This window comes from Podarcis cretensis (genome assembly GCF_951804945.1).
Source record: "Podarcis cretensis genome assembly, chromosome: 3".
Taxonomy (NCBI): domain Eukaryota; kingdom Metazoa; phylum Chordata; class Lepidosauria; order Squamata; family Lacertidae; genus Podarcis; species Podarcis cretensis.
Genome location: NC_137172.1, coordinates 84,774,239 through 84,896,134, shown reverse-complemented (window position 1 = coordinate 84,896,134; position 121,896 = coordinate 84,774,239). Strand labels below are relative to the sequence as shown.

Sequence of the window (121,896 nt, the reverse complement as noted above, 5' to 3'; positions counted from 1 at the left end):
GATGTTAGAGGCTCTACTCTGAGTAAAGCTTAGTTGAATACTGACCAGTGTGGTTGTCTCTCAAGTTCAGAACACTGCAGTCCGTCCTGGACCTTGAGGTGCATTCTCCATGTTGTAGAATACCGAACTTCCAATAAATTCGGGGAATGAGGCAGTAAAAAGAAACACCTGCATTTCCTTAGTTGTGCCCAAGTTACATTCCCTTTATGGTAAACAAGTTGCTGTTTGAAACCTGCCAGTCTGAAACAGAAAATAGCTTAATCACCTCTACTGTAGCCAGCAGCATTTTCCTTCCACAAAAACAACCTTGCATATCCCCTTCCTAATATGCATGACATACAAACAAAGAATAAAATTAGCACCCTCAATGAATACAGGGTTTATGACTGTAAAACACAGGCTGAGCCTGATCATGTTCATACACACTTCCAAGATAGTTTATATGTGCTTGTTAACCTGTCTTCACAGGTTGTATGGAAATCTAAATTAGAATGGGAAACTTACTACAGCCTGAAAGTCACTGAGGGGGCAAGTGAAGTGGGGATTCTCCCCCAACCCCCAAGCAATGGAAATGCTCCCAGCAAAAAAACAAAAACTACTAAGGAGTGATTAGCAGGAGAGCTGCAGTAGGTGTTCTCTGTGTACTCTCCTGGGAATTGTTGAAATCTTAAGATAAAATCTGACTCTTCACCTGATTCCTCATCACTTGACTGGCAGAGCTCCCAGTGCTGAAATCATGAGACGCCAATTCTAATCAGATGAGCCACTGGGTGGCTCTTGTGTTGGAAGAGATGACTAAGGAAGAGGTGGCTGTGTCTTAGGCAGCAGTCCATGTACCTGTAGGCCTTTCTTTGGAGTAGGTGTGCATAGGATTGCACAAATTTAATGTTCACGCACCGAATGTTATCAGCTCTTTCACAAAAGAGCTTCACAGCTTCATGTTGAGGCCTCAGAAGATAGCTTCAATAAGTTAACCTTGGGTGCAGCATTGGCAAACGCAAAAGGAATTGCCTGGGCACACCCGTTCAACAGATGTGTGCTGCTTTTAAAGATGCAAATCTCTAGCTCAGTGAAAAGGAAGGTTGGTTCGGGATGACTCACCCTAACAGGTGGTTAGGGGAATGTTGACAGGAGTGGGTGAAGTTTCTTTCCATGTTGCTCTGCTCTTCACCCAAAGCAGCTTTCAACTAGGGCCAGTAGGCAGATGTACCTAGCACTGTCTGAAAATGTACAAGGGAAAGACATGGGGTATCGCTTAACAGTAGATATTCATATGCAGAAGATCCTAGGTTCATTCCCTGGCATGTGTGGTTCAAAGGCTCAGGTTACTGGTGATGGGAAAGACCTCTGCCTGAGATCTTACAAATCTTGACTGCAATCAGCATGGACTAAATTGGATTAGAAGCATGCACAGGCCATGGTCACATTTATTAATCAAAAGAAGCTGGAGACTGCAAGGTAGATTCCTGTTATATCTGCATTGGGAAGCTGCTTAACAGTTTCCAAGAATATGAAACCATGTTTTAAAGCTGCCTTCTAGAGCCTGGCTTGTTTGCAAGCTATTAACCATAGTCCCACTATGGATTTAATGGAAAGCTATGAGTAACACTGGCTTCCTGGCTTGTTTACTTGCTTGTGTGAAGGGAGAAGAAAACAGGCAAGGATGAGATGGCAGGATCATTCCTGGCTGTTTAATCTTCTTTACCAGGTTGCAATGTGACAGCATCCCCTGGAGGAGAATAATAATAATACAATAGGGTTGTGTGTGCATTCAACACCCAAAGTGCTGTATTTTACCTCTTCAACTGATAGGAAAGGTGATCTGGCTGAGGATTCTCATTCCACTATTAGAAGTTGATAGCAGTTCATCTATTAAACTCAGAAGGTACTTTGTCAACATGTGACTTAGGACTGGTTACCGACTGATGTTATTGCAGAATGAAGACATGTTTGAAGTCATGTAGCAGGGTTGGGAAACTTGTGACCTTCCAGATGCTATTGAACTTCTCATCGCGAGAGCTCTGATAGGCATGGCCAATGGGCAGGGATGATGGCAGCTATAGTCCAATAACATGGGGTTGGACTGGATGACCCTTGTGGTCCCTTCCAACTTTACAATTCTACGATTCTAACAACCTTGGAAGGCCAATGGACTTTCTGTCCTTTCAATACAGTGGTACTTCAGGTTAAGAACTTAATTTGTTCCGGAGGTCTGTTCTTAACCTGAAACTGTTCTTAACCTGAGGTACCACTTTAGCTAATGGGGCCTCCTGCTGCCGTTGCACAATTTCTGTTCTCATCCTGAAGCAAAGTTCTTAATCCTGTAACCTGAAGTGTCTGTAACCCGAGGTACCACTGTACAAATGACAACAGCGAGTCTTTGACTTGCATTTATTATGCAGCACAATGGCCACAAACTAGTATGTCATGCACTGAAGAGAGGCAAGAGCAGAACTTGCTTGGTTCCTTTTGCTGACCTCAGATGTTCATGTGAAAATGGCCACTGGATCTAAAAGCCACATACCGTGGTACCTTGGGTTACAGACGCTTTGGGTTACAGACTCTGCTAACCCAGAAATAGTACCTCGGGTAAAGAACTTTGCTTCAGGATGAGAACAGAAATCGTGCAGCGGCAGCGGGAAGCCCCATTAGCTAAAGTGGTGCTTCAGGTTAAGAACAGTTTCAGGTTAAGAACAGACCTCCAGAACGAATTAAGTTCTTAACCCGAGGTACCTCTATACTTTGAGAGAAGAAGGTGTGTCTTCAGCCTTGCCCTGCAGCTGCCTGCTTTTCTAGGAATCTCAAAGGTTGAAGAAGAAGCACTTGTGGCCAGATCCTGGCAATTTGGTTCAGGACATGGGAGGAGGAGGAACGGACATACTTTGGGGATAGGCATAGGTAGTAGATGAATGTTGCAGCATGCAGCAAAGCAAGAGGCTGAAATCAGAGCACGGAGGTGACAGCAGAGAGGGAAGGAACACTGCACACAATTCACTTTGACTTTCGGTTGAGGTGGGGAGAAGTTTCAAATGTCTGCTGATTAATTGCTTTTAAGAACAAAGACTGTGAAGTCGGTGCAACTTAAGTAACACTGCTTGCCAGTATACTGTTTCTTCACTCATTATATTCTTGCTTGCATCTTGTTCAAATGTCGCAGCCTTAGAAATGTTTCCCCTTCTTTTTTTAAGATTATTAAGTTATTTTAACCCTTTAATGAGAGATTGCTGTCTCATATAAATTGGATTGAAGTATAAGGTTGTCCTTGTCCAGTATAAATGTTTGTTTATAACACTGACAAACAGTCCTACCAATCAGAAAGGCAGCACACAATTGAATAAGCATTTGCCATGTGTAGGAGTGCAAATATCCAGAGATGTAGTGATCAGGTGGGATTGCTATGAGGAATTATAACAAATATAGAGTAAGCCATCTGTGTCAGCAACGAAAGCATTGCAGGCATCCTGGGTCACCAAAGACAGTGGGCAGCTTCTTTGAAGTAGCCTTTCTGATATGTTAATCTTAGGATGTTAATCTTAGGGCCAGTAAACAGATCTCACATAAAGGTGATAATGATTGCTGTCCTCCTGGCCATCCTCCTTATCATGTATATTGCTTGTTTATCACCTCCAGGGTTGCCAAATGCTGTCCTTTAATAATAATAATAATAATAATAATAATAATAATAATAATAATAATAATAATAAATTTTATTTATATCCCGCCCTCCCCAGCCGAAGCCGGGCTCAGGGCGGCTAACAACACCAAAACAGTGCAACATCATAAAAACATTATAAAAGTTAATTAAAATCCAAATTGATGGCAACCATAAACTAAAGTTTTGTAAAGATTGCCAAAGGAGTGGGTCAGGCTGTGCCCTGACCAAAGGCCTGGTGGAACAGCTCTGTCTTGCAGGCCCTGCGGAAAGATGTCAGGTCCCGCAGGGCCCTAGTCTCTTGTGACAGAGCGTTCCACCAGGTTGGAGCCGCAGCCGAAAAAGCTCTGGCTCTAGTTGAGGCCAGCCTAACCTCTCTGTGGCCTGGGACCTTCAAGATGTTTTTATTTGAAGACCGTAAGTTCCTCTGTGGGGCATACCAGGAGAGGCGGTCCCGTAGGTACGAGGGTCCTAGGCCGTATAGGGCTTTGAAGGTTAAAACTAGCACCTTAAACCTGATCCTGTACTCCACCGGGAGCCAGTGCTGCTGGTATAGCACCGGATGAATGTGATCTCACAGCGAAGACCCCATAAGAAGTCTCGCTGCGGCATTCTGCACCCGCTGGAGTTTCTGGGTCAGTCTCAAGGGCAGCCCCACGTAGAGCGAGTTACAATAATCCAGTAGTTCTGTTGTTTGTTTACCCCGTGCTTAATTAAGTTTTGGTAGTTTAACTTTTCCCCACGTGGGGTTTGTTGAAATGCTCAGAAGAAATCTGATTGGTTCTTACAAAAACTCTGTAAAAAGCTCTTTTGTGAATAAAACGACCTGGGCCAGGGGCTGGAGGGAGGGACAGAGAGAGATTATTATACGCACCCTTCCCAGAGTCTTGCTGGTTCAAGCCTCTGTGTGTATTCTTATTAATCAGAGTTCAATCCTTCCTTTACTTTGGGAACGCCTCACTGTTGTGTATTGAGTCAAAGGATTTTATATCTGTATTATTATTGTCTGTATTTGCATTAGGGTAAAGTAACTGCCTTTTGGTTCCAGAGGGTACAGCTTCTATTGGTTCATTTAAGCTGCTGTATTTGGATCCTCTGTCTTATTGGTTTCCTCCAAAAGGCAGGACTGTGATTGCCTGATATTGTTCCCTCCAAAATGTATCCTTTCTAGCTAGTTCCCTGTCCCTATAAATGTAGCTCTCCCCTCCTTAGGCCCCAGTCTTGTTGCTTTAATAAAGAAGTGTTACTAGAGAACTGTCTCCAGCATATTATGTCAAGAGAGCTGAAATCACAAACCCCACGTCACAACACTCACCATGTTTGCTAAGTTGGTTTGACTCAATGTACCTTAGCGCAGAGATCTGTTAAAGGGTTCCCGGAATGCATTTCCTCACTCTTAGTTTCTGAGAATTCTATTTCTGATGAAACCTTTGTTTATAGAATTGCTATGGAACTGCTGCCAGCATATTTGTCACAGTGAATATTAATAAAAACATAGTGATACATCGGTCGGCCAACTGGTGTCAAGGAAGGATAGGACTTTTTTTATGTACTCCATACGGCAGCAAGGATTCTTTTAGCAAAGTATTGGAAGACACAAGAATTACCCACATTGGAAGAATGGCAAACGAAAGTGATTGACTTTATGGGACTGGCGGAAATGACTGGCAGAATCCGTGACCAAGAGAAAGAGACGGTGGAAGAAGATTGGAAGAAATTTAAAGTATATCTTAAGAACTGTTGTAAAATTGATGAGTGCTAAAATGTCAAGGGAAAGGAAAAGATAGAATTATAGCTGTATTTGGTTGATGAATTAGGAGAAAAAATTGAAAAAGAAAATAAGTTATTATTTAATTGGAGCGAAGGGTTGTTGAAAAAATTTAAAATAAGGATGCAGAGAGGGGGAGGTAAGGGGAAGTCCGAGAAAGAAGGTTTATGAAAAGAGGATCTGAAATTATACTTGTTTATAAGTTTTTGTATGTCTATGTGTGTATGTTATTTTGTTTTAAACCTATGTTGGAAAATTAATAAAAATTATATTAAAAAAACAACAACATAGTGATACATCACTATAGAGTGTGCAGATATGCTCTACTTGTTTCTGCTAACAGAACTGAAAAACAGAAAAGAAATAAATTATCTGTGCTTCCTACCACTCTATATAGCCATTTTAAAACATTTTTAAACATTCCTTTTTTCCTGACTTTTCCCCTTTGGTCTCTTTGTTCTTGTAAAATTGAGGCACTGCCAATTAGCCGTGATTAACAGATGAGCTTTGTTGTAATATTTTACCCTTATTGCCAAGAAAGAGGTACTGAGCTGGGCATGTTAAAGATGAAATCTTCCTTAGGCTAATCCTCCTGCAAAATAAAACAAACAAACCAGAAAATCATGCTGTGTGTAATGGCACCATTTTTTTTTCCTTTTGCTGTGAAGCCATGCTCTAGTTTGTTTATGAATTTTATGAGGTGTGAAGGAGCTCCCAGGCTATATTTAAATACTATACTATGAAATAGGCCTGTTCTGCTCTTTCACTTATTCATGGGCAAATGCATGATCAGACTTGAAATAGGAGCAAATATTGCATAGCACAAAAGCTAATGAAAGCAATCTCATTCTGCCTTAAGATCTGGAGTTTTGATCTGATCATGGTGATGGCTTTAGGTCTCTCTGGTTCCTATTTATAGTTCTTCTTTATTGTTTATGGTTTGTTAAATTTTGCTACCATGAAAACATTCTCTAAGGCTGATTATCACTTTAGGTAAAGGTAAAGGTAAAGGTACCCCTGCCCGTACGGGCCAGTCTTGACAGACTCTGGGGTTGTGCGCCCATCTCACTTAAGAGGCCAGGGGCCAGCGCTGTCCGGAGACACTTCCGGGTCACGTGGCCAGCGTGACATCGCTGCTCTGGCGAGCCAGAGCTGCACACGGAAACGCCGTTTACCTTCCCGCTGGTAAGCGGTCCCTATTTATCTACTTGCACCCGGAGGTGCTTTCGAACTGCTAGGTTGGCAGGCGCTGGGACCGAGCAGCGGGAGCGCACCCCGCCGCAGGGATTCAAACCACCGACCTTTCGATCGGCAAGTCCTAGGCGCTGAGGCTTTAACCCACAGCGCCACCTGCGTCCCAATTATCACTTTAGCTGAGTGCAAAATAGATGTTTTCCACCTCAAGTGGCTAGAATGATGCACGTGTCTATTTTTAAAACTAGAGGCACTGTGTTGCAGTGATTCTGTTCCTGTCTTGGACAGCAGATTCCAGAAGGTGGTTCTGGGGGAATACTGCCTGACTCCATGACATATTATTCTTTGTGGTCCCCCATATTGTTTAACATCCACATGGACCTGCTACGTGAGCTCAACCAGAAGTTTGGGGTGAGGTGTCATCTGCGTAGATCAAGTCCAATAATAGAAACCAAATCCTAGGGGCTGAGGCCCTTTTCCCCAACCCCTCCCCCCCCCACTCTGCAAAGTTGATATTTTATTCAAGTTGGCACCCCTGAGTTCAATTGCATTTTTTCACATGCATCATATTCATGCCTAACTCTGTTCAGTTGTGAAGGAGAGTACAGTCTGGATCCCACTGCTACTTTGTTGCTGTACAGCTGGGATGGGGAAACTGCTCTCTCAAGAGCTGTACAGCCGTACCTTGATTATTGAATGGAATCCGTTCGGGAAGTCCGTTCAACTTCCAAAAATGTTTGACAACCAAAGTGTGGCTTCCGATTGGCTGCAGGAGCTTCCTGCACGCAATTGGAAACCATGGAAGCCACGTCAGACGTTTGGGTTCCAAAGAACGTTCGCAAACTAGAACACTTCCAGGTTTGTGGCGTTCGGGAACCAAAACGTTCGAGTTGCAAGGCATCCGGGATCCAAGGAACAACTGTATTTCTTTGAGAGTAACCTTGGGGGCTGAAATGATGATGATGATGATGATGATGATGATGATGATGATGATGATGATTCTAGGCAAGACATTCCTTTTCTTTTTGTCACCCTCTTCTCTCTCTCTCCTCTGTTCCCTGCTCCTTGTCACTAACCCATGATTTTTACCCTGCGAACAGCCATCAGCATAAATACTATTAGTTCTTTCTTGTTTAGTTCCTCCCAAATAGTTAAAAGAGCTTATGCTGTTGTGACATGCATAGTTTGCTGTTTGACATCTGCTATTTCTGCAAACACCTAATTCCAAAACTGTAGTATAACAGGACATGACCAGCCCATAGGTATATATCAGGAGTGGGGATCCTTTGACCTTCCAGATGCAACTCTCATCAGCCACAGCAGGTATAGCCAATGGTCAGGGATGATGGGAGATGTAGTTCAATAGCACCTGGAGGGCCAAAGATTCCCCACACCTGGTATACATGTATCTTGCTGGTTACAATTTCTCCAAGGTTTCTTGACTCCCAATTGTTTAAGAATAGCAGCAATAAAATAACACTTCAGCCTGTCTTCCTGAATTGTACTGCGAAAATGAATAAACCTTGATGAGTGGATTTTTGTGAGTTCTGTTCAGTTAAGGTATCCAAAACAAATCCCTGGATTCAGAATTATTTAATTCTAAGTACGTGTCTTTTGTCCCAGGCAAGATTCCCCACGTCTCCTCATCCTTGTTAATGGAACACTGAAAAAAAAGGAAAAGCTTTGGTGACAGGAAGGCTGCAGCTTTTCTTCCCAGAGAGCACATAATTGTGGCAGCAACAGCCTTTCCACCCTCTTCAGCCAGAAAAGGTGTACTTCTGCAACTTGCTCACTTACAAGAGGATGATTAAAAATAGAGAAGCAGGGGAAGGATTGAGCAATTTAGCATTCTTCATCCAGCTGAGGGCAGCCTCATGCCGCTTGTGACACTGTTAAGGCCCAGAAATCTATCAGTAAGCAAAGTATCACTCTTTGCAGAGTCAGAGTCCTTGTCGCCTGTAATTTCTGGGACTGCCTCAGCTACTCAACTGGTTTATTTAATCACCAGCTCATTAGCATCATCCCTCTCAATTACAAAACCACTATCTTTATAAGCTTGACATCTTAGCTGGTCTTATGGCAGCAGTGTGGCTAGCCACTCAGGTGCTGGGTGAGGCGCTCATGTCCTGTAGCCAGACGCAGCGTGAGCCACCCATGGGGACAGGGTGCACTGCGTGGAGCCTCTCCGCCGCCCCTCCCTCAGCTGTAGGGAGAGGCGGAGGGCAGACGCAAGTCCCACACTGCCGTTTCCGGCAGCGCCGAGCCTGCAGGCGCTCAAGTCACCATGTCACTCCCAGGAGAGACGCGTGGCTTGGGCACGCCGCAGGCGCTGCGGTGACTGCCGGCCCCCGCAGTGTGGCACCCAGTGCCAGCCATGTTTCGTTGCATTTGTTGACTTAACTAAAAAGTTTCGTGAGCCCATTTTTTAAAAAGAACCTTATCTTTTGTCATTTTGTCACACACACCCCTCAGGGATGACACTGGGGGTGGCCTGCACCCACTGCACCCCCTTCCTCCGCCACTGGTCTTTGATCATTGCTTGTGATTTTTATCCCTGAGATATGCTTGGAGATGCTGACTTCACTCTGCCTCTGCTTTGATCCAAAGTGGGTTCTGCTCCATTCTGAAGTTTTCATTCATAAGGGGCTCATCCTATATGAATTTGAGTGGTTCAGGACAGACAAAAGAAAGTACTTCTGTGCCTAGCCAGGGCTGGGTCCAGGTTTCTGGGGGCCCTTGGCTCCTCCCCTTTCTCCTGAGGCCACACCCCTCCCTCTTAGCCTCAGCCTTTTAAACTAAAACAATTTTTTGACTAAAGAAAAAATGGTCAAAGACAAACACAATGTTTAGTATTTCACTGGTTGCCTTTTATTTTGTTTTATTTGTCTCCACAGTATAACTTGGAGATAACTCAACCTGCTATCTTAGACACACTTTCCTGGGAGTAAGTCCCACTGAACTCATCGGGGCTTCCTTCTGAATAGACACGTGTATCGTACTGCACTGACAGAGGCAACGCTGAAGACAGGCGAGCAATTTAGAGGTAAACAGAAAATGTAAACCACCAGAATAATTTTACCTCCTCTCTTGCAATTAGGAAGGGTTGCAGCAAAGTTTTGTTGCAACAAAGAATAAAAGTTACTTGTGACACCTCAGAGACAATCAGATTATATTAATGCAGAACTCTGTCACCCCCTTCAGTGTTTCAACATGTCTGTAACATTACACAGCTTCTAGACTCTATGTCTGAGTGCATTCCTGTCAGAGATAAAATTCAATCTGCAATATACTCATTTAATCTCATGCAGTTTAATTCTGGGTAGACTTGTGTTAGGACTGTGCTCTACCAGAGTACATTTCTGCATTTTAGGGGCTGCGTTCCTGACCATTGAGGTTACATCAACTACAACTACCAATGGCAACACATCTCATACCCTCCAACATTTCTCCGATGAAAATAAAGGCATCCTATTCAACAACAACAACAACACCTCACCCATCTGACTGGGTTACCCCATCCACTCTGGGCAGCTTCCAACATATACCGTATTTTTCGCCCTATAGGACGCACTTTTTCCCCTCCAAAAATGAAGGGGAAATGTGGGTGCGTCCTATGGGGCGAATACAGGCTTTCGCTGAAGCCTGGGGAGTGAGAGGCTCTCGCTCTCCAGGCTTCAGGAAGCTCTGCGCATCCCTCCGGAGCCCGGCGCCAAGCCGCGTCGGCCTCCGGAGGGTCGCACAGAGCTGCCTGCGCTCCCGGGGTCCGCGCAGCTCTGCGCGACGCTCCGGAGCCCGGCGCCAAGCCGCGCCGGCCTCCGAAGGGTCACACAGAGCTGCCTGCCCTCTCGGGGTCGGCGCAGCTCTGCGCGACCCTCCGGAGCCCGGCGCCAAGCTGCGCCAGGCTCCGGAGGGTTGCACAGAGCTGCCTGCATTAGGAAGCCTCAGCGCGCCCGGGCTTCACACAGCTGTCCGCAATCCTGGGGAGACCGGCGCAGCTCCCTAGGCTTGCGGATAGCAAGCTCTTCTGGGAGCTGGGGTCGGGGGAAGCTCGGGCTTCCCCTGCGCCAGCCCCGTGCCTGGGGGGGAAATAATTTTTTGTTCTTTATTTCCCCCCCAAAAAAACTAGGTGCGTCCTATAGGGCGGTGCGTCCTATGGGGCAAAAAATACGGTAAATAATAATATTAAAACATTAAACATTAAATAAAAACTTCCCTATACAAGGCTGCCTTCAGATGTCTTCTAAAGGTTGTATAGTTACTTATCTCCTTGGCTTGGGAGTTGCATAATTCCAACATTTATCTGATGAAAATAGATATGTCCTAAGGAAAAGCAGGACATTCTGGGATCAAATCAGAAGCCGGGACGGTTTCTGTAAATCCATGACTGTCCCTGGAAAATAGGAATACTTGGAAGGTCTGACATCTATTGTATCATGATAGCATCTTATATTGGTAGGCAGGGATGTGGGTGGTGCTGTGGTCTAAACCACTGAGCCTCTGGGGCTTGCCAATCAGAAGGTCAGTGGTCTGAATCCCCGCAATGGGGTGAGCTCCCCTTGCTCTGCCCCAACTCCTGCCAATCTAGCATTTTGAAAGCATACCAGTGTGAGTAGATAAATAGGCACCACTGTGGCGGGAAGGTAAACAGCATTTCTGTGCGCTCTGGTTTCCGTCATGGTGTTCAGTTGTGCCAGAAGCGGTTTAGTCATGCTGGCCACATGATCCGGAAAGCTGTCTGTGAAAAAATGCTGGTTCCCTCAGCCTGAAGTGAGATGAGTGCCACAACCCCATAGTCAAATACAACTGGACTTAAACGTCCAGGGGTCCTTTACCCTTTTGTAATGCTTCAATAATTCTACTCCTACATATGTCTACTCAGAGGTAGGCCTCACTGAACTCCACAGGGCTTGTTCCCTGATATGAATGTATAGGATTGCAGACTAAACTGGTTAGTCTTAAAGGAGCTACACAGAACTGTTAGCAAGACACCTAGTAGGAAACAATATGCGTCTGAATACTAGTTGCTGCAAATCACAGAAGGCAAAACATTCTTGCACTCAGTGATTGCCTGCAGGCTTCCCATAGACACCTGATTGTTCCATGTGAGAGAAGTATGCTGGACTAGATGGGCCGTTGGTCTGATGATCCAGGAGGGCTCTTCCTATGCTCTTATATATCCTCATAGTGAAGTCTGTCTCCAAAGGGGCACCCTCTGTACACAGAAGGGAACTATCAGGAGGCTTGAGAGAACCCCAAGGTTGGTGGAAACACAGCTCAATGAGGGCTGAATATGCTAAGTGGAGATGCAATGCAGACTGATAGTTGCATGGTGGGTGGGAACCAAACCTGGGGGCATATAACAGAGTGTTCTCAGAGAATCTTTCATCTTGCAACATTTTGTTCCAGCTGTCAACTGTCTATCATAATTAGGAAGATTTTCACAACCAGTTAGGAGGCTGAGCAATGGTTCAATGGAAGGCTTTCCCACCATCTGGCCATCCAGGGAATTAGCTCACTGTGCACTTAGATACATATCTGTAGAGCATCTCCAGTTATTGCTATAATCCAGGGATGGCAAAAGTGTGGTCCTCCAGATGCTGCAATTCATCAGCCACAGTCAGCGAGGAAATGATCTGGAACCATGTGATTTGCTGTCTGCTATACTCCCTGGTGAAGTCAGCATCAGAAAGTTAGGAATTAATTATTAGGAATTAAAGCTGGAGATTGTACAACTGTCTGCAGCAAAACCTCTCCCTCTCTCAATTCTCTGCTACGCTCTTGTCTCATTCGTGCTTTGCTTCTGCTACCTGCTGGCCAGTTTTACAACTGTGGTTGGTGAGCTCCTGCCGTAAAACTGGATTTCCTAGAAAATAATTTGCATCGCCTAGAGCTGCTTTTGGAGAAATCAGTGATGTTTTTTCCTTACCTGCATTGGCAAGTGCTGCAGCCTACCATTCAACTATTTGTTCTTTGGGTGCCATATGCTGATATATAGACTAATTTCCCTAGTGAGCATTGCCAAGGTGAGGAATTGCCTCCAAGCCTGGGAATCAGTTGACTATTTTGAAGTTCTTCATTTAATTCAAGGTGTGCGGTAAGGAAGTAAACTCTGCACATTCTTTAGAAATGCTTCCTCCTTTACAATCACTTCACAAGTTGCAGGATTGAGGGCTGGTACTGAGAGCAGGTGATTGCAAGGCTCAGATTCAGCTGTGCCATCATAGAAGTTGGGAGTAATCAATTCAGACAGATCTAAAATTCTGAAATGCTAAAATTGTTTGTGCTTGTGAATCACATTTTATATCCCAAGCTTGTCTGCTACTCACAAGTGCTGTGGTAGATGCTGTCCTACTATCACTGGAACCCAACAACAGCTGGAGGACCACAGATTCTCCATCCTTGGTCTAAGGCCAGTTCTGAAAGCATTGCCCATGATAAAACCAGACTCTCAGAAGGTGCATTGAAACACAATCTGTTACTTGCAAATCACACCCAGCATCTTGTAATGGTGGGTGTCAATCTCAACATTTTCTAGGGTTTATGACTGTGGATCATAGCACCACTGCAATTGGAAGGACTTGATGTAAAAAGAGACCTCCCACCATGAACTGTGTTGACCCTGGGCTCCCTCAGAAGATGGTGGACTCTCCTTCATTGAAGCTTTTAAAGCAGAAGTTGGATGGCCATCTGTCATTGATGCTTTAGCTGAGATTCCTGCATTGCAGGGGTTTGGACTAGATGACCCTCAGGGTCAAACTGGGCAAGGTAAACAAAATAACGAACAGACAGGAAGTTGTAAGAAATAAATGAAGGACATGCACTCATCCAAGAACACCCTTCCCTAAGTCTACATTAGTCCAAAGCAGCATTTAAACCCCAGATTTTCAATCATTGGGATAACTAACAAGCTCCAACAGAACCCCCTTTCCACCCTATGCTCTCAGGAACCATATTCACACTTTGCTGAACCCATGGAGCAAGGAATGGCTGAGAGAGATGCTGTAGCCTTGCTGGTAAAGGATAGTAACAGGGAGACTTCAATCCTCACGCAGAAGGCACAGAACTCTGGTCCCTGATGGGTTCCACTTACTACCGCAAAGGTACACCTTTCTCTTCCCTCCTTCTCTTCATTCTTAGCATGTGTCTGTGGCAGATCACTATGCCTACTCTCCAGGCTTTGGGTAGTCAGGGATCCTTTGAGAACAAGCTGTGCATGTAATGTATGATCTGATGCCCGCTGATTGCTGTCTGAAGCAGCACCCATATCTGTATCTCCTTTATTTCATGTTTTGTTTCAATCTTTCTTGATTCCTGTGGTGTGTAAACTTCTTAATTGGGCATAAAGTTAAGGGTGGAAAGACTTATTCATAACAGAGGCATGTTTTGACTCCTGTAAAAGATCCCACAAACCCTCTCATATGGTAGGTAATGGGCAGGTCGGTTCAGACACACACCTGGTAGCAATTGCCTCAGCGTGAAACAATGGAAGCAATGGGCCTGAGGAAAACTGAGCCACTGGGAACCACGGAGAGAGGAAGCAGGTGTTTTGCAGCTCTCATGAGCCTAAAGTGCAGAGGGTTTGTTTAGAGCTTCCTTTTACGTTTGGGGTTTCCCAATAACTGTATCACAGAATATATCCAAGGTGTGTGGCGGAAATGGCTTCAGGTAGGCCATATTAATGGGACATGGGTGGCACTGTGGGTTAAATCACAGAGCCTAGGACTTGCTGATCAGAAGGTCGGCGGTTCGAATCCCCGTGACGGGGTGAGCTCCCATTGCTCGGTCCCTGCTCCTGCCAACCTAGCAGTTCAAAAGAACTTCAAAATGCAAGTAGATAAATAGGTACCACTCTGGCGGGAAGGTAAATGGTATTTCCGTGTGCTGCTCTGGTTCACCAGAAGCGGTTTAGTCATGCTGGCCACATGACCCAGAAGCTGTACGCTGGCTCCCTCAGCCAATAAAGCGAGATGAGTGCCGCAACCCCAGAGTCGGCCACGACTGGACCTAATGGTCAGGGGTCCCTTTACCTTTACCTAGGCCATATCAATGCTGTTGGTATGCAAATAAACTTCAGCAGCTTTGGTTAACAGAAGACCCCCTGGCTTCTCATATGTACTTCCAACAATTATGTGACACTTAGAGCTTACCAACATCACAACGATGGGTTTTAAAGCCCAGCAAGTGTTGCGTGTGCCATTTTCTCTCTACCACCAGCAATGCCCGTCTGCTTGCACTCCAGTTAATTATTAAACATTCCACACTCAGGTTATCTGCATCCCTTATCACTTGTTTCCTAGCTGATAATGTTTAATCACTCAAGTGTTCTAGTAAATCCATAAAGTTTATAGATAACATGGTTTTGTGTCCTTGGAATGTTTTACAGTTTTCTGCAGGTCATTGGATTCAACCTTGAGGCTTGTCAGCTGACCAGAAGGATGGTTCATAGCCATTTGTACTTAGAAGATGGCAGATTGAGACTTACTCAATGGGAGTAAGTACTATACTCCCATGTACTATAGACCTGAGGTGTCTGTCATATTCTAACCTACTATCTGCAAATATACAGCAATATAACAAACTACCTTTCCTTAACCCCAAGATGGGTGTGTGTGACTGCAACTTTTTATAATGTTGATTTATAGGTGGGCTTTGTTTGCTTATTTAGGCCCATTAGCACAACATTTTGGATACTTAGGGGTTTGGGTCTCATTTGATTCCCTGGGTCTAAGGTTTGAACCACACTTGTGGACACCATGGTGCTTTCAGACACCCTCCTGGCAAATGTTCCCAATGCTTTTTTCTAAAAAAAAAATGTTTAAGGTCACTCTCATTTCTCTACTCATATTGAAATACTGCTCCCCAATGAGGCCAAACTTAGATTCACACACAATTTTTTTTTAAAATTGGGAGCTTCCAGTGCTTTTTTTTGGGCAGGGGGGGCGCAGGGGGAAACATTCCCCTGTGTCCCCCCAGGAAAAAAAGCACTGGATGCTCCCTTTTTAAAAAACAAAACAAAACAACAGCCTTGAGGGTTCTTTGCTTTTTCTTTGGTTGGAAAGATTGTCTGGGTTATGAGGGGGGAAGTTGGCCTGCTTTTCTTTCCTGTGTTTTATTTGCTTTGGGGAGCATAGACATTTTGCCTTCTTTGAGGGAGGGGAGTTCTGAACATTACTAGCCTTTCTTCTGTGAAACTTGATTCACAAGTGTGCCCCCAGCCTTAAAAAAAAAAAAAAAAAAGGTTCAATGGCCCTGGCCTCAGTTCTCCACAGGTGACATGGCAAGTTGCCTAGAAGGAAGAGTTCCAGAAGTTGTATGCTGATGCCTTATCATGACCAATAAAAACTTGGCCTTTCCTGGAGTTTTTGACTCTCTGCCACACTGTAGCAACAAGGTCCCAGAGTTTAAACCTTTAATGTGGAGTTTTTTAAATAAAATAATAATAATAATAATAATAATAATAATAATTTATGATTTATACCCCACCCATCTGGCTGGGTTTCCTCAGCCAGAATAGGTTTCTGATGCCACATGGGGCAGAAAGCAGAGCCGCAGCTTTTTCCCCTGAACACCTGAAATATGTATATGCTTATGCTCAATATTTTAGAAGTGGGACCTAAGAACTTCCATGTTATTTTAAGCAGACGTACATACTTCTATGCTCCACTGAGACTAATTCCCAGGTAACAGGGCATGGGATCGATGCCTTAATAGTCCTGCTTGTGTGAGCTGGGGACCGGCTTGTCAGTCCATCAGTTCATCTAAGACTGAGTACCATTCCGTCCCATGGATGTACAGTATCAGTGGCAGAAACACAGACATATCGCTTTCATCGTTAGATGTTCCTTGTCACTCTTGCTGAGCTCTCCATTTACCTTTTTGTGGTTACTTAAAAGGTAAAGGTAAAGGTACCCCTGCCCGTACGGGCCAGTCTTGACAGACTCTGGGGTTGTGCGCCCATCTCACTTAAGAGGCCAGGGGCCAGCGCTGTCCGGAGACACTTCCGGGTCACGTGGCCAGCGTGACATCGCTGCTCTGGCCAGAGCCAGAGCCAGAGCCAGAGCCACACACGGAAACGCCATTTACCTTCCCGCTGGTAAGCGGTCCCTATTTATCTACTTGCACCCGGAGGTGCTTTCGAACTGCTAGGTTGGCAGGCGCTGGGACCGAGCAGCGGGAGCGCACCCCGCCGCAGGGATTCGAACCGCCGACCTTTCGATCGGCAAGCCCTAGGCGCTGAGGCTTTAACCCACAGCGCCACCGGCGTCCCTTTTTTGTGGTTACTTAGTGGCTTGTAAATCCAAGTGTTAAATTAATGTGATGAGAAAAGATTTACACGTAGCAAGATCCAGAAGACATTGTAATTTATGGCTGCAGTCTTGAAGTTGAAAGGCCGTTGTTTGCTGGCTAATCATTCTAATCTCAAACGCTACAAAAACCAGGGTGTATCCCTGATTCACCAGTTCAGTGCATTAACCACTAGACTGGAGGGCAAAAACATTGCTAATCCCACTTTCAGAGGATCTAAAACGTAGCCTGCGATTTCAACATGTGTTTAATTTGAGGCTCATAGGGACTTAGAACCTATTAAAGCAGGTGCGTTTCTTCTCCTTATTTGGAGAGCAGCAAACTATTGTCCCAGATGTGTTCTCACCCCAGCATTTGCAACTTGGTTGGAGAGCAGAGCATGTGCACTCCAAGTATAGCTGGAGACTGTCTCTGCACATTGTTAATATTATACATTTTAGGACAAGGACAAAAGAGAGATGGCATTATGAGGAGGAGTTGAAAATGAGGCAGCAATATGATGCAATGGCATCAATGTCACAAGCAGGTAGGGATTAGGTGAGGTGACAAAGCTCACCAATAGTGTGTCTAGCCCTAATCCTATGGCGACAGGAGGATGCTATGAAATGCTAGATGGGGCTAATATGTTAATCGGGATTAATAGGAATTCCCACGGCCTAGACAAAGCAAAAATTGGGTATCAGCATTAGCCACAACCATCTCAGGCTGATTTTTGCCTGTGCGTTATAGAGAGATGTGAGAGAGATGTGTTGATGGCTTTCACTGAGCAGGTCTCATCTGTGGATGAGTGCATTTTCCTGAAATATTAATTCCAGACAAAAGGCCTTAAGAGAACAGTTTCTGCTTGCCGCCTATACATCTCACCTACCGCACTTCTGATGTGCTGCTATGGGGAGTAGGGAAAACCGCCCACTTCCATGCAGCAGAACCAGGTGTAGAAATGGCGAGAGGCTCAACTTAAAATTCTCCCACTGCAGTAACTAGCCTGTTCCCACTGCTGTGTTCATGGAATCTTCTGGAGCATGTGTTAACACTGCTTCTTCTTCCCAGTGTTCATCTGTTCAGGGAATGAGAAGAGGAGCTGTAGTAAGGTGAACTGATTTTCTGTGCATGTGGGATCATTGCAGGACATGTTGGTTCCAGGAAACAACAAAACAGTTTATTTTTATTAATTATTTGTTTGCAATTACATCGCTTTTAATTTGCAGCACTTTAAATGGTGGTTGTTGTTTTTTATAATATTATATTATTTCATTATTTTATTTTTGCTTGGGGTGGGATAAGCACTGAGTCAGCACTATTGTTCCTTGTTTTGTTTTGTTTTGTTTTGTTTTGTTCTGTTCTGTTTTATTATTATTATTATTCTGTTAAATTATTATATAGTTTGTATTTTGCCTTTTAAGGGGGAGGGTCATGGCTGCCTGGGAGTGGGCCTCAGCCAATAGATTGGGTGGGGCAGGTTCCACAGGGGGAGATGTATTGGGACACCCGATCTCAGTGATCACGGGCAGGAGGAGGAGTTATGCTAAGACCAGACCATGTCATTACCGAGGAGGCAGGTTTAGTCGTTGTTTGAGGACTATCCCTGCCTCCAGGTCTGGTCCTGACCGGAAGGATACAGTAATCAGCAAGGGAAACCCACATGACCTGAAAGTGTTGCTGTGCAATGCCAGGTCAATGATGAATAAAACCACTGCCATCCACGACCTGATTGTGGATGGAGGATTTGACCTGGCATGTGTGACAGAGACCTGGTTGGATGAGGCAGATGGGCCTGTCCTTGCCGCTGCTTGCCCACCAGGTTTCTCTTACGCACAGCAACCCAGGTCATGTGGGCGGGGAGGGGGGGTTGCAGCGATTTTTAGGAAGTCATTAGTCTGCACCAGGCGTCCTATTGGGAAGACCCAGTTTTCTGAGTGCATGTTCTGGAAGTTGGGCAATAGGGGCAGTACAGGATTCCTACTGGTGTACCGACCTCCCCGCTGCACCAAGGATTCCCTGCCCGAGCTGCTTCAGGTCGTGGCGGATATACTCCTGGAGACACCTAGCTTGGTTGTCCTGGGGGATTTTAACATCCATGCCGACACGACCTTACAAGGGGCAGCTCGGGACTTCGTGGAAAGCATGGCCTCCATGGGGCTGTCCCTGAATAAGTTTGGCCCAACTCATAGCCACGGACATGCCTTAGACTTGGTGTTTACCTCTACGGATGTTGGTGATCTGACATTAACTAAAAGCGAAACAAAAGAAGTGCCATGGTCAGATCACTTCCTGGTGCAACTGGACTTCTCCGCAACCCTTCCCCTCCGCAGGGAGGTGGGACCGATTCGGATGGTCCGCCCCCGCCACTTAATGGATCCAATTGGCTTCCAGAGAGTGGTAGGGGATGCTTTATCCCAAGTTGATGGCCTTTCAGCTGATTCCCTGGTGGCACGCTGGAATGCGGAGTTAACCAGGGCTATTGACTGTCTGGCTCCGAAGCGCCCTCTCCGATTGCATGGAGCCCGGACAGCCCCGTGGTTCTCCCCGGAGCTGAGGGTGATGAAACAATCGTTGAGACGGCTAGAGCGCCGGTGGCGGAAAACTCATTCTGAATCAGACCGGACACGGGTTAGAGCTCAACGTCGAGCCTACCAAGTGGCAATGGCGACGGCGAAGAGGGCCTTCTTCGCCGCCTCCATTGCATCTGCAGAAAACAGCAGCAGGAGACTTTTTCAGGTGGTTCGCAGTTTATCGGAACCACCTGTACCACCGGGGCCTGGTAGGGACCCCAAGATCTCCTGCAATGCTTTTGCAAAGTTTTTTGCAGATAAAATCGCTCAGATTCAGAAGGAAGTAGACTCCACAGTGGGAGCAGGGCCAGGGCGGGAGAGTGCTAGAGTTCTGTCTGGTCCTGTTATATGGGATCAATTCCAATCTGTTACCTCCGAGGATGTGGACAGGCTGCTTGGACGAGTGAAACCGACCACCTGTCTTCTTGATCCTTGCCCATCCTGGCTGATAAAAGCGAGCCGGGAAGGGCTGGGCGATGGGCTTTGCGGGGTGGTGAATGCTTCCCTCTGTGAGGGAGCCTTCCCAGACCCGCTGAAAGAGGCGGTCATTAAACCGCTTCTTAAAAAAACATCTTTAGACCCGGCCAATTTGGCCAACTATCGCCCAGTCTCAAATCTTCCATTCTTGGGCAAGGTGATTGAGCGGGTGGTTGCTGAACAACTCCAAGCACGCCTGGAGGAAACGGACCATTTGGATCCCTTCCAATCGGGATTCAGGCCTCACCATGGGACTGAAACTGCCTTGGTCGCGCTGGTTGATGATCTCCGGCGGGCTAGGGACAAAGGTGAGAGCTGTTTCCTAGTTCTGCTGGATCTCTCAGCGGCCTTTGACACCATCGACCATAACATCCTTCTGGACCGTCTAGAGGGGCTGGGAGCTGGGGGCACTGTTATACAGTGGTTCCGCTCCTTCCTCCTGGGCCGTGTTCAGAAAGTGGTGGTGGGGGATGAGTGTTCAGACCCTTGGGCCCTCACTTGTGGGGTACCTCAGGGTTCCGTCCTCTCCCCCATGCTTTTTAACATCTATATGAAGCCGCTGGGAGAGATCATCAGGGGGTTTGGACTGGGTGTTCATCAGTATGCAGATGACACCCAGCTCTACCTCTCCTTTAAATCAGAACCAGTGAAGGCGGTGAAGGTCCTGTGTGAGTGCCTGGAGGCGGTTGGAGGTTGGATGGCGGCTAACAGATTGAGGTTGAATCCTGACAAGACAGAAGTACTGTTTTTGGGGGACAGGAGGCGGGCAGGTGTGGAGGATTCCCTGGTCCTGAATGGGGTAACTGTGCCCCTGAAGGACCAGGTGCGCAGCCTGGGAGTCATTTTGGACTCACAGCTGTCCATGGAGGCGCAGGTTAACTCTGTGTCCAGGGCAGCTGTCTACCAGCTCCACCTGGTACGCAGGCTAAGACCCTACCTTCCCGCGGACTGTCTCGCCAGAGTGGTGCATGCTCTGGTTATCTCACACTTGGACTACTGCAACGCGCTCTACGTGGGGCTACCTTTGAAGGTGACCCGGAAACTGCAATTAATCCAGAATGCGGCAGCTAGACTGGTGACTGGGAGTGGCCGCCGGGACCACATAACACCGGTTCTGAGAGATCTGCACTGGCTCCCAGTACGTTTCCGAGCACGATTCAAAGTGTTGGTGCTGACCTTTAAAGCCCTAAACGGCCTCGGTCCTGTATACCTGAAGGAGCATCTCCACCCCCATCGTTCAGCCCGGACACTGAGATCCAGCGCCGAGGGCCTTCTGGCGGTTCCCTCATTGCGAGAAGTGAGGCTACAGGGAACCAGGCAGAGGGCCTTCTCGGTAGTGGCGCCCGACCTGTGGAACGCCCTCCCATCAGATGTCAAAGAGATAAAGAATTACCTGACATTCAGAAGACATCTTAAGGCAGCCCTGTTCAGGGAAGTTTTTAATATGTAATGCTGTATTGTTTTTAACACTGATTGGGAGCCGCCCAGAGTGGCTGGGGAAACTCAGCCAGATGGGCGGGGTATAAATAATAAATTATTATTATTATTATTATTATCCCACTTTTTGTCCAAGGAGCTTAAATGGCAGTTTTCCCAGCCATCCCCGTTTTATCTGCACCACAACCCAGTGAGGTAGGTTAAACTAAAAGGCCCAGGGTTGCCCAGTGAGTTCCGTGGAGGAGCGGGAATAGAATCTACTGCCCAATTTTCTTACTATAATTGTAGAATGCAAGCCAGCAGGCTGACTTTTAAGACACGGCTATGGCTGTGACCTTATAATACAAAGTGTGTGACTGCAATAATAGCCATTGTTTTCACATATGAAGTGTTGGGACATGGAGACAATTGCCCTGATGCTGAGGTGATTCGTGATCATAAATGTCACGCTCGCTCCCCCCTCACCCCCCCCTTGCTCATTCATTCAGACCATTTCTGCCCTGTCAGGGTTTGTTTAGCCACACCTTGGTTTTGCTGTGGATGAAAACAGACAGGAGCAAATAAAGTTCAAGGGAACTGCTGCTGGGGTCACTATTTACTGTTCGGCTTCCTGTGTATAAAAACCACACCATGCCTACCTTGTTGTCAGGAATACTCGTTTCTGTTTTCTCGTTATATTTCCGCATTGACCAGTTCTCCAAACGGCAGAAGATCCCAGGCTGAGCACTCTCTTAGGAAGCTGCTATGGCTGCTCGAGGGCCGTTTGAGATGGGTGGCAAATGTTGCAGCGGCTCAGTTTCTCCCCAGAGCATCCTCTACCAAATCCTTAACAACGAAGAGCGATGGAAGACCGAAGGGAACCCCCAGTGTTTCCCCCTTCCCTTTCCGTTTCCAAATATTGGCTGCCCCTGTGAGGTAAACCGAAGAGTCATCCTGAAAATACCATGCGTCACCTGCAACAGAACATCGGAAGTGCTTCTGAAAACTATCACTTTCATAAGAAAGCTGCCTTCTTTTTTTCAGTTGCCACTGGAGGACCAGATCCTCTTGATACGACAGGGCTGGGCACCCCTCTTCCTACTGGGTCTGGCTCAAGAACGGGTGGACTTTGAACTCTTAGAGACCTCAGTCCCCAGCCTCTTGAAAGCAGTCCTCCTTAATCAGTCTCCGGGAGGTGAATACAAACTGGAGAACTCTCCTTTGGGAGCATCACTAGCAGAAGTTCAGAAGATTAAGGATTTCCTGGGAAAGTTCTGGAACGCAGACATTTGTGCAAAAGAATATGCCTATCTTAAAGGAATTGTTCTGTTTAATCCTGGTAAGTCTCATCCAGGTATTTGCAAAGGCTGCAGTCCTGCCCTCAGTTCCTTGAGCATGGATCCTATTAATACCCAAGGGACTTAACAGCTTGACTTGACTTACTTAATGACAGGATTGCACCCTAAAACTGCACAGTTCAGGGTGCAGAAATGAATTTAAAAGTTGCTTAAGAAGGAGGAACCCCATTTTTAATTGGGTTTTTAAATGTTTTCAAAAATCCATTTTTAAACCTTTCTGACTTTCAAACTACAATATACTTTTCTTTTTTTAAAAAAGTATGTATTATATATAATACACATGCAGGTGTTTGTGGGTGTATAGGAGCTAAAATATGCAAATTTACTTTACCGCTTAAAACTTTAGGCTCTAGTCTAATGTGAGGGAGATGTATGCAGGGGCAATACTGGACAATGTACAATGTAAATGTGATATTACATTACTATAAGTCAGGGGTGGGGAATCTGCGGTCTTCCTGATGTGGATTGCAACTCACATCAGCCCCATCCAACGTAGACAATTGTAAGGGATGATGGGAGCTGTAGTCCAACAATTTATGAAGTGACACAGGTTCCTATTTCCAGCTGGAAGTGCTGCTGCAATGTAGGGAGCCAATTACTACAAAAATGTGGAATGAGCAACAGACCCTTCAAAAGAGATCTTAAGAGGATGGAGTCATTAGTGACAAGAGTATGGGGCACTAAATATAATTAAAGGCTCATTCATGAAATATTAACGTGGGCTTTTGAGTAAACGCTTAACTCCAGTGGTAACCAGTTGAAAAACTTTATGGTATTCCATATTTAGAAAGAAGTTGTCATCTGCTCGATTTCATCCACCTTATTTATTTTTAAGCCAGCTTTTTGGAGTCAATCCCTCACAAGGCTGTTTTCAATACTGTGTATCAAAACATGAGTTATATAAATCAAAATATCTAACCTATAGCAGAAGCCACCATAAAACAAACAGCAGGAATCCAAAATGAGGGACTAGAAAAGAGAAACACTGAACCCAGCATAAGATAAAAATGGACCACACCGCCAGTGAACATAAAATAAATGGCATTGCCATAGCTCTTCACACTTTCCTGCTCTCAGAACCAACACAACGAGAAGATGCATTTATTTCCCTTATTTCCTTATTTCTAATTTTACAGACCTCCACGAGTTAAAATGTCACCATTATGTCCAGGCCCTTCAACAGGAAGCTCGGCATACTCTGATAGAGTTTGTCTCAATGACTCATAGCAGAAGCAGGAGGAGATACGCTTGGATGATGGAATCGCTTGGTTTTCTGAGGACCTTCAGTCCAGATACCATTGGAGAACTCTTCTTCAAACCCATCTTGGGTGATGTCGACTTAAACACCTTAGTTCTGGAAACACTTTACACCAAACAGGACCTTATTTGACATCTGATGAGACATTACAGAAGACCAGGACTATCATCAAAAGGGGCAAGTTCCCCAAAACAATAGGAAATCTTGCTTTCTGTGCATTGGAATCTGTCTCAATCCCTGCGGAGAACCCCACCACACTGTAGGACTCTCCTCTGTTTTGCCTATTTCCTGTTTCTTTGGTGATCTGCATTAATATATATATTACACCAGTCTTCCATATGCCATGGAGGCCAGCATTCTATTGCCCTTTTACCGATAATCTCCACTAGATAATGTCTTTCCTCCCTCTTATTGTTGCATTACACTTGTTTTTGCCACCCATGTATTTCCAGACATTTAATGGTTCAGCACAGGACAAAACAGCCCAGACGTCACTGTGATGTAAAATAAAGTATGTTTTATTTAAGTTTGTTCTTAATATAAGCAGTGATGCTTGCATATACTCTCATTGTGAAAATTAACATAATTTGATTCTCATTCCGCAAGGATGAAGAACATGTGGAACCAGGCTTTCTAAGGGTGGAGAAACAAGCAACTAAAATAGTGGTGCTCAATTTGATCTTTCTGTGAACAGAACAGGGGTTGTTTGCTGCAAATTTCAGCCAGAAGTCCATTCAGTAGAGAAAATGTAGACTACACATGGGTTGGGAAGTTTGGAAGAAAAGCACCTGATCACCCTGTTCAGTCAAGATTTCTTTTTTCCACTCTTGCTCTTCACCAGACTTCCTCAAACACGACCCTCTTAATGTTTTGGCCTACAACTCCCATGATCCCTAGCTAGCAGGACCATTGGTCAAGGATGATGGGAATTGTAGTCTCAAAACATCTGGAGGGCTGAGTTTGAGGAAGTCTGCTCTTCACAATCCCCCTGCAGCCCTGGCTGTAGCATTAAGATATAATTCTTTCATTAAAGGATAGCGAGGAGAGGGCAAACAACATATGTGGACAATATTATTTGTATGACACGTAATCCCAAAGGGACTATCCCTGCATTGAGGACTGAATTATCAGTTTTTGAGAAAGTATAGCTGGACTATGTTATAACTGGGATAAATCGCTTTTGTATTGTAATGTCAATTCAAATACACAACTGGAACTTAAAAAAAGTAACATCTTGATACATTGTAAGGATTTCCATTACTTAAGGATGCAGATCCCTTGAAATTTAAACACATCGCATTATTAGAATTTTATTCCTTTAGTCAAAAAGATTATGTGTAATTTGGGCAGATGGAAGAAGCTTAATATATCTATTTTGGGCTGAACTGCATCAGTAAATATGATGATAGTTCCTACATCTGTTCCAAGTGCTTCCTCTCTCTCTCTCTCCATCCTACCTCTCTTAAGAATTGGCAAAGAATGATTAAAAATTTTGTATTTCAGAGGAAGAGAACAAGATTAGCTCTGAAAAATTGCTATAGGAGGCCAGATGAAGGAGAATGGGGACGTCCGCATTTGATGCTATATCGCAAAGCATTTCAAATAAGATAACACTGTTTTATTATTAACAAAGTTGACAAAAATGGATTTTACATGGACAGAAGTGATGGGTATTGGCATTTTACACATGGACTCCTACAGTGCTGCATTAAATTCATAATCCATATACTCTGTCCTATCCTCTTCTTACAGCTGCTTCTATCATCCCTGATCATTGGTAACTGAGGCTGAGGGGGGCTTAGAGTTCAGCCACACCTGGAGGCCTACAGGCTCCCCATCCTTGGATTAGTGTGCCCTAGTACATCGCTAGATAACTAAAGCAAGCTTTCTACTTATTGCTGTTCCTTATTTTTCTATGCCATCTTGTGGGTTGTCAGAGAATTGCAACATGAATGATGCACTTTGCAGACTACATTGCAATGGGCATTCAAGCGAAATGTCTGAAGATGTAAATAAGATGCTGTAGCGTTAGTGGCTGGTGCCCATCGAGACTGGTAGGGTGGAAGGCAGGGAGACCAACCGTAGGTAGAGTCAGAGACAACGAATTCTAATTTTGTCCCCCTCCTCCTCCCTGCTGAGTTCTACATATGCAACCCTGGAACTAAGAAGGGGGAAGCTGACAGGCAGCGCCACCTGTTGGGTTGGAATAAACGACAGACGAGTAGCAGGTGTCATCTGGGAGGCATCCTCTCGAGCATGTCTCGAGGAGTCTCTTTTATTGAATATTACAGCATTGCCACATATGTGCTTGTTGCTGATTGGTCAACACAAATACAAGGGTTGCATATAGGCATTAATCATCAATAGACCAAAGGCTGGGAAAGGGAACACAGAATTGGGCAGGCGTGAAAACCTCCTTGTTAAACTATTACTAGTGATTAATATAGCAAGACTTGTTCCGTAGATGTGGTCAGCCATGTATTAAGAACAGGTCAGAATGCCATGTTTGTATGAACTAAGTGTGAACTTGATCATTCTGGGGTGATGAGAAAATGTCTCAACCTGGAACGGTTTGTACAGAAGCAAAAACTTTCCTACAGCCACCCTATGAACTGGTTGCGAGGCAGGCAAGTGGAGGATGGCAGAGGGCAGACTACGGTTGAGGCAAATTGTTTGGTCCGGTTCATGGCGGTGTGGCTGTGGACTGAGGGAGTACAGAGTGCATCATGGGTCACCCCTGTGCTGCTCTTGCTGGACACCCACTTGTTTCAGCAGGCACCATGGTTCCATGGATGGAATGTTCTGCAGGTGTCCCTCTCATGGCGGTGCCATATTTGGTGTTCTAAAAATATATCAGGGCTTCCATCAACTCACCTTGACATCATATGGAAAATATTTGCATTTTTCATTAATTCAAATAAGCATGCTTAAGAAACGATTAAGCTAAGCGAGTCTCGATTCAGGTGCTGCAATTTGTTGACAGCGTCGTTTTGTATGCAAAGCATATGCTCTATCACTCACCCTTCCACCTTGCCCTAGCAGGGGATTTCTAACGTGTTTGACAACTAGCAAATAAATGAATACAATCTCCCTCAAGAAATAAGATCTGACCTGATAAAGTTTATGAACTTTGCTTCTATCTTTATTTGGGTGTCTGTGTGTCCTGAATGTGTCCATGGTTGTTGTTGTTTTTATCCTTGCAGGGGAGGGAGAGCACAAAATGGCAGGAAGTGCCGTTTCCGTACAACTCTGCAGTTTCAAAAGTCAAATCGCTGCCAAGATTCCCTTTATCTCACACGCGAACCTCCCAATTTCCTCTTAGCACCTAATCCACACCAATACTCTGCGCATGCGTCTCACACCACCATCTCTCTCTCTCTCTCTCTCTCTACCCCCCCCCCTCCCGCCCCGACCTTCCAGAGCACTGTCTCGCTCGGTCTTTTTTAAACACAACCCCACCGCCCCAACAGGGAGGGTTCTGATTGGCCCGTCCCACGCTCGCAAAGCGGCCAATGAGAATGTCCGGTGCGGTCCCCGCCTGCGCTTCTCAGGGTCGGCGTAGCGAGACCACGGGCGCGCGCGCGCGTTCCTCGTCAGCAGCCGATATGGCGCTCGCTGGGCTCGCGCTGCGCGGCGCTGCTGCGGCGGCGTCGAGACCTCGGCCGCGGCTACGTTTCGCGACGGGGCCTCTGAGCCGCAGGCACGCCGCGCATTTCACTTTCCAGCCGGACCCAGAGCCCACCCAGTATGGTGAGAGCTTCCGTCCTCCTCACTCGCTCCTGAGTAGAGGCGAGCCGCCCTCGCTTTCCCGTCCACGCGCCCGCGGGCTGAGGCGGCGCAAAGCTGAGGCGGTAGAATGGATTGCACCATTTAAGGAGGGGGGGGGGGAAGAAAAAAAAGATATTTTCACACACACCACCGGATGCCGTTATTCAAAAACCGCGCACCAGGCGCTAGGCTCTTTTTCTAAGTCCCGCGCCTTTTATTTCTGAAGAATCTTTTACGTGCAGCCGAATTTTAAAAAGGCACCTTCCACCCCCCTCGCCCCCTTAAAGTGGTGCAGTCCGTTCTCCCCTCTCATTCCCGCTTGGTTCCGCTGTCCAATGGAGACTCAGCCTTATGTTGCTGCTGGGGAGGGTGAAGGCTTGGAGCTAGAGGGCGATCGCTTTGTGAATGGGGGGCAGAAATAAATCAAACTTGTTTACTCTCTCTCTCCCCCCCCCCTTGGGTGGTGGTGCTCGCGTTATTAAAATTCAGGTTGCCCACCTCATTGTGGTACTGCAGAGCAGCAAGGCAGCCAGTTGCCAAAGAGGACAGAAGGACACTGGCAGTTTTTTTTAGCAGTTATGGCAGAAATTGGGAGGCTTGCACCCAGCTGGTAGTTTGCTGTAGTTCTTTGCATCTGGTCACATTCACTTAATGTTGGAGTAGGGTTTTTCTCCTTCATCCCCTTGAACGTGGAACTCCCAAAACAAGGCGTCCTGTAAATATTGATTCTAGGGAGTGAGAGATGTTACTGACAAACACACACTCCTGTGGGTAGGAGTGACAGTAAAAATCATGAAAACCGCCTGCCATACACACAGGCGTACAGTGGTACCTCAGTTTATGAACAGTCCTGTTTACAAACTATTAGGTTTACGAACTCCACAAAACCGGAAGTAGTGTCCTAGTTTGCGAATTTTATCTTGGACTATGAATGGAAGCCGAACAGTGAAAGGGCAACGATGGAGGGAGGCCTCATTAGGGAAAGCGCGCCTCAGTTTAAGAACGGTTTTGGTTTCAGAATGGACTTCCAGAACGGATTAAGTTCGTAAACCAAGGTACCACTGTATATGTAAACGATGGTACTACTAGAACTCTGTGACACCACCCTGCCATGATTTATCTGTACAGAAGATTTTTAAAACTCAAAAGTTTACATACACTGAAATGAATTCTTGGAGATGTGACCTGTGCTACTTTATAGTTCTACATGAGGTCACTTCGTGAAGAGAAATTGCATCAGTCAGGCTTCAGAACTATAATGATTTGTACTTTAGGGTGCAGAGATAGACAGTTACACCTGTTAAGTAATTCCACTTCCTTGCTTCCTAAATACCATTGAACAGCTGGCGGTGGAAGAATGCTAAAAGGATAGCCTATTATGAGTGCATCCACAAGTGTGTGTGTGTGTGTGTGTGTGTGTGTGTATATATATATATATATATATATATATATATATAAATATAATGTTACATAATGTCTACATTCACATGAACAAAGGCAAACAATTGGGTACTTCTCTAGAAGAGCTGTTGTAGGGCATGGTATCTACATATAGTACTTCAGTGCAGAAAAATGACCCCAGTGATTTCTGCTATAAATTATGCTGATGGCCTATTCATTGGTTTGCTAGTTTATTGTGAGTCTCGGTACTGACCCCTATGTGATATAACTATGCTGTGCACAAGGCTTGACTACTTCTGTGTATGGCTAGGTGAGAACATTAGGGGTGGAGACATTTCATTATTCCAAATACCTGCTTTATCTGTTTCTTATATTTCAATAAGAAACAGAAATAGCTCATTTCAATTCTGTACAATATTCTTCCCAGTATTTTTTCTAGTTGATAATAATAGGATTTACAATCTGGTTTTCCATAAGGTCCCAGAGTGGAGTATATACATTTTAATGTTACAATTAAAATAATTTGATAAAATTTCAATTGAAACAGTGCAAAACCAGTTCAAACCAGCAACATCCAAATATTACAGTACCGCAGAGGGGAATTAGCACTATGTATTATTCAGTCATCCCCCATTCCCCATCTTAAGCTGTTACTGAAAACTACAATGATTAAAAAACATAATCCTATCCATGTTTACTCAGATGTAATCCTATTTAATTAATTGTAGCTTACTCCAATGTAAGTGGGGTTAGGATTGCAACCTTAGTATGTAGGCAAAGGTATTGAACAAAACTGAGCCCCCCAAAGATTATTCATGGTGAATGTGTCTTAAAATTTCATTATTCAGCTTTTGGATTAAATAGCAGAAGCAGAATAGCAGAAGCTATTTAATGTACAAGAAAGACAATTAACTATTGATGAGCGATGAACATTTCATACTTGATGTGTTTCATTTGACCTTATGAAGTGCTCAACTACAATCAATAGCACAGAAAGTGATAGCTAACAAGAAATCTTAACCCTTATTGCATGGACCCTTTATGAAGTTATAGGTAGTGAAATGAACTGTGAATAGCTGAAGGCACTGGGCTCATGGAAAATCTTGTAGATTGGAAATATATCATGCTGTCTCTGTGGATTGGAACCCAATGTTTCAGGTATTTGGTATTTAACCGTTGTCTTGTTTAACTTATTGGTCTCTTTGCACAGGCCAGACACAGAAAATGAACCTTTTCCAGTCTATTACAAGTGCCTTGGATAATGCCTTGTCGAAAGATCCAACAGCAGGTATAGTTTTATATCTAAAATTATGTCTGTGGAGGTACTTTTGTTAGAAGCCCTTTTTATTGAATACACACTCTTAAACTAAATCTGAATTAAGGTAAAACTTGTATGTAAATACGAATTAATTTCAGATTTATGTAGCACAAGAACATAAGGTAAAGGTAAAGGTACCCCTGCCCGTACGGGCCAGTCTTGACAGACTCTGGGGTTGTGCGCCCATCTCACTTAAGAGGCCAGGGGCCAGCGCTGTCCGGAGACACTTCCGGGTCACGTGGCCAGCGTGACATCGCTGCTCTGGCCAGAGCCAGAGCCAGAGCCAGAGCCAGAGCCGCACACGGAAACGCCGTTTACCTTCCCGCTGGTAAGCGGTCCCTATTTATCTACTTGCACCCGGAGGTGCTTTCGAACTGCTAGGTTGGGAGGCGCTGGGACCGAGCAGCGGGAGCGCACCCCGCCGCAGGGATTCGAACCGCCGACCTTTCAATCGGCAAGTCCTAGGCGCTGAGGCTTTAACCCACAGCGCCACCTGCGTCCCAGCACAAGAACATAGTAGAATTCTAAAAAAAATCAAGCAGTGACTTTGATCTGTTAGAAACTATTCAGAACCACGATATGGTAATAAGTTTGATAGGACCAGCCATAATCTCACAAAGTAAGCAATATGCCTGGTAGTAGCTATACATCCTGCTACTGTGCAGCCAGAGTTTTGATTATATTGAATAATATAATGCAAAGTATGCAAAGGGTCAGGTTGAACTTGAGACTCCTTTTAATTACTAATCATTATTAGCTAAGAATCATTTTGTATTCTTGAGCAATTACGGTATTTACTTAATTCCTTGTTGTACACTTGCAGTAATATTTGGTGAAGATGTATCCTTTGGGGGAGTCTTTAGGTGCACTCTTGGCTTGAGAGACAAATATGGTGAGTTTACAATTTATATGATTCATTTGCCAGATCGTTGTTTCTCTTCCTGTTTACATTAACTATTATATTAACTCTCTCTCTCTCTCTCTCTATAATATTATATATCTAGAGAGAGATGTTATATGTTTGATTCCACTTGAGAAATTGTTATTTCCTTCTTGTAAAGGTGATCAGAGCAGCCAATGCAGGCAGCTATTTCCAAAGTTTAAAAATGGGCTAACAGCACAGTACTATAATGTCTATTCAGAAGTAAGCCTGGTGGTGGTAAGAAGGATTTACTACTAGGAAAGTGGGTCCTGTATAGAATTACAGCCTAGTTCACCTTGGTTTTGAAGGTTACTAAAACTGAATGATTTTTAGGTTCTTTGACAGTTATGCAGAATGTGCAGAACTATTAATATGCTGCACCGAGGAATCCCATATTTAACATTTTAAAACATAGCAAATTTTCATTTAATGTCAAGCTTTGTTAGAACAGTGCATTCATTTGTGTTAGATTGTGCTTCTGACATGAGATGGTTTTATTTGGGGTCTGTGGTATACGCTGATAGAGCTCAGCAATTTGCCCAACAAGGGGGAAAGATTGCATTTGCAAGGAACAACATTTTACATGTTGATATATCAAGAACAAATATAACATTTTGCAAATGAAACAAATAGGTTAAGATTTGTTATTAATGACGTCTGACGTGGGGTGGTTTTTTATGTTGTGGTATGTGGGGAAATAGAGATCTGCACAGTTCTCTTTTAAACTGGCATTAGATCTACCAGTGAAATGTCCTGTTTGGGAAACTTACTCTGGTTGCTGCTAGTGAGAATATGGCTAGTAGTGTGCATTCCACTGCACTTTTGGCAGGGGCTTCTGGGACAGCACAACTCCTTCCACACTGGTAGAGCCCAGTGGAACCTCTCCCAATCCTAACCCCTGCCAGCAACATGGATTAGAGGTTAGGGTTGCTCTGATCACAAATATATTGTAACAGCAACATTAATAAACAGTTACTAGTGTAGGTGTTACTTTCCTTACCCTTACACAAGTTTCTTTGTCTGCATATTAGTAGTATATATTGTAACAATGGCCCCTTTAAACACTAGGTATATTTGTAACTATGCTTGCATAAAACTAAAATATTCATATGGTAATATTTCATAAATATATCAAACTATGTTTTTAGGTGTCCACTTACACATGATACATTAAATGTTTATAGATGAGTAAATTTAGCTTGGGTTTGATAAGAAACCACACCAAATAAAATATTGAACATATTTCAAAACAAACAAAAGTTACTGGAGAAAAGCTCTGTGGCTTCAGACTTTCCCATCATTGTTCTCTGACATCACTACTTCTGACAGTAGCTTTTAGTAAAAAAGTTATTGTCACTTTGTAGGCTCCTGAATTCCACTAAGTAGCTTGTACTCTGAGAAGTATCTTTTGCATCTGCGCATCCACCCTATATTCTTATTTTAAAAGGTTTATTAAGAGAAACTCTTATTTTTGTAGGTAAAGACAGAGTGTTCAATACTCCTTTATGCGAACAAGGAATTGTAGGATTTGGCATTGGAGTTGCAGTAACTGGTGCTACAGCCATTGCAGAAATTCAGTTTGCTGACTATATCTACCCTGCCTTTGATCAGGTTGGTGCATAATCTAAGATGCTGAAAATAAGAATAACAGTATATTGTTATTTTTCCTTAAAGTAATGAAAAGCTGAACAGAAATGGGATTGGACATGAGGGAGGCTGAAGCAGAATGTCAATATGACTGCACTAGGTGGGGATGCTGATAAGGTTTTGGCACTTTGCATGTTACATGAAGCACCAAAATTGTATGTGTGAATGCAGTGGTGCCTGTGCTTGCTCTTCATCCTTCTAACATGAAAGAAGAAGAAGAAAATTTACAGCTCTCCTGTGGGCAGATAGCACGCTTGTATCTCCTTAGAGGGGAAATGTATGAGTCCCCTTGCAGACATTTCAAAAAGTGGTGGAAAGTAGAGGTGTGAATGCAGTTTTGGTGCTACTTCTTGCTGCTGCTTGTAATGTGAGGCAGCCCTCAGTGAAAAAGTATTGGAGCTAGGCTAAAAACTGAACATTTGTATTTAGCTTTGACTTCGGCTGTTGCATACTTGATAAAATGTACTTTGTTACAGAAATAATAAAGAGCAGCACATAAGGGTAATTTGTAGGAATCAGATACTAGAAATCTGTGTTACATCTGTAGCTGGCTCAAGGAAGTGTGTTGCAAAGCAAATAAAATGATGTAAAAATTTATTAGCATTTGGTTTTAAGATTTGGGGTGTCTGTTCCTGCTTAATATTGTACAATGGAACGTGAACGATCAAAATGCATAGTATGTGTGCGCCTGAGTACATTCAAGATTAATTAAATAAATGTATCTTCCCCTCAGATTGTTAATGAGGCGGCAAAGTATCGGTATCGCTCTGGAAATCTCTTTGATTGTGGAAGCCTCACTATAAGAGCCCCTTGGGGTTGTGTGGGTCATGGTGCATTATATCACTCTCAAAGCCCTGAAGCCTTTTTTGCTCATTGTCCAGGACTAAAGGTATGGTAATTGGATAAATGGATTTTATTATAATTGGTGTGGATTTACCATTACGGTTAACTATTCCTCATGGGAGGCTCTCTGTGACTTAAGCAATTGCCATGTTACCTTGTGAATGAATCTGGTGATGTTTGCAGATGGACTCTGTAGATTCCCTTTTCTGTTAACATGTTTTGACATGTTAACTAATTTTTCACATGGTTCCTTTATGTATAAGGTTCACTACTAATGTGGTAGCAGAGTACTGTGAGGACTTCACCACCCCAAAATTAAATGCTAAAATTAAATTAAAACCAAACATTTGAATTGAGCTTGAGTCTTCATTGAAGAACGAAGTGCTACGCTATCAAATATGCATTAAAAAGTTGCAGCTCACAGTCAGTGGACTTGTGTATTGCAGTTATTGCTGGAATGTATCACTTCAGTCTGAAAGTAGGGGATCACTTCTTTGTATGATTAAGCTGTTTATACTTCACACAAAAACGGGCATGGTTTAGAGAAGAACTTACGAAATCTCTTGGGAAATCTTTAGGAACTATCAGCTGGGAACCTTTTGCCAGCATGGCTACTTGAGCAGAGTCCCTTTATTACTCTCAGGTTTGAAGAGTGATGATTAGAGCTGCCTTTAATAAACTCGTAACAGATCAAATACCAGTGTACTTGAATCAAACAGAATTGTCAGAAGACAATTATACTGTCAGTCGAATGGTATTGCTTTTGAACAAGTGCCACAATCAGAATTTCAGTTGATATTTAGGGCAGACTGCATTGGCCTGAGTTTAGCTTCTGATGTGCCTTAGTGTTTTACCCTCAATTTATTGGGGCAAGTAGCAGATAAAGTGTATAGGTACAGCAGTGTCACTGGATAATATTTTGAGGATTATATTCAAGCCTGTTCTAAAAGCAATGCAAGATAGGCATACAGTGATGTTTCAGTACTGTGCTTCTGAGACTCTTTTTGTAAGTTTGTTCAATCTTGGTTTGTTCCACTGTAGTTTGTGCCACACCAGTTTTAATTGCTACTGAAGCAAGCCAGTTTAAAATGTAGCTTGAGCCATTAGTCTTCTTTGAAGAAAACCATAGAGAGACTGTTTGTGTTGTTGATTTGTATATACCTGATAACTACTCTGAACTCTGACCAGATGTAGATTTTTTTATTCTATAATGTGCTCATATTTCAGAAAAAAATGCATTGGATGAAGTGGTCACAGTAGAGAGCTGTAGGCTCTTTCAGGTATTTCTGAGCTAGTTTTGATGATTGAATAATGGTAGTTATTAAACTTTGAATAGAAATAGTAGTATAAGAAGGTGATAGGTATGCTACGTTGCTTCTGTAATTAGCCTCTTAATAAGCGAAGTATTTTGTTTTGTAGATTTTCTTATTCTATCTTTTTTCCAGGTTGTTGTTCCAAGAGGTCCTGTAGAAGCCAAAGGACTATTGCTATCATGCATAGAAGATAAAAACCCTTGTATATTCTTTGAACCTAAAATACTGTACAGAGCAGCAGGTAAAGGCTTTTATGCACAACATAAAAATAAGTGAATGAAGATGATGTTCTGTATAGGCATATAAGGAAGCATGGTCTATTTGAGCAGCCAGCTTAAATTACTCATTTCCTTATTTCGTTTATCGAACATTTGCTTGGATATGAAGAAATAGATTATTTAAAGCATACTCCTGTGTGTTTATTCATATGAAAGAATACTACTAATAATGTCCCACTGTGTTGAGTCCTGATGGTGGTGGTGCACAGATAGTTTGCTATTGTTTGTTTAAGATCTTTGAAAGAAAGATTTCCTGCCTGACAACTATGGATTTGCCTCCCTTATCTTATTAATAGGCTGAAGGTTGCCTGACCAGCTGGAAGGTAGCCTTTTATTAATGACTGAAGAATGAAATAGGACTATTTCACTGTTAAGGGTATTTTGCTATAATAATGGCCCAGGGTATCTGTTTAAAGAGGTTTATAGTAGTTTGAGCTTGTTTCAAACTTTATGAAATAGGATTATTTTCACTAATCATATTTAAGATTAGATTTCTCATTCAGCTATATCTGCAATTAATGGAAACATTCAATTTCTTTATCACAGCTGTCTTAGAAGAAGTGAGGTGAACAGTGAGCATAAGCTGCAACTTGCTGTGGCTCATCCTTATAACTCTAAACTATGGCTTAGTATTATATGTGAACTGGGCCTGTATCTGTTAAAGCGTTTGCTCGAGTGCTAAATCAATGTTCTCTTATTTATCAAAGGAACAATTCATTTAGTACAAACAGTCAAGAAAGAACTTGGGTCTTAATATATGTATCATGTGGGGGGAGGCTCTCAATTTTCAGTTAGGCTAGAAATGGAGGTTTAGGGCTATTTTCAAGGCAGACTATTCAGGTGTGATCCAGCTTCTTGCCCTGCATACATACACCTTTGGCTTTAGGTAGACTTCCTGCTAGCATTTTTTTTTAATGTTTGTTTTTACTCTAGTTTAATGCACCATCAAATCTAATGCTCCATCGAATCTAATGTGCACCTCAATTTTCAGAACCTTGAAACCCCAAAAAGTATTTGCTAGCAAATGTAAATGTGCCATCAAATCTAATGCGTGCCTTAATTTTCACACTGTAATTTGGCCAAAAAAGGTGAGCATTAGATTTGAGTAAATACAGTAATATACAAAAGAGTTGAATTTTTCACGTTTTCATGATGAAAGGGTAAAATAGTACATATTTCCTGTTGTTGAAAATAAGCTGTTTGTCTTTTTATTAGGTGCATAATTTATAATATTGGTGAAAAAATACACTTTAGTACCTTTGAACAAGGTTTTTAGTTTAATTTTTAGCAAGACTTGTCAGTGTGCGTTGTCTTGTAAAGATATTGATGCAGGAGGAAGCAATGCAAAGTACTATGGTGAATACAGAAGTCAGTTATTTTAATAATAGCAACATTTTAAAACTGCTTTATTCAAAATATAAGAATTGTTTTAAACAAAACATAAATTTTACATAGAGGTGTTTGGTTTGTTTATTTTTAAACTATATTTGCTAGTGAATCAAGAGCACATATTGGTAATTCATAGGAAACAATGAGTCACCTTGACATTATCAGGTTTAAGTATCTTGTGGAGAGAGTATTCTTATGGCTTATGACCTTTTCAGTTTCATTTAATTCTATCAAATATGACATGAGTGGTGCAGAAATGATTTGCATCAGTGGTTGTTATAGTGACATGGCAGGTAAGATGGGAAAAACTAGCTTGTTTTTAATCAGCGTTTAAAATGCCCTGTCACAAAGACGTGTTTTTCTATTGCAATTAATTGTAAATAAAATCAAACACTAGCACTGCCAAATGCATGACTTCGGATTTATGAATATTCATAGAATGTTAGTTGGAGGAAGCTTTGCAGGTGAGAAATAATCATGCTAATAACAATTAACAATAATAAAAAGGAGCCCAGGGCAGTAAAGAACAAAGCTGCAAAACAATACAATTAAAAATAAAATAAAAACATAATCTAAAGCACCTGAAAACCTTTTTTTTAATAAAGCAGTCTTGTATCCTCACAGCTAATAATTACAAGTTTGATGTGGACAACATCTTTCAGTTATAAAATGCTTGAGTGAACGGGAACATTTTGAACTTTCTCTTGAATGTTAATAATGAGGGAGATAGGCACACATCACCGAGGAGGGCATTCTGCAACCGGAAGCTGCCATTAGTTCTGTGCAAAGGGTGATTAACTTAACAGTGCTGGGTTGAAAGGGACATTAAATGCTAATTAACTTGTCATTTCTGATATATCAACACAAGTTACTCACTCCATAGCTGCAGGATGTTCGTAAGGGGTTTCTGACCAAACATGACATAGAGCCAGGCGACTAATCTGTCACTAGCGGGGAAAGCGGGCAATGTTTCCCAGGAAATGCAAATTTAGACTTAATCCAGTTATTGGTGGAAGATGTTTGTCAGAGGATGTCCTCAGAGCCAAACAAGAGCATATGCTTGCATTAGATATGGCAAAGGTTCTGAGGGCTAATGAGGCTTGTGGTCTATTAAAATAACCCATTCCTTGCACAGGTACTGCACAATTATTTCCGTGGGAGAAGATTTGGCTTAAACCACAGTTTTTTCTGATTCCTTTGCCATGGCACTGCACCTCAGAGTAAAGCTAACATAGTCACATCATTCCAGGGCATGTGCAAAGTTACAGCTGAGCCAAGCATTTTGGTAATGCTAGATAACTGGTTCCATTGATTTTTATTGTTAATAAAGTTCTAATTTCCAGCTGAATTTAGACCTCATGTTACATTATCTATTTAAAAATCTCAGGATTGTCATTATGCAAACTGGCCTTTGCAGTGGGAGACTTGGGTTCCAACAATTATAGCTACATGAAATTAATTGGATGGCTTTTGGTGAATCATACACTCTCAACCTAGCTTACCTAAGACCAGAGATTCTCAAAATTTCTAGCTCCAGGGTCTTCTTGAGATGGCTGAAAGTAACTGAAGCCCAGAAGTCACAGTATGGTGGCAGATGGAGGCAGAGTGTTGCATAAACCCAAAATTACTGATATCATTTTCTATACGCTTCTGTCTAACCCATATTTGAAAACTATTATATCCTGTACCACAATGTTTTTCTTATGACAACGAGCACCACAGCCCAGCTCTCCTCAAGCTAAGTAATGAATATTTGCTTTGGAGGTATTGTGACCAGTGGTGGAGCTTCAGGCTCCAGCATCAGGGAACGGAGAGCAGGCGGGGGCGGGGCGCCCAGCGCGGGTGGGGGGTGGGGGCCCAGCCATGATGGCACCCTGCCGGGATCGCGCTGCCGGGGCTGGTGCGCTCTCCCCCCAACTCCTCTTCCTCCACCAGTGATTGTGACTCAGCCCACCCTTTATAGGCAGAATATGCTGATCCTAAATGATGAAGAAAGAAAGAAAGAAAGAAAGAAAAAAAGAAAGAAAGAAAGAAAGAAAGAAAGAAAATAAATAAATAAATAAATAAATAAATAAGCAAGCAAGCAAGCAAGCAAGCAAGCAAGCAAGCAAGCAAGCAATTTCCCCACTTTTACCCTGAGTGCTTCTTACATTTAGGCATTTCCTGTAAATCCTTCTCCCATTCTCCTTTCATACTTGTACCATTCTGCTCCCCACCTTCAAATTGCCGGTTTCTGGAAGTAAGCATAGATTATGCTGTATTGAACTTGTTTGTAGATCTTGACATCACAACAACAATTTGTGGTCATGGGGAAGGGGACGTACGTAGGCCTGGGACTTGCTGTGGCTTGTTCACGTGATGTCTGAATGTGGCAACTATCTACAAACTTATTAACTTATCTCTGCAGTCATGTGGCTTAGAAATTTGCTTCTTCTGTTGTTAAATGAAAGTACAGATACTTAGGAAACTGAATTCTGTGGTCATTCTGGAATTTTCTGAAATCCCACGAAGGTAGAGCCTACATGATGGTAACAGAATTTATGATTTAATCAGTGTACTTATCCCTTCAAGGAAAAGAAGCTGGTACAGCCAATTTAGAGCAGGTGATAACTTGTGGTTGCAGGACTATAGCATTTCAGAGTTGCTGCCAAATATGAGGTTTTGAAGAAGCAGTGTGTAAAAGGGCCTCATTGTCCAAAGGGAAAAATACTTCTGCAGCTTTAATAGAAGCATACAAGAAAAGATTGACAATTATTTTCAGAATAATTTACTATATAGCTGTGTGTTATTCTGTGGGTTGCTAGAGTGACTAAAATTACACCTGGAAACTATAATTGAAAATGCCCAGGCTGGAATAATTACTTCACTAGTATTATATAACTAAGAGCAGATGTCATTGTTAGTGGGAAAATAGTGTGAAAGAGCATTTACATCTAAAATTACCAGCATTCACATATGAGCACTGATATATTTAGGCTCTCTTTTGATTTCTTTGGTCTTTCACTGTATTGAGTTAAGCTAATGAGGTAAATGGGAATCACTTAAAGCTAGAGAAAGTAGCTTATTTTATTTTAGCAGAAGGTTTGGCTGAGAATGGTCAATAATATCGAATGACGCAACATATTTCAATGAAAATGTGAATGTCACAGACTCCTGGCTGTTCTTTGCAGCAATAGAAAGCCGCTGCTGAGGACTGGGGGGCCCTTGGGAATGGATGTGATTTGGCAGGAGGCTGCAGACGGGGAGTTGGGCATTGGGAGAAATTGCCATTTGGATCCAAGCCTGTATCTTTCAGTGCAATTCCCAATCCATAGCTGTTCCTTAGAAATTACAGTATTGCTATTGTGGAATTAACCTGTAAATAAACTACAAATGAAAACATACAACAATGTGTTGTTTTTGTTTTTGCTTCTGGTAATTGTTTCAAATTGTTAAAAGAATGGATATTGGTACTGGAAATTTTGTTGTTGAGCAATTCATGTTTTTTGGTAGAGAGTCATATAGCAGCATTAACCTAGTGGCTCATTACGTGATGAGTTTTGTTAAGTCTTGTTTTCTAAACTTTTAATATACCATGTATAGTATCAGGCAAGCAGAGACCTCCCTTTGCTATGGGGGTACCTTGCCACTGTGCAGCCAGTATCTCCTGGAATTTCTTGCAGCCTCAGCCTCACCTGTTCAGTTTACATTCTTGGGTGCTTTGTCATATGCACCTGCTATTAATTAATTAATTTCAAAAGATTTGTATATTGCTTGATTGTAATAAAACCTCAAAGTGGTTATGTAACTTGGGTCATTGAATCTTGACTATGGGAAAGCAGTTTTCTTTCGTACTCCCAAGGTATGTTCAACTAACACAAAACCATGAGTAACACAATGCAAATTTTAAATCATTAGCGTTCAGCATGTAACTGTTTAGCAGCTGGAGAATCTAACCTACATTGCTTTGCATTTATTCAGTGGAGCAAGTCCCTGTGGAGCCATACTACATTCCACTCTCTCAAGCAGAAGTCCTTCAGAATGGAAGTGATGTTACACTGGTGGCCTGGGGTACGCAGGCAAGTGAGACTCTGATGGATTTTTAAAGAGAAATTATGCTATATTATCTCCTGGAAAAATGTTCTTTGAAATGCCCTCCCGATGAAGTGGACTACAACTCCCATGATCCCTGGCTATTGGCTATGCAGACTAGGGATCACAGTAATCTAGTACATGTCATCCAGACTTAATGGCACATTCCTAACTCCCACCCCTTGCCAGTGGGGCTTGGTAAAGCCCCTGGCACATCCGCAGCCCTGCTGCTCATTTGAGGGACAGCAGAAATTGGGAGTAGGGAGAAGGAAGACAGGATGATTGGGCCCAATGCTGTTGTGTGATGGCTGTGGGACCAGCCTTGAATGCCCTGTTTTAGGCCTTTTCGTTGGCTCCTGTCCATGTGTTCAGTGACTGGTAGGTTGAGCCAGGAGAGCTGGGTGGTGCAATGCCTCCACCTAATCCAACTCCTCCCTTTTCCCAGCATAAGTTGGGTTTGGATTACTCTGTATGGAGGTTCCAATGGAAGCAGTGCGAAAAGTTCATCATGACTTAAGTCCCATTTATTTCAGTGGGATCTTAGGGCAGCTAACTATGGCTCCAATCCACAGTCTTTATCTAACAAGTGAAACTTAAATACTTCAGTGCATTGTGGAAACCTTTAAATTAAATACATATAGCATCAATTCTGTTTTTATTTTTGAAAAAATATATATTTCTGATTGAGGCTGTCGTGCTAAGATAAGTGCAGTATGCATGTTGTGAAATATTCAAAAGCACTCTCTAAGTGTTGCTGAAATGAAATTTCAGTAGCCTGCATATCTAATATACTATTGCATGTTTTCACCCAATATTTAGGTTCATGTTATTAAAGAGGTAGCAGTTATGGCTCAAGAAAAGCTTGGTGTGTCCTGTGAAGTAATTGATCTGAAGACTATTCTGCCTTGGGATGCAGAGACTATATGCAAGGTAGGTACATATGGCACATTAGCGCATTCAAGCATTTCAGTTATTTTCTCATATCGTAGGTCTTTGTGGAATGACCACCACTAGAGGCCTCTATTAGTTCAAGTTAAAACTGAGTTTTGGTGCTGTTTTACTGACTACTATACTGTGAAGGCAGAATTTCAGCTTGTTCCAAAATCACTTTGAAAGTCTAATCTATACTGTTCAGTCATATGAGATTGTGTAAAATATTGTGGTACGTTAGCTTCTTAGGTAGAGATGGGTAGTCAGAAGGCTACCTGGAAAACATGATGGTTAAAATCAGGGGAGTGGTACCTGTATTCACAGTACTGACTTGAAGAGAAATCTGTAATCTATTTTCTGAAATATATTATGTGTATTTTTTTCTTTATAATTTTTAAAAGAGCTTTTTTCTTCTTTAGAACTTTTAGAATAACTGGCTAATAATGGGGCGTGTTGGGGGAGGGGTACTGCCTCTGGTGGGGGACATGTTATGCTCCTTCTGGGGTAGTTTGTCCAGTTTTGGTCCCCACCCTGCACTTGTGCTTCCTAGAAGTGGCAGCATGCGACAGTGTGCACACTCTGGGGAAAAACTTTGATTGGCCTGCTAGACCAGGTAAAGGTAGGTGATGGGCTTAGTTTTAAAATGCATCCTTATCTTGTCATTCATTCCTTCTGAATCTCTGAACATTTGGAGAATGAGTGTGACCTTGTCAAATGTGGGACACCCTCTCCCTCATTCGTGTGATGAGTAAAGTTTCATTTATTGATTATATTTTACTTTAAAATGTGTGTGTTGCCTCTCCAAATGCTTCAGAACGCATACAAAGAAAACATTTAATAAAAATTATTTCAAGATACAACAATGAAATGCAGTATCGGGAGCTTTGGGTTGGTGCAGCATAGAAGCAGAGAAGGATAGCTTTGCCTCCTTCACTTCCAGCTTTTCTGTCTTGTTTGCCCAAGTACAGGACTGTTTATTTCTGCTACTAATTGCCGGACCCTTCTCCTGCTGCTGCTATGCACTTCTAAAGTGTAATTAAACATGTGGTGTTTTTTCTTTTTAAAATACTTTTGTACTGCACACATATTACACATTTCTCAAGTGAGGAATGTTGACAACAGCAGCTGCATGTGCCCTAGTTGTCAGTAAATAATTAAATTCTCATCATTAATTTTGCTAATTCAGATGGTTTTTCATGCATTCCCCCCCTCCCATTTAAAGCTTCCTCTTTCCACATTGGTAGATTCCTCCTTTTGTAAATGTTCTTGAGTTCCTGTAACAAGTAAAATCAGGACCACCTGCTTTAATGGCACCACAATTAAACTCAAGATTCCTAATGACATTTTGGGAAATTTGAAGAGAGAACTTAGTGAAATTTGGACTTTTGTACTAGGAACCAAGAATGTTCTAGCAAAATAAGGCAGGATATCCTGCAGCAACATACAAGAAGGACTACAAAGCAATGAAAATGGAGCACAAAGAATGCAATTTTAAAATAAAATGTCAGCCGTTGCTAATCAGGTTCTCTTCAGATATTTTGGGCCATAACTCCAATGTTAACTGCAAGATTGCACCAGATTTAATTACTTGAAAAGACTGTCCTCCATGCCTCGCAAGCGCTTGACAGCCCTGTGCTGTGCGGAATTGGAGAACAGTCAGTGGTGGAAATCTAACACGCAACGTTATTTGAACTCTTATTATTTCCATAAACTAGAGGAGATTATATCCACAGACAAACACCAATTAAGGGATTGGTGCCAAGTGATCAAATCCTCTAAATCAGGCATTTCCAACTCAGAAGAGATTGTGATCTGCTCCCAGTATAAAAAAAACTGGCAGTGATCTACCCATTGTGATTGGAGGGAGGAGGAGTGTGGGTGGGGTGGGTGGATTGCCCAGAGTTGTTGAGCTTTTTGGGGGAAGGAATGCACAGAGTATTTTAGCTTCCCCCCATAATTTTGTACACAATAACAATCCTGTGATCTACCAGGATCAGCCAGGGATTAGACATCCCTGCTCTAAATGCTCTCCTTGGTTCCTCCTAAAAACAGTCCATTTTAGAGCCAGTTACCTGTCAAATCTCTGGCCAGCCTCGCTTAGATTCACTTTTACTGAGCTACGTTTTCAAGCTATACACTCCGCTGTCCTAAACGGACAATATAACAGGGTACTATTCAAAGACAGGGGACGCAGGTGGTGCTGTGGGTTAAAGCCTCAGCGCCTAGGACTTGCCGATCGAAAGGTCGGCGGTTCGAATCCCTGCGGCGGGGTGCGCTCCCGCTGCTCGGTCCCAGCGCCTGCCAACCTAGCAGTTCGAAAGCACCTCCGGGTGCAAGTAGATAAATAGGGACCGCTTACCAGCGGGAAGGTAAACGGCGTTTCCGTGTGCGGCTCTGGCTCCCCAGAGCAGCGATGTCACGCTGGCCACGTGACCCGGAAGTGTCTCCGGACAGCGCTGGCCCCTGGCCTCTTAAGTGAGATGGGCGCACAACCCCAGAGTCTGTCAAGACTGGCCCGTATGGGCAGGGGTACCTTTACCTTTACCTTTTACTATTCAAAGACAGACTCTGTATATGTGGGCAACCGCAGATGGAAGACGTCTTGCAATATTTTCTATATTGCCCACTATACATTGGACTGAGGAGGCGATTTATCACCTTACCATCCGTACAAGAAAAATGTCTCTTCCCAGCAGAGAAGATCCTATGACTTCTTAGCGATGTAAACACTTCAGTGACTCATAAAATTTGCTTTGGCGGCCAAAAAGATCACAATGAAGACCCTGGACAATATAGCAGTGAACTGTAAGGGAGATGCAAATATCTAAATAGAGACATTTATTTGTGGTGCGACACCTCTTTTGCTTGTATTTATTTTTTATTCAGATTTGTCCTGGCCGATGGCTAGTACAATAAAGTTATTTGGATTGGATTGAACTACAACTCCCATCAATCTAGGTAACATAGCCAATGATTGGGGGTGATGGAAGGCTGATATATGTGATAGGAAGTGCCAGAAAGCAGTAGATTTCTGCCATGTGTGCACAGCAGAATTAATGTGTATGTCTCACATTAGATATCATGCTGCAATCTATACCAAGTTTCCAGGCAGTAAGCCCCACTGAATTAATAGGATTGAACTGTTAATGCAGGGCATATTGTCTTGATGAATGGCCCTCATAGAGCCAAGCAATTTTCTAGAAATCACTTGGGTTTGAATGTAGGACTGTTAAGGGTTATCTTTTTGTATTCAGCATCTAAAGAATTTTGGCTTGCATTTAAACTAATGATATCACGTCAGTGCTTTGTATTTGGAGACAGTCCTTTCAGTTTATGTATAGCTGTGCCATACATCCCCTCCTCCCTAACTAATTCTTGATACAGGGTAGATTTATCTTGTAGCTTCCTCTGTAAAAGGTAAAGGTAAAGGTACCCCTGCCCGTACGGGCCAGTCTTGACAGACCCTGGGGTTGTGCGCCCATCTCACTTAAGAGGCCAGGGGCCAGCGCTGTCCAGAGACACTTCCGGGTCACGTGGCCAGCGTGACATCGCTGCTCTGGCGAGCCAGAGCCGCACACGGAAACGCCATTTACCTTCCCGCTGGTAAGCGGTCCCTATTTATCTACTTGCACCCGGAGGTGCTTTCGAACTGCTAGGTTGGCAGGCGCTGGGACCGAGCAGCGGGAGCGCACCCCGCCGCAGGGATTCGAACCGCCGACCTTTCGATCGGCAAGCCCTAGGCGCTGAGGCTTTAACCCACAGCGCCACCTGCGTCCCTAGCTTCCTCTGTAGCTTTTAGCAAATGGAAAGGAATCCAGGAACCTTTGGTTTTCCTGACGGTCTTTTTGTCTAATGACAGTAAAAGCCAATGTTTGCCATTGAAACGGTCTCCCTTGGGAGGTTGTGGACTCTCCTTCATTGGAGGTTTTTAAGCAGAGGTTGGATGGCCATCTGTCATGGATGCTTTCGTTGAGATTCCTGCGTCACAGGGGGCTGCGCAAGATGAACATCAGGGTCCCTTCCAACTCGACAATTCTATCATTCTATCACTGAGCTGGAACACAGCATGCACTTAATAGATACAGCTTTTATGGTAGTTTGATAAACCCAGCAAAATCTGTGGAGTTTCTGTGAAAATGTTTGTGGCTTTCTGAGGAAATCCCAGCCCTATACCTGCTGCTGTCATGTTCCTTAATCACGAACGAATAAGGCAACAAGAATGTCAGTTCTTGGTTGCAAAGAGATCATTTGCTTCTGAACTAGTAAAATGTTGCACACTCGTAACTGTGATAACTGCAGTCTTTTAAAAAAGTAATTTGGAACTTTTAACTTGTTCATTGATTTACTGGTGTTAATAGAAAATTAAGACTGATCCATTGCATGGATGAATCTGCAGGGTTTTTCACTCTGTATTGCATTAAATTCTTGTAGCAATTACTGTTGTTACATTTCTTATAGAATTTTAACTGTTGCTGGATAAACTTTGGATATTTTAGAGCAACAATTTAGCTTTTAGGAATATTTCTGCAAGTATGCTTATTAAAACATGAAATTGCATGTTCTATTTATACTATGCATCTGAAAGATCATTGTTTTAAATTATTTTATCTTTGCAGTCGGTGGCAAAGACTGGACGGTTGCTGATTAGCCATGAAGCCCCTATTACAGGAGGTTTTGCGTCAGAAATTAGTTCAACGGTTCAGGTAATCTGTTTTTAAGTACCAGAAGATTATTTTCTAGAAGGATATTTATAGTGTTAAGAATGACATACTCAAAAATATAATAAAGATGTTACAGTTCTCTTGTGCATGTTAATTTCCCATCATTTTGGGAGTTGAGTGCTGCCTTGTGGTTGAAGGGAGAATTGTTGTACAAACAGGGAAATCTCAGTGTTCCAAGCCATCAGTCTCGTTGTGGTTGCATCTCAGTACTATGCTTCTTTGTTGGCTTTCAGGCTTGTGTTTTCTGCTTTACTTCATTTGTGTCTTCTGTAGTGCCCATGTATCTCCTTGAGTCCTCTAGTTTTCCTTTGTCTTTATCAAAGACAAATTTTTATGGAATTTTGCTTGAGGATTAATTTTGTAGTGGTTGTAGCAAAACAGTAACATAGGTACACTTACAACTAAGTGGTGACTAGTAAATCTCTAGAATTGTCATGTATAGTACAGCTAAACATTTGGAAGAAATGGCCACTGATGTGTGAAAATGGGGTTCTCTTGAGTCTTGTTATGGGTATACAGGGAAGTTTAGAAGTTTCAGAAAGCAGAAGAAAGACTGTGCCACACACTGTGTTTTTCACAGCTGATTTTATTTTACAGTGGTGATTATGTTGTTACTTAAGTTTATCGTTTTCAAAACTCAAGATAAAACTTGCCTATCCTGAAAAATTCTGATTTTGTTCATATTTGAAAATAGAGTATATTATTTAAACAGAGCAATTTATGACAGCTTGTTTTGAAATTATTGGTTTCATGATTCTTTTCATATAAACTGGAAACCCATTGTTTACATAGCCATTTTCATTTGGTACAGAGTTTAATGCCCTTGAATTTCTACTCTCTATTACTTTATTCATCCCCCCCTTTCAGTAATTTTTATATATGCATTTTATTAAAAAATGACAACTGCAAAAGTGGGCAAAAGCTTTATAATTGGATATAAAAGCCTTTCTCCCCCTTCCTTTGTTGTCATTGTCATTTTTCATAAATTCCAGATGTAAAATCAGATTTTCTGTCATGTGATTTATGAAATATATTGTAGGAGAACGTTAGTTTAGGCACACAAAATATTCAGCTTTATTATTAATTTCTAACACATATTCACTTCACAGTGAATGTATTTTTTAAAGTGTTTGACACATCTGTATCATGAAAAGAAAGCAAAAATCCAACCCCCCCCCCAATCAATATTTTGCTGGATGAAATGCATAGTAGGAATGCCAAAAATCTCAGGATTGGAGTTGGCTTTTACTTTTGCACATGGAAGTAATAAAACTTAAATAAAGGGAGTCCAATTGCAGTAGAAAAATTCTATTTTCATATCATTCATCCCAACTGTGTGGCTAGAAGAAACTGAATACCAATATGCAGGTTACCATAAGAGTATTAGCATGCATCACTTGGGGGGTACTTCTGGATCTGTTACTGTCGCTTGAGGCTCAAGTGTCCTTGATTCCACAGACTTCCTTCTATAATTTGCACCCCTGTCTGGACAGGAACAGCCTAACTTCTGTTGTCTACACTCTGGCAACTCTAGGCTAAATTACTGCAATGCATTAACACGTGGCTGGGTGCCTTTGAAGACTGTTCAGAAACTACAGCTGGTCCTGAATTCAGCGGCCAGATTGTTGACTGGTGCAAGGTGGTCTTACAATATAAACCCAATTCTGGCATAACTGCACTGGCCACCAGTTGGTTTTCAGTCTTAATTCAAAGTGCTGGTTTTGACCTATGCTGTTCAGGATCCTAATAACTCAAGACTGTCTCTCCCCACATGAACCAACCCAAAACTTGCGCTCATCATCCAAGGCCCTTCATCCTGTGCCTCCTCTGAGGGAGGTTCAGAGGATGTCAGCATACCTTTACAGTGGTGGCTCCCTGCTTATGAAACTCCTTCCCCAGGGGTGCAATCCGGGCATCATCATTCCTTACTTTTAGGCACCAGACCTTTGTTTTTTAATTTATCTGATGTCTCCCTCAGTAGGCGAGATACTTTAGTTCTGCCTTTTAATTTTTCCTCTGTTTTTAATATATGTAAGTTAAATAATAACCATTACTATTAATAATTTTGCATCTTATGGCAGTGTACACACACAACAGCATGGTGTCATTATGGCAGTGTACACACACAACAGCATGGTGTCAGCATGGATCTTAAATAAAAGAGAGAGTCACATTGCAATCCCGGGCATGTTAACTTTAAGTCATGCTGATTTCAGCAGAGCTTGCTCCTAGAAAAGTAGGTATAGATTGAAGCCTGAGTTATCAAACTTATCTTTTGCATTGATGTAATCCTGAAGGAAGATTTAAAATCTTTTAATGCATATCCTAGCGTTTAATGAAGATGGTGTATGGATTGCCTGCTAGTGGTGACTTATTCCTGGAACTATAAATGTAGTTTTATTTAAATAGACTTTGTTCTGTTAAAATGAAAATGGAACAGAGATGAATTACACCTGCCACACTGATGCTCATCTTTAATTTTGAGAGCCATAAGTTCTGTGTATAGTGAATTGAGCTCCAGGAATTTCCAGCAGGGACCAATAGTATGATTTGTGAAAAACTATTGAGCCTACCTTTTACTTTTCTTGCCCACCAGAGTCAATTCATGTGGGTATTGCCTGGAAAGTGTGGCTTTTAGATAATGAGCCTTCTGTCACTACATAGGTTGCAACAAAAGTAGAAGTAAACATTTTTAAAAAGTTTGCTTTCCCGATCCAAAGCTTTATCTAAGTGGATGCAGGGAAACAATTTGTTTGCACAATTATCTGGTATGTTGCAGCTAATCCACATTGTGTCTTTTTTGTCTATGTGAACAGCCCTAGTCTTTCCTTTTATACACTCACATGGTGAAAAATAATGTCTGAACTAGTGGAATGCAATTAGTAATGAGACATACTTCCTGCTTTCCTGATTATCTTTCCTGGTGTATTGGCAGTAAAACTTCATGTAGCACAAAGTTTACTGGGGGTGGAAGGATGTTGCCTGGGCATAATATTTTATATCAAGACTTTGCTGATCATGATGTTGCTTTTAACAAATTATGAAAGCGTTTGATAACCTCTCACCCTAAAAGTGTTTCTAAAAGAGTGGCTGTTGGTGGTATCTACCTGTCACAGAGTTGGACATCTGTTTTATGCTAGCATGATAAGGAGACAGTTATTGCTAATCATCAGAGGTTCCCAGCTCCTTTTATTTAGTATTATTTATATAGAGCATTTGTACCACATTCTTCAACCAACAAGGCTCCCAGAGCGGCTTACATGAAATCAGAACAAGACCCTCCCTAGCTGCAGGCTTAGATTGAAACAAACAAACAAATAACATACAGAGGAAAAGGGACAAGGAGGGAAGATGAAAATAAAACTCAAAACCCAGGCACCAAATTATAGACAGCTGCTCGTATATTGACCAGCTTCTTGCATACTGTAGGGTTGCCATATTTCAAAAAAAGTTGTTGAGCTTTTTGTTTAGACCCCAAAATTGTTGGGCTTTTTGGTGGAAACTTTTCCGTAAAATAGTCATTTTAAGCTTTTTGACCTGTTTCTGCTGCTTTTTCCAGCGCATTGCCATACACCCAGGTTTTCCCTGTCATTTTGTCAATTTGGCAAAATTTCATCAGATTCCATTTTTACACCTAAAGGCCAGGACATGCTAGGAATTTTCCTGGCGTATGCCAAGCCTAGCATACTTCAGAGGCTGGAGGTGCCTGATGAAATGACTGCATCTAGATGAGACATGAGGGAAAAGAGGCCCGATGGAGCTGGCCTGCCACAGCAGAGTCAATGGATTGAGCTCTGCTACTCAGCAGACCTGGAGCCGCCTGAAACACATTAAATTTCCTAAAATCTCATTCTGTAAAACAGGGCCAAATACTCGGGATTTGCCATACAGCTAATTTTCTGTTTTGCTCTTTAATCTTCTGCAGTTCAGCTGGCAATAATCACAACTTCTAAAAGATTGTCACAGTTCCATAGATCACAGTATAAGATAGTGTCCTTGGGTTGTTGGACAAAATTAATGAACTGTAAAGCAATAAAAGAGGCATGCGGAATGGAGTAGAAGCCAAATGGAAAAGAAAAGGAAGAAAGAATGGTGAAAAGGGTGGCCTGGGGGATGATGATAAGCAAGAAGAATTGAGCTATATAAAAAGAAAGCATTAATAACATGGGCTCTGATTCAGATGACTACAAAAAGGCGTTTCGTTAAGAAAAGCATTTTGTTAAAATTCCCTTGTGTTGAACTACAGTTAGCGTGGCAAGATGCATCTATTTTAAAAAGATAAAATTCTGACAGCTACCTTTCCTGAGATTTACTTTCTATGTTTTGATTATGCATGGAGTAAGACAGTCTTTGTGGGGCCACATGAGGGTTTTTGTGTGTCATGTTAGCATAAAGTCTGCATAATGATGTGAACCACCCACCCACCCCTCTTCTACCATTAGTATTGGGATACAGATTGTTATTGGCTATTGAATAGATCAATAGAGTGTAATTTGTGAAATGTGGGCCATTTTTACTGAAAATTTATTTCCATTTTGGGATGTTCAGTTTGCCGTAGATATTTATCTGCTTGAGGCAAAATGATTGTCATAGTAGTACATTTATATTTACTGACTGTGATTTATAACTCAATATATGCCTGCCAAAGCAGAACTGGAATAAATATGGAACTTTTGTTTTAATGAATTTCTTTCCTTTAGTGGGTTTAGCACATGCCTCTGTTCAACTGTTAATGTTCACTCTCCTAAAATGTGTTTTGGGTTATACTTGTTATTTAGTATATAGTTGCAGCTGCAAAAATATATTTGTAATTCAAACCAATATGGTTGGAAATACAGACCTAAACTTAAATTTAACCTAGATAAATTATAACATGCTTGCTTGAAATACCATTAATTCAGGACTTCCGGTTTGGATCGCAAGCAGCAAGGGAGCGCGGAGAAGCTGCTGAAGGGCTTCTCCGAGCTGCACGGGGGGCTTTTGGGGCAACGCAAAGGCACTGCGACCCCAAAACCTCAAGGGGGGCCCCCTTGAGGGAAGCGCAAACCAGCAGCGTTGGAATGGTTCCGGAGTTCCTCCGGGTTTTTTCATTTTTTGGAAGACTCGGGAGCGACGGGACTGAGAAACGCGAATTGGTAAGCCCTGCGGACCCTGTGTGGCGATGCCTCTAGCTCTCACTGAAAAGGTGACAAATTTCTGTAATTTTAAGAACAGACGCCCTTGGTGCTGAGCGATATATTTTGGGATTGAAAATTGAAGGATAGAAACTAAGGAGCGCTGGATGTTAACAGATTAAGACAAGGAGCCCTGGCTCGTATTTCGGATTTAAGATGGCGCTGGGACTAAAATCGTAAGAGTGAGACAAAGAAACTAATACTCACCCGCTGTAGAAACGGAGAAGTGAAAGTCCTCGCTGGCGGTTATGCGAGGCAAGGGAAACGAAACGAGAGAAGTAGCTAAAAGAAAGAAAACTTTAGAAACTTTGTATCGTATTGGGTGAACACGAAGGAATAAGAGGAGGAATCAAAGGGCTTGCGGAAAGGACGCAACGGAGGCTATATTTAGAAGCAGAAGAACAAGGGAAGGGAGAGGGAGAGCAGAGCAGACAGAACGTATACAGACCGTAATGGCGCTGAATAAGTAAATGTTTTCCCACCTACTTAGCTCTGACGATGGACTTTAATTTATATTACTAAAAATTGGATAAAGAATTGGGAATTCCGACCTCCCCCTCTCGATTTTTTGGTGGACTTTACCCTCCTTTACCCTTCACAAACAGCGGGAGGGAAATCCGCGTAAGACCCATGTTCATACGACTTGCTAGTATTTACCTCCTCTCTCAGTAATCCAGCTGGACATTATCTACCCTGCCTGGTTCATAAAGGACTTAATTTATATCCTTGGAAATAATCCCGCGTGAAGAAGGCTGCAACACCTTTTGGATTTGACCCCGCTGAGGGAACAACAGACCATCCCGAACTCCTGAATACCTCTCCTCGCACAGCCCCCCGACCGAAATGCTCCAGTAGGGAGGCTGCAAAGTTAAGAAGCAGGAACCTAACTGGATCTTTCCCCTTTCTATGGACTACCTTTGCACTACAGAGGAATCCTGAAAATCTTGGAACTCTCCGCCCCTTTGGAACCTTCCGTCTCTTCTCCCCCCCCTTCCCTATTCTTCCGTCCCCCCCCCCTTTATTAATCTTGGCATTTTTGGCAGGAACATTATCCAGATAGCTTTCTAAAGACTGCCTACCACCCGTGGAAACTGATTAAGCCAAACAAGTGGCTGAAAACCGCCTAAAAGAAGGAGAAATAAACTGTTTTAACTGGAAAACATAACAAAGCTTGGATATTTGAGTATACATACAAATTTCCTATCTACTCTTATTATTCCGTCTCTTCTTTTGTTTCCCCTTTTTCCTTGTTCTCTCCTTTCCTCCCTTTTTCCTCCCCACTTCCTTTCCTCTTCCTTTTATTTCTTTTTACAGCTTTTTCAATATCTAAGTGTAATAACTCCCCAAGTTGGCTGTACTATATTGTACCATCATATCTTGTATATTGTTAGCAAGTTGTGATCTTGCCTGATTACCGAAATTTAGATGGGTGGTAGATGAGACCCAAAGTAATCAATGAAGACCTGAAGATAAAATTTCAGACGTGAAAATCTATAAAAAGGGAGTGTAAAAGAGCCGGACAGATTAAGATAACATTTGTAAGGTGGGAGATATCTGATTGCTGACTCTGATAAGGTGGTTTTATTTTGAGCTAGGTGGTTAGATTAAGATTATTATCTGAAGGGTGGGAACACCTGACAGTGGAACTTGACAATAGTGTCTTAACCTGACTTAGAGAAGATCAGTGCATTTCCTTCTGAGAAAACAAAACTACTTAAGATTGTGCGCCCCCTTGGGGAGAGACATAAGAAATTAAATTTCGTTTAAAATCAAGGACAGGAGGGGAGGGGGAGGGCAGAGACTGGGGAGATGGCGGGAAAGGACGGGAAAAAGTCAGTAGGAACACCATCAGAGAGGAAAACCTCGCGACAAGAGGAAATCAAAGATCTAGATATATTATGGATGAAAATAAAGGAAGAATTTAAACAGAATGAAAGTCACATGGAGAGAAAATTAGGAGAGATGCAGGACTCCATTGACAAGAAGATAGAGGGTGTGGTAGGGGAACTGTCAAATAAGATAAAAGAACTAATGACCCGATCAAAGTCCTTAGATACAAAAAAAAATATTTAGATACACATTCCCTAAAAAACCAGAGGCCTTCTTACTAGGTATTATTGGAGAAGAAATTAGGAAAGAAGACAAAACCTTGTTTCAATATTCGACAGCAGCGGCCAGAATGCTAATTGCACAAAATTGGAAAGGTACAAATATACCAACGGTGAAGGATTGGCAAACAAAATTATTTGAATTTGTTGAGTTGGCAAAAATGACGCAAAGAATTAGAAATCAAAAAAATACAAAGTTAAAGGATGATTGGAATAAATTCATGGTCTATATTGAGGGTAATTATAAAAACCTACCAACTATAGCAGGTCTGTTATAAAACTTACGATGTATGAACTAACAATCCAATACCAGCTGTAAAAAATGAAGTTTTTAATATCAGAAACCCGAATTCAACAGGGAAGGAAGTCAGTCGGTGTATTTTAAACATGCACTCAAATTTGTTATATGTATTAGCTTTTTTGTTCTTTCTTTTTTCTATGTACTCTTTTCTTCTTTATTTTGTTTTTTCGTTGTTGGTGTAGTTTTTTTTTTCCTTTTTTTCTGTTTGTGTTGTAAATGAAACTTAATAAAAAAGAATTAAAAAAAAAAAGAAATACCATTAATTCAAAGCATAATGGGAAAAGGACCAGGATAACTCTTAAATAATGAGGGATTCTCATGCACAAAGTGAACCTTTGGAAAGTTTTTGTAGAATTTTTCTGAAACTTAGAAAGATTTTTTCAATATTATATTTTGTTAGAATTTAACCAATAAAAGGAACTTCATTGAAAAAGCATATCAGACTATGCAACTTAAGTTTTATGAACTGGTGTAGTTTCCTTTTTTGTTCCAAAGATACATTAAAGTTTGGATGCATCAGCATTTTCAACAAGTTTATAAACTGAATGGTAATTTGGGATCAGAGAGACATATGGATTCTTTAGTATACATTCACGTCCTATTTAGTTAGAAAATATTTTATAAAGTACAGTGCATTGCATCAATAATCTGTAGTTCAGTTCTAGTGTTCTTTTTAATCACTTACTTGGCTTCTGACTGGTTACATGTATGACTTTTATTTAATACAGATTGAATGTGACAGGACATAGCTGTGAAAATGTTCAATAAAATGCCTAAAGTCTTGCACATTCAACATGTCCCAGTTCCAAAAATTAAGGCTTGAAAGCATTTTATTTTGTTTGGCATTGTAAATAAAAACCCACAGAAATGGCTTTAAATATGAAATTGTAGGAGTTACTGTTAAATCTGCCAAATTTAAAAGGTATCATCTCATACTATATACTCATCCTATAAAGAAAAACGAGAGCTCTCAGTTTACAATATGCCAGTTGTTTTGTGGAGAATCCATTCATAGATAGCTTCTGAGTAGGGCATTCTTATCTACACATAAATGCTGCATAGTAATGCTATATGGACTTCTTTCCCAGTTTTGGCAAATTCATTGATGACAGATTCTACCAAAACAGCAAATGCTGTTCACTGTTCCTCTCAAAGAGTTCCTTTAGAGGGCAAAGAGATCCAAAAAATACTATATTTAAGTGTATACCTTCTGGACATTAAACATATATGTAGAAATAGACTGCAGTCTTTTTTTGTGACGTTGAAAATAAATCACTGCATTTATCTTACCAGAATAAAAGTGGTGTAGGATTAATTTTAGAAAGGGTTGGCTTACAGGAAAGTCTTTATTCCAAAGTAGTTGCCAAATTTTAATGTTTCAAACACACACTTGCACAATATGAAAGTAGTTAATGCTTTTATTAATTTTTATAACTATGTAAGGGCATCCTAGAGTGTGGAAGTGTTACTTGGTATAATTTCAGTAATTTGCAGTTCACAGAAAAGATGCATTTTATTGACAAAGATTTATTTCATTTGCTCACAAGGGGGAATGACCAAATGTGAATAATGATCTTTCTCTTCAATTAATCACCTAGAGCATCAATCCACACACACACACACACACACACACACACACAATTTGTAAGTACCTGGAAACATAGACTGTACCACATGCAAAACATAACACTGAATTATAAGGAAGCTTTAGTTAACTCTGAAGACATTAATAGGAGCTATTCCATTTTTCTAAAGTGATACTATGTAATAACACATTATAGCAGGGTTAGCCTATATGACACTCTAGAGTTGTTGCTAGACTGCAGCTCCCATAGTCCCTGACCATTGATCATATTGCCTCAGGCTTATAGGAGTTGTAGTTCAACAACAGCTGAAGAACACCACATTGACTACCCCTGCATTACAACAATAGTAGCAGCATCAACCAATGGTCTGGTTTGCATGTCACTAACCATAGTTAAGCTTAATGTTTAAGTTTAACAGTGAATATGCGGCATGCGTAAGGTGATAATCACAGTTGCATTGTTTCTCCCCTACTGGGCAGTTTGGGACCTAGGCTTAGTGTTATATCCAAACCTAGGCTCATGATTTGTTGGGTGGTAAGCAAAGACGCGGGTGGCGCTGTGGGTAAAACCTCGGCGCCTAGGACTTGCCGATCGTCAGGTCGGCGGTTCGAATCCCTGCGGCAAGGTGCGCTCCCGTTGCTCGGTCCCAGTGCCTGCCAACCTAGCAGTTTGAAAGCACCCCCGGGTGCAAGTAGATAAATAGGGACTGCTTACTAGCGGGAAGGTAAACGGTGTTTCCGTGTGCTGTGCTGGCTCGCCAGATGCAGCTTGTCATGCTGGCCACGTGACCCGGAAGTGTCTCTGGACAGCGCTGGCCCCCAGCCTCTTAAGTGAGATGGGCGCACAACCCTAGAATCGGACACGACTGGCCCGTACGGGCAGGGGTACCTTTACCTTTAAGCAAAGACCAAACCTTACAGCTATAGCTCATGATTTATTTGGGGAAAACAAGCCATGAAGCCAGACTGGCTTAGCATTAAGTCCAAATCTATGACAGTGTGGCAGCTTCAGGAATCGGGGACGAGTGAAGTGGCCACAACTATTGCTCTGTTCACCATTCACTTTGTGTTCACCATTAAACCAAAGTTAAACTTAACCATGGTTTAAAGTGACACACAAGCACTGCCGGTAACACAGATTTAAACTTGGCTGTTTTTTGCAAGTTCACCTCAGTGGATTCCATGAGCTGGTTTAATATTATTGAATATTCTCAGAGAGACGAGGCATCCTCATCCAGTGTGGACAAGCAACACAAGTTCTTTGAGGTCAGAGGTCAAGTGACTGAAGCAGTAGCCTGGTTTGCACCACTAGCTTAGTGCGAACGAGGAAACATACAGCTTTCCAGAAAGGAAGTCGCAGCTACTTTGCTCTTCCTCTGGTCATTCTGCTGTGCTGAGCTAAACTATGGTTTCGCTTAGTGTGCCATCTAAACTAGGACTGTGGTTTAACTCTCTCCTAACAAACCATGAGTTGTAACCACAAGCTGGCAAGGGGAGACATCGTGATCATAAACACTTATTTGAGAGTTTGCATGTTTGCTTGTTTGTACTAAGCCAGGGGTTGGCTTAGCATGGTGTGTGAACCAGGTCAATGCTTTGTTCAAGTGTTCTGATAAAGTGTTTCTGAGATGCTTCTGTCAATATCAAATAGCAAATATGTCTTCATCATTAGGCTGCAGTTTTGTTTTTAGAAACCATGTCCTTACCTCCTCATACAACTTGGTCAACAACCACAGTGATAAGTGAATTGAGAAATAATCCTATCTGCTGCTGGTAATACTTGCTACCTAATGGTTTATTTACTTTATATAGCAATGCATAATTCTGTGAGTAGTTTTATGGGTACTTAAACTAATTACAGCTTTTGATTAGCTTTTTGTACTTGAAGAGGAGAAAGTTTGAGCAGCAATGGTAATTTCAGTGGTAATAAAATTAGCATTAAGGTTTGACAGGCTGCATTTGTCCAGGTGCTATACACTTGGAATTCCTGGCAAATGAATGCAGAGAGGCTAGTTTATCATGGGAAAAGAAAAGTATTTCAGACTTCTGTTTTCAAGTATAAACAATTCTAAACTTATTTAGAATGCAGTGAGGAAATTGAAGATAAACCTGGACCTGTATACTTCAGTTTGTACACCTGAAATGATACAGTGCTGTGATGTTGGTCTAAAACAGCACAAGATAAATTTCTCAGCTACAGTATTATTTCCTAGGACATTATAGCAGATAAAAGAGTTTTTTCATAGACTGAAGAAAATTATGATAAATGTTCTTAAATCTAATTTATGTGAGCTAGGTCTATTGAAAAAGGAAAATTGTGGAATGTGCAGTTTTTACAAAGGTATGTATATGATAGAAGGTGAGAGACCACATACAAAGTGTTTAAAAATGCACAAATAACTTCTTAACACATTATAAACATACAGTTATCATGCATCTGAAAATGTTTTTTATAGAGTTGGGGAACCTCTAGATCTGCATGAGAGGTGGTGAGAGGAGCTGCAATGGGGAGGGGGAATTTAACTCTGCATCCTTCTACTGTGGAAATATCCACTTGATAGGAGTTTTGTTGTACATCAGGTCTGTGTCAAACTCATTGGATTTATTAGACTCGGGAATGATATTCCTGCTGACTTTATTTGAATTGTTAGTTTGCTGTACGCTGAGGGATTGTGGGATAACATACTTTCAATGAATGTGTGGGGAAATTAAATTAATGATCAGAATAAAATAAAAAATATTGAAAGCTTACGTTCCAGCTTTGCTCTAGGTGTCAGAAATCAGTTCAGATTAAGAACAAATTTCTCCATTACTACTTAAATTAATTTCCCCGTTTTGATAAAGGGGGAATCACTAAGAAAAACCTCTGTAGATTCATAGAACTGCAGAGCTGGAAGGGATCCCAACAATAATCTATGCCAACCTGCTGCATTGCAGGATTCTAAGCCAAATTCATACACGAGAGATTTCCATGTAGCATGATTCCCCCATATAGATAGCAAACTCAGTATGATATATTTTGATTAGCCTGGTGCTTCAGGAAGCTTGTTGATGTACTTATCATCAAGCAAATTTGTACTTATCATCAAGCAAATTTGTCACCAATAGGCACCTTAATTAATTAACTATTCCCTGTTGCTTTTTGTTTGTATACACATCTTTCTCTTAGGAATTGAATGTCTCCTAAATAATTGCATATTTAGATACACTTATGAGATTAAAAATGTGCTGTGTGTTGAACTGAACTGGCTGAGACAAACAACACCAGTTTTGCTTGTGTGCATGCATATACTAAGCATTTAGATACTCTGTCATGTTACACTTTCGGAGTATAAAACCTATAGCCTGTGTTAAGGACAAAGTAGCAATATTTAGGTTAACTTGCAGTGAGCTAAAGGAAATATTTAATGAAAATATTTATCGTGTCAGACTCTACATTACAGGGACAGAGATTAAACTACATTTTGTGAGAATAGTAGATATTATGTACAAGTAAATATTATGTACAATAAGAGTAAAACTGCTTAATTTGTTCTTTTACAAATAAAGGTCCCTGACCTTCTAGCATAGTTTATTTCAAGCTTTTAACAAGGTTTATTTAAGACATATGTGCAACGATTCTTACATAGCTAGGGTTTTAACATGAATAGTTTTTTCCTTAGTCCTCAAGATTGTGGTTTTGCCTGACAGTTTCTATTTAATCTTGAATGATGAATTTTATAGTTTGCTGAAGTATGTATGCAACTTTCCTTTAAAAATATTAGTTGATTTAATTAGATTTGTTTGCTTTTTGCAGCACTTTGAATCTTCCTTAAAATGTATTCTTAAACTGTTAGTTTTTAAGTACTTCCTACATTACTTGCAATCAGTTTCAATCTAGTAGTGAATATTAGATGAACGCATCCTTGTGTCAGTTTCTCTGCGCATAGCGTTAAGGAATGGTTTTATTTGATTTTCTAATGCTGTTTCACATCCTCTTCACTTCAACATGGATTGTGCATGAAGAGTTGATCACAGTTCAGAACTGTAAAGCCTTTTGAAAATCAGAACATTGAGTTAGATTCACTGTGCTCTCATCTCAGCATGACTAAGTCTGAATCCAACCTGTCAGGTCTTGGTCAGTCCTAAACATGTTATGTTAATGCTCAGGTCTGCTAATACAGGGCTCTAGCACCACTCAAACTGAGATATATACTTTAGGGTAATATTAAACAAGTTCAGTGAAGCAGAGAAGAATGTTCTGTGTGCTTAGTATAGAAAACTTATTAGAGGCAATATAAATCAAGTTAAGTAAACATTTTTTTACGATCACCTCTGTGCTAATATTCAGGTACGTTTTAAAGAGATGTTTCAGCTGCGCAAGTGTTATTTTTGTACTTTGTTTCATACTGAAACCTTTTGGCGGACAGGAATTTCTAGGTCTTATATATGACAGGGTTTTGGCTCTGAAATGTTTAGCTCCTAAGTAGGCCACTTTGATCTAGATCATGCCACATTAATAAGACATTGCTTATTGATTTACTGCACTGTCATAAATTTAGGATTGTGGGTGCCAATAGATCAACAATTTATAGTTGTTTAACAATTTGAATAATTTCACTATCGATTTCCTCCCCAATAAAATGTTTTCTGTTAGCGAGTTCAGTCTTCCTTCCTTTCTCTTGTTGATTTCTGAAACATCTGCAGTGATTGCATCCTTCCTTTAGAAAAGTGGTCAAAACTAAATAAATGCACATGTTGCTGCATATCTTTAAAATATTTGAGCAAAAGGTTCAGATCACTTAGAAGCTGTCAGGAACTGACTGTACTTGCCAATGTATTTGCTTTTGACCTAAATATCCACTTAATTTCCAAAGGTTTGGAAACTGTACCTAAAGCTTTGTTTAAGCGTTTCAAAAAGCATTTTGCTCCAGAAGTCGGCTATTTGAGACTGAATTCAGATGTTCACCTCCATGTGTTTAGTCAGATTGATTTTAACTGTAATGAAATGTATATAACGGGGCAGCAGATTCCAGCCTGGGATTTTATTTTTTGTCATAAATTAAAGAAAGAGAGAACCCCAGATTTCAGCGCTGAACAAAACTGCAACTCAGCGCTAACAGGTTTTCCTCATTGCTAGAGGTTCCTGCTCATTGCATTCTTCTAAAATAGTATAATAGCTAAGGGTACATCGGCATTTCATTTGGTGGGATATGCAAAACTTAATTTATTGTGCACGTAGCTAACTATTTTCACATGTTCAAGTTAATACTATAAAATCATACCACGATTTCTTTTAGAATTTAAAAGCTTTTACATTTTGAATAATCATGTGTAACGTGTTAGGCATCTTGAAATCAAATCCCATGTAACATATATACTATTGGTATAAATAGCACCTACTGAGTTGATAGAGTGATCACTTATTTTCTTAACAATAATTTTCTTCTATATCTGAAACTAAAATAATAATAATAAATGATCAAAGCTCAACAATTATATTTTCCTGCATTGTAGAACAGATGTGTTTGGATGGAAAGTAACTTGATAAACAATCATGACATTGACATTGACATTAGAAGCTTGTTTTCAGAGATTGAAAATTTGATGAAGCATTGAAGCTAATAATAGGAACAAAAATCTGTTTTTCATGAATAAATGCTTATAGTAAGAATACAGGATTCTTACCAGGAAAAATAATAATTAAAACAAAGAAAAACAAAGACAGATTTAAATAACTCCCAAAGTAGCTTCGTTTTTTCCATTTCTACTTGCCATATCATTTAAAAGTACAGCTATATTTTATAAATAAATACAATTTGGTATGAAATATATAAAGATGCAAACTTTCAGAAATATATCCTTCATTATATGCAGTGCATCTTACACAAATGTAAAGAAAAGTTAAACAATAGATCAAAGAAATGCGTACAAGTAACTTCAGTGAGATCTGTTTTAAAATGTTACTGCAGGCATTCAGATGTACCTGAAAGTTAATCTTTTTGAACTTTTAGTTTTACTTTAAATAATCACCTTAATTCAAGTCGGAAATTTTATAATTTATTGCAGCAGGGCAGCTGAAGTATAGCATCAGTACAATCCAAAAGGAATACAAGAAACAGCTTGTGTATATGAGAATCCAAGGACAACTCAGATGGTGATCTTAAAAAAAGAAAATAATTTGACAGTTCCATGCTTTTATTGGAAAGCTGAAATGTATGAATCCTAAAGTATTTGAAGATTCGCCACTCATCCAAACACAGCCCAACTTTTACTGTTCAGTATTGTCACACAAAGGAGCTATCTACAAGCCCAAGTTTCTGCAATTAATTCCTGGAAGGCCCCTTGGGTGGCTAGCACTGAATGGTGTATTGTTTAAAAAAGGCTAGTATCAGATTTCATTTAAGAAATGTGTGTGTCTGAATGCCATAAGTCTGCTTGTGTAAAAAGATAGATCTCGCTACAAACAGACTTGGTTTTAAAATGCATTTCAACATAGATGAAATCTTTATGCCACTGTCTGTAGGGTGGTATTAAATTGGTTGTTCTCTTATAACATGTTTGTAAACTGTCAGGATTAAATATGATCTCTTCATCCTAAGATTTTTCATATTGAATAGATTATCTACACACATAGAGCATGGGAAGTTGATAGTTTGGGATACTTTTTCTTGGGGATTTTTTTTCAGCTGCAACTCATCAGAACTCAATTCTGGCATCTCTCAGGTGGGCGCCAAGGCAGGCGTTCTTAGTGAGTTGTGGCACCTCTTTTTCTAGAAAAACAGCACTGCCTTTTTTCTTTTGCGTATTTAAAACAGGTGGCTGAGTGGCACTCGCAAATCATACCACATCAGCTAATACAGTGGAAGTCTTTTCCTTCCATGATAAATTATAATAATAATAAATTTTTATTTGTACCCTGCCCTGCCCTGCCCGGCCAGAGTTGGGCTCAGAGCGGCTGACATCATATAAATAATACAATATACATAAAAGCAAACAATCAATTAAAATGCATCCCAAAATTAATTTAAATAATGTACCTGTCCTCCCAAACTCCTGTGTTTCAACAGCAGTAGTCTGACATGCAGGTGTTCTAAATTATTGAGGAAATGGGAACAGGAAGATATGTATTATAGGACGTAGGAGGATAGGATGTAGGAGGGAGGGAGGGAGTGCTGCTGCGTTTGCGTTTGCAGCAACCAGCTTTGTTGCAGTTAATAATAACATGTCACTTGAGGTTGCCTAAGTGATGGTAAGTTGCATGAGACTACCCAGTGATCTTATGGTAGAAGCAATAATTCCTGGATCTTTGGGATTTTCTGGATCACAGCTCAATTTCTTAGATAGCAATCCTTAATCCCACTTAATTAATGGATAACCCCATTAATTCGCTGGGACTTGATACTATGTAGACATGGTTGGGATTGTGCTATTAGCTACTAATCTTCATCAGTGATCTAACTGTCATTGTTAGTGTGGAGTCTCAATTTAAAAACATCATTAGCAGAACAAATCGTGAAGCATTGGATCCCAAGTTATATTGGAAAGAACTGACTCAGAGTGTTAACATATGGTGGTGCTGCATTCTATCAGCAAATATTAATACTTCAGATTTTAATACATTCTGTTTTCATCATAACATTTAAAATTACAAGTAGCAATTTTCTTTCTATTTCATTTCACTTTGTCAGCAGAACTGCGGCTTTACCAAGGGTTTCACATTGAGGATTTCACAGTACAAGAAAATGAAAAGCTAAAACAAGCATTTCCACTCTCATCCAAAAACCCTTATTGAATAGATTTATTGTCTGAAGGGTGAAAGTAATTAGTTAAAGAAAATCTACAACACAGTACATAATGTTAGAAGCTCTTTTTTATAGGAAAAAAAGTGTTGGTAAAAATATCTAGGAAAAACGTAACCCAGAAGTCATCTGTAGAGTGGTTGGATTAATGCTAAGCAGGGATGGCAATAACTTAAATAGATTAAGAAAAACCCTAATGTGGAAATGCAAGAAAGAAAGAAAGAAAGAAAGAGAAGAAGGAAGGAAGAAAGAGGGAAAGGAAGAGGAAGAGGAAAAGGAAAAGGAAAAGGAAAAGGAAAGATCTCTTCTGTATAAAGTTCAAAGGAAGTGCTCACCTTGTGTGATTTATCGTAAGGCCATGTTTCACATGAAGGTTGGAAATATAATGCGCTGATCCTTACAAGTCAATTGTGCTGACCCTCAAAGGGATTGGAGTATATGGTGCAACCCACACCAAAGAAATGGTGCAGTTTACAAACCCATGTACCATGGTACTTCCATTTCCCCAGTATTACTTTAAGTCAGGGGTCAGCAAACGTTTTCAGCAGGGGACCAGGCCACTGTCCGTCAGACCTTGTGTGGGGCTGGACTGTATTTTGAAAAAATAAATAAATGAACGAATTCCTATGCCCCACAAATATCCCAGAGATGCATTTTAAATAAAAGGACGCATTCTACTCATGTAAAAAACATGCTGATTCCCGTACTGTCTGCAAGCCGGATTTAGAAGGCGATTGGGCCGGATCCAGCCCCTGGGCCTTAGTTTGCCTACCCATGCTTTAAGTGATGTGCTGATAGAATAAATCTTTTGTGTAAACAACCCCCAAGAGCATACCGTACAAGAGAGGCCCGAGCACCTTAGCTACGTCTACTGGTGTGGATGCATGCTTTTGCCCCTCACAGCAGGCACCTACAGTACAGCATGGAAAATTTTAAGTCATGGCTTCCAGCTTCACAGTTGCTACTGCCAGAGAAATCTGCCTGAGGGACGTTATCATAGGAAGGCCCTCCTCAACTCTAGAACTGGCCCTGGTGCTATAGCAATGAAAAAGGGCACATTTGGTGTTAGGGATTTAATGGTTTGGGATTTAGATATGCTGTGCCAAAGAAAAGATACAAAGCAGAGATCTTTGTGAGTTTGGTCTTCATTTGCCATTTTCTTCTTTAATATGCTTGTTGTGCATTATGCTACTTAGAGAACTTGACTGCTACACCCAGTACATTGAACAATGTTGTTCACAGCTAGATGTTTGTGTTGCTAGTTTTATTACTTCCAGGCAATAAAATGCTTTGCGATTATTTTTCAGTCACTTGTAATCAACTGTATCCCCAAACCCAGCTCATTCAAATGTTCACTTAGTAACATGGTCATCTCATGGGACTCTTCAACCTCTGAATGCATATGGCAATTGCTTTTTTTGAAAGCATTTATGTGTGAAAATCTTCTTGTAAGTGGAAAATGGAAAGCTTATTGGCCAGGAAGAAAGCTCAGCTAGCAGTTTAGTTTATTCATGTATTTGAATTATTTACTTAAATAATGTAATGTATTTTTTTTTTTTTACCTATTTTGTTCATTCCTCCATAAAATCTTGAGGACATGGTTTCTTAGATAATGGGAGCAGCATGGGTTTGAATAGCTGACACATTTAAAGCTAATACTAAACATGTCAATGGTAACTGATGAATTTTGATAAGTTTTTTTAAACTATTAGATTCAAAGTGCTGGTGTTGACCTATAAAACCTAACATTTTCATTTCTTTTTAAAACTTTTTCTTTCTTTTGTCTGTGTCCTATTGGTTCTTCCCTGAACAGAACATTGAAGTTTAAGACATCACTGAGACAGTAAATTTATTTTGGGCAAGAGACTTCTTCCTTGCCTTGGCCTTGTTTCCTTTTGGATTTAAAAAACCAAATATTCCTTTTTAACTTGAGAGTTTTAAAACATAGCTGATATTCAGTAGTGAAAGCTGGGAGATGCAAACAAGTATTGCCAGTGGGGTTGACGAAAACGATGTCTTGCTTTCTACTATTTTTCAAGGCACAGAGATTATTCTGCTCTTCTGGTACATAAATTGGAAGTGAAAGGAGAAAGTGGGAAGGCCAAATCTCTTCCATTGACTGATAATAGCTGGTTTTTAGACTGCTATATACCTGAGGGTCCCTTAGACATTTTCACACCTGTTAATCACTGAGAAGTTGTTGTGTATCTGGGAAACATTTAAATGATCCAGCCATGTGTGCAGGGGGAAATCACATGAGTCTTTTTCAGTAACATGAATCCTTGAGGGGAGTTGAGCCTTGAGAAGGACTCTCATGGCTTGGCTATAAAAGTCTTGCAGTTTCTTCATGCTGGTACTGGTACTGAGTTAACTTGCCTCTTTTCTTAGTGCATGATCAGGAGTCATAGTCCTGAACTCTTGCCAAAAACTCTGGGCTAGTACTTTCAGAACTGTCCAGGGTCCTGAACCTGCCTTCTCCAGAACATCACTGGCTTGTGAACTGTCACCTAAGCTGTCACCTTGGGATAATGGAATTCCTAGAGGATCAGGACGACCCTTAATTGTGTTCTTTAAATTCCAAGACTCTCATCCAAGCATAGTTTAATGAGTGTTAAAATGTCAAGAATATCCTTTAAAGCTATTGGCATTATTCACTTTCTTCTATCTTTTCATTAACAGGAGGAATGTTTCTTGAACCTAGAAGCGCCTATTTCAAGAGTGTGTGGTTATGACACTCCATTTCCTCACATATTTGAGCCATTCTATATCCCAGACAAATGGAAATGCTATGATGCACTTCGGAAAATGATTAATTATTGATCATGCAGGTAAGTGGGGGGTGGAGAAGATATATTTAGATAGTTTGGAATTTGTTTTAAAATGTTCAGATAAAATTCTAAGATTTTTTTTAAAAAAATTACATAAGCCCTTGCCTGCAAACATGTGTTCTAGGGAGCAAATATAATTTAATTCTGCAGGATGAATTCTTATTAAACATATATATGATTGTGATACCATTGAGCAAAGTCACCATATAAATCATGGTAGCAGATATTTTTACTTGTTCAGGGTTGCTACAGTTTGGCAAGGGATTAGACAACCATTCATTGAGGCTTAAAACAGGTATTTCACTATAAGATGTGGATAGAAACAATTTGTTTTCAAAAGTAAACTTTTTTTGGGTAGTTTTCATGATATAAGACTAAGTGGTTGTTTAGATCTGCACAGAGAGAAAACTAAAACAAGCACTGTAAGCCAGACTATCCTACAGTTTTCATGGTCTTACTGCTCACTTTAGAGCTATTTTTAAAGGTTGTCGGTATCAGTCGTATCAGGTAACAACTTCTGGGGTGAAGACAAACCTCTGCATTAGCACCACAAGCCTGGGTGGTGTATATGGAGGTTCTGGATGACAAGCCTCACTGATGTATTCCAAAGGAAATCAGAGCAATACATTTGAAGGGTTGTGGGGCTCTATGAAGTGGCATAAGAGAGAGCACAGAGCACTGCAGTGGGAAGGTTAAATTAATGAAAATCTTGCCCTGCTCTCTCACTCCTGTGGGAGCCTCTGCTGGATCTTGGTTCTCTCTGCAAAGGGAAGGAGCCTGTCCCATTCATAGAGGGCTGGTTAGGATCTAAGCCACAGTTTTGTATACTTGCAAAATCTGATTGATATCTTTAACATTTCAGTTAGTACTAAGTACCTAACTCCCTGATATAATACATTCCTATTTAGTTAATTGGTGCAGTGATTTTTATCTTAATTACCTGTTTGTTTGACCTTTACTGCTGCTAGAGCTTTGGGGAGTGGGAAGTAAGTTTAAAAATATGCAGACCAAACTGGCAACTTCTCCGCCTCCCCAATTCCCATTAAAAGCTTTTTCTTTCATTCCAAGTGCCAGTGCAAATAAAAAGGGGTTTATAATGTTTTGCAAGTATGCTCATAACACAGGAAATTCAGTACTTGTGGGAGGCTACTAATAATTACTCTTTCTTTGTCTTTTCTATATCCAAATTGAGTAAAATGACCAAGAGCTTACTGAATATATGAGACTTCAGGGCCACTTCAGACATGAAATTTCATACATGAAGGTTGCCTGTGTAAATAGAAGTAAACATTTCTAGATCATGTGCTTTATTTGCATTCTAACCACAGTATTTCCCTTTGCAATCATAACAGGACACTAAAGTGAGGTTATGTGATGATGTTATGTCTTGCCAGAAAAAAATATCATTAAACATGGTATAACAATCAAGGCAACTGAATTATAAGACTAGGGTTATGTTTATGCCATTTCCACATGCACGCTTTGTTCCATAGTAGTAGCAATTAATAATGGGCCATGCAAGCCTAGCACTGTACAAAATTATTATTTTTAAATTTATCTGACAAGAAGCTTACAATTCAGTAAAAATTGCAACATTAGTGTGTGTGTGAGAGAGAGAGAGAGAGAAGTACAGTGGTGCCCCGCAAGACGAATGCCTCGCAAGACGGAAAACCCGCTAGACGAAAGGGTTTTCCGTTTTGGAGGTGCTTCGCAAAATGAATTTCCTATGGGCTTGCTTCGCAAGACGAAAATGTCTTGCGAGTTCCTGCGGGTTTTTTCCCCTTCCCCCCCTTTTTCTAAGCCGCTAAGCCGCTTAACAGCTGATCCGCTAAGCCCCTAAGCCGCTAATGGGCTTGCTTCGCAAGACGAAAAAACCGCAAGACGAAGAGACTCGCGGAACGGATTCTTTTTGTCTTGCGAGACACCACTGTAAAAGAGGGATGAAAGTAACAGAAAGAACTGACTGCCAAAGCGCATACATGCTTTCTGAAAGAGGTCTTTTTAATGTATTTCTTTAAAGTCTAAATTGAATTAGAGTATATTTCAACAAACGGAACATTCCAAATGGAATGATGAAAGGAAATGCATGAAATGCATGAACATAAGAAGAGTTCTGCAGGATCAGACCAAAGTCCCATCTAGTCCACTGATGATCCAGATGCCCATAGGAAGGCTATGGGTAGGATATGAGCACAACAGCATTCTCCAGCTCCTTATTCCAGCCTGTTGCTGTTCTGCTGGATCAAACATATTAACTAGTAGCCATTGATAGCTTTACCATCCATGAATCTCTAAAAAGTGCATAGGATTGTAACCTTCAATGCCTAAAAGTGTGCATATTGAAATTCTGCATAAACATTTTCTACTTGTTTGTAATACATTCTCTTTTTCCCCCCAGAAACAACCTCTGTTAGACATTCTCTGCTTCTACAAAGGTGAGAAGAACAAGAAGAAAAAGCAGTTGCTGTTGGTGGAACTATTAACATAAAATTGAGATCTTTCAAAAATTGTAGAGGAGAACTAAGTGAGATTATTTTCTCAAATGCATTGATTTGGATACTCATCTTGGCTATTCATCAAAAGCTCAACATTTCTGCCAGCTGTGCATTCAAGAATGGGCAGGTGATTGCCGTGAAACATTGGCTGTGATTCTCTTTCCCCGCTCCCCATTCTGAATGTGACAAAACTTCTAAAATGTTTTACCCTATAAATGATGTATTGGGTTCCACACAATGAAGATAGAGGGTTGTATCCAACATTGCTGTTCCACTAGCACAAAAGACTTCTGTTTGTGCAAGAGAATTTACTCCTCCTCTCCCCTTTAGCTCCTTGTGCACCCTCAAAATCTCCAGAGGGTTGGGGGTCCTTTGGCGCAGATTTGCAGGAAGATGAGAGTAAGTGGGATTCTCATAGCGGACCATTGCCCACACATCATTAGATACAGCCCACTAATCAGGAAGCATTTGGTATGCTTTTTTGTGTGCCTTACTAGATAGATCTTTTTACTTTGATTTCACAACAGACTTATTTGTGTTTCAACTAAAACTGGCAGTGGTTTTACACTTGGACATTTTCTTTTATTTATTTTTAGATCTCATTATATCAGTGGCATAAACTGTCAGTTCTTTGAAAAAGCCAGGTGTCCTAAAGTTAGAATCAAAAGCTACTCTTTGATCCAAAATTAAAAACAAACATAATTCTCAAATCAGTTTGCTTGCTGAAGGCTTTTGTTAAAAAACGTGGGTTGGCAGAACTGATGAAGAAGCATCTGCTGCCATGGAGTTATGAAAATATATAATTAATACCAGTAATTTCACAGAAACACTCCTGTGAGTCTGAGACTCATTAGGTATTTCTACACTTGAGTATGAAAGTTAGATATTGCATTATGATTTTATTTTGAATGCAAAGCAAAAATGTTAACCTTGAATATAATAACTGTATCATTGGAGAAAAATGTGCATTTTTCTAAATGGGTTTATCTCAGCACCCCAAAGCATTGCATTTACTTACTAACACATTGTGTAGACCAAGATAACCTTTTACATTTTTAATGTATTTTAAAACAGGTATAGATTCATAACATGGATGGTTGGAATTCTTCAGTTTCTGTGCTGCTCTCACAGCCTTGTCTAGATGGCAGTGTGCACCTATTCAACCTGGATAAATGCCTTTAAAAGTGTTTACCATACAAAAACAGATACTTGTAAATGTGAAAATTGTACATGCTTTTTGCCAAAATGCAGCACATGACAATGAAATCCTCAGTTAAAAAGTCACAAATGAAATGTATCTTCATTAGTATCAGGCATATGATACCCTGGACCTCTAAGCATTTTGAAAGGTAACATTTTTATGTAAGTTAACATAAGGAATGTTTATGTTAACTATGTTTAAACATTAGCTTTTAGAATAAAATGTAAGATTGTTTGTGCTAGTTTGTGCTTTTTCATTTACAAATTGTATTACAGGCCTACAGTTTGAAAGATAAAAACATAGTTTGCTGCAAGTAATAATCTATTCTGATTCCTGAATGCAGGCCAGCATAGAAAGAAGTATGCAACTGTACGAATGCATATATTTATTCTGAAATTAGAATTGGTTTGGCTATGCCTGCTTACCTAATCAAATTTAGTTACTGATAGAAATGCAGTTTCTTGAGACATCTGTTGCCTTTTGCTTTTGTAAGGGTCTGAACTAAGTTGTTCATAAAGTAATAATGAGTTCAAAATGAGCAAATACTTCTCCCATTCTGCCTGTATATATCTTTAGGAAAGGCTAATGAGAAGATGTTCCATTGCTTGACGGAAGTTTTAAAGTACCCAATAGCCTTGTGAATAACATTAATATGTGAGTACATCCTCTAACAAGCTGAAGTGCTCATGTTTAAAAAGACAACTGGATGTCTCTGTATGATTTCATCGCTCCATGAAAGCTAGCTGTGGGATGCTATGAAAGATATCCAAAATTCATGTTCTTTTAAAAAGAAAACCTGTTAAAAGTACTGCCTCTCTTTTTACCACAGTCAAGTACCACAAGTGTGCAAAACTCATTCTGTGTATTGGCAGGTGTGTTTTTTTAATAGAAAAAATGTTGTTTACAAATCCATCACAATTTGTACAGTACAAACAGATTTTATGAAACAAATGTTTAAGGAGAAAACGAAAAGGCTAACACATATATATTCATGTTCCTTATAGCTTATCAAGTCTGCAACTGGAAAGCTGCATATCAAAGAAAAAAAGTCAGAAATACTCCATTTCAAAATAAATTTCTTGGCATTTAGTGAATGTGCAAGTTATTCCCTTACAAGCAGGTTATTGGCTTTGTCGCTTAAAGCCTTGGCTACAAACAGATATTTTGAGTAAATCTCCACCTCCATTGTAGTTTCCATATGATTTCTATAAGTCATGGATCCAAAGACCAGTTTAACTTTTCGTGAGCCTAAGGTTTAGGGTTAGTCCTTTTCTTTTTAAATAGCAGTTCTTCATGTTGTATGGCATTTGAAACTGAAGGGGATTTTTAAAATACTGCTGAATTAGGGAGGGAGGAATCAGATATTTAAAGCAAAAAAGTAAAAGATAAATGAAACTTAAGGCCAGGATCCAAGCAACAGGTTTTGTCCTTAGTTTGAATCTCAGTTACCCCTATTTATCAGGCAGCAAGACTTTGGTTTTCTGTTCGTGATCTTCCTGCAGAACACCCACCTGTTCTACTATGAAGCACCTTTGGTGCTAGTGTGAATGAATATGGATAGTATGACAAAGTATTACATTTATTGAGTTGATTAAGCTAAGATTTGATATTGTTCCCACCTACCTGTTTATTTTTTTGAGAAGTATCAAGATCTTCTGTCTTCTAAACTTGCCAAGAGAATTATTGATTTTTACAAGCCACCTGAGGAATCTAATCTTGCTGCTAAATATTGCATGCATTGATTTACTGTAATGCTGCTAGATGAGCATAGGTAGCACTTGATTCTTTTTGTCACGGTCACACCATTCCTGTGTGTTACTTAGGTCTGATGCTAATTTTGAAAACGGAATCACACATAACCTTTGTTCTGTGTGGGTGGTGTAGTGTCTCTCCAACACAATAGAACTGTCTTGAATATTTCTTTTGAGTTTTAAAATATTTTTTAAAGGTGCTACCTTTAAGCTAAGTGATGAATTGGGATGTAGGATGGAGAGCATAGGGGACTTATATGCTAAAAACAGTAATACTAAAAAACGGGGGTGGCTCATGAAACCTGCCCCCTGCTTAGCCTATAGATTGCCTGGCATAATTGATCTGATTTATAATTCAGAGGGGAATGAATGTTTGTGAAGAAGAAAAATGCAACCAGGGTTGTTTCAAAAGATGGTTGGATGGCTGTTATGGAATCTTGATTGCTATCACAGCCAACTTCTACACATGTTTGTTCTTATGCTGTCCCTAGAAAAGTCTCTATGGACTTTCTCACTTTTAACGACTATCAATAAATGCAAGCTTACTTAGTTCTTGTATGCCTTTTATGATTAAAGTTACAGAAGGTACCAGTTTCAATTATTTGCTAGATGACTTAAAAGCTTAATTAGAGCAAAAACTTAGTTTTTTCTTTATCAGGGCTCTGGAGAATGTGTGTTTTGCATTTCCTTGTTAATGTCTAACATTTAAAAGCACAACAGACGAGTCTGCCATGAAACTGAAAACTTCAGTCAACAACTGCTATAATTATGTTTGTGCATTTGTATAGGTATTCTGAGTGGTTCATATTAAGTGACACAATTCTGGCACATACTCATGAATAACTGATTTGAGGAAGTTTTAGGTCTTTCTTTTGCCTGTGCTATGTGATTTGGACCATATCTGTGAACATAAGATAACAAAGACATGTTGTGCTTTACCCAAGCCTCCCTTAAATGTACTCTTAGATGCACTGAGTGAATGATTTAGGATTCATGGGTTAAGCCTAATGCAGGAGTTTTTGGATTTTTATGGTGATATTTCCTGAGATCTTTTAAAAGTGACTGATGAAATTTCGTGTTTTCTGCTTCTCTTGTATCCCTTACTTGGACTCCCTTGGGTTATTAATGAGAATATTAGTGTATCATCTAGTTTTCATTCCATTAACTTCCCATGTCAATATTTAAATCTATTTCCCCACCCACATTAATTTCATTAGCTTCTTCTCCCACAAATTTATCCCCTTGCCTTCTAGTGTATTCATTTTTATCTTCTGCGTTCCAATTTCCCCTCCCCGCAATAAACCAAAATCAGCAGACAATTTGCTCACCAATGCTTGTATTGTTCAAAAGTGGTGCTGCTTGCTGCTTTTATTATTAAGTGCTGAAGTACTGTTCCTGGCTGTGGTGCTTGTTCTACCATGAGGCTTGTGTCAGCACTTGGGACAGGTCGCTGAAGACTGCCAGTCTGGCTGCTGATAGCATCACTATATAATAGCCCTGCCAGAAATTTACACTTCAGGACCATTCACTCAAACAATGTGAACTGAAGAAAAGAGTCATGGGGGGCATTTATGGTGGAAGTTACTTGTAGGAAGTCCAGGGACTATAAAAACCCAAGAAAAAGAACCAGATATTTTTTTTTGAAAAGTCGCTATTTTGCAGCAGTAAAAGGTGGGTGTGGGGACATAGAATTCTGCAGGCCATAAAATATCTCTTGGTGCATGTTTATTTTGAAGTGAATGTGATTAACTACTTGCATTTGATATGTCAGAAGTTGAAAATCAATTGTACCTGGCTATAAATGGCAATGAGAAATCCTCAAAGTGATTGGATAATTAATTGAATATGCATCGATTGTACAATTGGCTCTTCAATAATATGTGCAAATACAATTTTAAAAGAAATTGCAATGGATACTGATTAAAGATTCATAATCTTTGCCCATTTTTCAAAGCAAAATGCAGATTCACATTCCTAGATGTAAAAACCTTGAACCAATCCATAATTTCTCTCTGGGAAGTCTTTGAAGGCTTGAATTTCTGCACCAGTGGGGTGACTTGTCTTTATGCCTTAAGGAGCTCTGAGGATGAAGTCTTGCTGCCAGCAAATTCCATCATTTCTGGGCTTCCTCTTTATATTTCAAGGGTCTGTTTGTTTCAGAGTCTTACCTATAACATAAGGATCCCAAAATCATGAGGGGACCCAAGCCTTTCCGCAAAATACTAGGTCTGGTTCAACCCCTGGTTCATTAGAAGCTTGGGGCTGCCATCCCTGCTTCTGTTTGCATTGAGGGTTATGGGCTTTGTCTTCCTACTTCTCCAGAATACTCAGTGAAGGTGGTGTGAGTGGCAGGGAGGTAATAAGGAAGAATTCAGGCAGAATTTAGGTTTTTGGAAGAACTGCAAGCCCTGTGATGCTTAGCTAGCCCATGTTTGGGAGCATCCAAGATCTCCCTGTGCCTCCATCTGCCTCTCCAATTTACAGTACGATGCTATTCTTAAAAAATTTCCAGAGCCCTGCTAGATAACCTATTTATTAATTCATGGGATTGCCAGTGACTGTATCTTAATGTCTTAATTCATTTTTAAAGCAAAACATGAACTATTTCAATAAGTACAAAACAATTTACCAAATATAAATCCGCACCCCATTCCCCCTCCTGTTTTTCTTGTAGATTCATTTGAGATCAGTTCATTGATTTAAATGCATTTGTGTGCTAATCCAGGTAGATGGGCATGGCTCCTTCCACACCTCCGGCTATAGACCAGAACAGCAACCTACTTGAACTTGCAATCCATATTAAGGTGCACTTGATCCACAAAGACATGACTAATGGATGGCTGCTTGCTTGTACCAGCTTCTGTGATCCTCTCCATTCCACCTCTCCTTGCCAATCTAGCCTGGAGGGAAGAGGACAGGGATGAAAACGGAATACAAATGGTGCCTTGATGTCTACTTAACTTCTGGCAGGCCAATAAATGCATTTCTATCTCGACCATGTGTGTGTAATACACAAAGACAGCAAAAATGCTTTCATATATTCCATTATTTAATGCTCCTCGACGGCCCTTTTCCTAGTTAAGATTTTGTACAGTAACTCAGCCTTAAAAGGCGCTTCTGTTGCTCTGCAACAAGGAAGCAGCAAAATACAGACAGGTTTGTGAGTCATTTTCAAGTTCCAAATTATCAAATAGAGGTCTGATCAGTACCATGACTTTCAGCAGACAATGTTTTTATTCAGAAAAGGAAGTGAAGTTAGGCGTAACTTTAAATAACCCATATCGGAGGTAACCTCTCAAATTATATAGAATTTGACATAATTAAACAGTTATTTTGTCGTACTACAATTTACTGCATTGCCTTTTATGTCTACAACTTTGATGTTCATCATGGATTTGAATGGTTTATTTCAGTGAAAGTTGGCCTGCGTTTTCAACATGCAGAGTGCAATTACCTTTTTCCAGAAACCATGCAAAATGTTCTTGGTTCTCAATTTGATTACTCTTGGAGAAATATCTGTGGCACTTAATCTGGGCACTGACTGGCATGGTTAAGCAGCAGAGAAGAACCCACAGTATTGCTACCTGTATCAAGAAAATGTAATTTTTTTAATGCTACCAGTATACCCAAAAGCAGGCAATAAAAATAAACGCAAAGTTAGTTGTGCTGCCACAATATGTAATCTTCAGTGAAAGAAAACAACTTAAGTTTCTTCAGACCACCCATAAAACATAAATAAACCTAGACTTATTCCATGTGTATTTCAACTGCTTTATATATGAAAAGGAGTAATATAGACATCATTAAAAAAAATTTAAAGAAGGAATATGCATTTGCTGAAATTTGATCTGGTGAGATTTTAATGCACACACGTTAAATTAAGTTGTGCTCAGGAGAGGAAAGATCCCTATTGGACCAATTATTAAAACCAATAAATTTAGGTAGCAATCTTAACCCCACTTTCTTGGGAATAAACCCCATTGAAATCTAAAAGACTTGACTAGAGATGCTTATGACTGCTTTGTTATATAACCCATTTTAAGGAAACCATTGTATGCCTTATACCCATTTTCAACAGGCTCCAGAAAAATGCAATGGAAATGCAAATATGCAAATATAATAATGGAGATTAAAATCATGAAAAATGTAAATGCTCTGCTGGATTTGATCCCAACCTCATCTAGCGCAGCATCCAGTTTCTCATAAGAAGTCCACGAGCACAATATAAAGGCAGAAACTTTCTGCCATTGTTGCTCTCCAGCAACTGATACCTTCTGGCTGTGTGCACACCACACATTTAGGGCACATAATTTCCCCCAAAGAATCCTGGAAACTAGTTTGCTCAGATTGCTGGGAATTGTAGCTCTGTGATGAGTAAACAGCTTCCAGGATAGTGCCATGTGATTTTAATGTATGGATTGTATGCAGGGTATTGTTCTGGAGTAGCAACACGAGAATGGCTCCCCCCCCCCCACTTGTGGAATGCTCTCCCCAGGGAAGCTTGCCCTGTGCCTTCATTACATATCTTTAGGCACCAGGCAAAACCATTTCTCGCGGAGACCGCGCCTATCTAATATGTAGCAGGAGAAAATTCCAAAGGGTAGGTGCCAAGTTCCAATATCATACTGAATGGCTCTTCTGATAGGATAGTATCTGCAGGAGGTCCTCTTCTGTAGAGTGCAGTGATCAATTGGGTGTATATGGTGTAAGACAATTTGGGGTATCTGTTTCCAGTACTAGCACCTGGAATTTAGCCAAGTAACAGGCATTACGAATACCTAGTACCCAGATCTCCCATTGATGATTATTCGCGAGAAACAGGTAGTACCGTATTTTTATGTCTATAAGACATCCCCATGTATAAGACACCCCCTATTTTTGGAGACTCCAATTTAAGAAAATGGGGGAGATACTATCCATGTATAAGATGAGCCCAGATTTTGAACATTATTTTAGAGTAAAAAACATAGTCTTGTACACGGAAAAGTACGGTACTTATATCCCTCATCCCACCCTTACATCACAGAGGACACTTCTTCCACCTGGCTCTCAGGCATTGTAACCCCCCTTTACACAGGTAAGAAAATTATTTCTCCTGTGTTTCCCACTGCTATATTTTTCCTTTTGGTGACACCAAGGGTATTTTATTGATTTTTGTTTCAAGGAGACCATTGTGTTGGTGGTTCTTTAAATTAGCTCTGATCCTCATTGATTTACAACAAAAAAATGATAGTTCACTAACAGAAGATAATATGTAAAGAGAAATAAAACATAATTGATCACAGAAGTAGATAAATGATACTAAAAATAAAATTAAACATAATTAAGAACAATGTAATTAAAATAGAACAAGGTTGGATAATCTCCCTAGATAATGGAACAAAAATAGCTGGTGTTTCTTTGATTATAATAAAAAAACAGCCAGTGGAGATTTTTTGGGGGAGAGACAGAAATAATATACTGCTGCTAGACTACTTAGCACAAAAGCGTTCTCCATGCGGGGGTAGGGATCTACATCAATGTTTGGATGTTGGGTGCCGGGTGCCATTTTGAATCAAGATGGTGGCCTGAAGCATGACTTTGGCATGACTTTGCCTATTTTATGGCATAGGTTTTACTGCATTTGAGATATGGCTGCCCAACTCAACTCAGCATGGGGGTTCTTGAGGTAAGACGGGGTCTTTGTTGGCATTTGGATGCCAGACACAATTTTGAATCAAGATAGTGGACTGGAATGTGACTTCACCCAGTTTTGGGTGTGACAGGTCCAATCTCACAAATTGCATTATCCATTTAAGAAACATAATTTTTTGGTTTCTAAAAATCCCCAGGCAGTGACAGGCACTCCCTACTAATATCTTAATAAAAGAAATCCAAAAGGCCTACAGAAAAGAAACATTTTTGCAATCAATGTTGGTGGCAGCCTAATTTTTCTATATGCTATATTTTTCTGAGACTATGCCGTTGGAAATTTTACTTGAAAAGATGGACATCGCAGAAACAAGTAAGTGAGTAAATTTGCCAAGTAAAGTAGTCTATTTGGCTTCCTCCAAGTGTAGCCAGTTAAGAAAGATTGATTTCCTAAGCACCAAACTGGCTACATTTTCTACATTTAGCTCTAAATCTTCTGCAACCATCGTTTTCAGTAGCATATTTACTCCATGGTTGCTCTGCTGAAACAATTGCACACCAATTTCTTTGAAAGACACAACTAATGATTAATGGGCTTCAAAACAGGCAAACCAGAGAAATGCAGTCTAACCTACTGCTACTACTACTATTATTAATTTCATTTCTATACCACTTTACATTTTAAAGAATCTTAAGGCAGTTTAGAACCTACATTAAAACATCAAATAAAACAACCCAGAATAAAGCATTCCTGGAGAAAGCCAAGTAAGTATACGTTCAAAACAACATGATAAACAGGAAACTAAAATATTATCTTGAAGATTTCAGAATAAAAGATTGCTAAAGGAAGTCATTTGAATTATGGTGCTGGAGGAGACTCTTGAGAGTCCCATGGACTGCAAGAAGATCAAACCTATCCATTCTTAAGGAAATCAGCCCTGAGTGCTCACTGGAAGGACAGATCGTGAAGCTGAGGCTCCAATACTTTGGCCACCTCATGAGAAGAGAAGACTCCCTGAAAAAGACCCTGATGTTGGGAAAGATGGAGGGCACAAGGAGAAGGGGGCGACAGAGGACGAGATGGTTGGACAGTGTTCTCGAAGCTACCAGCATGAGTTTGACCAAACTGCAGGAGGCAGTGGAAGACAGGAGTGTTATTCTAAAGCAGCAATGCAGCAGCAAGCAAAGGCTCTAGCAGCCAAGTCAGCTGCTTGTGGCTGCAAAGCCAGACAGGATGTATGTGACTGTTGCCATGGAAACAAAGGGGCAGTCCATTCTGTATTGAGCACCGGATGTTAGCTCAGTGTGTGTGACATATGACCTGTACAGGATGTACATGGGTGGAGTTTGGAGTTTCTCTCTGTTTGTTGAAAAGAGCAGACATGTTTTCTCTGTACTGAAGTAAAGACAGGAATAAAAGAATGTAAGATACATTTCTGTCTGAGTCTGATTCCCCTCCCTGGGGATATGCTGGAGAGCAGGGAGGAGGAGAAGCAGTTTGGTGTGTTTTTCTCACAGCCTGAGGAAAATCGCCGGAACGGACCTCGTGTGTTTTTCCTACCGGGAGTCGCCGGAGGGAGGTCAAAAGAATTCAGCCGGTGCCTGGAGAGATAGGCACATACCTCTGACCGACCCTGAATTCTGACAAGGAGTGCCTGTCGTGCTCTGGTCCATGGGGTCATGAAGAGTCGGAAACGACTAAACGAGTAAACAACAACAACAATGGAAGTCAAATATAAAATGCACATTTAAAACAACGTAATTAGCAAACAAAATATTATAAGCATAGAACATATCTGCTGCTGCCAATCCTACCAATGATGGTTCATGGCAGGTGGAAGCTGTGGAAGCTCAGGCTCGATTACCTGGGTCTGCACTAAGAGAGCTCAGTGTAGTTATTTTATTTTGGGCTACATCCTAAGACTAAGCTTTGTGGCTGGTATGGCAACCTTCTGAAGAAGGGAATTTCTCTTGCCATGGTGACAGGTACTGGAATTCTATGTTTTTATCCCATAAGGACATCAGGTGCTCACTGTGCTTATTTCTTAAGCTGCGTAGATGAACTCAGTCCCTCACCTCTGCTGCACACATACATGCCGTGAAGATTGCAACCACTAGCCAACCCTGAAGTGCTGGAGATTTCAACAGCTTCTGCCATGTTAGTGAGAAAGGACCACATTTGTTTAGAGATCTTTCATGCGAGCAGGAACTCTGGAATGATCAAGCTTCCTGGCAGTAACAGAGAATCCTGTAAACATACAGCTGTACATGCATCAAATCCTTTCTCACTACAGTGGTACCTTGGGTTACAGATGCTTCAGGTTACAGACTCCGCTAACCCAGAAATAGTACCTCGGGTTAAGAACTTTGCTTCAGGATGAGATCAGAAATCGAGCGGTGGCGCGGCGGCGGCAGCAGCAGCAGCAGCGGGAGGCCCCATTAGCTAAAGTACCGTACCTCAGGTTAAGAATAGTTTCAGGTTAAGAACGGACCTCCAGAACAAATTATGTTCTTAACCCGAGGTACCACTATAATTTCTGTTGGAGGCAATTGTGGAGTGGTCGATTCAGAAGTGCAGGGTCCTTTCACAACAGTTACAGCCACAGACCTTTCTAAGATTATACAGCCTTTAAAATCATGCAATAATTTTATAATTATACAATAATTACAATCGGAGATTTGCATTGATTCAAATTAAAATGGCAATTCACTTTTCAGCTAGATCTACTTTTTTTCTGTGCAGTGTTCCAGTGTCCTCTTTCAGAGTGATTTAAGATGTGTTTTCCTTGAAGCTCCATTGTACATGAGAGAACTTGTATACCATTCTCTTGAAATAGAAGCACCTTGGGTTCCCAGTGTTCCTAAATGCTCAGCTTTGGAGCACACAGAACAACAACTCACTATTTTCCCCATGCGCTGCTCCTCAGTGTCTGACTCACCTTCCTTTATTCTGATTGGCTCCAGTCAGCACAAAGGGTGAGAAGACTTCTTCTCAGTGGATCCCACACCATTACCGCCTCTACATTCCCCGCCCCCAATCAATCTTCATATTTGAAGAAAGCCATACATTGTCCTAAACTACAGCCAAATTTGATGTAAAGTGACTGTGGCAGTGTTACAGGATTTAGTATTTCAGTCATGTATTGTGGTGTTCCCTCTCTTTTTGGAGGAGATACTATTTTTATTCCCTTTCTGAACCGTATAATTAGGACTGGGAATGAACAGGCCATACTGTGCAAAGGAAATTTTAGCAGAACTTCTCGCATCAGAAAAAACAGAGCTATGAGGCTTTGCCAAACATTTCTGAGGTGCGGATTCCAGAATGTGTATGAAACAGACAAGGCACAGATGGTGGTGCTTGGGGGGGGGAGGGGAAGGCATGTTCAGGACTCCTTGCTATGGAAAAACCTTGTTTCCATCTGTAAACAACAGCAGCAAAGATTTCTGGTTTCACAAAATGACCAGATGTCTACATGTATGGTGAGATGCAGGTGGGGAACAGAAGGTGCTTAAAAATGTACTATTAAAAATAACAATCCACTATTAAAAGAAGCTGCTTTCATTTTAATGCTGACTGTGTCAAGCAAAGGAAGGAACACTGGAATTATTCTCCAGTCTCTTTAAGACCCTTTAAGTTCTGTGTGCGATGATTCAAGTTGTGTCCTTCCATTTATGGAAGAGCTTCTGACAATCTGTCTCTACTAATGAAAGAGAAAGGGAGAGGATTTTTGCCAATTCCACTGTTCCCTTGCAGCCTAAAAAATTGCTCTAGAGAAGAGGGTTCATTGTCCTGTATGGGACAATGACAATAAAAATACTGTATCGTATCGAGCAAAGCTGAAGATGGTGCAAAGAGGTTTCAGGGCAGGAGGGAATCTGTGAAAATGGCCTTCCCTTCTCTTCCTTTAGCTGGCACTTCCTGTGTCACTGGAGGCTTCTGCTAGATCCAAGACTCTTCCATGTTCAGAAGAGCATCATTGGATACAACCTACTATTGGATCATTGGCATAAAAAATTAGACTAGTGTCCATCTGTAAAAAATATCTCTGTATTTAGTCATGGTATCATGGGATAACAGGAAAACAGATATTATAAAACCATCTCCCACTCTCCCCAATCTTGCATTACAACAACACCCTACATTTAAGGCCCTCTTACACCACTTTAATGGTCCTGGAGAATCCTGGGAGCTGAAGTTTGTTACAGGATACTGGGACTTGTAAGTCTGTGAGGTCAACAGCCTTAACAAGTTTCTGTTCCCAAGATTCTTTGGAGGAAGCCATATGGGATCAATCCATCAACCTCTGATGGATGATTTAGAAGGTTGATGGGTTGATAGTTGATGGATTGCTCTAACAAGCCATGATTGTTAAAGTAGTATAAGAGTGCTTTAAATATATGGTGGGGTTGTGACCATACCTGATGATGTGGTTTTGTTAGATATTGTTGGGCTACAATTCCCAACAGCTCCAGCTATTTAGGATGATGGGAGTTGTGGTTCAACAATATCTGGAAGATACCACATTGGTTACCCCTGCACTAGGTATTACACATGTTGATGCCTCTCAACATCTGCTCTTACCATCTGAACCATCCTTCAGACCATAAACGAGACACTTCTAACACCATCAATGTTTACCTCCTCATCTTTCTGAACACAGCATTCTTTGACTACTAAAAGGAAAGACTCAAAAGTCATTTGAGTTATTATCCTTCCAAGGGGAAGGATCATAAACATTCTTTTCCTGATGAACCTATACTTTTCTCTTTCATAGACACTTGTTCAGATCAAAGAGATATTTCAGCATTAGAAGTTCTGCACTTTAAAGGCAGTTTTGTGGTATGCATCAAACAGCTTTAAATTTCCTATATTCAGCTGTGATATTCTCAGGTGTTTGTTTTTTTTAAAAAAAATCAAGATGGGAAGGAAAAAATCTACAGTAAGTTTGAAGCATATTCAGCCCATTGATATTAATTCACACAAGTGTACATAAGGAAATCTGTTTGGCAGGACAAGAAAAATACATTTCTCAAGCTGGAGTATCTGTATCTAACAATATAATTTATTATGGATCCAGACTTGTTTTTTTTAAGCCTGTGGTGGCAAGTCTCTGGGATATATATGTCCCCTGAAGACATTTTCACTGTCCCATGGCGCAACATCTAGAGGGCCACACCAGTGTACCTGCAGGACGCATGCTTTCTGCATAAAGTGGAGAAGTGTTAAGTCTTTATCCTATGTATTCAATTAATTCTGACAGTGTTTCACTGCTTGTATAATTTATGGGCCATTTCAGTGCCTGTGATACACCCTTCCTTTTTCAGGCAAGTTCCTGAAAAGGGGTTTATTTTTTAATTTATTTTTAGACTGTTCTCATCACTACTGCATCCAAGGTAACATGATCCTTGAAAATTATTGTTGCTGAGACAATCCCTCTGCTTGAAGGTAAGCGAGACAATAAACAAGTTTATCTGTCCAAATGCATACCTTGCAGTAAACAGGAAGGACAAGTGAGACGCTGTATTTATCCCTTGGACATTGTTGTCCGTAGGCTGCTTCAAATGAAGAACCACAGACAGACAGTAGTAGGAAGAAAATTGAATGGCTTATTCAGGCTCCTGATATACTTAAGGATTGTGGTACAAAGGTTTATAATAACCTGTGTTTCCTATCAGCAAGTACCACTGGGAAGCACCAGAAAGGCAATAAGGTGGAGTCAATATTATAAAAGGGAAAACTTTCAGCAGCCACAAGAGTGCCTCCTGATGAGTGAATTTTCAGCAGTACTGTGGAATGAGACAAACATGTTTAACTAGTTATAATGAAGGTGAAGATGCAGGATGCATCTTAATGCCTTGACTCTTAATCAGCTTCATGATATTGTCATGTAGCCAGATCTGATTGGCTGCAATAAGTCATTATGCTCCCTGTGTGCTCCCAATTCAGCTGTATCTTTTCCAAGAAGAAAAACCAGATACAGAACAAGGAATAGATTAGATCCAGAATAAGTGGCAAAGTAAGCAACTGAGTAAAGGAAAGGGTGGGTAGGAATCATCATCATCATCATCATAATTTATTATTTATACCCTGCCCATCTGGCTAGGTTTCCCCAGCCATTTTGAGTGGCTTCCAAGAAAAGATTTAAAAATACATTAAAACATCAGTCATTAAAACAGGGCTGCCTTCAGATGTCTTCTAAACATCAGATAGTTGTTTATTTCTTTGACATCAGATGGGAGGGCGCCACTACCGAGAAGGCCCACTGCCTGGTTCCCTGCCTCTCCTGCAAAATGTTCATTTCAGTCTTAATAGAAATGCAGAGAAAACCTGAATAAATTATTATTCTTATTTATTCAATTTGTATACCAACCTTCAACTGTAGATCTCAGGTGGTTCACGACATAAAATTACAATATAAAAACCACAAAATACATAATAAAAATAAGAACAATGTATCTCTCTGCTAGTTATAATACCACATCAAGTGAACATAACATGCTCTACACGGGGCTGCCTTTGGAAGACTGTACAGAAACTGCAAATGGTTCCAAATATGGTAGCAGCCTGTTGATAGCAAGAGGATGCTCATAACGCCTGTGCTGAAAGATGTGCATTGGCTGATGTTTAGTTTTGTGGCACATTAAATCAATCAGGTCCAGGATATCTCAGATGATGCTACCAGACCTGAGAGTGAACAATGACAGATGCTAGGTTGGCTGGCATTATAGCAGTGACATCTGTGCTGTGTATCAACTTGGGTTGCCTGGATGGAGGACCATTATTATTGGGAGGAGGAGGAGCGAGTGCAACCCTGCTGCTCCTGCTCAATATCTCACCAGCGTTTGATACCATCCACAGGAGGTAGATATAGCGCACATTGCTCCAGTGGTTCTAGAAGATAGCACTAAAAGAGTATTTATTGGGCCTCTAGTTCTTGAGCTATGGGCAGTGGCGTAGCGTGGGTTGTCAGCACCCGGGGCAAGGCAAGTAATTTGCGCCCCCTAACCCGTGGATTTGCGCCCCCTAACCCGTGGATTTGCGCCCCCTAACCCGTGGATTTGCGCCCCCTAACCCTAAACCCCAGATGTTGCGCCCGGTGTGGCCGGCCCCCCCTGCACCCCCCACGCTACGCCACTGGCTATGGGATACCACGGAGCACAGCCTTCAATGCTGTTTAGCATCTATAAGAAGTAATTGGGAGAGGCCATTTGGAGTGAGGTGTCATCAGTTCTCCGATGAAATCAATTCTATTTCCTTGTAACATCTGAATTGGGAATAGCTGAGTGGGCCCTGAATGGTATTTGGATGCAGTGGTGGGCTGGATAAGAGGTAATAAACGGATTCTGAACCCTGGTGGATGAGTGATGCCCAGGTATGTGAAGTTGGTTCATTGTCTCCTTTGGATGGGGTTGCACTCTCCCTGAAGGAGCAGGTGTGTAGGACTCCTAGATCCAGCTCTGTCACTGGAGATGCAGGTGTCCTTGGTAGCTTACAGTGTCTTTTACCAGCTTAGACGGGTCATTCTTGCATCCAGGATAGTTTGACCACAGCTGCCCATGCATTGGTAAACTCAGGATGGACTTACTACAAAGCGCTCTATGAGGAGCTGCCCTTGAGGTTTGTCTGGAGGCCGCAGTTCACAGTGGATGGGTTGCTTGTGGATGAAAACTACGACCAGCATGTAACACTTTGCTTGTTTGTAGGATCTGCACCGACTGCCACTCTGCTTCTGGGCCAATTCATGCTTTTGGCCCTAACGTATGAGGTGCTTTACAGCTCAGGACCAGGTTACCTGAGAGATTGCCTTATCCCTTATATCCCTAATAAGTCACTGTGTTATGTAGGGGAGTTTTTCTTTAGATCAGGGGTAGGCAACCTAAGGCCTGTGGGCCGGATGCGGCCCGATCGCCTTCTCAATCCTGCCCACGGACGGTCCAAGAATCATTTTGTTTTTACATGAGTAGAATGTGTCCTTTTATTTAAAATGCATCTCTGGGTTATTTGTGGGGCCTGCCTGGTGTTTTTACATGGGTAGAATGTGTCCTTTTATTTAAAATGGATCTCTGGGTTATTTGTGAGGCATAGGAATTTGTTTATTTCTTTTCTTCAAAATATAGTCTGGCATACCACATGGTCTGAGGGATAGTGGACCAGCCCATGGCTGAAAAAAGGTTGCTGACCCCTGCTTTAGATTCTCTAAAATATTGGAAGCAAGAAGTGTCAGAGCAGGGCCTTTAGTGGGGTTGCCCCATTCTGTTCAACAACATCCCCATTGAGCCCAGGCACCTACTATTTTTACTTTTCTGCTAATAGCTGAAGACATTTTTATTTCTGAAAGCACCTGCAGGCAGATAAAAAGGTGTTCATTTTGTATTGTTTTTAAAGCTTTCTTTGGATTTTTTTCCTCTACTGCTTTAAAAGCTATTTTTAGCTGTTTCTATGAACAGCTGTTTGTAAATCACCTTAATTCACACATTAAACATCAAAAGCTCTCTCCTTAGAGGGGTTCAGCCAATCCACAAGGCTTTGGTTTTAAGGTCAATCATCTGGGGCTATATTAGTTTAACAAGCACTTGGGGGGAGCATTTTATTGGAACCTGCTGATATAAATGGACTTGTAATTAATGTTTATACTGGTTTTAAATTTTAAATATTTCCCGTTTTTGTTAGGTGCTTTTAAGAGCTTGAGGTGGAACATCATTAACTTGCCTGTTCACTTTTCATGTTTATCGTAAAAGAGTTATTGCAAAAGTGAATTACATTTCCTCCTAATTCCTTAGAGCTTTCTACTTCTTTACCTACTGTTCGGTGCTCCACTCTTTACAAAGTGTCTCTTTGACTAAGGAATGTTTATTGTTTTTGTTCCTCTTCATGGTTTCACTGGTTTCTAGGGCATTGACATGTTCAAGAATAGGTTCTTAAGTACATTTCGGCCTTCCTCACAGAGTTACAATTCACGGGAACCTTAAGAAACAATAGTTCTGGGTCCCTCTAGGGATGGATGGTTTGAAAGGGTATGGGATGTTGCCTTGTCTGAGCATTTAACCCATCACAGGAGAGTTCTAAGAGGCTATGAAATGAGACCATTTTGATGCTGCATGGTCTCCATTTATATGCAGATTGTGCTATTGGAAAACCCAGAAGGGGGTTGTCAAAGAAAAACACCAGACAGCTTGCGCAGGGCCAATTCCTTTACTAACAGGTAGTCCAAAATATAATGCAGTTCCTCTCAGCTTAGCAGTTACGCACAGGAGCAGCATAAAGTAATACTGTTCCAACAGAGAGCTTATAGCAAAACGTCTTCCTTTCCAGTGACATGTCTTTCTTGCAGCGTTCCAACACAGATTAGGTTCTAGCCAAGGGGCGGGAGGCCGAGGCAAACTTGCTACAAACACAAGGGTATTTATGTATTAGATTGTGCTGAGTCACTCACACAGGTTTGCTGACTCCCACTTAACCAGTTGCAGGTCCAGGACAAGCACACCTCAATTAGCCATTTCTTGCCCTTTCCCCATGCATGCACTAACAGCTCTGTCTACACAATGTTTCATAGGGCAGTTTTCACATATAGGCTCTGCTTGCAATCAGGAACCTTTTCAGGTGTGCAGATGTGTAGGTGCCAGTGCTAAGACGGAATAACACAGTACTGCTGGGAACAGTGTTTCTCTCTATGCATTCCCTGAACATGTGGGTGGAGAATAAGTGACAGGGGCTGCATGGATGCATGGCATAACTGTCAAGCGTCTCTTATTTGGCGGGACAGTCCCTTATCCCAGTGCCATGTCCCACTGCTGTCCCTTATTGATGATGTCCCTTAAATAAGCTACTGAAGGTAATGGGGCCCTTTCTATGTCGAGCTGTCCTTTGTCAACAACAAATTGTTGCTGTTTTTTGCTATATGGTAATTTATGCACCTAATAGGTATCTAAAGCCATTTGCAAGCAACAAAATATGTATTTTATCAAAGTAATTGTTGATCCCTTATTTTGGCTGCTGATCCCTTATTTTCGAGGCTGCTGGTCCCTTATTTTCAAATCTGTAAGTTGACAGCTATGATGCATGGGGTGAGGATTTCAACCTGTATCTTCTCATTATACATCGTGTACCTTTCACCAAAAAGCGCACACTCCTTTTCCCCTCATTGCAAAATGCCCAGTTATTAATGTTCATTTGAACAGACCAAACTAGAATCACAACTGTATTGCCCTCGTTTCATAGAAGTAATTGTCTCTCCTGTTCTGTTTCTGCCCACGTGGTAAACCCTATGTTTTCTTTGTGTGTGTGTATGAGGCAAATAATTTTTGCATAAGGCATGCATGCGACAGCGGCTGATTCAAATTGCCTTTGGACATAGATGGTCTAATGAGAAGATGCTGATGGGTCTCCCCATTATACAATTAGTGTGTCTCATTCAACAAAGCTCTGTAGGCAGTTGAAAGGAAATGTCTAATTACCTGCTAAGCATTCAACAGGCACCCACATCCAACATTTATACTAATGAGCACATTCTCAACATTTATCCATTACACTGTTTGCTCCAATTAAAGGTTAAAGATCCTCCTGAGTGCTATTAGCAAAAGAGAGAGATGACTGATGAAAAACTGCTTTCTTCACACCAAGATATAAAATGAGAATTATAGAGCTGTCTTGTAATTGTGCTTGTTTCCTATTTCTTCTTTTGCTGGCTCCACCTCCTCATTTCTAGGATGGTCATGTCAGCTAGGTGCTGAAATGAAATCAAAATAAGATGCAGGACTTGCTTTTAGGCTAACTATCTACAATACATGAAAAGAGAGTGGAATGGGAAGACAGGAGATCGGTTTGGCAGAATATTGAGAGGCGAGTTGGTGAAGAGAGGAGCTAGTTTTTCCCGTTTGGGGGAAGGTGTGGGGCTACAACATCCCCAGGTCTTTGATTCTCCACCTGATTCTCCCGACTCTGCTGTGGAGCCACAGGGACCCTCCCTGACTTTTGCCACAGGACAAGTTATTGGGTGGTAGCCAGCTAACTTCTGCTCTGACTAGACTCACTGAAATTAGATAGTCATTTCCATGAGCATCATTGGATCAACTCTGAGGAAAACTTAGGCCCCGTCTGATCTATTCATTTAAAGCAGTATCAGTCATGATTTCCCAGAAAGACTCCTGGAAACTGTAGCTTGTTAAGGGTGTAGAGAGTTTTTAGGCAACCCCTGTTACCCTCACAGACCTACAATTCCCAGAATTCCCTAGGAAAGAGAAACCACTCTGAAAACTGTACCTCTGTACAGAAATGTATTTATGGGAGGGCAAATGGTGCAATTATTATTATTATTATTAATTAATTAAAATGTAAAGGTAAAGGACCCCTGGAAAGTTAAGTCCAGTCAAAGGTGACTATGGGGTTGCGGCGCTCATCTCGCTTTCAGGCCGAGGGAGCCAGCATTTGTCCACAGACAGCTTCCTGGGTCATATGGCCAGCATGACTAAACTGCTTCTGTTGCAATGGGACACTGTGACGGAAGCCAGAGCACACAGAAACACTGTTTACCTTCCTGCCGCAGTGGTACCTATTTATCTACTTGCCCTGGTGTGCTTTCAAACTGCTAGGTTAGCAGGAGCTGGGACAGAGCATGTTTCATGGCTGAGCAGGCCTGGTGATCACCCGAAGATTTCAGTATGCATCTGGTAGGCTGAAAGCCAAACACTCCAATCGTTAGAAAATTGGACTTCAGCATAGGGAATTGGATTCAATGACTCACCCGTCATTCAATATCATTACTTCTCTCTCTGTTTAAATTTTTACACCCAAGGCCTCGATGTGGGTTTGCAATGAGTGAATAAAGGTGGTCAGGACCTTTAATGAATCCCATTTATCCCACTGAGTGGCCTTGCATTTGTGACACCGCAGGGAAGGAACTCCCAGTTCTTTCCCATTGAAGCTGTATGTGTGTGGCAAAGCAGCTTTTCAAAGGGCCCTGCCTGGGTACCATTGAGAAGTGACTTTGGAAAATTCAGGCCTGTCGAGTGAGGAAAATCGTCTGTTTTGGCTGTTCCAGTGGGCAGGATGATGTCATCAGGAAAGAAGGTTACATTTGAAACCTAGCTGTGACAGCAGTAAAATGCCTATAAATATATTTAAGGTTTTACTGGGCTGGCTGGTTTTGAAATCTCGCCTGAGGAATTTTGCAAACACTTGCCATTGTTTTATATACATTCTGCACAGTAGTTTTTGAGGCTCAAGCACAAAAGTAGGCTACCGTCAAGTAAGTTCACAGGCCTGGCACAAAGGGCTCTGTTTTCATGTGACCTCATAAACAGTAATCAGTGGAATGCATTTATGAGCAGAGGAATACGTAAAAGGTAATAAAGTGACTAAATGTTTATATAAAGCTGGGGAAAATGAAGCAGGTTACTATTAAATAAACCAGATGGCGTCATAAAAAATACATTCAGAATAATAACTGGTATAGTTTATTTCTTATTTTTGGAAAACGAGGCAAGCAAATAAGAGCCATACAATACTTTGTGTTTGATCATATCTGCATTATTTATTTACCACCTTGAGACCCCCTCATTTTATAAAAACCTTTAGTTTCAGGCATGCTTATCCTGCGGTTTTTAAGTTTGATTTAATAGGGTTTCTCTTCTCCTCTCCTCTCAGATGTAACCATTTATTATGACACAGGAGGGGATGTGATTTCAGCCATGCAGGAGGGATGGAAGCTGGTTGGTGTGGGGAGGATGTGTAGTAGATGAGCCACGGGCAGGAAAAAGGATTAAGCAACACTTGCCTACTGCTTCTGTGCTCCGGATGTCCCTCATCCCAAACACGTCTGTCCTTAAAAAGGTGGGGAGCAGCATTCTAATATGTGCGTAACACACAGGTAGTCCCACGAGGAAATATCTATTCTTTCTCCTCCTTTGACTTGCCATATGGAAGAAGCCTTGGCTGAGCAAGATGCACTAAACCACACAAGAACTTTGTATCTGGGAGTATTCATTTACATGTTTATCTAATCATCATCTATCCCAGCACTAATAATTTAGCTTGGTCCCAACAAACAATAACAATGATTGCTATTGTTATTAATGATAATTATAGTGTTAATTTTTTTCAAGCTCGTCTCTTGTGCGTACTTATGTGACAGATATAGAAGGGTTTCTGAAGAGAATGACACAACCATTTCCCCAATCCCTGCACTTCCTTTTGCATCTGTGCTTGGATTTCAAATAGCAACCACCACTTTAGCACAGTATAAATGTACCTGAATGTCATGCTATTGACTCACCAGCCAGTTGTTAAGCTGCCTGATGATGATCAGAGCATCACAAATATAGCCCTTTGTGGAAAGCCATCAGGAAGGAGGGCTTTCCACAAAGGAAACTGAATAGAGCAGCATTAAAGGTAAAGGTAAAGGTACCCCTGCCCGTACGGGCCAGTCTTGACAGACTCTGGGGTTGTGCGCCCATCTCACTTAAGAAGCCAGGGGCCAGCGCTGTCCGGAGACACTTCCGGGTCACGTGGCCAGCGTGACATCGCTGCTCTGGCCAGAGCCAGAGCCACACACGGAAACGCCGTTTACCTTCCCGCTGGTAAGCGGTCCCTATTTATCTACTTGCACCCGGAGGTGCTTTCGAACTGCTAGGTTGGCAGGTGCTGGGACCGAGCAGCGGGAGCGCACCCCGCCGCAGGGATTCGAACCGCCGACCTTTCGATCGGCAAGTCCTAGGCGCTGAGGCTTTAACCCACAGCGCCACCTGCGTCCCTTAGAGCAGCATTACAAGTATGCAATCTCTCCTGCAGAAAAGTTGTGGCCCTTGGGCAGGAGAAGTATGATCCATGGCAAAACAGGACAAGTGTCTTCGCTCTTACAATATGGGACTCCAGTGCAGTCATAGAATTATACAGCTATAGAACTGGAGAAATCACAGGTAAAAAAAATCCCTGGCAGAGGGCAACATAACCTCTGATTAAAAAGCTCCGGTGAAGGAGGTATCTGTCTGTGCCCCATGCCCTTTCAATGACAATAAGTTGAACAGAACAATTCATATGACAAAGCTTTAGACTTTGTATGAAGTCTCTTCTCTTGGCACATTCCACAAGGCTTGGTCAGGATCTGAACTGTTTTTCCAGATGTGATGCTTGCCTAGCAGGGCTTTATCTCGAATCTGTAGAGCATGTATTGAATCATAGGCCATTATTCATTACAGGTCAATGCATTTGTTCTTCAAGTCATGTGACAACACAGGAACCTGCCTTACATCAGGTCAGATTGTGTGTCCATCTAGCTCAGGGTTCTTTGCTCTGATTGGCAGCATGCCACGCATGTGCTCATCAATTAACTATTGTCCTCCTCACGTCCTTGGCTATGTGGTGGGCCTGCAATAATCTTTGGCTGTGATTCTGTTTATACCGTTAGCAACTGCTTCCAATGGTATGCTGCGTGTTCGGCAAAGGCTGCTCTGTGCTTCCTCATGCCAACTGGAATTGGGAATGAGAAGTGTGGCTTCCTGTGTGGTCCATCGGTGCCTGGGAGTGAAAATCCAAATATCTGCTGCTGATCTTGATCTCATCTTGGAACAGAGGGCTGTTGGCATGGATGTCTCTCAGCAACTCAAGAGGCCAACTGAGAGGTAATCCATGTTGCTATGGGCTTTGGGGGGAGGGTAACTGGAGAAAATGGTTTCCCCCCTCTTCTATCAGACAGGTGCTATTAGGTTGATGGGAACCACTGAGGGGAATTTTTCTGGGTGGTCCTGATGGCTGGATATTTTGTTTATCTGCATCACACTGCTGTGGTGCTGGGGACAGTATCAAGGCTTAAGGGATTATGTAACATAGGTTCCATACTCAAAATATTCCCATGTTTAGGAGTACCCTAGTTTTCGCTCCGTAAGACACACCTGAGCATAAGGCGCACCTAGTTTTTAGAGGAGGAATGCAAGGGGGGGAATTATTTAAAGGGAGCGCTGAGCAGAGCCTGTATGCATCCCAGGCTCTGCTCAGCGCTCCCTTTCATGAGCTGCGTGGAGCGTGTGTGTGGTGCTTGCAGGTTTCCCCCGAGAAAATGAAGGCTCCCCGTGCCCTGCGGAGGCTTTGCGTGGCTAAGCCAGAAGCCAGAACAGCAAGAGGGAACGCTGCACAGCACTCCCTCTCGCTGTTCTGTCTTCTGTCTTAGCCGCGCAGCCTGCATTCGCTCCATAAGACGCACACACATTTCCCCTTACTTTTTAGGAGGGGGAAAATGCGTCTTATAGAGCGAAAAATACGGTACTTTGTGCACTATCACAGGGCCAAGGAACTATTTTCAGCCTAACTCCTGCATTCCCTCACGGACACATGTCTGTGGGCTGCATCCCGGTGGTGGTGGTGGGGTCAAAAGCAAAACTAGTGTGCAGCAACAAATGTGACTCTTATCTATGCACAATAGCCATACGAAAGCTAGAAGTTTATACTGCCTCCGCTGCGACAACATTTGTACACCCAGGCAAGAGGCATCATCACAATTCAAGAACACTTTCAGATAGGAAAAAACACTTAAGAGGTGTGCAAAACGGAGCCAGTAAAGGGTATGGCTTGGGGAATGAGGACATGGTCTGGTGAAGCATCTCAAGGACCAGACTGAGAGCCCCAGAAGGAGGAAGAGGGGGTTGTAGTCAGCTTCCAGGTCTGAAGTTTCCCACCTCTGCAACACAGCATGAGAAGCCTTTTCTCTTTTGATTTCTTAGTCTTCCTATTCATCACACCGACAGCCCCCACCTCCACCCCGGCTGTCTTCGAGAAAATGTGCTTTCCCTCCTTTCTCATTTCTGTTAATGCTGTGTGAAGTTCAGCTGCCAGGTGGGCCTGTCATAAGTAGCTATCTAGAAAGGATCTTTTTCTCTGTTGTGTTTTCCATCCATTTAATTCCTTATTTAAGAAAGGAAAGAGCAACCATATGTTCTCTAGGCTCCAAGGACAATAAATCTATCTAGTTAGTTCCAGGTGTTGCTGAGAGAATGCTCCTATTTATTAGGATGTGGCAAAAGTCAAGAGATGGTTTTCTTTCTTTCTTTACACTTGTGGTTGGTAGTTGCTTGTCTTTATGGCACATGATGGTGGCAAGCATGAAACTGAAATGCATCTAGTAGTGCCACGACAACAGTAAAGCATGTTCTAGAAGTTTTAGAAACAGATCTTAAGTATGCACGCATTAAAAAAAAAGGCTTTGTACTTTGTCAGAAGGAGTCTGCTTTCATTAGAAAACATTAAGGGAAACATTTGTGATAAAGTTTGGATTGCCGTTTTATTTTTATCCTCATGGCAATCTGTGAGGGAAGTTAGGATGACAGAAGGGGTATGAGCAGCCAAGGGCCACCCAGGGTGTTTCAGGGCTAGTGGAGACCTGAATGGATCTGTCCCTAAGCCAAGACTAATACTTATCCACACCACACTGGGTCTCGCTGTCAATATAAAAATGATAAAATAATATTGGCATGGCTAGAAATATGGGGGGCTTGCTCAGAGCTGTGGTGATATGTTGCCTTCAGTGAAACAGCTCTGACCATGCTCAGAACAAATATATGGATCTGATAGGCTGCAAGAAGCTTTTGGGTCTGCCATATCAGCAGATCATCTACTGTTCTAACCCCTGACTGGATTGCCCTCAAAGTTCAAACTGAAGCCCATGGCTTCTCTCTGCAACCTGAGCTCAGCAAAGCTCAGCTCCGGCACCTTTCAGGTGGTCACCATTGCCATTCTAAGAGAATGAGGGAGGTGTTCATGGAGAGTTCTGGCCCCTCTTTTTCTAGAAAAATCGCACTGGTGCTGCCACAGAGAAAGCCCTCTTCCGAGCCACCATTCCCTGCAATTCTGAAGGTAGTGGGATTTCCAAGACCCCCCTCTGCAGATCTTAACACATGAGAGGGTCTGTAGGAATGGAAATAGCCTTTCAGATATTTGAGGCCTAAATCATTTAGACACTGAACTTAGTTATGTCTGAGTGGATTCAGGAGTTTCTTGTTCTATTCATGTGGAAAGGGACAATAAAGTTCTTGTCAAGCTTCCTGACTGGTGAGTCCTATAAGCCATCCACGACAGTAGCTGATATATACCCACATAAAAACACATATATATTCAGATTTTTCCCCCAGCTTGTTTTCCTTGAGAATAATGAGTTTATACCAGTTATTTTTGGTGATATTTCAGACCAAAATACCGCTCACACTAACAACAAAAGTTCTTGTGGTCAACACCACAGTGAGCTTTAAATCTTATGGAGTCACTGGTACAGTCTTCTCTTGAAAAAACAAAGTAAAATGAAGTGTTTTCTAGGTTTGTTATTTCCAAAAACCCCACTCTGGGTGTGGGCAGTGCTTAAAGGAGTCTGTTCAGGCTATACTTTTATGAGTAGCTTGGAATTAAAATCCCTTCTATAAACATCTACTTAACTCATAACATTTCCATGTCATAATTACACATGCCACTACTTCTATTCATTCCATTTTGTTTTGCTTTTATGATGGTACTGTAGAAGCATGCTCTAATATGAATATTAAACCCAGAGGAACTTAACAAAGCATTTCCTAACAAGCTTATCCAGCTTAATTCTACAAAAACAGTGAGTCTTAAGGGAACAGCCATTGTGCTTTTGGAATTGCTGCAATAATCACTGCCTAGGGCAAAAGCTCCCAAACTGTGGTCATGAGCTTCATTCAGGGGGTCCGTGACATGTCTGCAGTAAATATTCACATTGATTTTTAATTGTGTTTTTATGGCTTATTTTATTTCTTATACTGTATTTTATCGTATTAATATATTCTGGATTCTATGGAATGCATATTGTAATACAACATCCAACATAAGAAATAAAAGAAGCAATAAAAATACAATGAAAAACCATGCAGCATCTAATGCAGCACATTACAATTGCTACATGAGACAGAAAAACCATTAATTGATCCACCAAGATCTTCAGCATTTTTCAAGTGTTCCATGGGTGGGGTGGGGGGGCAGTTTGGAAACCACTGTACTGTCAGATTATGAATGGACACCATTGTTTCAGTTGGCATTTTGTGTGGTGAGAGAGTTATGGTATAGAGTATTCCAGTACTATAGCTGCCATTTTTAATGACACAACAGTTGCTAATTGGTGAAATATGTGACAATGTTTTCCCAATGCTTCCTTTACCTTTCCTCTCACCTCTTCCATTCCATACCAATTTGCAGCACCATAATTCAGTTTGTGTACTTTCATGTGTTGGATATAACCTTTACTCAAACATTCTTGTTTGCTAGGGATTAGAAGGCTGAAGAACGCAGTTGCTTACAACCCTGAGATAACTGTTTTAATATTTAATTATTATTTTTTTACAGAATTGTTTTATTATTAGCATTGATGCGCTTGCCTCATTGGGTTCCTTTGGGAGGAAGTTCAGGATATAAGTTGACAAATAAGAAGTATTAAAAACAAAATTTTCCTGATTTATGGCTTGCTCTGTCCCAAGTCATTATTTATTTTATTTTAAGCTAATGATGGCAGCCCTCCAAGCAATCCCCCCCCCCCGGTTCCCCACTGAATTTGGCAGTTGCAGTCAAGAACAAATTTGGAAAAATAGACTTAGTGTTGTAGCAGGCAAAGAGGTTTAAAGCTTAGTAGCTTGAAGGGGATGCAAACCACCCCTCTCCCATCATCAGATCGATCACTTAAAGAGCAAGGGAGGGCAACAACTCCCCCCAGCTGTTTTGCATGCACATTTTGTGTTCATGGGAAAGTATAGGGAGACCAGACTCACCAAACAGCCCCTGGAGGGTTGGTAAATAGTGAATTGTGGCCCTTGAGCCAAAAGCTTATTGGCCACCACAGTTTTAAGTAAAGGGACATGTCAGACTGTGAGCCAATTTTGCTCATAAATGGTTCACAATCTGACTGAGGCAAAATTTTCGATGAGAACAAGGAGAGCTGAACAAAAATACATGCGGAATTAAAATACAGATAAAGATGAGGGAGGCCCAGTTCTTTTATACTAGCAGTGAAATCCCTACTTAGGGCACATGCTTAGGGCATCAAGAGAAGGAGGGCACCACCGAAATTTCCCATTGCCAGATTTACCATGGACTTTGCAATTTGAAAAAGTAGGAGGGAAAAAAAATCAAATATAAATAAAGTGGAAGCATATAAAAATAGAACTATTTTCCACCTTCCTGAAGGATTTGTATCATTTTGAAAAATATTTTTTTATTTCACGGTTTATTATTGCCTATTTTTTGAATTAGATATATATGGGGGCACCCAAATCTTTTAAGTGCTTAGGGCCTCTAAAGGTCTTAATCCGACCCTGCTTAAGATCTGTTTTATGTTGCTGTATATTATGTTTCTGTAAGGCAAAACTTTACAACTGATTATCAGAAGAACAATACTGAGAGCTAGACAGGTGTCCAGTGACGTGAGTAAAAGCCATCCCAAGAGCAAGCTTTTAAAAGATAGTTTAATGCTTTGAGTAGGGATGCTGAACCTCTGGCCCTCCATAGCTTGTTGGACTCCAGCTCCCATCAGCCCCAGAGAGCCTGGCCAATGGCCAGGAATCCCATAACACAAAAATGGGATCATGGGAGTTGTGGTCCAACAACCGCTGGAGGGCCATAGTTCCCCACTCATGGTATATGGGACTTTGTTGTTGCTTAGGGAAGCTGATGTCATGAGCAGGGCCTGGCTACAATTTATATATTTTTTCAGATCTCAAACCCAAGCAGCCTTTACTTTCCTTCCTTGGTTTAAGCTTTGGGGCTTTTCTATTTTCCACATCTGTATTTTCTGTGAAACCCTTTCCCATAATCAGTTCGCATTTGTTTCCATGCACTCAGCCTACTTTTGTTCTGGTGTTTGAAACTCCCGCATCCTTTTCATCACGCTAATCCAACATAAACAGTTCCCTTTCAGAGCACACAGTACCCTGCTATTTGTTTTAAGGCTGAGACAAGGCAATGAAGTTCTTGTTTCTCATCCACTTTTCAGTGTGCATCACGATCCTGAAGCTGATTGGTCGTCAGAGAAAGGACTCAAGGTTGGGCACAAGGTTTAATCTCACATATCAAATTGGACCAAGCTGGCTGACCTTTCAAGAATAGGGAGCAGCAGGTTAGATAAAGGAATCTTGACCACAATCACAGAACAACCTAGACCATGTTCCAATAAAGTATTTTTAAATGTCTTTTTATTTAGCCCGAATTTACTGTTCTTGGAAAAGAGCTTTTTCTCCACTCAAGGAAGAAACCAGGTCCAGCAGGCTTGGGGGGGGGGGAGTAGACAGAAACATTAACCTTTTGCTAGAATTTGCGATGGTGCTCTTAAGGCCCTTGTTGATAGCAGTTACCTCACATGTAATTAAAAATTAATTTAGTAGGACCAGAGCTGCTTTCTTCAACAAGGTGTCATGCAGATGTTTTGGGGCTGCCAACCCCCATCAGCTCCCTAGCCATTCATCAGAGATAGCAGGAGCTGTAGTCTAGCAACATCTGAAGGGCACATGGTTGGGGAAGGAGTAAGAGAAAAGGGACAGAAATACTGCTCATTCACTAAAGTGCATGTGCTCAGTGTCCAAATCCAAAGTTTGGCCTTCAGCTTATCTGCGCTACCGATTGATACAACAGAACGGCATTTTCATAAGTCAATCATGCAGTTCTCTGGATTGCAGCCACTGGCTTAGAGGACTGAAATGGTTTCAGGTGTTTAATTCTGTTTCTTTAAAATGAAGCTTAGATCAGGCATTTATTTAACGAAATAAGTAGAGAAGTCACACATGCATGGGGTACACATGCATGTAATAATTTGAATTCTCCTTACTGGAACACTTAATATTCACGGCTGAACATAGGAGCCGACACAATTGAGCAGCTTCGTTCCATGAGGTGATGTGGATGTCGGCTCCATAATGGAGCTCATATACACAAGTCCATTGACACTTAAGGCTGATCGTCAAATGTTGGCCTTGCAGATCTATTGTTTGTGAATGTGAGGGGTGGCTCACACATTCATTATTCATTACTCTTCATTGCATTAGTGATAACTTGAATTTGTTAATTTATTGTCATTACAGAGTGAATTATGACATCAGCTAATATTAAGCACCATACTTTTCAGTGGTTGGGATGCGGGTGGCGCTGTGGGTAAAACCTCCGCGCCTAGGACTTGCCGGTCGCATGGTCGGTGGTTCGAATCCCCGCGGCGGGGTCAGCTCCTGTCTTCGGTCCCAGCTCCTGCCCACCTAGCAGTTCGAAAGCACCCCTAAGTGTAAGTAGATAAATAGGTACCGCTTTATAGCGGGAAGAGAGGGACGCAGGTGGCGCTGTGGGTTAAAGCCTCAGCGCCTAGGGCTTGCCGATCGAAAGGTCGGCGGTTCGAATCCCTGCGGCGGGGTGCGCTCCCGCTGCTCGGTCCCAGCGCCTGCCAACCTAGCAGTTCGAAAGCACCTCTGGGTGCAAGTAGATAAATAGGGACCGCTTACCAGCGGGAAGGTAAACGGCGTTTCCGTGTGCGGCTCTGGCTCTGGCTCTGGCTCTGGCCAGAGCAGCGATGTCACGCTGGCCACGTGACCCGGAAGTGTCTCCGGACAGCGCTGGCCCCTGGCCTCTTAAGTGAGATGGGCGCACAACCCCAGAGTCTGTCAAGACTGGCCCGTACGGGCAGGGGTACCTTTACCTTTACCTTTATAGCGGGAAGGTAAACGGCGTTTCCATGTGCTGCTTTGGTGCTGGTTCACCGGAGCAGCGTCGTCACGCTGGCCAAGTGACCCGGAAGTGTCTGCGGACAGCGCTGGCTCCCGGCCTCTAGAGTGAGATGAGCGCACAACCCTAGAGTCTGTCAAGACTGGCCCCTACGGGCAGGGGTACCTTTACCTTCTTTACTTTTCAGTGAAGATGGTTCATACATTCAGCTCTCTCTCTCTCTCTCTCTCTCTCTCTCTCTCTCTCTCACACACACACACACACACACATACACACACACGAAAACTCTTATCTAAGCAGTGCACATAATAAAATCACCACTCCATAAAATTAGATTTATTGACATTAGAAATGAGATAAACATCTAACTGGGTCACATATCTGGAAACGCTTGCAGAAACAAAAGTGTTTTAAGCTGATGTCTAAAATTTGGCACAGATGGGGCCTGCCTGATATGCATATGTAATGAATTCTGCAATGTTGGTGTGATCTCACTAAATGCTCCATTCCTAGTCACTGTCAATTGAACATCATGAGGCATAGTTAGAAATGCCCCTCCAGCTGATTTCAATGGCATATGGAGAGAGGTGGTCCCTTAGAGAGTCGGGACCCAAGTTGTTTAGGACTTTATATATAACTACAGCACTTTAAATTTGGTCTGCTCATATTTCACAGCTCACGAAGTAGATAATATATCTCTGGCCAATGCAGCTGATAGAGTACAATCTCCCTGAATAATCTATTTACTCTTAAAAATCCAAATTCATTTACTAATCACCCACTTTGAGCAAGTGGAGAGCAGAGAAGAGTGTATTTGTGGTCCAATAACGTTATAATTAATGGTAACTATTTGTCAAGCACAGTTTGATCTGGCTGAGTTGCTATTAATCACAAATCCCCAAGCTTTTTCTTTCGTGCTCACAGGAACAAGCTATGTCTAGTCAACACCAGCCACTCTGAGGGAACCGCAAAGGTACAAGCAGTGTGAGGGCCACGGACTGTTAGTGATGCTACAAGCATTCTGCTGCTGTGGTGACCAAACCACAGACTGGGTGCAAGACACAAAACGATTAGGCATGACTTATCCAGCACATTGAACATTTCTGCAATGCTTCTGGCTCTTAAGGAAGTGTGGGACCTTTGACACTGCACTCAGGTCCTGCTCGTGGGCTTCCCTTAGGCACCTGGCTGGCCACTGTGAGAGCAGGATTCTGGATGAGATGGGTCTTTGGGGTGACTGGAGATTGTGCTTTATTCTTTAGGTAAAGTTACTCTTTTCCTGCTTCCAAGAAGATAAGAACCAATTAACTTACAGTTTTAAGTTTCACACAGATTGTGGTCATTTTCTACTGCTTAGAAGGCTTACTTGATGTTACAGGAGAAGCGTAGTTATGAACCACCTCACCTCTCCATCTTTTCTCTCCTTTGGTAGCATCATGTCATACAAATCCTGAGAAATGACACTTGGTTGTTTAGTCGTGTCCGACTCTTCGTGACCCCATGGACCAGAGCACACCAGGCACCCCGTCCTCCACCGCCTCCCACAGCTTGGTCAAACTTACGTTCGTAGCTTCAAGAACACTGTCCAACCATCTCATCTTCTGTCATCCCCTTCTCCTTGTACCCTCCATCTTTCCCAACATCAGGGTCTTTTCCAGGGAGTCTTCTCTTCTCATGAGGTGGCCAAAGTATTGGACAGCTTCAGGATCTGTCCTTCCAGTGAGCACTCAGGGCTGATTTCCTTAAGAATGGATAGGTTTGATCTTCTTGCAGTCCATGGTACTCTCAAGAGTCTCCTCCAGCACCACAATTCAAAAGCATAAATTCTTCGGTGATCAGCCTTCTTTATGGTCCGGCTCTCACTTCCATACATCACTACTGGGGAAAACATAGCTTTAACTATACGGACCTTTGCTGGCAAGGTGATGTCTCAGCTTTTCAAGATGCTGTCTAGGTTTGTCATTGCTTTTCTCCCAAGAAGCAGGTGTCTTTTAATTTCGTGACTGCTGTCACCATCTGTGGTGATCGTGGAGCCCAAGAAAGTAAAAAGTGACATGACACTACCATGCTGCAAATTCCTACAAATGGCAGCCCATGAAGGGAATGGGGAATAGGGAAATGTAGTGTGTTGCTATCACAGTCCACATTTTGCATCATTAGAGGTCACTGGAGGAAGGAATGGAAGGAGATGTGTGACCTCTTCGCTGCTATAGGCCTAAGTCCTCTCCTCTAGGGGTTGTCTTCTTAGATCCATTGCAGCCACCACTATCACTGGAGCTCTAGAATCCACACTTTTTTAAAAAAAAAATCTGTAAAGTTCATCTTGTTTTGTTTTTATGGTTTGAGGTTGTTTTACCACAAATTGATGGAGGCATAATACTGTATGCAAAGTTCAATATTTCCACATCTGTTTCTGTATCAAAGTCAGATGTCTCCAAGTTGGTATAGTACCACAGAAATTTCATCTGCTGACAGCATGATTATGCTGTGCCATCATATTAGAACCAGTCTTGCTCTGACATAACATAATATGCCATTCCTCTGAGCCAGTGTTTTAAAATCTTCTTATTTACACAGTAATTTGGAACGTATTTTGGTAATGATGTAGATTTATGAAGACCATAACATGGATGATTCATGCGAAACATAATTTTATTTTTTCATTTTGGGAAAATGCATGGCACAATTTCCAAAACTCCAGCCACTAATATAACGTAATTGACATGGGGAAACTTTCCTATTTCAAGAGGTAACTGTATTTTAAATGGTATGTGCATGAGGAGGGGGAGTAGAAGCGGGTAGAGTGGCCAAATCATGTTTCATTTCTTTGTAATTTTACATATTTTTATCATTACTTCAAGACAGCTTTGACCTTTTATGTATTTATGATAATGCGCAGTGTAAATGACCTTCAGGGGAAAAAACCTTCCATATCTATACGATAAGAGGTTCTGGGGCAAGGGAGGAGAGAGAAGTTCTCTTTTAATAGCACTCTCTCAGAGATCAGGAAGACTTGGCAAATGAAAGAAAAAGAATAATAATCTCCTCTGCATGCCATATAAATGTCAAATCCACACTGGTAATTGCTTTGTGTACCTTCTTCCTGGTGCACCAGAGCAACCCTTCAAAATGAAGTTCATTTTTCTCAGAAATCACAAATGGGCATAATGCAAAGTTAATACTAAATAGAGATGGAAATGCTGTACTTTGCCAGAAACAAACAAGCAACAATGAAAGAAACCCAGCCAAAAAAAAAAAAAAAAAAAAAAGGTTAATGTCTCCACAAATACGGAAGGGGGAAAAAACTGCAAAAAATATTTATACAATAAACACATGAGCTTATGAGAAAAGGAATGAATATGAATGTGATATGAACAGAGTTCTCATCTTCAGGGAGGCAGCCAGCCATCCAGCCACAGCATCTCTCAGGACATCCCATTCCATTTTCCCTTCTCTCTCCCCACCAACTTTCCTTCCCTGATCAGTCAACTTCCTGTGGTTAGAAGGTTGATTGCCATAATACTACTACTTGTGTACCTTTCTTGGGCCGTCATGTTTTACCTTCTAAAATCATTGCTATTTTTAAAAACCTTTTGACCTACTCAGCTATTTTCAGGAAAGCTGGCATAAATTCATTGCTGATGACAAGGGGAGAGAGTTTAGTACAGTGGTACCTCGGGTTACAGACGCTTCAAGTTATGTGTTTCCGGGTTGCGTACTGCGCCGAACCCAGAAGTACCGGAACGGGTTACTTCTGGGTTTCGGCACTCGCGCATGTGCAGAAGCACTAAATTGCGTTTTGCACATAAGCGCCGAATCATGACCCACGCATGCACAGATGCGGCGCTGCAGGTTGCGAACGTGCCTCCTGCACGGATCACATTCGTAACCTGAGGTTCCACTGTAAAGGTAAAGGTAAAGGACCCCTGGACAGTTAAGTCCAGTCAAACGCAACTATGGGATTGCAGCGCTCATCTCGCTTTCAGGCTGAGGGAGCTGATGTTTGTCCACAGACAGCTTTCTGGGTCATGTGGTCAGCATGACTAAACCGCTTCTGGTGCAACGGAACACGATGATGGAATCCAGAGGGCATGGAAACGCCATTTACCTTCCTGTCGCAGTGGTACCTATTTATCTACTTGCATTGGCATGCTTTCGAACTGCTAGGTTGGCAGGAGCTGGGACAGAGTAATGGGAGCTCACCCCATCACAGGGATTCAAACCGCCAACCTTCCAATCGGCAAGCCCAAGAGGCTCAGTGGTTTAGACCACAGCACCACCCGTGTCCCAAAGGGTTTAGTAATTGTAGGTGACACACAACATGGTGCAAATGGGCTTCTCTTTCCTGACCTGCCCCTTGCAGGCCCTGCTCTGGAGAATCCCACAACTGCCTTGAGTAGATTTTGGGAGTATGTGTGGAAGGTTACAGGGCTGAGCAAGCAAAAGTCCATTCCACAGGTGGCTAGAAACCATTGGACTGCACCCTTTGATTTCAACCCCCCCCCAAATGACTCAATGACCTCTCCTGTAATTTTAACACAAGTGCACAGAACACAGGAGCATTCACAATGCCTGTTTATGTATGACTAAGAAAAATTGGGGCAATGCCTTGCTAACGTTACAATTAGAATGATGTATGAAAGATATGTGGCTAGTCAAGCAGAAAATAGCCTTTTAACCTCCATGTAATTTTCTCAAAACTTATGCATGTGATCTCTTACGGTCATAATCCACTGGAGAAAATAAAAGCAACCTTAATGGTGGTTATCATAGTGTTATTTTAGGCCTCATTTAGAGCTATATCACACTACTTTAAACAAGCATGGCTTCCCCCAAAGAATCCTGGGAACTGTGGTTTGTTAAGGGTGCTGAGACCTGTTAGGTGAGCCCTTATTCTCCTCACAGAGTTACAATTCCCAGAGTTCTCTGGGAAGAGGGGCTGACTATAAAATCACTCTTGAGAAATGTACATTGCAGATGGAACCTTAGTGGGAATCAGCCTGCAACGTAATCTTGCAGCGTGTCCCTGATCCCTAACAGTGCTTCAGTTTAGGACTCCAGTTGGTATGGAAGGAGAACCTTGGAATCTGCTTGGCTCTAGATCAGAAGGAGGAAAACATGGAACGTTATCCTGATGTACTGTGCTCTGGAATGCTAAACGCTAATGGTGTGGAATTGGCTGCCAGACTCAGAAAACTTTTTGTGCTATAGCATGTGCATAGGATGGTGGGACAGGGGCAGTGTTGCCCATTTCTCTTTCCACATCTCTTTGTATGGGAATTTTTAGCACCATGGAATGCATTTCTACCAGCCTTCTACCCCAGAATACAGACAAGGCCACTTGCCACAACCTGGTGCCTTTCAAACATTTTGGACCACTGGCCATGCAGGTCGTACAATTCCAATTCGTGGAGTTGTAATCCATATCATCTGGAGAAGACAAGTTTGGGGAAGGCTGCATTGAAAGTTACCATCTTGAAAAGTCTAATTCCCCCAAAAGGGGGATTCTCATGTGGCCTTGAGATTTCACAGTGAAGCATGATTCCTTCTCATGAAGCTGCTGTGGGTAAGAATGTGAAAACAAATTAGGCTGCTGCTGTAAAACTTGAGTAAATTTGATGTTCAAATTGAGCTTGTGAGTTTGATCACCTTGATAATTGATGAGAACGGAGTGAGAAAAAAGTTGCACCCCCAGAATAGCTTATTATTCATTGAAGAGGTGCTGGGATAATTATAGAATTGATGTCTCATTCCGTAAGAAAACTACAAAGAACCCTGAAAGGCAAACAATTTGATTATGGCGTCATCTTTCATAGCTCAGTCAATATTCTCTTTGGTTTTGAATGTAGTGGTGCAAATTATATTTTACATATATTCAATTTTTGCAGATGGAATGCAAAATATATGGTTTGAGGTACAGGATTGTGTTGGGTGGTAGTTTTCCACTCCCTCTTCTTCCCATGCACAGGAACGTGTGCAAAATTCTCAAAGCAGGAGAGGAAGGCTTTCACAGCTTTAAACGCAGTTCTAGTGTTTTCATTTTGGTGCTCTGTATCAACCAACTATTTCGCAAATATTCCCTTTTGTTTAAAACTTCCAGATTCATTCTGTGCTTGCAGTAAGTTAAGTGATGAAATTGGGGGGGGGGAATCAATTAACATAAGGGGGCCCATCAAAATGCACAATTAGATAAACTAGATGAACTTTGATTAGTCTAAAATACCTCCTTACTTCCTTTATCATTAACTTCTTGTGCCATATTTGAAATTGGCGCATGAGGCTCTTTGCGGCAAAAAGCCATAACTGATATTTTTATGTTTTTGGGTAAGGTTCCCGCTCAGAGATTATGAGCTGTTATTAACATTCTCCAGCAACAATGAATTATTTCTTGCCCACAATTTTATGTTAAGCAGAAATAGAGATAAGAGCAAAAATGGGGTGTAATATCTTTTATAACACAAGCATTACTTGCGTTGGGTGGTTTATCATCAGGAAGCCCAGGAAATATCATGATGCTTATGAATCTGGACTGCATGCATTTACAGCATTAGTTACAAATCAGGGTTTCACATCTCAAATTGATTAACACTTTTGCATTCCTCTTAACTGACTTAACGGCCTTTTTGTCCAAGTGATTACAGCTGAAATGGTAAGATTAATAACTGTACGCAGGCTAGCAATATGGCAAATAATTCCTGAAATCAGGATAAACAATACTGTATGAAGAATGTCTTTTTTAAAAAATGACAGAGAAAAATATGATGACTCAGATTTCAAATTAATGCTTTTGATGATGATTTCAATCTACTTAAGATTGAATGAAAGGTGTAGGAGAACAGAAGGAACAAGTTGCAGACTGCTACAAATATGATACAAAATTAATAGAAGATGAAAATAATTACAAAGCATACAAATCTTAGAACTGTTTTACATACATACAAATCTTCATTAATTACTTGACATTTAATGCCTTTCGTGCAAGTCTGCTAGCTGTTTTCCAATGAGAAGCATTGTAAGTCAGCATCTGGTGACATTAAAATTCTGCTGGTGGTGATCAGTAGTGGGTGAAGTTAATTTCGGACTAGGGGAAGGGAACCTACAGAGTTCCAACTGTTGGACTACAACTCCCATTATCCTTGGTGCTGATGAGAGTCCAAGAACATCTGAAGGGCCAAAGGTTCTCCACCCTGTTTTAGACTCTTGGCTTAATAGCTCTGCTTCATGTACTTCAAAGTGCAGTAAGCCAACCCAACTGTGTTTCAGAGTGGGTCTTGGATGGCTGCCCCAAAGTCTTGTTCTGATGACACCACTGGTAGGTGATTTATCTGTAATGGCTCTATGACACATGCAAATAGTCACTTGCCACTACAATTAATAAATAATGTACATGCACGTGGCCAATTTCCAACCTACATTTTCATATCTAGTGGGACTTGTACAAGAGGAGCTTCTGGTAGAATGTGCATGCCATAATAATATTTAGCATTATTAATATCTTAACTTAGTTAGCATTGGTCAATATTTACCTACCATTGTTCAGTATCATTATTTGACTATGTTACAGCAGGGGTAGGGAATCTGTGGCTCTCAAGATGTTGCTGGACTACAACTCCCATCATCCTTTATCATTGGCTATGGTGTCTGGCACTAATGGAAACTTGTTGGTACTAAAGGGTTAAGAGGTAACAAGTCGCTCTAATCACTGAGTAACTGAAAGTCATTAAGCATCCAGGAATGTGAGTTGGTTTGTATAAATAGTCAGTTCATCCGTGTTTCTCTCTCTCTTCTTCCCCCCTTGACCTGACTTGCAGACTCAGTTTGTGGCCATGGGCGTGTTTGCTGATATGAGTTAAGTTTAGAGTAAAGTTTTCTTTATGCCGGAGATAAAAGCATGTGTGCTTTATCGCCAGGGTTTTTTCTTTTGTAAATAAAGTTTTTTCCTGAGTTCCAAAGTGCTTGCTCCAGGATTCTTCATTTAGAGAAAGGTACTGACTCTCCTAGGGACGCAGGTGGCGCTGTGAGTTAAAGCCTCAGCGCCTAGGGCTTGCCGATCGAAAGGTCGGCGGTTCGAATCCCTGCGGCGGGGTGCGCTCCCGCTGCTCGGTCCCAGCGCCTGCCAACCTAGCAGTTCGAAAGCACCTCCGGGTGCAAGTAGATAAATAGGGACCGCTTACCAGCGGGAAGGTAAACGGCATTTCCGTGTGCGGCTCTGGCTCTGGCTCTGGCTCTGGCCAGAGCAGCGATGTCACGCTGGCCACGTGACCCGGAAGTGTCTCCGGACAGCGCTGGCCCCTGGCCTCTTAAGTGAGATGGGCGCACAACCCCAGAGTCTGTCAAGACTGGCCCGTACGGGCAGGGGTACCTTTACCTTTACCTTTACTGACTCTCCTGCCTTCTTCAACTGCTGCACGAAATTCTCTGCTGAGATAAGACTTATGGCGTTGGAAGCGCACTGGACGTTTACTTAACATTAAACTAATCAAAGTTTAATGGACAAAACTGAAGTGCAACAGTATCTAGAAGGCCACTGGATTCACAACCCTAATTTGTAGCTCAATCTTATAGTTTCATGCACGGGTCAGCAAACTTTTTCTGCAGGGGGCCGGTCCACTGTCCCTCAGACCTTGTGGGGGGCCGGACTATATTTTTGGGGAAAAAATGAACGAATTCATATGCCCCACAAATAACCCAGAGATACATTTTATATAAAAGGGCACATTCTACTCATGTAAAAACATACTGATTCCTGTACCATCTGTGGGATTTAGAAGGTGATTGGGCTGGATCCGGGGCCCAGGCCTTAGTTTGCCCACCCTGGTCTCATGCATCTAGAAGTAAACCTCACTGATAGAAAAAATAGAGGAACCAGGCATTTTAAGTAGTATCTTGATACCTGTGGCATTGGGCACCTTCCATAGTTCTGCACCAACTATTTTGCCAAGGTTGCTACCAAGCTGAGCCACCTTACCCTAAAAGTGTCTCAAGAAGCAGGTGTCTGGGGGCTCCAAGACAACTTTCTCAGGGGCCATTAACCTCCAAGGCTAGTGTGCTTTCCAAAGTGAAGTATAAATTGATTGCTATGGGGTATATTTGACTGCATCATTCCTTAATCAACTATTGTGTTTTGCCTGTCAAATGAGTCAAGCATCACTTGTACTTGTCTACTCCAGAATTCCCAAAATGCAGGAAAATAATAAATATGTGTACAAACTAACCAGTGATTCTGCATCTACAAACCTCACCAGAAAGTCATCCAAAAGCAACAATATTAGGGATCTTGTCTGAAGCAGAATTTTGGACGAGCACTAAGCAACTTTTCATCAGCATGCTTCCCTGAAAAGAAACAGGTTCCCCCCCAGAACATTTCCTTGCACAGACGTTTCCAGGCACCCACACAACTGATGGTGTTTGTGAGAGATCCTGCAGACAGTCTCCTGCCCCGCCCCAAGGCAATGGTGAGTTCAATTTTAAAAGTAAAAAAGCAAAACTCCAGAATTCCAATTGAAGCCTCTGAGGTTTCTGTCATCTTTTGGCATTGCAAGGCATGAGCGGTAGAGTGAAAGAGACAACTGTGTCTTCAGTTCTATGGAAGGAACTGTCTTCTGGCAGGGCCAGAAAACATGGATGGAAAAATGAATGTCAATGTTCTCTTTGTACAGTAGGCTTGTTTCTATGCATCCTCAAACATCCCTCCCTAGGCTTGATCCAGACCAGCAAGACAGATTCCAAAGACACATTCCAGTCAGGCAAAAATATGCAAGAAGGGTGCAAAGGAGTGGCCAGCAAGAGGCATGGCTAGTGAAAGGGTGTGACCTGGCCAGAGTCCTGAGGAACAGACAGAGAGGCCACAAGGGACGTACTTAACCCCCAGGCCTGAAGTTACCTCTGCTCTAAAGGAAGCAAAGTAGAAGTGATTGATTAGGTAAAGGTAAAGGTACCCCTGCCCGTACGGGCCAGTCTTGACAGACTCTGGGGTTGTGCGCCCATCTCACTTAAGAGGCCAGGGGTCAGCGCTGTCCGGAGACACTTCCGGGTCACGTGGCCAGCGTGACATCGCTGCTCTGGCGAGCCAGAGCCGCACACGGAAACGCCGTTTACCTTCCCGCTGGTAAGCGGTCCCTATTTATCTACTTGCACCCGGAGGTGCTTTCGAACTGCTAGGTTGGCAGGCGCTGGGACCGGGCAGCGGGAGCGCACCCCACCGCAGGGATTCGAACCACCGACCTTTCGATCGGCTAGTCCTAGGCGCTGAGGCTTTAACCCACAGCGCCACCTGCGTCCTGAGTGATTGATTATGCACCCATTAAATCTGCATGCAGGGAACTAAAAACACAGTTTCACAGGGGATATTATTCACAGTAGTATTGAAATATGGTGTCTGTGCAGCGCAACAGAGGCACCATCCGCATTCATGTTTGTTTCTTACTGGCATGTTAAAAAAGGGGTCTAGCATATTGCAACATTTTTTTTTAAAGCGGCTGATTTTATTTGTATTCATAGGATATAATTACTCTGTTGTCAGTTCCTATGAAATTAGTTCATTCTACACAAGTCTTTCTTCTGTTTGGATTTTGATTACGACAACTGATGATGACATTTGACCTAAAAATTCAATCTTTGAATCCTAAAATGGAAATCTGGCAACAAAATTGTGAAATTGGCCAAAGTTATTTAATGAATGAAGCTAAGGTAACGGTTACTAAATTCATCTTAAAATCTTGTATTAGATTGTGCCATAGTCTGAATGCTGCTGCCTGCTGGTTGTCGGATAATGCCAACTGTGGATTCCTGCTGTCAAAAGTGAATATGAAATATTTACGAAGTATTCACTAAGTACTTGCACAGAGAACCAGCATGGTGTAGTGGTTAAGAGTGATGGACTCGTAATCTGGTGAACTGGGTTCGCTTCCCCGCTCTTCCACATGCAGCTGCTGGGTGACCTTGGGCCAGTCACACTTCTCTGAAGTCTCTCAGCCTCATTCACCTCACAGAGTGTTTGTTGTGGGGGAGGAAGGGAAAGGAGATTTTTAGCCACTTTGAGACTCCTTAAGGGGAGTGAAAGGCGGGATATCAAGTCCAAACTCCTCCTCCTCCTCCTTCTCTTCTGGAGAATATTCATAACCGGATCATAGAGAAAAATATTTTGGGAGAAAATTTGCTTCAGCGTTTGATAATCTTGGTCACACAGTTTTCCCATCATATTTCCATGTCATTGTGGCTCTGTGTAAATGACATTCTCATTTCTCCAAATCTTTATTGAAACGGAAATCTAGTATCTCCCATAGGTGTCTCTTTTTATCTTCTGGACTCTAAAATGTCGGTGGATTACTGCTGAAATTACATAGTCCAATACAAGCAAAGCAAGCAGCTGAGGAACATCGCAGGTGAGCAGGAGTTTGATAAGAGATGACAGAAGAGTTTTAAAAATTGAAGCCCAACGTGTGATATTCCTCATCTTCTCATGCCTTCAACTGCAAATTAGAAAATAGGTTGCTGTTTTTTGAAACTCTGGCCTTAACAAACAGAGTTTAAGTTCTCTAGTATATTATCACAACAACAACCCCCCCCCACAGCTGCTTTACAATAAATGCCACTTATTAAGAATGCCCTTGGACTATGTAGATTTGATGCATTGCACCAAACGGAAATCGAATTTTGTATCTGCATCGTCCAAATTGACTAGAGCATTGGGGGATTTGCTCTGAGTCACTTATAAAGGGGCTTTATTTTGTTTTTTTCTTCACAAAACAATGAACGCAATGAGCAAGTCTTGTATCATGCGCCTTCTGGGTGCTCGTGACTCACCCTGCCCACAGCTATGTGGGCTTTTTGCAACAGTTATTGGAATTGACAGCAGTATGCACCCACTGAAGATGAGGGCATTCAGATAATTACTTGCTGGTTGATTTTCTGCTATTGATACTTGAGGATGTAAGAAGATCCCTGGTTGAATCATGCCAAAGGCTTGTCTTGTCCAGCGTCCTGTTCTCACAGTGGCCAACTAGATGCCTGTGGAAAACCCACAAGCAGGACCTTCCTAAGAAACAGGAGTCCTGTTCACATTGCCAAGAGTCTTCTCCAAAGGCCTGGAGCCAACCCTGTTTGTTGCAGGACTCTACATCATTTATAATCATTACACATTCCCCACTTGCCTCATGTGGTAAGACTTTCCTGCCACTGTGTTGCCCAGCTGGAAAGTCTTCTTACTTGGGTAAGCGAGCTCTGTACTTTTTTTTTTTTGGGGGGGGGGGATAATTATTTGCTTAATTTTTCAGATATGCCAGGAGAACATGAATGGACACCCTCTCTCTCAGCAGACAGCAGTTGAAGAACACCAACTCACTTCAAAGACATTCTCCTAGTTTCAGCTTGACTTAGACACTCAGTTGCCAATCCCTATCTCTTCTCTGTTGGTTGTTCAAATAGCGACTAACAAACATAATCATCACCATGATATTTCATCATTGTCACCACACACATTGTCTTGGGGGCCAAACATATCATGCTATTGTTATTATTGAAATTTATTTTCTCCTCTTCCTTCCAATGGAATCCAGGGCAGCAAACATCAAAGTGATAGAACCATACAATTACAGATAAACTAAAAGCATAAATGAAACATTTGAAAGCAAGCAAACCATTATTTAAATTAAACAACTTTTTGAAAATTTCAGGAGCATCCAAAAACATGTAAAACAGTCACATACTTTCACGGCTAATAATTTCAAGGTTGTCAGAAACAGAGGGTGGTGCCAGCATTAGTGTTCTGCTACTGCAAGAGAATTTTTCAGCCATCAAATACTCAAGTAAGTAGCAATTTTAAAATTTGAAAATGTTTTAGTTACTCCTAAAAGTTGATAATGAGGGAGGCCAGCATGTTCACCAGTGAGGGCATTCCACAAATGGGGAAACACCACTAAGAGGGCCGTGTCATGGCCCAACCAGCAGCACCCAACAGGGGTCCCTCTACTTATCATAGGGTCCGAGGTGGTTGATATTGAGGGAGGCACTCTTTTAGATGCTCAGGAGCCAAGATATTTAGGGCTTTGTGTGCTAGTTAACCCTTTCCCTATCACCACATTGTTGATTAAGACCCCACCCCACTCCCCCAAAGAAGATGCTGTTATGGCCTATGGGACATTCCTTTATCAGGCTAGTATCTTGTTTGTATTTCCTTGTGTTTGATTCCCACCATCACAGAACCCAAGGCAGCAGATGTGTGACTCCCAGTAAGTCCCAGACCAGACCTAGACCAGCTTAACTTCAGTAAGATGGTGACTTCATGCGTCTTCAGACCATGCCCTGCGAGCAAGTTCTGTCAAGAGCTTTGAGGATGCCCATGTGATTTTGGTGAAAATGCTAATGATCTATACTCAGCGGGCCTGAACCTGCTTCCCAACTCACTCTCATGGTGGCTCTTTACAGTGAATGGCCTTCGTTTATGCTCAATTAGTAAAGGTAAAGGGACCCCTGACCATTAGGTCCAGTCGCAGATGACTCCGGGGTTGCGGCGCTCATCTCGCTTTATTGGCCGAGGGAGCTGGCGTACAGCTTCCGGGTCACATGGCCAGCATTACTAAGCTGCTTCTGGCGAATAATAATAATAATAATAATAATAATAATTTATTATTTATACCCCGCCCATCTGGCTGGGCCTCCCCAGCCACTCTGGGCGGCTTCCAAAAGAATATTAAAATACTATGATACATCAAACATTAAAAGCATCCCTGAACAGGGCTGCCTTCAGATGTCTTCTAAAAGTCTGGTAGTTGTTGTTCTCTTTGACATCTGGTGGGAGGGCATTCCACAAGGAGGGCGCCACTACCGAAAAGGCCCTCTGCCTGGTTCCCTGTAACTTGGCTTCTCGCAGTGAGGGAACCGCCAGAAGGCCCTTGGTGCTGGACCTCAGTGTCCGGGTAGAACGATGGGGGTGGAGACGCTCCTTCAGGTATACTGGACCGAGGCCGTTTAGGGCTTTAAAGGTCAGCACCAACACTTTGAATTGTGCTCGGAAACGTACTGGGAGCCAATGTAGGTCTTTCAAGACCGGTGTTATATGGTCTCGGAACCATATAACCAGAGCAGCACACGGAAACGCCGTTTACCTTCCCGCCAGAACGGTACCTATTTATCTACTTGCACTTTGATGTGCTTTTGAACTGCTAGGTTGGCAGGAGCAGGGACCGAACAATGGGAGCTCACCGCGTTGCAGGGATTCAAACTGCCGGCCTTCTGACTGGCAAGTCCTAGGCTCTGTGGTTTAACCCACAGCGCCACCCACGTCCCTTATGCTCAATTAATGTCAAAGTAATTAATTAGTTTGAACAGTTGACTTTACCCACATAAGCATGCACATTGACAAGCCAGGATAATGCCAGCCACCACCACCACTGGCCATATTATTGAACTGGTGGAGGGCATTCTTACAGGGCTTCCAACTTTTGGGCCACCCTTATGTTTGTCTCTATGCTGTGAAAAGAGCCGATTGCTACAGAAAATAATTCCAAAGACCAAGGTAGTGCCATTTCCTCTTCCTTCTTAAACAACTATTTGTTTTTTCAGGTTTTCAGCTGTGGCTCCAACCTGGTGGAACGCTCTGTCTCAAGAGACAAGGGCACTGCAGGACTTGACATCTTTCCGCAGGGCCTGCAAGACAGAGCTGTTCCACCTGGCCTTTGGTCAGGGCGCAGCCTGACTCCCTCCTTTGGCAATCTTTACAAAACTTTAGTTTATGGTTGCCATCAATTTTGATTTTAATTAATTTTTATAATGTTTTTATAATGTACTGTTTTAGTGTTGTTAGCCGCCCTGAGCCCGGCTTCGGCTGGGGAGGGCGGGATATAAATAAAATTTATTATTATTATTATTATAGATCTTCACTCCAAGTACATCTTGCTAGGAAATATTGGAGGAGCAGAAGCCATTGCCATATGTATTTTGCTTTTGTCACATCATTTAAAGGAGACAAATGATACTGCACCTTCTGACTGTATACTTTGAGGAAATACAGTAACTGTGACTCTTATTTCAGTCCTTGGATCTTATTATTGATCCAGAACTGCATGTCGTACATGGTGTGTTACAAGCCAATGTTGGACAAAACTCATATCCCAACTGTTGAGATGAATGGATCTCAGTGAACTGAGAAGAGTTATAGCAAGGGAGATTAAGTTTTTGTCCAACACAATCCAACATAAGGACAGAAATGAGTCAGAAGAGATTACTATGGAGGGAGACTGAGTTTTAGGAAATGTTTATCTTGGTACCAATCCACAGCAACTGACTAATATGATTTATAACTGTATTGTTCACTGTCATTTTTCTGGCAAGCTTCTCATGAATGTTACAGCTGCCTGACAAGCAGAACTTTAGTAGGTGAAGCTTTCCCCAACCTATAGATGAATTGGGTCAAAATCTTCACTTATTGAATGTCTGTTTGCCATGTTGCTGAAATCGGCAAGGCAGGTTGTGCCCAATGAAACGTTGCCAACAGTAGTATTGGCATTTGGTCAGAAGAAGTATTAGCACCGGAACATCTTGTTTCTCGCCATTCCTGGCGTTGAAGTGCCATGTATCTTTCAGTCTTCCTCCCAAGAGACCAAGGTGCAGACAGAGTCTTTGCAGATAATTTTTTAAAATTCTCTTTTTATGTCAAGGGAGGTGTACCCCTGAGCTCTTTAGAGGAAGGGTGGGATAAAAACCGACAAGATTTATTTATTTATTTTTAATTCCTGATCTCCAGTGTGAGTTTTATTCTTTACGTCAGTATAATGGTAGAATAGTTCAGATGAGGAATCCTTTGAATTCAATGTCACAATGACATTTCACTTCTATTATTCAGAACCAAGAGCTGTCACAAGCTGATATCAGCTCAAACAAGAATATATATATATATTCAGGTTACAGACTCCGCTAACCCAGAAATAGTACCTTGGGTTAAGAACTTTGCTTCAGGATGAGAACAGAAATCGCGCGGCGGCAGTGTGGCGGCAGCAGGAGGCTCCATTAGCTGAAGTGGTACCTTAGGTTAAGAACGTCTTCAGGTTAAGAACGGACCTCCAGAATTAAGTTCTTAACCCGAGGTACCACTGTATATATATGTGTGTGTGGATGAAAATCACATGTCTGTTTGCCCTGTACTGGTCTGTGTATGCTACATTGCTCTCTTTTATGTTTCCAGGTTGATCAAGGAGCTTTTTAGCCTGATCCCACTGTTGAGACTTCCTGCTGCTACAACCATTCTGCATGGAGAAATTCAATGGCACCGGCACTTACTCACAGGTCATGGCTCTGCACAGTCAGGTCACCTGATGGTCGCATCCATCCATCCATCTCTATATCATCTACAGTATATCTGTATCTGTATCTGTCTTAAAAGAATAACCACAAAAGAGGCCAAAGACATGGCTAGTTACCCTCCCAGTTAAGGGCCAAAGGCCTGTGCTATATACTGTTTAAAACCAAAGGTTATCACAAAGGATTAAAACAGAAAAAAGGAACTACCACAATCTTAACGCTGTAAAGTTAGTGGTCTCCATAACACAATGCGACATGCTATTGCACATATGTCTATGTCTGATTTTTTTTTTTAAAAAGGCTGAAGGTAGGGTTGAACATCAACTAAAATTGAAACACTGTTGAAATCCTCCGTCAGGGGGACAGAATGTTATATCACTGAAATAATTATCTAAAATTGACTTGCATTTCAGGGAATAGTCCCACTGTGAAAATTATCTACTAAAAATACAGGCCTTCTCTGATTGGATGCCAACCTCTTTTAACCTATTCCTGATTTGTTTCTTGGCTTTATCATAATTTATACTTCTCAAGTCATCTGAAATCAACCCACAGTTTGACAGTCACAGTTCTTGTTCCAATTATTTACTGCAATAAAAACATTTTAAGTTCACAAATTAAAAGTAAATAATCGTTTTCTTGCACGAAGGCTCAAATTTTAAGTTACACCATATGAGCCCATGCATTTGTTAAATTCCATGGGCATTGTAAATATCTGTTTCCTCACTGCTCAAAATAGCCTTTCATTTGGTTCACAAGCCGTGATGATTGGTGCACATGAGATGAGTGGAACATAAGAGAGTGATTTCTTTTTCTTTTAAAACATTAAAAAGTAAAGGTAAAGGTAAATGGACCCCTGACCGTTAGGTCCAGTCGCAGACGACTCTGGGGTTGCGGCGCTCATCTCGCTTTATTGGCCGAGGGAGCTGGCGTACAGCTTCCGGGTCATGTGGCCAACATGACTAAGCTGCTTCTGGCGAACCAGAGCAGTGCACGGAAACACTGTTTACCTTCCCGCTGGTGTGGTGCCTTTTTAACTACTTGCACTTTGGTGTGCTTTGGAACTGCTAGGTTGGCAGGAGCTGGGACCAAGCAATGGGAGCTCACCCTGTTGCAGGGATTTGAACCGCCGACCTTCCGATCAGCAAGCCTTGGGCTCTGTGGTTTAGACCACAGCGCCACCCACGTCCCTTTTATCATCATCATCATTGTCATTTCATGTTGTCACAGGAAGATAAGAAACCAGAAAGAAACCAGAACATAAACTTGGTTCTATCGAAGGTAAGTGTTAATATCATGTAGAGAATATTTAAAACTGCTTCACCAAAATCTTTTGTTTCCATTCAGGTATATTCAGACCAGCATTACACGGCCACCTGCGTAGAGTTCCTTCTATACTGTTTCAAAGTAGAATCCCATGCCTGCTTAGGGAATGTGTACCATACAGCAAGCAATAAAGTGTATTAGATTGTCCCTTTATCAATCGTAAATTATACATCTTTTCTTCTTAAGCCATAGCAATAAATCAGAGGTGTTTTAGACAAGAGAATATAAGAACAGCGCTCCTGGATCAGGCCAGTGTCATGTCTTGTCCAACATCCTGTTCTCACAGTTGCCAACCAGATGCCCATGCAAAGTCTGAAGCAGAGCCTGAGGGCAACAGCATTCTTCCCACTTGTAACTGACGTGTATTTAAGGCTCTGCTTCAGACTTTGATCATTATGTTGTTATTTTTAGGATAGTTCTGTTTTGAATAAAAAAATTTATATTCTGCAAGTTATTCTGAGTTGCACACGTTGATCTAATTCCAATTCTACCCAGGTCTTCTCTTTTACATTGTATATAATTTTAATGTGATTGTTTATATGGGGTGCCTCACTGTATCTTTGCAAATGTGGTAGACTCATGCCCCACTTCTGGGAATGTCGATACAATATGGTTAGCTGCAGTGTAGGTTTCCTGCCCTGATGAATAAAGTTGACAATCATTTGTTGCCATTTCTTGAGGATCTTTGCTGAAATACATAGAAGTAGAGTCTGGAATAAAAATGATTTTTTTGGTAACATCACCGGCGCTACTATACTCATCCGAGAGAGAGATGTCTTTGACCATTTTTCAATAACGTTTGTAATACTTTTTACCATGGTAACTTTACATAATTGTTTCCATGATTTTGTGGTGTTGATATTGTGGGCAAAATTTAAAACTTGTTTTGGTTTGTGTTTTTGCTTGCACTTCTGAAGGAACATTCAAAGTTCCAGTGTTGTTTTATTGATGGACAGTCCATCTATTTCCCCAAATGGTTCGATTTCCCTGATAGCCTCCAACAGGGACATATCTGGGTCCAAGACCATCAGGGAAATATCATCAGCAAAGAGGTTCAATTGTGTTGTTGTTGTTGTTGTTGTTTAGTCGTTTAGTTGTATCCGACTCTTTGTGACCCCATGGACCAGAGCTGGCCAGGTTCAATTGTATTCTATGTTCATTTCTTAATATTCCTTTTATTTTCTGATTACTTTGGATAGCATTAGCCAATGATTCCATTGATAGTGCAAATAATAGATGTTATAAAATTATTCTATTTTTGCCGTAAATTTATCTACTATATCTCTCCTTTGTATGGTATTGTGTGAACATTTCTAAGATCCTTTGGGATGAAGCGTGGTCTTGGAAATCAAATAATAAAGACATTAATAAAAGCAACATTTGGTCCTTTTTTTGAGATGGAGTATGCAGGACATAGTAAGCTGCCTTATACCAGATCAAATGATTTATTGTCTATTCTGACTGGCAGAAGCTCTCCAGGAGCCAAGGCACAGATCACTCACATCATTTGCTATGACATCCTTTTAATCGAAGATCCCAAGGTTTGAGCCTGGCATCTTCTGTGTGCAAAACATGTGCTTTACACAATATTCCAGCTTCAACCCACCATCAATTAAGTCACTTCATTGTGTTTCTGCTTTATTTTCAACACCTTTACAATAATTCTCCTTAAAAAACAATTAATTTACAACCTCTTTACAACCATTTATTTCAACCCCTTTAAAATAATGTAATATTGTAATTCAATAAATAAACAAATAAAATGGTCGCATCACATCGATTTCATGACTTGATTGAGTTTTTTTTAACTACAAACCTCGAAGTTCCTTTATTGCATAATTTTAACAGCCAATTTAGACTCCGTCAGTTCATTTGTGGTTGGAATGATTTTATCCAAATGTGCATAAGTTTATATGTGCATTTTTAAAACAAATTTTTAAAAAATCTGTGTGCGTTAAAAACAAAAATGCATCGAAACACACACACTCCCTGTAAAGATAGGAATACTTTGAATGCATCACACATACACACCATAAAAATACAAAGCACAGCAAAATGGAAAAGCAAACAAAAGCTTAAAACTTAACAAACATCAAAAATGTCATTAGCTTAAAGTTTTAAGTAGCAATCGTTGGCTCCCTAAGAGGATGCTCAGTGGTCCACAAGATGCTACAGAGCTCTCTCTCCACCAGTGGTGAGGGAATTCTGCTGCTGACTGTCTCCCTAAAACGATGGCAAAAAGCATGGAGGCATGTTGGAGGAAGTTGTGGACCTGTGGATCATATGCTCCCCTCACACCCTCAAGTAAGGACCTAAAACTAATCCAGCCCTGGTATTGACATAGCTAATACACTCCCTTTGGCTACGAAAGGAGAGAGAAATCCATTGGCTTGCTCCCACCCTGGCTGCTCTGAGTGGGCAGGGTGCTCAATATGGTGGCAGCTTCACCATGAAGATCTCTCCTCTCAGGAGAGATCAGGACCCAGGTATTTTCCACATCAATTGGTCTACCGTACTGCTGCCCAGCATGCCTATCTGGTAAGAGGGTTTTGTAAACCAGCCTTCCAGTTGCTCTTTACTTGCCCAATGTAAGTTTAAAGAGGTGGGTCAAAAATGACTTTTTAAATTACCAGATTTTAATGTATTGAGAAGGGTTTCATGGAGCCAGAAGCAAAGAATGCCTGTGCTTTCTTGCTGCATACTTCATAACTCTTAAATGCACGATTCACACAGCACAGTCATTTGCTCATAGTATTGTCATAGTGAAATAACTTTGAGAATCAGCCTTCAGTATAAACTGTTGCATTTTTTCAGCATAGCTCTGAAACCTTGAAACCTCCAACAATGTCAGATCTGCAAGGGAACAGTAACATTATTCACAGCATGGTGATGGCGTTCAGTTTCTGCAGACGTACTTTTAAATTGTTAAATACACTTACAGTTTTCCTATTCATCAAGAGGCCTGTAAGCTCTCTGGCCTTAAACTCCCTGTTATAGCTGCCATGTTAAATTTAGTCAGGAGCTCTGTAAAGGGAGCAGATTGTCTGCCACAGCCAGGTAAACACGGGAAACAGAAATATTGACACAGGACTTTTACAGGACAATTAAACAAGCAATGAAGGAACTGCAGTTCCTGAAGCAACAGTGAACAGGAAAGTCGGGCTGAGTACCTCATTTTGGCTCATGCCTCATTCCAGCTTCTGTGATTGGCACTTCAGTGCTCTCAGTTCTACAGTAACTGATCTCAAGGATCTTGTACTGAAGGTATTGCCTTCCCTGCACATTGCAACAGCATCAGACCAGCACTTGATGTCGTGGCTCAAATCCGACCCAAGACAATACTCTCAGATAGGGGTGGGGGAAGAAATTCAGTTCAGTTCATATTTTTTTTTTTATAAATATTTATTAAGCATTTTTTAAAACAATCAAAGACATAGGTAATAACATAGTATTTTCAAATATCCATATTTCATGCACCTCCTTGGACTTCCTCTCAGCTCTTGCTCCTGCATTCTAGACTTATAAATTTTGCTAGCAAATTATCAAATTAGTTCCATTCATATGATAAAATTTCCCCAAATTAATTCTCAAATTTCGGAATTTAAAATCACACTTATAAAATACTTAATTATAAAATACTGTTTAACCAAAATTTATCTTTTCTTCCAATTACGCTTAAATTTATGTTTTTTATGTTTGATTTGTTGAAGCCATACTGTTACTAATCTTACATCTTTCTTAACATTCATACAATTTACAATATTTTTGTAAATAGTCCTTAAATTTGTTCCAATCCTCCTCCACCAGTTCTTCTCCCAGGTTTCGGATTCTGCCCGTCATTTCCGCCAATTCCATATAGTCCATCAGTTGCATCTGCCATTCTTCCAGTGTGGGCAAGTCTTGAGTTTTCCAGCATTTAGCGATGAGTATCCTTGCTGCTGTTGTAGCATACATAAAAAAAGTTCGATCCTTCTTTTGCACACTCTGGCCGACAATGCCTAAAAGAAAGGCCTCTGGTTTCTTAGGGAAGGTATACTTAAATACCTTTTTCAGCTCATTATATATCATTTCCCAGAAAGCCTTCACTCTAGGGCAAGTCCACCAGAGGTGAAAGAATGTTCCTTCAGCTTCTTTACACTTCCAACATTTATTATCAGACACATGGTATATCTTTGCAAGCTTGACTGGAGTCATGTACCACCTGTATATCATTTTCATAATGTTTTCTTTCAAGGCATTACATGCCGTAAATTTCAAACCTGTGGTCCATAACTTTTCCCAGTCAGCAAACATGATGTTATGCCCTGTGTCCTGTGCCCATTTTATCATAGCTGATTTGACCGTTTCATCCTGTGTATTCCATTTTAACAGCAAGTTATACATTCTTGAAAGTGTCTTAGAGCTGGATTCTAACAGTTCTGTTTCTAACTTTGATTTTTCCACCTGGAATCCTATCTTTTTATCCAACTTGAAAACTTCTTTAATCTGAGCATAATGTAACCAATCTCGCACTTTATCTTTTATTTTCTCCAAACTCTGCAACCTCCAATTATCTCCATCTTTTTCTATTATTTCCCAATATTTCGGCCATTTGGCCTCCATATTGAGTCTTTTCGGGGCCTTAGCCTCCATTGGTGATAACCACCTTGGGGTCTTGTTTTCCAATAAATCTTTATATTTCAACCAGACATTAAACACTGCTTTTCTGACAACATGATTCTTGAAGTTCTTATGTATTTTAACCTTGTCGTACCACAGATATGCATGCCAACCAAAAGCATTGTTGAATCCTTCCAAATCCAAAACATCAGTGTTTTCAAGAAGTAGCCAATCCTTCAGCCAGCAAAAAGCTGCTGATTCATAGTACAATTTTAAGTCTGGCAGGCAAAGCCCCCTCTTTCTTTAGCATCAGTTAGTATTTTAAACTTAATTCTGGGCTTTTTGCCCTGCCAGACAAATTTAGAGATATCTCTTTGCCACTTCCGGAAACTTTCCATTTTATCCACAATCTGCAAAGTTTGAAACAAAAACAACATTTTTGGCAATACATTCATCTTAATAGCAGCAATACGTCCTGACAAGGAAAGTTTCAATCTTGACCAAACATCTAGATCCCTTTTGATTTCAGACCAACATTTTTCATAGTTATCCTT

At 41.5% G+C, this 121,896-nt stretch overlaps 2 protein-coding genes and 1 long non-coding RNA gene across 6 annotated transcripts in view; 2 read left to right on the top strand and 1 right to left on the bottom strand.

The window, feature by feature from the left end:
* The first annotated feature begins 14,995 nt into the window (after nt 1-14,995).
* LOC307213121 (nuclear receptor subfamily 0 group B member 1-like) lies at nt 14,996-24,678 on the top strand. Of its 2 annotated transcripts, XM_079970851.1 has the most exons (3): nt 14,996-15,105; nt 22,409-22,703; nt 23,859-24,678. In XM_079970851.1, the coding sequence occupies exons 1-3, from the start codon at nt 15,100-15,102 to the stop codon at nt 24,110-24,112; spliced, it is 555 nt and encodes a 184-aa protein (XP_079826977.1). In that variant the 5' UTR covers nt 14,996-15,099; the 3' UTR covers nt 24,113-24,678. The 2 variants fall into 2 exon arrangements, with proteins under 2 accessions (XP_079826977.1, XP_079826976.1); XM_079970850.1 differs by lacking the exon at nt 14,996-15,105 and having other exon boundaries at nt 22,029-22,703.
* A 2,893-nt stretch (nt 24,679-27,571) lies between these two features.
* BCKDHB (branched chain keto acid dehydrogenase E1 subunit beta) lies at nt 27,572-70,288 on the top strand. Of its 3 annotated transcripts, none has more exons than XM_079971975.1 (11): nt 27,573-27,730; nt 30,360-30,437; nt 31,291-31,359; nt 32,867-33,000; nt 33,770-33,925; nt 35,325-35,433; nt 40,820-40,917; nt 41,750-41,860; nt 46,477-46,563; nt 66,210-66,358; nt 68,757-70,288. In XM_079971975.1, exons 1-10 carry the CDS (start codon nt 27,586-27,588, stop codon nt 66,348-66,350), a joined length of 1,128 nt encoding a protein of 375 aa, XP_079828101.1. In that variant the 5' UTR covers nt 27,573-27,585; the 3' UTR covers nt 66,351-66,358; nt 68,757-70,288. The 3 variants fall into 3 exon arrangements, with proteins under 3 accessions (XP_079828102.1, XP_079828101.1, XP_079828103.1); XM_079971977.1 differs by lacking the exon at nt 27,573-27,730 and adding an exon at nt 28,096-28,117; XM_079971976.1 differs by lacking the exons at nt 66,210-66,358; nt 68,757-70,288 and adding an exon at nt 50,507-51,102 and having other exon boundaries at nt 27,572-27,730.
* A 48,867-nt stretch (nt 70,289-119,155) lies between these two features.
* Nucleotides 119,156-121,896, bottom strand: part of LOC307213244 — a 10,156-nt gene continuing 7,415 nt past the window's right edge. Inside the window, exon 3 of the long non-coding RNA XR_013837456.1 lies at nt 119,156-119,596. This is a non-coding gene — a long non-coding RNA (uncharacterized lncRNA). The remainder of the gene's footprint in view (nt 119,597-121,896) is intronic.

What these genes read in the sequence shown, in the direction of transcription:
- BCKDHB (XM_079971975.1), top strand. Translation starts at nt 27,586, where the DNA reads ATGGCGCTCGCTGGGCTCGCGCTGCGCGGCGCTGCTGCGGCGGCGTCG. An exon ending in TGGTGGCCTGGGGTACGCAG is followed by an intron (nt 40,918 to 41,749) that starts GCAAGTGAGACT and finishes CCCAATATTTAG; the next exon opens with GTTCATGTTATTAAAGAGGT. An exon ending in AAATTAGTTCAACGGTTCAG is followed by an intron (nt 46,564 to 66,209) that starts GTAATCTGTTTT and finishes TTTCATTAACAG; the next exon opens with GAGGAATGTTTCTTGAACCT.
- LOC307213121 (XM_079970850.1), top strand. Translation starts at nt 22,130, where the DNA reads ATGGCTGCTCGAGGGCCGTTTGAGATGGGTGGCAAATGTTGCAGCGGC. An exon ending in AATTGTTCTGTTTAATCCTG is followed by an intron (nt 22,704 to 23,858) that starts GTAAGTCTCATC and finishes CTAATTTTACAG; the next exon opens with ACCTCCACGAGTTAAAATGT.